Source organism: Podarcis gaigeae (genome assembly GCF_964106915.1).
Source record: "Podarcis gaigeae genome assembly, chromosome: 2".
Taxonomy (NCBI): Eukaryota; Metazoa; Chordata; class Lepidosauria; order Squamata; family Lacertidae; genus Podarcis; species Podarcis gaigeae.
In genome coordinates this window covers 109,330,677-109,459,853 of record NC_139679.1, presented here as the reverse complement: position 1 = coordinate 109,459,853, position 129,177 = coordinate 109,330,677, and the positions used below count along the sequence as shown (strand labels likewise).

Genomic DNA, 129,177 nt, shown 5'->3' with positions numbered 1-129,177 from the left:
CAGCCAGACTGAAAGTTTTGTGCTCCCTGCCCCCCAAAGCAGTATGAAAAAGTCTCCTGGGCTGTGGATTCCCACTTTCACTGTTGTTGAGACTCACCAGAAAGCTGGCTGCAAAGGACAGAAAACTGCCTGTGGCACATTTTGCTACCTTTTCTCTTTGTTGGTGTAATGAAGCTGACGGTAGGAGACTCAGTCAGGGTTGGGTGAAGGTAAAGGAACAGAAAAGGTAGGCCTGGGAGAAGTCCTGGGTTGAGGAAGAAGGCCCTCCTCACAGAACCCAGTTTGTATAATGTGAACCCAGCTGGGCAGATTCAAAAACTTTTAAAAAGAACATTAGGTACGTTCAAGAACTACAACCACGCCACATTCTTGCAAATCACTAGATGCTTCCTTGATCTAGTGGTGCACAGTGTGTTCAGATTAAGCCAGTCTCGTTACACCCACCTCAGTGAGGCTGCTAATCGCCTCCACCTATTAATTAATAACCCAAGATCACAGCATCTTTCCAATAGTTCCTGGACTTTCGTGCAGGGTCAAGATCTCCCTCACCAGGCTAGTCCTCACTCTCTGAGGACATCTATCTCCAATAACACATATAATTCTGTATCTTATCAGAGACTCTTTCAAGTCGCCAAAACCACAATTCTGCTCACCCTTCTTAATTCTGAGAAATACCAAGCCATAGTTTGACCTGCTTTTCTGATGCATGGAAAAAAGGAAAAACTTGTTTCTTTTCAAAGTTTCATTCTGTTTAGGCATGCAGGATTCCTCAGATTTATCCATTATTTCTATAAGTTTTGTATTTTCACACACCCACCCCAGAAACAGAAAGAGCTCCTTTATTTTAAACTTTTCAAGTTTACATTCATTTTGACATTTCAAAACTTGACTTCCATCCCCCTCTTTCGGCAGTTCTTTAAATTAGTTTTGAATATCTTCTGCGTATCCAAATTAACTTAATCTACTCATTTATTCATCTTCTTCAGATACATACTCTTATAAAGCCGCAGGTTGTTACAATAATCCTGCCAATGTTTTATTCTGTTTATAATTTATCCGTAAATAGTCAATAAATCATTTCCATTCACCTACAGCAAAGTTATTATTAATGCCCGGTGCCTCCTCTTCACACAACAAAATGGATTACTTGATCCTATCGCTTTTGTCTGATTCTCTTGCTGCTAAGTAGACCTCATACTTTTATCTGCTGGCTTAATCCACCAGCTGCCCACTGGGTGTTTTTCTAAAAACCCACCTTCTAGCAGGGAGACTTCATCAGGCATCTCTTTTTCCGCCTTTATGAAAATTTCCATCAACTGAGAAGAAGCAAGAGATTCCAGCATGATCCAGACCCTTATTTTTGCCACCTGTGTGCTGCTTTGCCTAGATCTCAGCCTGGCAGGTAAGTCTAATTCTGGTGTAACCGTTTACATTGAATTGCATTTGCCATTTTAGTGCCCATTCGCTCAGTTTGGAGAGGTCCTGTGAGAGCTCTTCACAGTCCCTTTTTGTTTGGAACTACAATAATAATAAAAGGGACACGGGTGGCGCTGTGGCTTAAACCACAGAGCCTAGGGCTTGCTGATCAGAAGGTTGGTGGTTCAAATCTCCACGACGGGGTGAGCTTGGTTGCTCGGTCTCTTCTCCTGCCAACCTAGCAGTTCGAAAGCACATCAAAGTGCAAGTAGATAAATAGGTACCGCTCCAGTGGGAAGGTAAATGGCGTTTCCGTGAGCTGCTCTGGTTCACCAGAAGTGGCTTAGTCATGCTGGCCACATGATCCAGAAAAACTGTCTGTGGAAGCGGACAAACGCCGACTCCCTCGGCTGGTAAAGCGAGATGAACACCGCAACCCCAGAGTCATCTGCGACTGGACCTAACGGTCAGGAGCCCCTTTACCTTTACTAATAACAACAACAACAACAACAACAATAATTTTATTATTTATACCCTACTCATCTGGCAGGGTTTCCCCAGCCACTCTGGGCGCCTAAACATTTCCACATCCAAAAACATTTCTACGTCAGTTTGTGATTTTCCTCATGGAAATTCATAGAATAGAATGGTCGTGTCAGAATGCACCACGTGGGTCATCGAGCCCAACCCTCTGCAATGCAGGATTTTTTTGCCCAACATGGGCCTCAAACCCAGAACCCTGAAATTAGGAATCATATGCTCTACAAACTGAGCTATCCCTTCAGCATTTTAGTGTGCATTTCTTTAAATTTTGTTGTTGTTTAGTCGTTTAGTTGTGTCCGACTCTTCGTGACCCCCATGGACCAGAGCACGCCAGGCACTCCTGTCTTCCACTGCCTCCTGCAGTTTGGTCAAACTCATGCTGGTAGCTTCGAAAACACTGTCCGACCATCTCGTCCTCTGTCGTCCCCTTCTCCTTGTGCCCTCCATCTTTCCCAACATCAGGGTCTTTTCCAGGGAGTCTTCTCTTCTCATGAGGTGGCCAAAGTATTGGAGCCTCAGCTTCACGATCTGTCCTTCCCGTGAGCACTCAGGGCTGATTTCCTTCAGAATGGAGAGGTTTGATCTTCTTGCAGTCCATGGGACTCTCAAGAGTCTCCTCCAGCACCATAATTCAAAAGCATCAATTCTTCGGTGATCAGCCTTCTTTATGGTCCAGCTCTCACTTCCATACATCACTACTGGGAAAACCATAGCTTTAACTATACGGACCTTTGTTGGCAAGGCAATTTTGGCCAATACAGGCATTTTTGCAAATCAAGTTTCCCAGTTATAATGCATTTTATATGTTGTTTTTCACTTAATACTTAAGTGCAAACCGAACCAAATTTCTCAACGCACACTAGACGTAGACAACTCTGATTTTGCCATCACATCTCCTCAACAGGAACTGGCTTCTTGACGGATCTAGCTGTAGGATATTGTTACATGCACACTTCCCTTCTCCAAGTGTGACTTGGTTCCAGGGGATCTAGTCCTTACTCAGAGTTTGGTTTCCTCGGAATAAGGTTACATTGGAGATTGGCATTTTGTAAAATTTGTATTTATTTACAATTATGCAGGTTGAGCACAGGTGGAGGCTCACAGAATTAGCACAACAACAGATGCTGCTCCCCATGAGGTATTTTTTTTTGGGGGGGGGACACTGCACCATAAAGATTCTGCCAGATCTCTGACTCAGCTTTTCCACCTAGAGCCAAACTTCGCTAAGTCAGGACTGCTTGTATTTCACCCAGAAGAAGATGGAGCACGTTCCATAGTGAAAATAAACATGTAAAAAAGTGCATTATACATGGGGATGCGGCTTAGCAAAAAATGTATACACATACAGTATTAGGATAAATTAGCACCAAAATGATAATGTATTTTTTTGGGGGGGGGTGGGATTGCCAACAGATGTGGAAATGCGGAAAATAGAACTTAAGGTTGGAAAAATGAGAGCTGGAGAGAAACCAACATTGACAGATTTGCCCAATGTGTGAAATGGCTCCATGTTAGGTAAAGGTAAAGGACCCCTGGGCGGTTAAGTCCAGTCAAAGGCAACTATGGGGTTGCGATGCTCATCTCGCTTTCCGGCGTTTGTCCACAGACGGCTTTCCAGGTCATGTGGCCAACAGGACTAAACCGCTTCTGGTGCAACGGGACACTGTAACGAGTGCCAGAGCACTCACGGAAACACTGTTTACCTTCCTGCCACAGCGGTACCTATTTATCTACTTGCACTGGTGTGCTTTCAAACTGCTAGGTTGGCAGGAGCTGGGACAGAGCAACGGGAGCTCACCCCGTCGCGGGGATTCAAACCGCCGACCTTCCAATCGGCAAGCCCAAGAGGCTCAGTGGTTTAGACCACAGCGCCACCCGCGTCCCCACATTAAACCCAAACAACAGGGTTGTTTCTAATGTATCTGACCTGCACTGCTTCCTGTGACAGAGCGCACCAGATGCTACAGCTGTCTCATGAACTACCCTGGATCTGGGTGCGTAACTGGAGGAAAGGCATGTTTGGCCGACCTAGACAGAGGACAGAATTGTATAACGCTCCATTTTTTCCACGGTAAGTCGTGGTCCCGTGACCACACATTCTTTCTTCTGAATGGGCATTTTGTTTTTTTTGTTGCCCCGTCACGAGGCAACTGTCTCGCTTTGCCAAATGGTAGAGCCAGCTGTGGAGCAGGTTAGATAGATAAGATAAAGATTTATTCGTACTAGCCAATGGCCATAGCAACAGTAAAACATTACAGTATATGCAGAAAAGGAAATTTGATATAAGAGCACTGAATCATTGATATAAGTCCATCAGTTAGTGTCTTTTTTCTGATTGCCCCTGCTATGAACCTAGCAACCTTTGCAGCTATCTGCTCATTTTGATCTGATAGAAGAAAGGACATTGTGGCAGTGGTTGAGCGCCCTGGGATGGTTAGTATGAGTGGGGTGATGATCTCGTTCCTCAGCTCTTTGTAGAGAGTGCAAGACAGGAGGATGTGTGCCGCTGTTTCGGTGCTACCGTCTCCACAGGGGAAAAGACGTTTCTCAGGCGGGATCTTTTGGAATCGACCCTCCAGTACCTCAGATGGCAAAACATCCAGTCTTGCAAGTGTAAAAGCACAACTGTATTTTGGGATAATAAGTTTGTGCAGATATGGGGCCAGAGAAACAAAATGGAGAGGTGGAAAATGAACATACCAAGGGCAGAATTTCCTTATAGTGGTCTGGAGCAGGTTTGAAAGTGTTCTGAGTAATGTGCCCCCCCCTCCCTGAGCCCTAACAACTCTCAACCATGCTCCATCCCCCACGTACCCCCCCACTCGCCAGTCCCCTATAGTACAATCATAGGATTGTAGAGTTCAATGCAGAAGTCGGCTGAAGCATCCATGACAGGTGGGCAGTCAACCTCTGCTTAAAAACCTCCCAGGAAGGAGAGTCCACAGGAGACCATTCCATCTCCAGAATGGAGACCGGAAGCATCAGTCTCAAATCTAAACTCCGTATTTTAGTACCACCGTCCGGATAAGCCATCCATATACAGTGGCACCTCTGGTTACATACTTAATTCGTTCTGGAGGTCCCTTCTTAACCTGAAACTGTTCTTAACCTGAAGCACCACTTTAGCTAATGGGGCCTCCTGCTGCTGCCGCACCACCGGAGCACAATTTCTGTTCTCATCCTGAAGCAAAATTCTTAACCTGAGGTAATATTTCTGGGTTAGCGGAGTCTGTAAGCCGAAGCGTATGTAACCTGAATTCGTATGTAACCTGAGGTACCACTGTACATGCAAGGGTAGCTCACCACTAGCCTTGCATTTTATTACCTTTTTGCAGAAGAACAAGAGCTGTTGCGTGTCCAGGGTTGCACCAGGCCTGGTATCGACGTCTGTGGCACAGAACAGAATAGCGGTGACTATACCATCAAATTTGAGTGCTGCGTGGAACCGGAGATGTGCAACAGGGTTTTCTGGGAAAGCGGTACAGATTATCCCGAGGATATGGATTCGTTGTGATCAGTCTCCAAAGCCATCAGAGAAGGACCTGTGGGTCGTGCTGCTTTCCTGACGCTCCATCATGTGTGTGCACACACTGGCGTACCCCTCTCCCCCCCCCCTCACTTCAGCTTCCCTCTTGTATGATTAGGGATGGGAGAGAAAACCGTATTTTAATGCAAACTCACCTCTCACTCATGGAAAACCCCCAATCCAGTGGCATAGCGTGGGGGTTGCAGGGGGGGGGCGGCCGCACCGGGCGCAACATCTGGGGGGGGCGCTCACACTCGCAGCTCTCTGCCCCTACTAAAATCCACGGGTTAGGGGGCGCAAATTACTTGCCTTGCCCCGGGTGCTGACAACCCACGCTACACCACTGCCCCAACCTAGCTATCCTTCAAAACGCACACTTCGACAAAATTTATCAATGCTGTTCCCCTCCCCCCCCAAAAAAAAGCGTACCAAAAGAATGTACCATATTTTTTGCTCACTTTTTCCCTCCTAAAAAGTAAGGGGTGTGTGCATCTTATGGAGTGAATGGAGGCTGCGCAGCTATCACTGAAGCCAGAACAGCAAGAGGGATTGCTGCTTTCACTGTGCAGCGATCCCTCTTGCTGTTCTGGCTTCTGAGATTCAGAATTCACCCCTTGTTTTCCTCCTCCAAAAACTAGGTACGTCTTGTGGTCTGGTGCGTCTTATAGAGCGAAAAATACGGTAAATTAGGGGAAAGTGTTTTAAAAAGCACCCTTATTTTCATGGAACTAACACCAAAAATGCATTTTATTAGGGGAAATTGCTTGTAAACAAAATGCACGTGAAGACAAAAATTCGTATGAAGACAAAACTGCATATGGAGACAAAAATGCGTATGAAGTTTTGTTCACTCAAGAAACAAAACAAAAGCAAACTATTGTGGGAATGGGGACAACTGAATTTAAGATTGGGAAAATGACAAAGGGAAAGAAACCCAAACTTGGTTGATTTGTCCACTCCCATAACAACATTTCACCGAGACCAGACAAATGAATTATCTTCCAGAAAATCTCATAGCCCTGCGTGTATGCACCAAATAAATAAAATCCAAATAAACTACATGGTGGTCCCAAAGGAAGTCTCTGAAATGCTTTATCTCTGAAATGCTTTATCATTCCTGAGAAACTGCAGACGGCTTTGCAATAGTCTCAGGCTTTAGCACTTGCAAAGTCAATTGCCCCATGCAGGACATTGCTTATCCACCGGATCACACTGGAGGAATTCCAGTTGATCAGTCTGGACTGTTGGCAAGCTATGTTCATGTTAAAGATGACTATGGAGGCGACTTTTGCATATAGCCCACAAATTCTCAATGGGATTTACGTCCATGGAATTCCCTGGCCAATCAAGTAGCTGTATTTGCTGCTCTGTCATGAATTTCTTCACCACTTTCGATGTGTGACAGGGGGCTAGGTCCTGCTGCAATATCCTGGTACCATCAGGATACTTCTTTTCCAGCTCTGGAATAACTCTCTTTCATAGAACCTCAATATAATGTAGCGAGCGCATCATTCCTTCTTTTGGCTGCAGGCTTCCGACACCATAATGATCAACGCGGTTTTTTTTGAGCACAGGATTACGAGTAAGATAGAAAACTTGCTTTGTTTCAATTAATTTGCACAAGGGTGTAGGAGGGATTTATGAGAGTCACAAAAGGCAGGCACGCAGGAATAGATGAATTTTAACTAAAAGTTAAATGCAATTAATATTGAGACATTAAAAACAAACAAAACAACACCACCAAAATCTACACCCTGGGTCCAGGGCCAGATTTAGGTTTGATGAGGCCTGAAATATACTCGGAGTCAAGAGTGGATTTCATGCTCTTTATTCAGCTCATAGTGGTGAGGAGGAATGGCAGTTCCCCCACAATATCTGCTTTATATACATTATTTACACAATGGGCTGCACATGATTGGCTAATTCCAGGATTCTCCTGTAGGCCAATCAGGTTGTAGATTCACTTCCACCTGGAGCTGGATTGGGTGGCTCCTGCGGACCAATCATACTGCTGCATTGTTCTAGGACCAATCAGACTGCTGCATTTTGGATCCTATTCAACTCAGTACATAACAAGGCCCTATGCTACTGAAGGTAATGGGGCCTTTTATATGTCCAGCTGTCCTTTGTCAACAACAAATTGTTGCTGGGTTTTGTTGTTGTTGTTAAATATATGCTATTTGGTAATTTAGGGACCTAATAGGTATCTAAAGCCATTTGCACATAACAAATAGGAGCCTACACAACACAAAACACTGTTGCTGTATGTAAGTTTTATTTTATTTGTTTTTTATCTTATATTTTGGAAATGTACATCCAGTTTTTCCCTTTAATTTTTTGGGGGCCCCCAAGAGAGTGGGACCCTAAGCTATAGCTTGTTTAGCTTATACGTAAATCTGGCACTGGTAGGAGGGATTTATGAGAGTCACAAAACGCAGGCACGCAGGAATGGGTGCATTTTAGCCAAAGGTTAAATGCAATTCATAGTGAGACATTAAAAAAAAAACAACCCAAGAACACCCAAATCTACACCCTGGGTCTCTGACTCCTACATCACCAGCCAGCAGTGCCAGCACCGCAGCTGGAGACAGAGCCGCTGGCGACGGGTCCCCCTGAGCCTATCCAACCATCCCTCCGTCCAGATCTTCCAAGCCGGTCCGGAGAGGAGGCTCCGTCCTCGGCAGCCGCCAGAGGGCTCTGGGTATGGCTTGGGGAAGAGAGGGAAACGCGGCTCTTTCTCTCTCGCGCGCTCTCTGCGTGTTTCCTCCGGGCGTTGCGCTTCCTGGGTGACTCGGATGCAGCTGAGAAGCGGGCCGGATCAGCTGCTCTGGCGCCCCAGCCGGAGTCGATGCCCAGGGGAGACTTGCCTGCCCTGGACGGGAGGGACGCCTCCCTTGCCATTGCCCGGCCAAGGTGGGAAGCTCTCCGGCTCGCAACGAGAGCCGATCCAGGGCTGCGGGAATGCCCTGAGGTTGGAGGGTTGTCAGGAAGCTGAAGGCAAAAGACTGGGGAGGGTGGGGGGCGGGGCTGCGTCTCATCCTGCTGCCTTGATCGCCTGCGCGCCTCGGAGCTGCAACCTGCGCAAACCTCCCAAAGCTGTGCGCGCACTCGCTTGACACGGAATTGGCCACCCCGGGAGATGCTCCCGTTCACAAGCAGGTTGGTGAAAGAAGAAGGGGTGACCCCGCCCCATCCGCGCCCCACACTTTCCACGGGGGGTCTACTATGCGATGAAAAATTATCGGCTGCCATCAGCCAAAGGTTTGCTGATCACTGGTGGCGCATGAGAGCATGCTTTCGTTTAGTGATTTTTTAAAAAATAAATAGTGTTTCTTCATACAATGCAAGCTCTGCCGCTTGATCTACGGAGAAGGCAGTTAACACGTGTAAATGATAAAGCTGCAAGACGGAATAAGAATGGGGTCGCTGTAGCAAACCGATGAACCCAGGAAGGGAGCAAAACCCAGGCAGAATTAGAAACAGCAACTGTCCCAATTTTCTTGCATAAAAAGAGTTTGTAGCGCCTTTTTTTGGTATGTGTCTTTAGTTGACCTATTGCCTTGTTAATCATTTGCATTGCAAAGCACCATGAATGTATTATTATTATTATTATTATTAAATTAACTTTGTATACCACCCTATGTCCGCAGGTCTCAGGGCAGTTCACAACATAAAATCACAATATAAAAACACAAATACATTATGTTCTAGAATAAAGAAAGACTAAGGGCATTTCCACTGTCACTATTTTGCGCAATTACAGCCGATTCAAGCTCTGGCGCAGGTGTGGGAAACCTTTGGCCTGTTGCATGTTTTGCTGGACTACAACTCCCATCACCCTCAGCAAGCATGGCCAATGGCCAGGGATGATGGGAGTTGTAGTTCAGCAACAGCTGGCAAGCCGGCCAAAGGTTGTCTACACAGCCTCTGTACAACTAATCTTTAAACAATAATGGCTATTTGCAGTTGGGAAAGGGACTTGAAAATAGGCTGGAAAGTGTGGGATTAACAAGTGACACCCCACAAACAAATCTGAATGAGTGCTCAGTGAAGACCAGTCACCACGTAAACTTTAGGATGAATGCTGAATAAATTAAAGGTAAAGGTAAAGGTACCCCTGCCCATACGGGCCAGTCCTGACAGACTCTGGGGTTGTGCGCCCATCTCACTTAAGAGGCCAGGGGCCAGCGCTGTCCGGAGACACTTCCGGGTCACGTGGCCAGCGTGACATCGCTGCTCTGGCGAGCCAGAGCCGCACACGGAAACGCCGTTTACCTTCCCGCTAGTAAGCGGTCCCTATTTATCTACTTGCACCCGGAGGTGCTTTCGAACTGCTAAGTTGGCAGGCGCTGGGACCGAGAAGCAGGAGCGCACCCCGCCACAGGGATTCGAACCGCCGACCTTTCGATCGGCAAGTCCTAGGCGCTGAGGCTTTAACCCACAGCGCCACCTGCGTCCCTGAATAAATTATTATGGCATAAACTTTCACAGGCTGTATTTCAGGTTCTCAGTTGCATGAAGAGTAATCCTGCTTTGCAGGTACATATACTTATTGCATAGGTCGTAAACACAGGACAGTATATAGACAGTGGTATTTACGTTATGAAAAGTGGCCATCCACCCTACTCTGGTTAACACTTCATGTATCTGAGAAAGTGGACTGTATGCAATGCACAGAAGCTTATGTCATAATTTGCTTATGCCATTTAAGAGGGCAATCCTATGTCAAGATCTGCCAGGATGAGCAGATATTTAAAGCGCACAATTCAAAGGGTTGGTGCTGACCTTTAAAGCCCTAAACGACCTCGGCCCAGTACACCTGAAGGAGCGTCTCAACCCCCATCATTCTGCCTGGACACTGAGGTCCAGCGCCGAGGGCCTTCTCGGTAGTGGTGCCCGCCCTGTGGAACGCCCTCCCACCAGATGTCAAGGAAATAAACCACTATCTGACTTTAAGAAGACCTCTGAAGGCAGCCCTGTTTAGGGAAGTTTTTAATGTCTGGTGTTTTATTGTGCTTTTAATTCTGTTGGGAGCTGCCCAGAGTGGTTGGGTTATAAATAATACATGATGATGATGATGATGATGGTGATGATGATTGCTAAGGATGCAGCAGATCTCTGGAGCGGTTACAAGGAAGAAGGCTGGCAGAGGATAGACTTAGGTTGGTGGGTCACCCTCATGGACCAAACGCCACTGCCAATAAGTTAAAAAGAAAATATACCCTGAGCCATTTGCGATATCTGAGGGACCCATCTGAGATGCTAAGCCCTTGTCTGGAAGCACTCAAATTTGGTCACCCCTCTGGAAACTGTCAAATACCTTCAAGCTCTCAAGAAAAGAACCCCCATCACCAGGCATCTAAAGGCCAAGGTGGGTGGAACAAGGTTGGCCTCACAGGAAGGGAGTTCCTCAATACTGGTGTGGTGTTGCCGTTCTGTGATGGTGGGGCCAGAGAGACTGAGAGCTTGTGGCCTTCTGGATATTGCTGGACTCCAGCTCCCAGCAGCCCCAGCCCACACAGGAATTATGGGAGTTGTAGTCCCAGCGTGTGGTCCAAGAGGCACATGAAGCCACCACCTTGCTGAGGCTAAGCAGGCCTGGGTCTGATCCGTGGCTGGAAAGGAGAACACCCGGGCACCACAGGTAGTCTGATTTGAGTCCCGTGATGGAAGAAACCTAGGATATAAGTGTAAGAGGAGAAATGTCCCTAATGTCCCTTTATTTATACCCAGTAAGTTGCATACTAACCTTCCTTTCTTTCTGATTTTTCACTAGGCACCGCAAAGAGCCAATCCCTGCTACTCAGGTAGGTGTGCAGTCCTGGTTTATAGTTCAGGCAGACAGAACCAAAACCCAGGTTACGCAGAGACTTGGGTCTCCAGCTGTTTTTGAACTACAATTTCTATCATCCCCAGCTAGCAAGACCAGTGGTCAGAGATGGTGGGAATTGTAGTCCGAAAACAACCCAAGTTTGGGAAACCCTGCACTGAAATGTCTTCAATGTGCTAAGTGCACCCCAAGTTTATCCCGGCAGGAATGAGTCACTGAACTCTAGAAATGCCTATCGCTTTTCTGGAAGGTGTGTGAACATATGTAGAAAGTAGTCTATGGTACAAAGGTAAAGGTAAAGGGACCCCTGACCATTTGGTCCAGTCGTGGCTGACTCTGGGGTTGCGGCACTCATCTCGCTTTATTGGCCGAGGGAGCCGGCGTACAGCTTCCAGGTCATATGGCCAGCATGACTAAGCCACTTAGTCATGTGGCGAACCAGAGCAGCACATGGAAATGCCGTTTACCTTCCCGCCAGAGCGGTACCTAATTATCTACTTGCACTTTGACGTGCTTTCAAACTGCTAGGTTGGCAGGAGCAGGGACTGAGCAATGGGAGCTCACCCCGTCGCGGAGATTCGAACCGCTAACCTTCTGATTGGGAAGTCCTAGGCTCTGTGGTTTAACCCACAGCGCCACCCGTGTCCCTTATGGTACTAAGGTAACATTTAAATGCCCTGCCCACCTCTGGCATGTGGCCCTTGGAAAAGTGCCCAGAGGGAAATATGGCCCTCAGGTTGAAAATGGTCCCCCGAACCTGCCATATGGAAGAAAACATTAAGAGCATCCATTCAAATGTTTGTCACAATGAGCAGGTCATATCTTGGGGTTGTTTTTGCCCTGCAGCCTCCAAAGTCAACGTCATTCACACATGGGCAGAAAATGTGCGTTTCAAATTGGGCAGGCAGGTTTTCCTCCAGGGCTAGTTTGATGGATGGACAAACTTCTCCTTACAGATGCGAGAGGCCTCCGAGACCAAAGGTGCGCTTTGCAGGAGAGCAGGGCCTTACCACCTGAGCCCTCTGCTGGAATATCATGCAGGAGAATTATGAGACGCTAATCTCTCTGGGTAAGGATTCCAGCGGTGCCAGTGAGGCAATTCTGGACCCTGGAACACGAGGACCTTCTCCTTTTAGACAACCACGTGCATTAGGTAAAGGTAAAGGTAAAGGTACCCCTGCCCGTACAGGCCAGTCTTGCCAGACTCTGGGGTTGTGCGCCCATCTCATTCAAGAGGCCAGGGGCCAGCGCTGTCCGGAGACACTTCCGGGTCACGTGGCCAGCGTGACATCGCTGCTCTGGCGAGCCAGAGCTGCACACGGAAACGCCGTTTACCTTCCCGCTGGTAAGCGGTCCCTATTTATCTACTTGCACCCAGAGGTGCTTTCGAACTGCTAGGTTGGCAGGCGCTGGGACCGAGCAACGGGAGCGCACCCCGCCGTGGGGATTCGAACCGCCGACCTTTCAATCGGCAAGCCCTAGGCGCTGAGGCTTTTACCCACAGCGCCACCCGCGTCCCACCACGTGCATTACCTTCCACAATTGTCATTTTCCTTATTCTATTCTATTCTTTACAACTCCTTCTACATTCCTGTAGTGTCAGAGCAAAAAGGTAAATAAAAAAACAACCATGTAGCCACATTTTGATTTTTTAAAAGAAACAGCCTGCAATACAGCCTGTTTTTATTGTTATGATTATTATTATGTTATGATTATGTTATGATAATTATTATTATGAGATTATTATTATGATCTTATGATTATGTTATGAGAAGTGAACCCAGTTGACCAGATTACGAGTCTACCTCTCTTAACCACTACACCACACTGGCTCTTCGTAGTGTAATAATAATAATAATAATAATAATAATAATAATAATAATAATAATTTATTTGTACCCCGCCCATCTGGCTGGGTTTCCCCAGCCACTCTGGGTGGCTTCCAATAAAGATTAAAAATACTGGGCCGAGGCCATTTAGGGCTTTAAAGCTCAACACCATCACTTTGAATTGTGCTCGGAAATGTACTGGGAGCCAATGTAGGTCTTTCAAGACCGGTGTTATGTGGTCTCGGCGGCTGCCCCCAGTCACCAGTCTAGCTACTGCATTCTGGATTAGCATAACCCGGCCGCTACATAAGGAAGGGAGGAGAATGTTGCTGCAGTGAAGAGCATTTGCACTGGGAGAATGTTTTAGCGTGGGGGAAAGTTAGCCAGCAGCACCTCAATGCTCAAAGCCCAACGCCCCGGCCTGCCTGCCTTGTGTTCTGACGGCATCCTCTCATCTTCTTGTTAGCAGAAGAGATGGCCATCAGCCTTCCCCGGATCACTGCGCTGGCCGACTCGCATCGCAGAGGACTGGCATCAGGTGAGTCCCATGCAGTAAACGTCGTGCTCTATGAGAAAAAACAACAGCTGCAACAAAGGAAATTATTTGCTGTATCTGCACTCAGGAAAAAATTCTGCAAACTGAATCAGAGGCAGTAATGCTTCTGAACACCAGATGCTGGAAACCCCAGGAAGGGAGAGGGCTCATGCGCTCAGATCCCACTGGTGGGCTTCTCATAGGCTTCTGGTGGGCCACTGTGGGTACAGGATGCTGGACTCCTCTTACGTTCTGACCTAGGGGTAAGCCCCAGTGAATTTGGTTGGATTGACTTCTGAGTAGATACAATAAGGGTTGCCCCATAAGTTGGTGGCTCTCATAACGGCATAGTCTGGCTGTGAGCAGTGGGACTTGCTTCTGAGAAGACCTGTATACGATTGCACTGCAAGCATCACTTGAGCAAACGTGCAAAGGAAGGTAACTAAGCAAGAAAGAGAGATGGGGCCCTGTTCAGGGTACTGAAGTGCCAGGTAGTGACGTGAGTGGCGCTGTGGTCTAAACCACTGAGCCTCTTGGGCTTGCCAATCAGAAGGTCAGTGGTTCAAATCCCCGCAACAGTGGTGAGCTCCCATTGCTCTGTCCTAGCTCCTGACAAACTAGCAGTTCGAAAGCATGCCAGTACAAGTAGATAAATAGATACCACGGTGGCGGGAAGATAAACGGCGTTTCCGTGTGCTCTGGCTTCCGTCACGGTGTCCCATTGGGCCAGAAGTGGTTTAGTCATGCTGGCCACATGACCCGGAAAGCTGTCTGTGGACAAACGCTGGCTTCCTCGGCCTGAAAGCAAGATGAGCGCTGCAACCCCGTATTCACCTTTGACTGGACTTAATCCGTCCAGGGGTACCTTTACCTTTTAAGGAGTCTCAAAGCGGCTAACAATCTCCTTTCCCTTCCTCCCCCACAACAAACACTCTGTGAGGTGAGTGGGGCTGAAAGACTTCAGAGAAGTGTGACTGGCCCAAGGTCACCCAGCAGCTGCATGTGGAGGAGCAGGGAAGCGAACCCGGTTCACCAGATTACGAGTCTACTGCTCTTAACCACTACCTTTTTACCTTTACTGAAGCGCCACCTTCGTTTTCTCATCAGCTGGATTTCCACTTTCCAAACCTGACCCGCTCTCCTGGATGGACCGAGGGGAAGACCCATGGGTTCCAGATTTTCAGGAGCCGGAGGGAAGGGAGATGCCAAGTGAGTCTAGCCCAGGTGAGGAACCAGCATTTTTAAAAAATGGAATTGAACTTCAGAACTCAAAGGCAGCTCTCCTGAACCAGACTAGTGGTCTATCCTGGCTGGGAATCATACAATTGTAGAGTTGGAAGGGACCATGAGGGTCATCCAACCTTTTGCTGTGCAGGAATCTTTTTACCCAATGTGGGGCTCGAACCCACAAGCCTGAGATTAAGAGTCTCATGCTCTACCGACTGAGCTATTCCAGCTAGGTCCGACCTGAACGACGTGGTGCGATAAGTTGTGTCCCTTTCAGGCACTTATAGCATATCTAGGACTGATTCTCATCTACATGTTCAGCACTCAATTACTCTGTTGGTTATCAAGTGGTGACTTGCATGTGTGAATGAGCCATTGCAGATCAAATACCAGACAGAGAGATCCCCACCCCACCCCCAACTCTTCCCATTCTGGAAACGCCAGTCATTCAGGGCTAAGTGATTAATTTGTCAGGATAGATTTGGAAGAGAGGATAGCACACATTGTTTATTAATTATCCTTCCTCTTACTCACTTGGGTAAGATTAGCATCTAGTTTAGCAGAGTTAAGAATGTACTATCCTTTCCAACATTATCATGGAAACTTGGGACAAAGTTGTGTAGCTTTTTAGAATTATCCAGGATGCCTTTTTGCAGACCAGAGTTTCATGAGAGACTTTGTTTATCCATCTATACAAAATAACAACACGGAACTCTGTAATATAAAATGTAATAATATTATTTGCTTACATAAAGTTGCACACTTGATTCAAGCAGAAAATAGCAGTAAATAAGTCAGGAAAATATCTTTCTAAATTACAAAATACACGGCTTAGATTAGGGCTTCCCAAACTTGGGTCTCTGGCTGTTTTTGGACGACAACCAACCTTCCGATTGGCAAGCCCTAGGCTCAGTGATTTATACCACAGCACCACCCGCATCCCGCAGTTGTTTAAATAAGGGGTGGTTATTTTGAATGGAATGTAATTGAGAGGAATAAGATCTTGGAATGCAGAAATAAAGTAAATTATCAATTCTATCACACAGGAGACCACCTAAATTATATAATTTGGCATTTGAATGATTGGGATTAGTAATGGTATTGTAATTTGCATTGTTATAATGAGGCTACCATGAATTATTGTAATTGAAAATTAATAAAAATTATTGTCAAAAAACAACAGTTAAGTTATGGTGAAAGGTGTACCACAGAAGGCAGCTCACATTTGCTTCATTTGTCTTAGGTGACGAGCTGAGAAGGAAGAACAAGGATACCCATCAGCAAGAGGCTTTGAGCAAGACAGACCTGCAGGCAGAGAGCACCTTGGACGGGAGTCCAGTAGAGGCAGAGAGCCAGCCAGAAGGGAGACTGAGGCGCACGGAAGCAGCAGAAGGAAAGGCAGAGAAGGAAAAGCAGGCAGTGAGCGCTTCCAAACTCCTGCTGCCCTCTGGAAAGCCGCAAGGGACCAAGAGGGGCCACCACTGCCCCGAGTGCGGCAAAAGCTTCAGCCAGAAGTCCAACCTCCTCAGGCACCAGAGGCTTCACTTGGATGAAAGGCCCCACAAGTGCGACGAGTGCGAGAAGAGCTTCTCCGAGGCCGAGGCCCTGGCCAAGCACCGGAAGTGCCACGCGGGCGACAAGCCGTACAAGTGCGAGGACTGTGGGAAGAGCTTCAGCTGGACATCTCACCTGGAGCGGCACCGGAGGGTCCACACCGGGGAGAAGCCCTACGCCTGCAAGGAGTGCGGGAAGGCCTTCAGCGTCGGGTCGCACCTGGAGCGGCACCGGCGGATCCACACCGGCGAGAAGCCGTACCAGTGCAAAGACTGTGGGAAGAGCTTCACCGTCAGCTCCACCCTGGCGCAGCACCAGAGGACCCACGCGAACGACAAGCCCTACCAGTGCGGGGACTGCGGGAAGGGCTTCAACCTCAGCGCCAACTTGGCTGCTCACCAGAGGAAGCACCTGGGCCAGAAGCCGTATGAGTGCCCCGACTGTGGGAAGAGCTTCAGCTTCACGTCTCACCTTGAAAGGCACCAGAGGATCCACACGGGGGAGAGGCCCTATCAATGCACCGACTGCGGGAAGAGCTTCAGCCGCAGCTCCCACCTCTACCGGCACCAGCGGATCCACACGGGCGAGAAGCCACGGCAGTGCGCAGACTGCAGCAAGAGCTTCTACCTCAGCGCGGCCGCCCTCCATCACCTCGGGACGTCCCCGGCAGGGGGCCGGGATCCCGCCAAATGCTCCGACTGCAGCCGCAAACGGGCCGCCCCCAACCCGCCCTCTCCACCACCACCGCCTGCCTCGCCACCGGTTTGCAGCGAGAAGCCCCACAAGTGTGCAGACTGCGGGAAAGGCTTTGGCCAGAGTTCGTCGCTGGTGAAGCACCAGAGGATCCACACGGGAGAGAGGCCTTACCAGTGCCCGGAGTGCGGGAAAAAGTTCAGCTGGTGCTCGGCCCTCATCAAGCACAAGAGGATCCACACGGGCGAGAAGCCGTACCGGTGCGAAGAGTGCGGCAAGGCTTTCAGCGTCAGCTCGCACCTCGAGAGGCACCAGCGCGTGCACTCGCCCGACAGGCCCCACAAGTGCGGCGAGTGCGGGAAGACCTACGGGGAGCTGGCGTCTCTGGTCAAGCACCAGAAATCTCACACGGCCGAGAGCAAGCGTTACGGGTGCGCCGACTGCGGGAAGAGCTTCAGCTGGAGCTCGCACTTGGAGAGGCACCGGAGGATCCACACGGGAGAGAAGCCTTATGCCTGCGGGGATTGTGGGAAGAGCTTCAGTGTCAGCTCCCACCTGGACCGGCACCGGAGGATCCACACAGGGGAGAAGCCCTACCGCTGCAACGAGTGTGGGAAGAGCTTCAGCGTCAGCTCCACCCTCCTGCAGCACCAGAGGACCCACTCGAGCGGGAAGCCCCACAAGTGCAAGGAGTGCGGGAAGCGCTTTGTGGCCGGCGCACAGCTGCTGACCCACCAGCGGACCCACCGGGGCGAGAAGCCCTACGAGTGCACCGCCTGTGGCAAGAGCTTCGGCTTCGTCTCGCACCTGGAGAGGCACCGGAGGGTCCACACGGGCGAGAAGCCGTACCAGTGCCCTGTGTGCGGGAAATGCTTCAGCCGCAGCTCCCACCGCAACCGCCACCAGCGCACGCACGCGGCCAACCGGCCCCCCAAGGGAGGGGCGCGGGGAGGGGCCGAGGGTGGGAAAGGGGGCTCCAAGCACTACAAGGAGCCGGGCCCGAGTGTTCCTGAGCCCGCTCTCTCTATCATGCCACCCTGGTGGGGCGAGGGAGACAGGAACAGCAACCCGCCAGCTGCCCCCACGTGGCCCGAGGTCCCAACTCCCTTCCAGAGCCCTATCCCAAATGCCGTCCATCCTGGGGGTCTGCAGGGCTGGGGCGTGAAGGGGTTCTTGCCCCCAGATACATGGAGACTGGGGGAAAGCAGCTCGGGCTGGGCGTCCACCCTTGCCCAAGATGGTTGGCCGCAACTTCCCCCCACCTCCTAACTGGGCGACGGACCTCAACTTCCAGATCTGTTTTGGCTTGCGGGGTGAGGCAAGAGAGGAAGTATTCATCTTTCCTCCACCACCGCCCCTCAGCTGATGCTGAAAAAGTACGAGGTAACAGCTCTGCTGCGACGGTAGCATTTCAGAATGGGTGTTTCTGGGCGTGGAGGAACGACTACTTGAGCACTTCTTCACATTAAAGAAGAAAACAAAACTCCTGCATGTAGACAGCTAGTGTTTTGAAAGAGGAGGAGGAAGCTGTGGGGAAGCTGCTTGTGGGCCTCCTATACAGGCCTCTTCTTGTGGGGTTTCCATGTTCTGAGAATCAGAACGCAAGCAGAGCCTGCTGGATCTCACAGTGGCCAACCAGATGTATTAATCCGGCTAGGGCAACCGGGGCTTTGTCCCCACACGACTCCCCAAAGCAGCTGGCGGGTGGGGTGGGGATGTCAGGAGAGCCCCCAGAACAGCACACGGCCGGGGAGGGGGGAAGGAAAGCGGAATTGGTTCCACCTGGAAAGCAGAAACGCTCACGCTGATGGAATGATTGTGACAACACGACACTGAATGCCACACAGTTTCTTCAATGTAGGGGGCATTGAAAGGTGCGGCAAATGCTGTGTTCAGAGCCGGACCAAGACATTTTGCTGCCCGAGGCAGAGGAGGAGAAGATGGCGCTAGCTCAACCGGGAGCTGAGTGTTACTTGAGAGCAGCAGGGGCGCAGGGCAGGTCACATGATGCACACAGCTCTTCCCCCAACAGGCAGTTAGTTACACAGCTAGGGAACTTGGAAGAAACAGCAGTGGGGCTGCTGCCTGCCTCCCCACCCACTTTCAGCATCTACCTCCTTACATAGTCACCTCATCACCCAACGGTAGGACCTGCATCTCTCCATAATGAGGCGATACAATCCCAGGTGGACTGTATACCATGTCCTTTTTCCTCCCTGAGCGGCTGAACTGGCTCACAATGTTGTTGGGAATGGGCTTAGAGGTTTGCAATGAGCAGAGCAGAGGAGGAATGCCTTTTCCCACCCAGTCATACCTCTGTTCTTGCGGGCATCACGGAGATGGTGTTTTATGTACCTTATTAGAGGTACATAGAATCATAGAATTGTATAGTTAGAAGAGACCCGCCAGATCATCTAGTCCAACCCCCTGCGATGCAGGAATCTCAACTAAAGCATCCATAACAGATGACCATCCAATCTCTGCTTAAAAACCTCTGAGGAAGGAGAGTCCACTACCTCTCGTGGGAGTCTGTTCCACTGTTGAACCGTGCTTACCATCAGAAAGTTCTTCCTGATGTTTAATTTGAGTCTCCTTTCTTGTAACTTGAAGCCATTGGTTCGAGTCCTGCCCTGCAGAGCAGGAGAAAGCAAGCTTGCTCCATGTGACAGCCCTTCAGATATTTAAAGATGGCTATCATATCTCCTCTCGTTCTCCTCTTTTCCAGACTAAACATACCCAGCTCCTTCAAGCGCTTAGCTTCCAGACCCTTGATCCTCTTGGTTGCCCTCCTCTGGACACGTTCCAGCTTCTTAATTTGTGGTGCCCAGAACTGGACCCAGTATTCCATGTATGGTCTGATCAAGGCAGAATAGGGTGGTACTGTTACACTGGACGCTATACTTCTGCTGATGCATAGGAGGTTCAAGGTGCATTTTATGGTATCCAGGAGAAGTACTGAGTGATGGGCCAGTCTGACCAAGCTCTGCGGAAGCAAGGGGTGCTGCTTGAGAGTAAGAAAGAAGCATGGGATTAAGTCTAGAAATGGGGCCCAGCGATGGCAGTGGTTCTCTGGGGCAAGTCGCCTCTCATGTGAGCATGCAGCCCGAAAAGATCTATGTCTCAATGTTCCTCTGTAGCATGTTGGAGGCTATGGAAAAGATGAGAGAGCATGACTTTCCAAAGGCCGCAAGGGGAAGGGGTCCACGACAGAGTTGACCTTGAATCCAAAATTCACACATCCATGCAAGACCCTGAATTGCCAGATCCCCACTGTGAGGCTCTTGATCCCAGGGTCATAAGTTTGATCTCTACATTGGGTGAAAGATTCCCGCAATGGACAGGGCTAGCCCCTTCCAACTCTACAATTCCATGATTCTATATACAGTGGTACCTCAGGTTACAGACACTTCAGGTTACAAGACGCTTCAGGTTACAGACTCCGCTAACCCAGAAATAGTACCTCAGGTTAAGAACTTTGCTTCAGGATGAGAACAGAAATCTCACAGGGGCAGCGCGGCAGCAGCAGCGGGAGGCCCCATTAGCTATAGTGGTCTTCAGGTTAAGAACAGACCTCCAGAACAAATTAAGTTCTTAACCCGAGGTACCACTGTAATCAGCATTGGGGCTGCCTTAGTGGGAAACCAACCTTGTCCGTTGATGCCCCTTGGTTGATCTAAACCTCCCCCTGCCATCAGTTCCTGACAATAAAGTCTCCCAGGACCCAGCTGAGAAGTCCAGCTTGTAGCAGATATATAATATAGAATATATATCATAAAGGAGTGTCTTTCTCCATAACCAGTTCATTCCAAAATCAGGTCTTTTCTTGGCCCAACATTCAGAGGATGGGGTTTGAGCAAATGCTTAAAAGAGTCTAGTCTTTTAGGGAAGAGGCCATTTCCTCTCTCCCACCTTGTATATTCTCCCACCTTGGGCACTTCATTATATCCTAGCTAATCACAGGATTGTCACTGACCTGCAAAAGGCTGGCCAGCTCCTGTGCCTTTAATAACAGCCTGAGAGGAAGGAATTAGCAGGTGTTGCAAATTTTCACAGCGTGGCCATAAACACCAGACATTGGTCTGCTGCTTAAAGGGGCAGCTATAGAGCTTGTTTGCAAAGATGGGACTCCCCTATGGGGTAAGAGACAGGTCTGAAACATGTGATTGTGATAAAGGCAGGCCCTGACTATGTGCAAAAAGCTAGGACTTTTTAATAGAGCTAAATAGAAAAGGTAAAGGACCCCTGAAGGGTTGAGTCCAGTGAAAGGCAACTATGGGATTGAGGTACTCATCTCGCTTTCAGGCCCAGGGAGCCGGCGTTTGTCTGCAGACAGCTTTCTGGGCCATGTGGCCAGCAGGACTAAACCACTTCTGGCGCAACGGGACACCATGATAGAAGCCAGAGTGCATGGAAATGTCATTTACCTTCCCGCCGCAGCGGTACCTATTTATCTACTTGCACTGGTGTGCTCTCGAATTCTAGGTTGGCAGGAGCTGGGACCGAGCAATGGAAGCTCACCCTGTAACGGGGATTCGAACTGCTGATAGCTAAATAAAGAGATGCTCAGAGCCATGAACTGGATTGCAATTGCATTGCAAGGAGTTGGGTTACATGATCCTCAGGGCGCCTTCCAACTCTACAATTTTATGATTTTCAACCAGAGGCCGTTGGGATGGGGAATGGCAGCTGTAGAGGACTTAAGCACCATGGGCACACACCTGAATATGTCGTTTCAAACACATAACCAAGAGCACTAGAATCTCTTTGAAAGTAAATAACCCAGGACCCAAGAGGTTTGGGCTTAAATCTCAGCTTCGTTACAGACTCACTGGATAGCCTTGGGCCAGTTACAATCTTTTAGACTCAGTTCCCCATCTGTAAAATGGAAATCAGGGCGACTTACCTCACAGAGTTAAGAAGAAGAAGAAGAAATTTCCTGGGCAGGACTATCCTCCCTGCCTTTCATCCACTTCTTCCAGTTTTCCCCCTTCTGTCCAATTTAGAAAATGATGCTGAAGCAATCAGGAGGAGACTCTAAACCTGCTGCTAAGACCTACTATGCCTCAATAATGTCAGCAAAGAAATCTTACGGCAATGGTTGTTGTTTTTTGGGTTGGTGGAGGGGGTAGTGAAACCCCCAACATTCAGACCAGATCTTTTGCTTTCTCAGTTGTGCTTCCTTTGCTCTGTACCACCCTTACTTCTTCTTATTTTCTATTTTTAAATTATTGTGGGGAAATCGCAATGTAACAGTTGTCTGAAAGGAACTCGCTTTATTTGGAATTCAGCACTACAGAAGTTATTTTAAAAATCACTATTACAATTATACTATATGCTATTATTATTATTATTATTATTATTATTATTATTATTATTATATTATGATATATAGGTGAACCTCAATAAAGGAAGAAAACATCCTTGAGACTGTGAAAAAAACCCTGCTTTTGTTTGGTTTTGCTTGGCCAGGCTTCTAACAGCTTGGTAACAGGTGGAAATAAGGAAGATGGAAGGTTTCTCTGCCACTGCTTCCCCATACCAGGGGAAACTTCCCCTGTTGAACTTCTGTTGGTTAACTCTTAAAGGCACAGAGACCTCCCGGATGGCAAAATAGCCTGGTTTTCAACCAGATGTGTTCCTTTGTGAGAGGAGGAGTGCCTATAGTTGGGGGCGCGAGAGATCTAGAATGGAAAACATTGTGAAAGGGAGTTCCCCCGCCCAGTGGTCCTGATCCACCCCTGCCACTGCTTTTAAAATAAATTAACAGGGCCACCCCACTATGCATGTGCAATCTTATCTCTCAGGTGAGAGAATCTGAGGTGGTTCAATGGAAGAGGGACATGAGACCGTTAGTTCTTCAGGTATTAAGACTGTATCTTATTGCTTTAAGCTTGGCAGTGACCCTGTGTACTTGGGTTGTAATATTGCAGAGTGTGAGTGGTTTATGTACGAGTAGCTGGCAGATAAAATGCTTGAGGCAGTGGGTGCTTCTAGTGGTTGTGTGAAACAGATGACAAAATTGCATGTACGCTGTGTTGATTTTGAATTCTACCACCTAGTAGCCATGCTCTCTGAATTTATTTTATGTTATGGCTATGGGTGTGGAGTTTCCTCCCCCCCCCCCAATGTATTTTGTAATGATAATCATTTGATACGGGTTTATTGTACTTAGTGTGGCGCAGTGATTAGAGTGCTGGAATAGGTTCCGGAAGACTAGAGTTCAAATCCCCCCTTGGCCATGAACCTCACTTGGTGACCTTGAGCCAGTCACTCTACTCTCAGCCTAGCCCTACCTCACAGGGTAGTTGTGAGCATAAAATTGCTGGGGGTGATGTCCCATAGGGCCACACCCTGAGTTCCCTGGAGGAAAGACGGGATATAAAATGTAATAGAGAGAGAGAGAGAGAGTGCATATAAATTGCTTTGAGAACTTTTGAGTAGTAAAACGGTGGACAAAATGGAAATAAGAAACAAGTAAAGAAAGCCTAAAAGCCCGGGAGCGGGGTCATTTCCTACAGATAACTTGGCCTGTGTAAATAGGATAGAGAAATTCTCTACAACAGCGGTTCTCAAAGGGTGTGGCAGAAAGATTCAAGGACAAAGAGACATTTAAACATTTTAGTGTTGCGTGGTATCAGAATAATTTATTTGCAGAATATGAATAGATACCCTTTTCAAAACGACAGCTATAGCATCAAGCGATAATCTTACAAATCACAAGGGATGTTTCTCTCTCCCCCCCCCCATGAATTTCTATCAATAATAATAAATAAATAAAAAATCGGCGCGACGCAGAGGAAAAAAAGTTTGAGAACGACTCTGCTCTAAAAAGCACAATAGCAGCGGCGGCGGCGGCAGCAAATAAAGGATAGCTGAAGAGCCCGACCGAAAACGAGGAAGAAAGCGTTGAGACGAAGAACAGGATGAAAAGAGAGCAAAAGCGGCCGCCTCCCACGCCATTTCCCCGCTTTGATTCCCCCCCCCCCCCCGGCAATCGAACGAAGCCGGAGGAAAGAATGCGGGAGCCTGATTGGCCTCGGCTCGAGGCGGACCTGAAGGGAAACCGCAGGGGGCAGCCGGGAAGCGGCGCTCGGCGTCCGGCTGCAACTCTGCACCTATATAATCATTGGGGAGGGGGGGCGGTCAGTTGGGACGTGAAGCGAGGTTGCCGGCATGGCAGGGCGAGTGTGGAGGCTGGAGGAGATGGGGGCGAGGATCTTGGCCCTGGTGGAGAGCGCCGTCGCCCTGAAAGAAGACTTGAAAGCCGAACTGGGTGAGCAGCAGCGCCTGATTTTGCAGGGCTCAGTTACTGGGAAGAACTTTTTAATCCTTTTCCACAGCGGCATTGCTCCAGTGAGGGGGTTTCAGGATCGACTTCTTTTTTTTTTTTTTTTTTAAGGAGGTGGATTGCTTCACCTTCCTCTATCGGAGTTAGGAGATCCGTTTTCTCTTCAGTTGACTGTGCCTCAATCACAGATACGTAAAGGCGTAGTTGGCTAGTGAGGCAAATGCACTCTGCACATGGGCAGATGAGCTGTTGGACATTATGATTGAATGAAAACGGGGTTGGGGCTGAGCCCCTTTTTGGCTATGTACCTACATTTCTACTGTTGCAGTTGTCATTAAAAACTATTTAAAATGCAACGCTAAACACTTACCATTCCAAAAAAAAACCTCGGGTGCGAAAGGCCAGGGTAGGAGGGGGCATGTCTTGGCTATGGTTCCTGCCACTGAAGTGATGGGAACTTTTAAAGATTATGAGTTAAATATTAGAGTTTGGTGCAGGGGTGTGTTGTTTTTGTTAGTCTGTTTGGTTCTGAACATTTGTTCTCGGGCTCTGAAATCCTCCTTTTAAATCTCACCACCAAAAAGAGAGAAAGCCAGCAGAGTAGCTGTCTCCAACTTTTCATTGGGGTGTGTCCAGTCTGCTAAGGACTTGGAGCTCACCTTGATAGATACTCTTCCTAGCCCAGGAGGATAGGCCCAGTGGAAGCCCCAGTTCTTCAAACTCACTCCGGAAAGGTCAGTTGCCTTACGTTTCCTATTCTGTGACTTACCCATCAGGATTTCCAGTTAAGGGAGGAAGTGGGGAAAGGCCCATTTAATAAAAAAAGAAAGCTTGCTAAGAGGAGACTGTTGCCTCGAGTAGACCAATGCCTTTAAGGTCAGCAAAGCAGGAACTGGGACAGGTGTGAGCCATTGAGCTGAAATCCACTAGGACAGAGGTTTTTAACCTTGAGCCCATGGCTCTCTTGACCAACTACATTCTTTCTGTGGCACCCCTGTGGGGCTCTGAAGTCCAGTTATGTCACCCCTTTCCTGTAGAACTGGCAGCCTCTCACCATTTTTCAGACACCCTCCTTTGTGGGGGGTTCCCTCAGCCTCCTCTCCCCTTTCCTTAGTAGTCTTCTGGGCAGCCACAGCTGCCACCCCTGGTCTCTGAGCTGCCCCCGTGCCCCAAACAGAGGTGCCGCCTCACACTGCCCCAGAGGGGCCTGAGAAGCACCAGGGGCACCATTCACCTGGGTAACTTGCAGCCAGGGCTACTGCAACAAACAGCTGTGCAAGCTTTTAGGAGGCAGGGACGCAAGAAGGCATGGGGGGGAGGGAAGGAAAGAGGGACAGAGGCCAGTGTTGCCTGTGGCATCCCTATCAGTCATGGCACTCCAGGGTGCCACGTTGAAAACCATAGCACTAGGATGTTCTCCTCCACAAGCTCCTTTGTCATGAATAGGAAGTGGTCAAAAGTACTGCTGTTTACACAGTTGGATTTTGGTAGGCCTTGGGCAGGAGAACTTAATTGTGGTGAATTGTTATATGCTGATATGTGGGATGAAGTCACTCTTGGACTCCGAACTTTGAGGAGCAAAATCTCACAGGAGGAACCCTTCAAATCAGTGATTTGACTGAGTCCTAACAACAAATAATCTGGGACAGAAAATATGGAAAGGCATGGATTTAGAGGAGAATTTCATGTGGACAAGAGAGAATTAATAGTGGTTTGGAAAGCTTACTTTCCACGACAGTAGGGATAAGCCCCCAATCAAATGTGTAGTAGCCATGGTCAGCCCTACTATTAGGCAAAGGGGGGCAGTAACGACAGAGGGGGTGCTGGTAATGGTAATCTCTCCAGCTGGTGCTCCTGAGCTCCCCCAGTCATTCTCATCTGCCAGGAGAACAAAAGGTGTGTATTAATATGCTCCAAGGCCAGCCTGAAAGGTGCTGTCCAAACACTAATGTTGAAATGAGAATCATCTGTAGGGGACGCATAAAGTATTGGGCTGGGCCCACGCATGCCATGACTGCTTTCTCTCTCCCCCCCAAATAGGGCATGTGTTCGCGTACCAAGAACATCAAGACAGCTCTCAAGAGGTCCCTGATGAAGGAGTACAGCAAAGTCAGCTACAACCGGTGCTGTCACCACTGTCACCGTCAATTTCACCGCTGCCACCGCCGCTGTCACCGCTGTCACCACAGCAGCCACTTCAGGCAGCTTCTCCTTCAAAGGCAGCCTCTGGGATGCATCTGGGCAGCGGCAGGGAGCTCGGTAAGAATTCTCTGCTGGCGAATGTGGATTTGGTGGCCTAGAAGCCAAATGGCTTGATGGGTTCTGTGCTTTTCTACACTGGTGTAGCTAAGGGTGCAGGCACGCTACAGATCTAAAGCATATCCTGCCCACCAGCCCAAGAATTCCGGGAACTGTAGTTTACCCCTCACAGGGCAACAGTTTCCAGCACCCTTAACAAATGACAGCTCCCATGAGCCTTAGGTAAAGGTAAAGGGACCCCCTGACCATTAGGTCCAGTCGTGGCCGACTCTGGGGTTGCGGTGCCCATCTCGCTTTATTGGCCGAGGGAGCCGGCGTACAGCTTCCAGGTCATGTGGCCAGCATGACTAAGTCGCTTCTGGCGAACCAGAGCAGCACACGGAAAAGCCGTTTACCTTCCCGCTGGAGTGGTACCTATATATCTACTTGCACTTTGACATGCTTTCGAACTGCTAGGTTGGCAGGAGCAGGGACCAAGCAACGGGAGCTCACCCCGTCGCGGGGATTTGAACAGCCGACCTTCTAATCGGCAAGTCCTAGGCTCTGTGGTTTAACCCACAGCACCACCCGTGTCCCATTCAACCTAATAGGGTAGGATAAAACGGGGTTGGGTGGAGAATCATGCCAGTGCTCAGGGCAGCTTTGGAGGAACGGTGGGATATAAATGAGTTGTTTCTTCTGCGCAGATGCCATCCTGAAGAACCAAGAAGCTCTCTGCAAGGTCTTGATGAACCAGGATGCACTGAGGAATCATATGGACAGGCTCCAGAAGACCTTGTCCACCGTAGAAGTGAGGCTCCAAGCCATTGAGCAAGAGATGAGCATCATTTCTCAGTTCACCCAAGAACTCAACCAAGTGGGGAATGAAGCTAACTGGACCTGAACGGTCTCATCCAAGTAGCCCAGTGACTAACCTGGTTGCAAACCAAAGCACCTGACTTGCACCTGACTCTCCTATTTTGAAGTTTCAGCTCTACCACAATTCTTCCAGCACCTACAGAGAGAATTTGTTGGACGATACAGAAGCAAAATATTCTCAGTACTCAAGATCTGATCTTTACAGACAAAACAAGAACAACACTGCTGCAGTTAGAAACAATTTCAATCTGGCTTGTGTGTATCTCTCTTCCCGAGGATGAAGATGTGATTTATCTTAAAACATGATCTGCCTCAATGTAGCCTTATTAAAAAACCCAGCTTGATGAAAGAGCCGCATGGTTCTCTGAAGAAGCCTCTTGATGCCGAGTCATCAAGCCTGGAATGTGCCCAGCTGATAAAACTCAAGCCTTCCACCAGAAATAGAAATGTAAACAGCTTCCTTTTCTAGAGGGGCCTGCTTCTCTGCTTTTGCCCATCTTCATCCTAAATGCCACATGGAAAACCTCTTAGTGAGAAAAATGGGAGCCAAATGAGAGATTTGTAGCTTCTTCTATTCTCAGCCTGGTTTCCACTTCAACCATGATAGATAAAGGCAATGTAGCTAATGTTTTTGGACATGATCTTGAGCATTGCAGCGCATTGAACTCTCGTGTGCATCAACTCCCACTAGTGGGTTTTAACGTCATAATAATCTGAGTGGGTTTTTAATTCACAATACTCCATATGGTCAGCTCACAGGTTTGGGGGTAGCACTGTTGCACTTTCTGTAAGCTTACTGTGTGAGATAGCAAATGTGCTCTCATGCAAGGGGCGATTTCCCCCCTCCATTTTACTAAAACTATTGTTCGAGTGCTTTGGAAGAATCAATGCAATACAGAGACCTATCACTGTGTCCAATGCCAGCCTGCTGATAACAGTGGCCGTATCCCTGGTCATTTAGACTGCAAGTGCCGATTGGACAAACCGTTGTTTAGAAAGCTTCATGTTGGGTATGGTTCTTTGAGAGGCCTAAATAGTGCTGTTAAGCTGGGCCACAAATCAGAAAAGTAAATTTGGCTTGCAAGATAGAGGGGGTGCTCCTCCCCAGGTCTTTCCTGCCTGACCCCTCCTGGAATGAATGAGAGGCTGATTACAGGTCCCTCCTTGCACTAATCAAATTAGCTTCAGTTGATCTTGCAGAGGAACTATTTGTTGTCATTTTTCCTAGGGGTTTATTAAGCGTAGTTAAACTTCATAGCGTGTGATTGGTTCTATAGCCAAGCCCTCCCTCTCCTATGCCAGCCTGAATATTTTTGGAGCACCCACCTGTGTGGAAAAGGATCAAAAGATTTGTCTATACTGATCTTGAATGTATTCATTTGCTCTCAAGCCCCCTCCAGCTCTTCTTCTTCCTCTGTGGTGATGGTTTGTACTTGTATGCCTTTGTGCAATACTTGGCAAAATACGTCAAACAAATAAAACTTTCTTGCATACAAAATGTCTGCTTTGGTCTTTGTAGGGCATGGGCTGGGACCTTGTGTAGGAGCATCCCACGCTGCAAGCAGCAATGAGTGAGACCTACAACAAAATGTTGCAGTGTGGGGTGCTCCTGCCCGAGGTCCCAGCCCATTCCCTTTCCCAGTAGTCTGCATTCCACTCGCCAGCAGCAGCTTTAGTCCATGCAAAATTGCAGTCAAACTTATGCATAGCTATGCATAAGTGCTAGTTAGTGCATGAAGGGGTTAAGACCACTGAGTTCTGTTCCTAGACTTAGCTAGGTCAACCCCACCTCTCTTGTAGGAGGAGGTGAGTTGTTTCTCTTCCTCCATCTCTTTCAGCCATGTAACTGACCAAGACGGGCATGTCTGCCCTTGATTCAAGTTCAGACTGCATGTTCGAAACTGCATTGTGTATTTTGCACCCAAGAGCAATCGACCTGCGTTCTCTTTGCTGTTGCATGGAACAATGCATGAACCAGACCTTTGGATGTAATAAGTAAAACTTTAAAAGTAGCCTGCTAGCGTGTGAGGCTAAGTTGCAATATACCTGCCAATTCCTATGACACCCTTCCCCACCACAGTCATTTTGAATCTCCCAAATTGACCTCAAATATTGCTCTGCAAGGAGGAAGGAAATGGAAAAGCCTCCCCATTGTCTTTTGCTTACAGATCCTGTCTTAAGGGCATTTTTGTGTATGAATAGGGTGAGCTTGTGACCTGGATTCACGAACTGAAGTATTAACCCTCACCAAAGAACGGCCAGATTGCCCAGGTAATGCAATCAGTGGCCGTTATCAGGTATCCTGGCAGACAGGATTTCTGCTGTAGATGGCCGCCTCCTGTGATGTATGTATGATGTTTCAGGGGGTGGTGGTCTTGGGCTACAGGGTGGGCAATTTCAAGAGTCTTGCGCACCATCATTCAGGGTTCTCTCCTCCTGCCTGTGGGGAGTAAGGACCCTGTTGCAACAGTTTAATAAAGACCAGGCTTACTAGCTGCTTTGCTTCTCAATATACCATACAGTGGTACCTCGGGTTAAGTACTTAATTCGTTCCAGAGGTCCGTACTTAACCTGAAACTGTTCTTAACCTGAAGCCCCACTTTAGCTAATTGGGCCTCCTCCTGCTGCCACGCCACCGGAGCACAATTTCTGTTCTCATCCTGAAGCAAAGTTCTTAACCTGAAGCACTGTTTCTGGGTTAGCAGAGTCTGTAACCTGAAGCGTATGTAACCTGAGGTACCACTGTACTCTGGTTGACCTCTGTTGCTACCGATAGAGAACCCACTTAAGGACTCTTTACGAGCTCTTGGATACCCCATAAGGAAAAAGGAGCAGTTTTTCTTATAACATACCCCTGCTTTAAACCAAACACCTCCAATCCAGTGTCCTCCAGAAATTTTGGACCTCAGCTTCCATCAGCCCATGTGGCCAGTGGTGAGGGATGATGGGAGCTGTGGTTCTGCACTGTCTGGAGGACTGCAGGTTAACCTCCCACCACCTGTCCGGCACCTGGGCAACTTTGCTCTCTTCCACAAGCCAAGATACAGGCAAATGGGAGTGAGTTGAGTGGCTGAGAAGATGCCTAAATAACCAAAGCCTTTATTTTGGGATCAGTGGGAAAGGAGGTTAAAAAGAAGGATAAGAATTTATTTTTGTATGCCACGACGGCAGCAATGATTATGTTGGCCCAGAATTGCAAGACAAATATAATACCAACTATTTCGGTTGGGAAAGTTAAATTGATAAATTATGCGGAACTGGCTAGATTATCAGGGAGAATACGAGATCAGGAAGATCAGAAGTTTTCTGAAAATTGGAGTAAATATTTGGTGTATATAAGAGAGAATTGTAAATCTTTAAAGACACTGGCAGGGTTTGATTAACTTCAACAGCATATGGTTAATTAGATAAACGAATAAAATACGAGATGTAATGAAATTATAAGATACTTACCGAAGGGGGGGGGGGAGGAAGTCTGAAGTTCGGCAAAGCTAAAGGTTTTATATGAGATTTATTTGTATAACAAATGTACATAAATGTATTCTGGTTGAAAATCAATAAAAAAATAATTTTTAAAAAAGAGAGAAGATGCCTAAATAAGGACGGTCCTTTCCAACTGTAGGATTCTACGAGCGCGCTCGGCACGGCATCCTTTTGCTACGGGTCCTGCATCGTAAGACTGATTTCCCCCATCAGAGTCTTTAAATGCCTTCGCTCGACACAGTTAGAGAGCAAGCTTAGATCCCGGACCACTGGACCCGCCCCTGACGTCCCCGCCCCCCCTGCGCGCGCTGAACTTCTTTCCTCCACCCTCGCGCATGCACACGAAAACTCATACTAATAACAAACTTAGTTGGTCTCTAAGGTGCTACCGGATGGAATTTTTTAATTTTGTTTTCCTTTAAGACCGGATTAACGATGCAATTCTGGGACCGCCTCCCATTGGCTGGAGCGAGCGAGGAGTGATCGCCTGCGGCTGTAAAGCGGCTGGATCAGCTGGGCGGATCGAGATTCGGGCGGTGAAGGGACGCTGCGCGAGAACAAGGGGTTTACTCAGCTCAGCCGACTCCCATAGTGGTGGTGCAAAGGTAAATAGCGTGTTTCTGGGGTGCGTGTATTTTGCGTGTTTAGGGTGCAGTCCTGCGCTTCTCCTGTTTTTCTCCTCCCCCCCCCCCCAAGCGCGCTGCTTTTTGGATGATAACAATTGCGTTCTAGATCTCAGCCCCACGACACTTTCCCCATCTTCCCTCCTTTGCAGCCCCGCTATTTGGATCTGCGCGCGCCCTTTTTGCGCGCAACGCAGGCGGCTGTGGAGCAGTTGCTGCAAACCGTTTCAGCAGGTCGGAAAGGGGGCGGGGCGGGTTGGATTCTGACTGGAGACGCTCTGATTTCAGTCTGCAAACATCTTGGAAGCGGAGCTTGCCGTTTGGGGTGGGTGCGGCTAATGGGAAGAGCAATTACTAGGGCGGAAATCCTCTTGAAGTTATAGTGCTTCTAATTTGCAAGAAACAGTTTCTCCCAGGGCTCCTCCAGGCAACCTGCGCGTTAAATAGCCATCCTGATTGGATGGCTAGACAACGCCTGCTCTTATTACTGAGCATTGATGTTGATTTACCAATTACCGGTACAGAGGCTATACAGTATCCGCTCTTTATTGAACGTTAATCCCACGTTGCATTATCCTGCACTTTAGTGCATTTTCCTGTTACTTTCCTGACCCCGGAAAGTCTGTTTTGAAAAACAGCAACAACACGGATTTGTTGCACAAGAGCACTTTGTTCTGCTTTAATGATTGCACAAACCTGATTTTTCCAGTATGCGATTGAATTCCTCCTGCAAAATACAGAGTCTGCACCCTTGTGAAAAGGGAGAGGGATAATCCTGCAAACCTAGATAATCTTGCAAATAGCCTAGATCTAGTGTCAGCAGGGTTGCCACCTTGCTTCAGGCAGGGCTCTACATACAGTTGCTTAAAGGTAAAGGTAAAGGGACCCCTGACTATTAGGTCCAGTCGTGACCGACTCTGGGGTTGCGGCACTCATCTTGCTTTATTGGCCGAGAGAGCCAGCATACAGCTTCCAGGTCATGTGGCCAGCATGACTAAGCCGCTTCTGACGAACCAGAGCAGCGCACGAAAACGCCATTTACCTTCCCGCCGGAGCGGTACCTATTTATCTACTTGCACTTTGACGCGCTTTTGAACTGCTAAGTTGGCAGGAGCAGGGACCAAGCAACGGGAACTCACCCCGTCATGGGGATTCGAACCGCCAACCTTCTGATCAGCAAGTCCTAGGCTCTGTGGTTTAACTCACAGCGCCACCCGCGTCCCATACAGTTGCTTAGCAGGTAGAAAATAAAGTTTTCCTCTTGCAATGTATTATTATGTCTAGTTGATCCTTCCACTATCAGGGGCAGCCCCCTATTTTCACATCCCTGCCCTTTGTGAATCACTATTGCCCTATTTTTTGCCTTTCTGAGGCTGCCGTGTTAAAAATATATATTTTCCTGCCAATGGTTATGGTAGCTATTCTCTGGTGTTCAACCTCTAGTCTCCCCATCTCCTAGTTAATCAAATCTAGGAGTGGGGTGCATTTGTGTGTGTTTATGGGTGAACAATAGGGTACCACGCAGTGTCCAGATTGGCAAGTTCACACACTGATTGCTTGGCTTAGTAAATTTATTTCTATGCTGCCTTTCCACAATGCAGATTTTAGTTGCCATCCAAGGAGCATCAGTTCCTTGACTTAGATGCAGTTCAGAGAGGGAGAGGTCTTCTCCGGAGGCTAATGATTTACACTTTATCTCCTTTATAGCTACGGTAATTGTTTAAACTGTTGATAGCAGTAGCACAATGGGTGGGGGGGAGCTCTAGCTTGCCTTTTAGCCTTTTTCTCAATTTTTATCCCTGTAGCCCATGGGTAGGCAAACTAAGGCCTGGGGGCTGGATCCGGCCAAATTGCCTTCTCAATCTGGCCCACGGACGGTCCGGGAATCAGTGTATTTTTACATGAGTAGAATGTGTGCTTTTATTTAAAATGCATCTCTGGGTCATTTGTGGGGCATAGGATTTTGCTCATAATTTTTTCCCCCTTCATAATATAGTCCGGCCCCCCACAAGGTCTGAGGGACAGTGGACTGGCCCCCTGCTGAAAAAGTTTGCTGACCCCAATATCCTGGTGCAGATGGAGCTCATCAACCTGGGAAGGCAGCCCATCTAAGAGAAGGGAAACTCTGACCATAAACCTCCGCTGCCTTGCAAGATATATTCGGGAGAAGAGAAGGCTTAGGAGTCAACCCGACACACAAATCTGGAGAGTAGTCTCTAAAGCACCTTGTGTGCCTCCTTCCAGCAACTCCTGCAGCCAAACTGGTGCTAAATGTATTGCTCTGCTTTCCTTTGGACCACATCAGCAGGGCCGGGGTGTGTAGGCCAGGACCTCCATACACACCACCCAGGCTTCCACCCCAGGGAGGTCACCCAAGGAAGTAGACTTTTTCAGCTCAGGGAGGCTCCCCCACTGAAGCCAACTAGACTGGCGGGTGAAACGGACTTCAACACTTAGGATAGGGTGGTGAGGGAAGAAGGTTAACTTAGGGGGTGCAGTGCACATCCTGGGCCTACTGCTGACTTGAGGCCCTCAGCCCTGGATGGGAGGTTTATAACACCCTCCTCTCCCTATTGCTGCTGCCAGACACTCCCAGACTTGAGAGCGAGCTCAGCTTCCTTTGTCCAGCCTTTCATGCCTTCAAGAACAGGGGTCAGCAAACTTTTTCAGCAGGGGGCCGGTCCACTGTCCCTCAGACCTTGTATGGGGCCGGACTGTTTTTTTTTTGGGGCGGGGGGGAGAATGAATTCCTATGCCCCACAAATAACCCACAGATGCATTTTAAATAAAAGGACACATTCTACTCATGTAAAAACACGCAGATTCCTAGACTATCCGTAGGTCGGATTTAGAAGGTGATTGGGCCGGATCCGGCCCCCAGGCCTTTGCCTACCCATGTTCTAGAAGGACCAGCAGGAAGTCCTCCAGGTGTTGTACATCAGGGAGATGTGTTTCCATTACCGTGGCAACAGTACCATGCCAGCCCTCCATTTTCCTTTGCTTCCTAGCTAGTCCCAACCCTTCGTTGCCCCAGCAACAGCTGATGCTGCTCTGGTTGTGAGCTGTATCCCTTTCATTTCCACTGTGCACCCCATCTTTGTGGCTTGAGTCCCTGCTTCTGGTCGTGTCTTCCGTTCCTCTACTGTCGCCGGTAAGGAGATCAACAGAAAATTCAGAAAACAGTCACATCCTTACGTTTAAAACAGTCTTACTACGCCACTCCCCCTTTCACAAAGAATCATGGGAAATGTAGTTTGTTAAGGGTCTCCTCATAGCTCGGCAGGCCTAAAAAATTACAGTTCCCAAGATTCATTGGGAGAAGCGGTGTGTTTTAAGGTGATGTAATTAAGTTTTACATGTACGGCGTGGATGGGACCGACAGCCCCAAACGACAGTATCCTCAGAACCCAAACCCACATGTAAGACATAATAGAAAATGAACCTAAACCACCCTCTGTCCACTCTAAAAATGTCCAGCATTAGGTCCAGGCAGGTCACCCAAGGAGGGCCTTCCATAAGATTGGCCCCACAACAGAAAAGACCCTGCTGTTTCACTTTGTAATTTTGCTGGAAGCTGCCCAGAGTAGCTGGGGCAACCCAATCAGGTGGGTGGGGTATAAGAAATAAATTGTTATTATTATCTGAGATATACTCACCACCCTTCAGCTGGTGAAGGAATCCATAACAGAAGCCCAATTTGGACTGAAACACTTGGGAAGGCACAGGCAGAGGAACACTGTCCTTCAGATAACCAGATGGTTTTGGACCTTAAAGGCATGAATTCACAACTTAAATCAGGTCTGGGAACAGACAGATAACTTCTGCAGATCAGATGGCAGGAATGGGGTATGTCCAAGCACTCTGCGACATCCCATAGGTAAAGGTAAAGGGACCCCTGACCATTAGGTCCAGTTGTGGCCGACTCTGGGGTTGCAGCGCTCATCTCGCTTTACTGGCCGAGGGAGCCAGCATACAGCTTCCAGGTCATGTGGCCAGCATGACTAAGCCACTTCTGGCGAACCATAGCAGCGCACGGAAACACCGTTTACCTTCCCACCGGAGCGGTACCTATTTATCTACCTGTACTTTGACGTGCTTTTGAAATGCTAGGTTGGCAGAAGCAGGGACCGAGCAATGGGAGTTCACCCCGTCGCGGAGATTTGAACCGCCTACCTTCTGATCGGCAAGTCCTAGGCTCTGTGGTTTAACCCACAGCGCCACCCGCGTCCCCCGACATCCCATAGGATGTACCAATAATCAATGAAGCCAAAGGGAGGTTAAAACATAGATTTTTTTTTCTCATTCCATTTTTATTATTGATGTATTACATTTGTGTTCCGCTTTTAACCTTCAAGGACCCAGTGCGGTGTAGTGATTAGAGTGTCAGACTAGGACCTGGGAGACCATGAAGCCCATTGGGTGACCTTGGGGCTGGTCACATGACTCCCTGCCTAATTGCCTCATGGGGGTTGTGAGGATGACAATGAAGATGGAGGAGAGAACCCAAGTATGGAGGAAAGCGTGGGGTAGAAACGAAAACTATAAATTTATTATAATAATTGATTATTGGCTAATGAATTTGTTAGCCGTTCTGTGCAAAATATAAAGGCCTCAGGGTAGAATACCACTGACAAACCTGAACATTTAAAACCAGAAACAGTTGTTCAATTGCACGCTGCTTGAAGAACTGCTAACATGGAGTAGAAGGGTTGCGTTCAGGTGTACATGCCCAGAAGTCACTCATTTTTAAGCTGTTTTTCATTGCCAGATTCTGCCAGCATGAGGGATGACAGCAACCTGTTTGAGCCGCTTCTGGACGATGGGGACGACAGCAAGCTCATACCTGTGCAGAGATTCTCGTACAGAGAGAAACTCTGGGGAATCCTGCCCCGAAGCTCTGCGCCATCCTGGCTCTACAGCATAGAATGTGGCGTGCCCAGTTTCTCTGACAAGTCCACTATGACTCAGACGACCAGGCCGCTGGGCAAACGAAAAACCTGGACTTTGATTCTGGTTCTCCTTACCCTTCTCACCCTCCTAGCCCTGGCTTTTATCGGGGCTCTGTTCTGCGCCCCGTGGAGACAGCAATCTCCCGTTGAAGCCGACGGGCCAAAAGCTGGGGAGAACATGACAGCGGCCATCTTGGTTGGGCAGAAAAACCTCAGTCTTGCTGCTCTACTGGAAGCCGAGATGCAGGAACCGCAACAGGGAGCCATGCGTAAGTGCTTGGAGGAAGCTGTTCACAAGTTTTCTGAGGAACCAGCCATGGTGCGGAAGAACTCCAGGATGGTCCTTCAGTGTAATGGAACAAAGCAGGAGTTCGTTTCCGGAAAAGGGGAAGTCCACATCGAAGTGGTCTGGATCAATGGCACGGCGTCGTACATCCTCGATGAGGCCAGCCCAGAAGTCCACATGGCAAGGCTTGGGCGCCACCCTATGCCGCTCAGTCTTGCCAGAATCAGTGGTGTCCTCCAAGACCTGCCATCCAACATCTCCGAGGCTCAGGGAGATTTGAAGGAGCTGCATAGCTGCCTCGACAAGGCCTTGCAAGAATTTCCACGTGAGCCAGTGGTGCTACAGGACGATGCCAAACTGATGGTGACGTGTGGAGGAGTAAATCTGACCTTCATCTCCGGTGAGGGGCAGAGCGATATCAATGTGTACAGAGAAGACGGGGAAGTTCAGTATCAGGTGAAGCCTACCTGGTCGGCTTGGTGGGCCAGGCTTTTCAAAGGAAGGCTCGGTTGAGTGACAGGTTGGAGGAGCCAGCGCAGGAGGTACCTTTGTGGCGCTGCTGGGGAGTCAAAAGGACTGACTATAAGGCATCTCGCTGCTGCGGTTTCAAATATGCACCACCCTCAAGATCCCATTATTCCAATGTTCTCTGCAGTTCCTGTCAATCGCATAGCTGGCAATGAATGATTATTCACTAGTGATGTATAAAACAATCAAAATCTTTGGTCCAGGATATGATTTCAGGGCGGGCAGGGCATTTCTGTTTTTCCTAGTCGAACAACTATGCCTTAATCACAGATTTAAAATTTTATGCATGCATCCGTCCTACTGCCAAGTATGTAAAGTTTTTTAATGATTAGAAGCATGTGTGACAATCTTTTTCCCCAACCCAGAAAGTTCAAGTGCTGCGCCTTATGCATCTCGTTCTTCTGTGTTCTGTTTACTGATTTATGAAATAAATTTTTTGTTCTTTTTTTGTGGGGGGGGGGGCAAATTTGGTCCAGCAAAGCTTTTTGCTGGGGGAAAAAATGTCCCTCTGATTTTGTCTCCTTTCTGCAACAATTCTGGATGCCCAGCACTGTCCCCAATCGTGTGGGCGGGATGATGGGAAGTGGGATTCCAACAGCGGCTAGTGTGGCACAAATGGCGCCACCCCCACCCTTGGTGCCATGGTGTTGTATTGATGCAGGAGAGCAGCCAAATCTGTTGGTACCCACTAGACCCCTGGAATTAGCCCCTGTGACACCCTGCATGTTTATTACGAACACTGGTAGAAAGGAGTCAAGCTCTTGTTAGGAACAGCTAGGGTCGTGCCCAGCATTAGTAGATCATGGACATTGAAGGACACAGCAGACTTGGGGACAACTACTCCCGTTGTCTTGGCCTTGCAGACCTTTTCGCGAAAGACGTCCTGGAGGAAAGCGGATTGCCCAGGAATTGTTGCTCCAGAAAATGTGGTTAGCTGTGAGAAGATGGGGCAAGGTTGGGGATGGGGGACATAAACAGGCAGCCATCTAACCTCTGCTTAAAAACCTCCAAGGAGAGTCTATATTGCTTTTCAAGGGAGTCCATCTAACAGCTCTCACTGTTAGAAAGCTCTTCCTGGTGTTTAGCTTGGAATCTCCCTTATTGTAACTTGGATCCATTGTTTCAGGTCCTGGCCTCCAGAGCAGAAGTCCTTAAGTTCTGAATGTGAATAATAATAATAATAATTTATTTATACCCCGCCCTCCCTGGCCAGAGCCGGGCTCAGGGCGGCTAACACCAATAAAATTACAATAAAACATAATGGGCGGGGAGGGGGGAAACAAACAAACAAAACCAGTTTATTAAAATATGGGTTAAAATACAATTTAAACTGCAGCCTCATTTTAATACTAGCTCATAAATCAAAACCATAAGGGTCGGGAAACATAAGGGTCAGACTGAGTCAAAGCAAAGGCCAGGTGGAACAGCTCTGTCTTGCAGGCCCTGTAGAAAGATGTCAAGTCCCGTAGGGCTCTAGTCTCTTGTGGCAGAGCGTTCCACCAAGTTGGGGCCAGTACTGAAAAGGCCCTGGCCCTAGTTGAGACCAATCTAACCACCTTGCGGCTTGGGACCTCCAAAGTGGTGTTATTTGTGGACCTTGCGGTCAGAAACTTCTCCCATCCTTCCCCTGCTGAGCAGGGAGAGGAGTTCAAGAGTTGCTGTCTTGTGAGTTAGCGAAGAATTACAGCTATGGGCACAATCCTACCGGCTGCAGGATTTGGTGGAAGCCCTGCTATGCTGGCCAGGCCCCCTCTCCCTCTCTGTACCTCAATTAATACGCTTTTGCCATATTATCGAATGCCAAGGTTTGCATAGCTGAAAAGGCTCAAGATAGCAAAAGACTTCATCACACTAGAATCCAACTAATGACTCAGCAAAAATGAGCTGTTTGGGAGATGGAGCTTTCGGTTAATGTTGGGTCACGGTCATCATCGGACAAACATTTCAGATAATCACGAATAGCGCACGATCTCTGCAATCTTTGCAGCAACCCTTTGCAGCTAATCATAAGTAGGTGGGGTGGTTGGGGTGGTGCTGGCTAGGCAAATTCTCTTCCACCAGGTGCTCTTTCAGGGAGAATGCATGGTAAAGTGGTGCATGCAGAGTCAGCCATGTGGCACCATCATTGAAAGAGTTGGGAGGTTGTGATACAGAGTGGAGAAGCACCCTCTGGTCTCTGTTAGGGGACCTGAGGGCCACTGGGGAAGATATGCTTCCTGCTTCCCAGGCAGTGCTTCATTTATGTACAGTGGTACCTGGGGTTACATACGCTTCAGGTTACACACTCCGCTAACCCAGAAATAGTGCTTCAGGTTAAGAACTTTGCTTCAGGATAAGAACAGAAATTGGGCTCTGGCAGCAGCAAGAGGCCCCATTAGCTAAAGTGGTGCTTCAGGTTAAGAACAGTTTCAGGTTAAGAACGGACCTCCGGAATGAATTAAGTACTTAACCTGAGGTACCACTGTATAAGGTAAACAAGCTATAGGTTAGGGCCCACTCTCTTGGGGACCCCAAAAAAATTTAAAGGGGGAAAAAGTTATGTACATTTCCAAAATACAGTCGGGTTGAAGGTGCTTCAGGTTGAGCGCTTTCGGGTTGCACTCTGTGGCAACCCGGAAGTAACGGAGCGCGTCACTTCTGGGTTTTGCCACTCGCGCATGTGCAGATGCTCAAAATGATGTCATGTGCATGTGCAGAAGCGGCAAAACGTGACCCGCGCAGACACACCGTCGTGGCTTACATTCCATTCAGGATGCAAACGGGGCTCCGGAACGGATCCCATTTGCACCCTGAGGTACCACTGTATAAGATAAAAAACAAATAAATCCTACATACAGCAACAGTGTTTTGTAGGTTTCTATGATGTAAGCTAGCCTGCTCCCTAAAATATCACTTGTTTGCTCATTTCTAGATATAGGGTGCCTACATTCTGCATGGACTGGTTGCATGGCAACATGGGCAAATGGCTTTAGATACCTATTAGGCCCATAAATTGCCATATAGCATATATTCAAAATAAAAAACCAGCGACAATTTGTTGTTGACAGGACAGCTGGACACAGAAAGGGCCCCATTTCCTTCAGTAGTTTAGGGCCTCATCAAACCTAAATCCAGCCCTGTTCCCAGGAAGAACAACCTGGCAAGTGTAGGGGGGAGACCAACACAGCCCCATCCCTAAGCCCCAAAAGAAGTTACTGTAAAAACTTGCTTCCTGCCTACCGTCAGAAAGCAAAAAAAAAAAAAAAAAAAAAGGAAGCTGATCAGGCTTCCTTGCAGCTGCTATTTGATTAATAATAAAATAATTATAAATTTTCTATATGGCTCTACATCTGAAAATCAGTTTAAAGTATAAAACACAAAATGCATAACAAAGCAAAGCCACTACACACACACACACACACTCTATTCACATGCTACAACCTCTGCCTCCCAAAAGTTTATTACGGCAAAGGGAAAACTAGCCTGGCCTCATCTGTCGGCCTCAAAAGGAGCAGCGTCCGCAGAGAGTTTGATTTGCGTTTCTATGACAGAATAAAGAACATACCATGTACTTGAAGCAATATTGTACTACCTTAAAAACATCCCTGGCTTTTCCTAAAGAATTATGGGAGCTGTAGTTCATTAAGGATGCTGAGAGCTGGTAGGAAGCCTCTACAGAACTACAGTTCCCAGAGTTCCCTGTGAAGAGGAATTTGTATGTTAAACTACTCTGGGAAACTAGCTTGGGGAAGGGCAGGGAAAAGGGAGTTTCTTAACAACTCTGCAGAAAACCAAATACAGCATCTTGTGCCAGGCTTGTTAACAGATTAATGCTGAACCCTACCTACCTGTTGGTTGCAGCTGTATGGAATTACTATTTTTTATTGTGTTGTGAATTTGCTTTGAGAGGCTTCACAAGAATTGATTCATGCGTAAAATAATAACCACAACGTCCTCTAATTCCTCAAAATTGCTGACCATTAACTTGGCTGGCAGATAATATTATTTTGAACCATACACAACAATATGAGGTTTGACAGCGGGTCAACATGGATGAGTTGTCTGTGCCCTAACTTCTGGCAAAAGACTGCTACTGATTCATTGGAAAGATAATGCTATGACCCGCTTTTAATCAACTCTTGCAACATATAAATGGATTGCTTTTAGACACAGATTGCAAATACAATATTTGGAACTCATTTCTAAAAATCATGACAGCTTGCTAATAATTCTTTATTCGTTGCAATAATTAAATTTCATACAGTACTCATATTTCGCATTGCATCACATTTTCAAATATCTTTGGTCTCTTTTCTTTCACTTTTATTTCCTCACTGAGCCATTTCAGTGAAATATCATTTGAAAAATCACACAATTAAATCACATCATTTTTCAACCACATGCATTTGAAATTACGCAAAGGGGTTTGTGTGTGGAAGCCCCAACTCTTGCTGTTTGCAGGCTTCCATCGTTTCTTTCTGTCATTTACGTTTCCTCAATATAATCTGTTGCTCAACCCCACAAATACTCTGGAAGACAAGAGGGGTGAGGAATGCCCCCCCCCCCCCGGAGAGGGAAGGGGGAAAGCCAAGCAAACGTGGGTTGTGGGTGGAGATGAGGAAGCGAAGCCATTCTTCTTCCGGAATATGAGGGAATTCTCAGAGAAGCCAGGGGAGTTTTGCAAAGATCTGTAGGTTTCCATTCCCCGCTTTTTTTCTCACGTCTTGGCTTGGCTCCCGAGGAGACAAAACGGAGAGCAGATGCGGGAAGAGAAGGAAGAATTATGGAGACGGGGGTGGATTCCCAGCTCCTTGCTAGACGTTGCAGTAGTCCGAAGAGCAGCATCGGATGCTGACCTGGTGGCCGTGCGACTCCTTGTTTACCCCGCAGCCTTTTTTCTTCTGTCTGCTGCAGCCCAGGATCCTGAATTTCTCCTTTCCGTCTGTGGGTGGGGCGGGAGAAGAAGGGAAAGTAGGGAAAGTTTGGCATCCGCGGCCCCTCCAGCCTCTCACTGCAGCAGCCAGAACCAGCTCTGCGCTTGTAAACTTCCTCCTGTCTCACCCCAGCCTCTTAAGGTGCTCGCACCCCTCTGCTATCCCATGCCTGCATTCATTCGTTTAATTTCTCCTCACTTTTCTGTCCCAGCTTTCCTGCAGGGAGCTCAAGGCTGCGCACATGGTTCTTCCTCTCCTCCTCCTTTGATCCCTAAAACAACCCTGTGGGGTAGGAATATTTAAAATAAAAATACAAAATGTCCAGTAGCACCTTAGAGACCAACTAAGTTTATTCTTGGTATAAGCTTTCATATGCATGCACACTTTGCACACTTCTTCAGATGATAACAACAACAACAATTTATTATTTATACCCCGCCCCTCTGGCTGAATTTCCCCAACCTCTCTGGGCGGCTTCCAATCAGGTGTTAAAAACAATACAGCATTGAATATTAAAAACTTCCCTAAACATAGATACCTATGCACACAAAAGCTTATACCAAGAACAAACTTAGTTGGTCTCTTAAGGTGCTACTGGACATTTTTTTAATTTTATTTTTATATTTCGACTGCGTCAGACCAACATGGCTACCCACCTGAATCTAGAACCTGTGAGGTAGGCTAGGCTAAGAAGCAGTGGCAGTAATGCTAACTCAAATAAAATATTTGGGGGGGGGGGAGGCCGGATTTAGGTATGATGAGGCCACCCTAAGCTACTGAAGGTAATGGGGCCCTTTATATGTCCAGCTGTCCTTTGTCAACAACAAATTGTCGCTGTTTTTTGCGTTGAATAATAGGTATCTAAAGCCATTTGCCACTGTTACTGTATGTAAGGTTTTATTTTATTTTTTTTTTATCTTATATTTTGGAAATGTACATCCAGAGTTTTTTCCCTTTAATTTTTTTGGAGGCCCCCAAGAGAGTGGGGCCCCTAAGCTATAGGTTGTTTGGCTTATACATAAACCTGGCATGAGGGGGGGGGGCAGGTAAGCCCCGCCCTGCATAATCGATCGCATGAGACGCTGCATGTACATGATTTGAATTGCAATGTCCATCAACTCTGGGGGCCCCAGCCCCCCAAAAAAATATTTTTTTGGGGAAGGGACCTTGGCTCCTAGGAGTAGGCTCCTATGCTCTGTGGGGATAGTCCGATGGCCTAGTCCGATGCTCTAACCACTGTGCTATGCTGTGTATACATTGCAGGCTTAAAATGCAGCTAGGGTGTACTTTTTATGCTCCTTCATTGTCTTGATTCAGATAGAAGCTGGGTTTCCCAAGAAACAGCAGGATAGATAAAAGAAATGTGGTTTGTGGCTTTGTGTTCATCACTTTCTAAGCCAGCAGCAGTGGGATGCTGGATTAAGAGCAGACCACATTGGGCTAACTTAATGAAAAATTCTTCTGATTTCTATGTGTTGACAGGCAGGGATGCCTTTACCCTATGCAAAAGGTGTTTGCACTGGGTCTGGAGAGGAATTAGGAGTGCCGTAAGAATTCCAATCAGTTTGAGGCTGGTTTAAGAAACAGCGTGGCAGACAGCAGTATCTTTTATAGCAAAGCACAGGATACCTATGCATATTGGATTGTGACATGTGAACACATTTAAAAAGACAACTGCTTTGGAACGGCAGTAGATGGGAGTGTGGACACAGCCTCTGTCTCTTTTTGTGTACATGGGCGACTTAAGAAACTACACACACACACACAAAGCAACAGCATCACTGCTAAAACCAGTTCCATATTATGAAAATCAAGTGCCCTGGGCCAGGGTGCTTAGAAGGACTAGAAAAGGTCTTAGGGGAAATTGGTAGATTGCACCAGTGACGTACAGAAAACACGGGCTTCAGACCTGTGTTAGTCAACCTGTTCAATAAGTGCTGCCCTGGTTCATATGGCCGCAGTTTCCATCGTCTGGCAACAGAGATATTCCTGACTGTTCCACGAGTCAAAGGTCTCCCTTTCTTCAGACACCTGAAAGGAGCTTGCAGACCCCAAGTGGGCCATACATACCGTATTTTTCGCTCCATAAGACGCACTTTTTTCCTCTTAAAAACTAAGGGGAAATGTCTGTGCGTCTTATGGAGTGAATGTGTGGTCCCTGGGGCTGGGGGTGGGACCCGGGCTTCCCCCGCCAGCCCCGCAAGCTCTGGGAGCAGCGGGAAGGCTGCGCGCAGCCTGCCCGCTTCTCCCCAAGCTGCTCTTTGGGGCTGGAGGGGGGGGGGAACCCTGGCTTCTCCCACCAGCCTCGACAAGCTCCTATGCAGCTCTTAGGAGCTTAGGGGATGAAGGCTCCCCGCTGCCCTGCGGAGGCTTCTCCTCAGGGAAAAGCCCGCAAGTGCTGCACACATGTTCCATGTGGCTCGTGAAAGGGAGCTCTGAGCAGACCCTGGGATGTATACAGGCTCTGCTCAGCGCTCCCTTTAAATATATATTTTTTCTTGAATTCCCCCTCTAAAAACTAGGTGCGCCTTAAAGTCAGGTGCGCCGTATGGAGTGAAAAATAGGGTAGATCACATTTTGAGAGACTCCGGACCCGGGGCACGGAATCTGCAGCCTTACTGATGTCGTTGGACTCCAACTCCCATCAGCCCCAGCCAATGGTCAGGGATGGTGGGAGTTGTAGTCTAGCAGCACCTGGAGGGCTGCAGGTTTTCCGTGCTCAATTCAACCGGTTCTGAATGATGCGTCAACCAGACCAGGGTCCCTTACCTTGGCTGATGCGGATGGTCATGCATTTTTCTCCCTGAGACATGCAACCTTCGACTCCAGTCATGCACTCGGCATCGGGACTCTTCATGAGACAAGTGTTGCATTTGACACTCTCTGGGGAAGAAAGCAGAGTGAGTCCTTGCTTTTGCTGTAAGGTCTGCTGCCTTGTGTAACACACAGTTGGACTACTGCAATGCGCTCTACGTGGGGCTACCTTTGAAGGTGACCCGGAAACTACAACTAATCCAGAACGCGGCAGCCAGACTGGTGACTGGGGGCGGCCGCTGAGACCATATAACACCGGTCTTGAAAGACCTACATTGGCTCCCAGTACGTTTCCGAGCACAATTCAAAGTGTTGGTGCTGACCTTTAAAGCCCTAAACGGCCTCGGTCCAGTATATCTGAGGGAGCATCTCCACCCCCATTGTTCTACCCGGACACTGAGGTCCAGCGCCGAGTGCCTTCTGGTGGTTCCCTCACTGCAAGAAGCCAAGTTACAGGGAACCAGGCAGAGGGCCTTCTAGGTAGTGGCGCGCGCCCTGTGGAATGCCCTCCCACCAGATGTCAAAGGAAAAAAAATGACTATCTGACTTTTAGAAGACATCTGAAGGCAGCCCTGTTTAGGGAAGCTTTTAATGTTTGATGTATCACAGTATTTTAATATTCTTTTGGAAGCCGCCCAGAGTGGCTGGGGAGGCCCAGCCAGATGGGCGGGGTATAAATAATAAATTATTGTTGTTATTATTATTATTATTATTATTATTATTATTATTATTATTATTATTAGGACTTACCCCCGGATTCAAGCAGAGCAAGGGAACAAACGGCAAAGCATCTTGGAATCGATTGCTTCTCTCTCAGTCGAGATCTTCAGTCAAGGGGTAAAATAACCATCCTACAGACCTTTGCAAAAGCACAATCTGTAGGCGGTGGGTGCAGTGGCTGGCTAATCATTCCCAAGACTGGGGGTGGTACTCAAGAGTAGACCTATTGAAATTAATGAGCAGGACTAAGTCAAGTCCATTGCTTTCAGTAGATTTGTGCAGCATAACACTTAGTTGAGTACCACCCTCGGAAACGAGATGGACAAGATTCTATGTGTGTTCCCGTACCATATTTTCAGTACTCTTTAACCTTACAGTTGAATATTTGCGAGTCAACGCCAGAGGCCAAGGCGAAGCATAGCTGGGCATTAAAACGTGGGTTTGCACCCCTTTGGCTTCAAGATCAAATACATGCATCTAGGGAGATGGGCAGGTTTCTATGTATGATTAACAGACCAGTAGTGTTCAGGACTGGGGGTCAAGACCCTGAGGGGGTTCAGCTTCTTTTCAGGCATGTCTAAAGTCCGTTTCAGGGGCCTAATCCAGCCCTCTGGCCGATTTAATCTGGCCCCCGTGGCAGTATATGTCCTGGGGTAAAATCCTTAAAAAAGCTCAACTTTGATCAGCCCTCACGCATGTTTACTTCATCAAATCTGGCCCTCTTTGAAAAAAGTTTGGGCACGCCTGTTTTAAGAGTTAGATAGGAGAGGGTAGGTGTCAAGAGAAAGGAGAGATTCACCAGCAACATCCACCTTTTTCTCTCTTCTCAGGAATACAGACAAGTTTAGGTAGTTTAGGAGTTTGCTCTTGACCAGTTTCAAGAGACGCAGGCTCTTTAAAAACCATTTTTCCTTGCCAGTCTATTACTAACAGCAAACTGTCTTCTGACTACCCACTCCACAAAAAATAATGATGATCCTGACCACAAGCAGACCACCATTGTATCACTTTGGCATTGAACAGGCAGGCAGCCTGTGGGTCACACAAGACACAGAATCATAGAGTTGGAAAGTTCCCCAACGCAGAGGGGTGTGGTCCAGCTCCGAGGGCCTTCTGGCAGTTCCCTCACTGAGAGAAGTGAAGTTACAGGGAACCAGGCAGAGGGCCTTCTTGGTAGTGGCGCCCGCCCTGTGGAACGCCCTCCCCTCAGATGTCAAGGAAATAAACAACTATCTGACTTTTAGAAGATATCTGAAGGGAAGCTTTTAATATTTGATGAATTATTGTATTTTAATACTTTGCTGGAAACAGCCTAGAGTGCCTGGGGAAACCCAGCCAGATGGGTGGGGTATAAAATAATAATAATAATAATAATAATAATAATAATAATAATTAATAATAATAATAATAATAATAATAATAATAATAATAATAATAATATAGTCCAACCCCCTGCAATGCAGGAATCTTGACCAACATGGAGCTTAAACCCACAATCCTGAGATGAAGAGTCTGATGCTCTACCAACAGGATTTTCCTTGTGCAGTGGAGTCTCTGTGCAAGAGAGGCTGGCTGATATAAGGACCCATCTGGAACTCAATTCCCAAAATAGTAAGGAGTCGTAAATGTCTTAATTTAAGATCCATTGATACGTCTGATACCAAAACATTTTCCTAGGTAGCAGTGAACATTCCCATTATTTATCCCAAATGTTTTTTAAACTCTGCACATCAAACATATTTGTTGATAATAAATATCTATAAAAAGTCATCACTGGCTTTTTAGTGTCCAATGAATTATCCAATTGCTCCCAAATTTTGGGTGTCTCAAAGGCTGTGAAGGGTGCCGGACCAAACCAAGTTGCTTAAAAGATGTTGTTGCTTCAAGTATTGGCACTGTGCCACCTCTGACAGATGGTATTTTTCTCTTAGAGCATCATACATATAAAATCAGTCTTCCTCATCTACACCTTTTATCATCCAGCTTTTTTCCATATTGCCATATTTTCCCCAATTCTACTTTAATAGAGCAGGGATAGGCAAACTCAGCACTCCAGATGTTTTGGGACTACAACTCCCATCATCCCTAGCTTACAGGATGGTCAGGGATGATGGGAGTTGTAGTCCCAAAACATCTGGAGGGCCAAGTTTGCCTATGCCTGCCATAGAGCATTTTAAAAATAAATAAATAATGTTTTTCAGATTTATACATTTCACTAATTTCACAATCATTTTAACATTTCAAAACTTGACTTCTTTCCCCCCTTTCTGCGGTTCCTTAAATTTAGCTTTAATATCTTCTGAATATCCAAATTAACTTAATTTTATTCATTTATTCCTCTCCTTTAAATATATACTCTTATAAAAATGCAGGCTATTACAAGAATCCTGCCAATGTTCTTATCTGTTTACAATTTATCTGTAAATATTCAATAAAGCATTTCTTTTATAAAAAGTTTGTTATCTTGATTTCTTATTTTCCAGTAGGTTTAACCATTTCTGCATATTCCATAAGCTTTTATATCCATTCTTCCTTTGCTGGGACTTCTGCTTCTTTCCATTTTGGGGCGAGTAACATTCTTGCCACTGTAGTAGCATACATGAATAAGTTTCTATATAGTTTAGGTAGTTCTGTCCCTATAATTCCCAAAAGAAAAGCTTCTGGTTTTGGGGGTTTTTTTTAATAAGCATTATTTTAAACATCCTTTTCAATTCATTATATATCATTTCCCCATAGAGGAAGTGTAAGGAGTAAGGATAGACAGCATCTTAAAAAACAGAGACATCACCTTGCCGACAAAGGTCCGTATAGTTAAAGCTATGGTTTCCCCATTAGTGATGTATGGAAGTGAGAGCTGGACCATAAAGAAGACTGATCACCGAAGAATTGATGCTTTTGAATTATGGTCCTGGAGGAGACTCTTGAGAGTCCCATGGACTGCAAGAAGATCAAACCTCTCCATTCTGAAGGAAATCAGCCCTGAGTGCTCACTGGAAGGACAGATCGTGAAGCTGAGGCTCCAATACTTTGGCCACCTCATGAGAAGAGAAGACTCCCTGGAAAAGACCCTGATGGGAAAGATGGAGGGCACAAGGAGAAGGGGATGACAGAGGACGAGATGGTTGGACAGTGTTCTCGAAGCTACCAGCATGAGTTTGACCAAACTGCGGGAGGCAGTGGAAGACAGGAGTGCCTGGTGTGCTCTGGTCCATCGGGTCACGAAGAGTCGGACATGACTAAACGACTAAACAACAACAAAGGAGTAAGGAGTCGATGATCCCCTGTGGCCAAAGACGACTATGCTCCTGCTGCTAGACCAAGTGACCAGCATGCTGTTTCTTCCTCCAGGAAGTCTCCAACCATGCTCTTGCATGGCAGCTGCTTTTCCCCTCCAGTGTGGGAAGGAAGGGGTTAATCCACAGTAGCCACTCTGACTACTGCTGAAGCTCCCTGTCACCTTTGCTCTGCCCTAGTGCTGTGTTGATCTTCTGCTGCATCCCTACCCGCCCCCTTGCTGATCTTGGAATTTTTGTTTGTCTCCCAGAGTCCAGATGCTCAAGGCCTCATGGTGTTTTGCTGTGGCTGAAAGGCAGCAGCAGGCAAGCTAAAGAGAACCTGTCAGCATCCGTGAGATGGCCCTGGTTCCTCTCTACACCAGCCGTAGCTTTTGGGGATCCAGCCCAAGGACCATGGGCAGGTTGGGTAAGCATGTCAGGTGACTAAGGTGTTACATGGGCAAATCCTTTCTCCTCTCGTTGCTGAGCCAAAGGGGAAGGGAAGGAAAACAGAAAGTACTGAAACCTCTTAGTTGTGGATCTGGGCATTAGAGGGAATGGAAGTTCTGTATGCAAAATGCGCTTAAAGATTGTTCCCTCCCTCACCCCAGAAAAAGAATTCTGGGTACTGTAGTTTATTACTATTACTATTTATTTCATTTCTATGCTGCTTTATATTTTTAAGAAAAATCTCAAAGCGTTTTACAGAATATTAAAACAATCAGGAAGAAAGTCAAATACAGTGGAACCTCAGGTTACATATGCTTCAGGTTACATACGCTTCAGGTTACAGACTCCACGAACCCAGAAATATTACCTCAGGTTAAGAACTTTGCTTCAGGATGAGAACAGAAATCACACAGCAGTGACGTGGCAGCAGCAGGAGGCCCCATTTGCCTCCACCTATTAATTAATAACCCAAGATCACAGCATCTTTCCAATAGTTTCTGGACTTTCATGCAGGGTCAAGATCTCCCTCACCTGGCTAGTGCTTACTCTCTGAGGACATCTATCTCCAATAACACATATACAGTGGTACCTCGGGTTGCAGACGCTTCAGGTTACAGACTCCGTTAACCCAGAAATAATACCTCGGGTTAAGAACTTTGCTTCAGGATGAGAACAGAAATTTTGCTCTGGCGGCGCGGCGGCAGCAGGAGGCCACATTAGCTAACGTGGTGCTTCAGGTTAAGAACAGTTTCAGGTTAAGAACAGACCTCTGGAACGAGGTACCACTGTACACACAAAAATTGGTACCACTGTACACACAAAAATTGACTGGTAGGCGAAGATGATAGAATACAGTGGTGCCTCGCAAGACGAAAAGAATCCGTTCTGCGAGTCTCTTCGTCTAGCGGTTTTTTCACCTTGCGAAGCAAGCCCATTGACGCTATTAGCGGCTTTTAGCGGCTTAGCGGATAAGCGGCTTAGCGGCTTAGAAAAAGGGGGGGGAGGGAAAAAAACCCACAGGAACTCGCAAGACATTTTCGTCTTGCGAAGCAAGCCCATAGGAAATTCGTTTTGCGAAACAGCTCCAAAATGGAAAACACTTTCATCTAGCGAGTTTTCCGTCTTGCGAGGCATTCGTCTTGCGGGGCACCACTGTATTTAGAACTTGCAAAAATGACTGGGAGATTAAGAGGAAACTCAAACCAGGAAGAGAATAAAGGTTGGACAATATTTAAAGAATATCTTAAAAAGTATGTATTGTGATGATGCAAATCTCCTGACAGGTCTAGATTGAATCTTGAATAATAACGAAATTATAGAAGCAAAAATCACCTTTGATGTGTAACAGTTAAAAAATAAGGAAGTGCGTATAGACCAATCATGTGTAAAAAGTACAATGAGGTGAATCGGAAGTCAAAAGTGTGTGTGATATCAAATGATATGTTGCTAGTGTTGCGTTGTTATGAGGGTATGGTATTGGTCTGTTTGTGTTGTTTTTTATGTAGTATGTAAATTGTTTTGCAATAAAGCTTTAATAAATTAAAACAAAAACAAATATAGAGTATATAGTCAAAGCAACATAATTAACAGAAAACTACAATATCTTAAAGATTTCAAAATATTACAAAGGAGGTCAACTACGGAATACATATTTAACACAACGTTAACAAACAAACAAAAAACCTTAAACATTTCCCCCAAAATTGCTAAGTGAAGTCAAATATAAAATGCACATTTAAAACAGCCTAATTAACAAGAGAATAAAAGATGATCATAAGCATAACACGGCTATTTGGCAGACACAAAAAGATGGAGCAAAAGAATCCAATAGTTAGGGGTTTGTTGTCAGGAATAGCGATGTCCCTCTGGTCTCACCAGGAGCCTCTTTATTAAGGGTATTGGAAGTTGTAGTTCTGTGAGTGGTGAACTACAGTTCCCAGTATTTTTCCAGGAGATGTGGACTTTAATGTCTGGTGTGTACTCAGCCAAAGATGCTAAATAGCCCTGAAATTTTCAGGTGGCATAAGGAATCTCCATACAGATTTGCATGCAGATTTACAGCAAAACCAGGGTTCTCTACAAAGAAGCCTAATTTTTTAATATATGTCTTCGGGCACCACATCAATAACAAAAGTTTTTAAAATATCTACCGTATTTTTTGCTCTATAAGACTCACTTTTTCCCTCCTAAAAAGTAAGGGGAAATGTGTGTGCATCTTATGGAGCAAATGCAGGCTGCGCAGCTATCCCAGAAGCCAGAACAGCAAGAGGGATTGCTGCTTTCACTGCGCAGCGACCCCTCTTGCTGTTCTGGCTTCTGAGATTCAGAATATTTTTTTTCTTGTTTTCCTCCTCCAAAAACTAGGTGTGTCTTGTGGTCTGGTGCGTCTTATAGAGCGAAAAATACGATATATCTTTTTTCCTCCTGGCAGGTTTTGGAAGGGAATATTGGGGTCCAGGAAAAAATGTGGAATGTATTTTCTGATTTCGGTGTATGTGACATGAAGAGATTATAGGCACATGCAAGCAAGATTTGTGCAAGCACTTCTAGTTGGCTTTAAAGTATTTTTGCTGCAGCATATCCTGTTGCCAAAGAGGCAAGCCACTTTCTTGGTTTAAAAAGCAGCTTGCCTCTTTGGCTATTGCTGTGGCAACAAAATGTAGGGGGGGGAGGGAAACAGTTGTTTTCAGTCAGGTCACCACTACTGAGCATACATTTGTTTAATGACAAATTCAGGCGTGATTGTCATGGAATCGTAGAGTTGGAAAGAACCCTGAAAATCATTTACCCCAATCCCCAGCAATGCAAGATTTTTTGTGTGCAACGTGGGGTTCAAACCCACCACCCTAAGTTTAAGAGTCCAATGCTCTACCAATTGAGCTCTCTCTCTCTCTCTCTCTGTGTGTGTGTGTGTGTGTGTTATGTTTTAAATGGCCCTCAAGAAAGCTTTCAGTCCAGGGTTGATACGACTGCCAAAAGATGAAACAGGCTTGGCTGCATTAACCTTAAGAAACAAGAAGTTGGCATATGTCCAATATATTTTTCACACATGAGATGGAAAAACCCACTCAAGTTTCCATGGCACCGTTTCTGAATACTGTTCTTTGAGGGCATAACACTGAAAGCAGAGATGCTAGCCAATACAGGCTCAAATTTTCGCATTACGGACCAATATCAAGCACAAACGACTAATTTCAGCGCTCCATGCAAATACTGTCTTACTGCATGATTTGCTGATGCATCTGGCAAGAACAAGAAAAAAAATCTGTCCTTCGAGCCGGAGTCGAACCAGCGACCTAAGGATGACTTTGGCAGCAGTCTACAGTCCTCCGCTCTACCAGCTGAGCTATCGAAGGGACAAGCCTAGGGTGCTGTGCCTCACCTTTTAACTGTGGGTGTGGTTGGGCGTGGAACTGGAATTTCAATGGGAGATATTCCCTTTGAATGCCTTCCCCAGGCTTCCAGCCTCTCCGCCAGCAAGCCTAAGATCTAAAGCATGGGTAGGCAAACTAAGGCCCGGGGGCCGGTTCTGGCCCAATCCGGTCCACAGATGGTCCAGGAATCAGCGTGTTTTTACATGAGTAGAATGTGTCTTTTTATTTATAATGCAACTCTGGGTTATTTGTGGGGCCTGCCTGGTGTTTTTACATGAGTAGAATGTGTGCTTTTATTTAAAATGCATCTCTGGCTTATTTGTGGGGCATCGGAATTCGTTTATCCACCCCCCTTTATATATATATAAAGATAGTAAGAAAACCCACAACCATGAAAATCCTGGGCTGGATTTAAACTAAGTCGCTGCATTGGCAGAAGCCAGCAGGCTGTTGTGCTGAAACGTGAAAAGCTTTTGAAATAAAAGACCAAGGTAAATCTCCATCCCTTCCTTTTGGGCCTGAGAAGACCACTTCTCTTCTTTAGATCAGGTATGGGAGAATTGTTTTTGTAACGTTTGTTTGAAATATATCCCTTGCTGTAATGCGTCCCTTGTTGTAAGCTGCTTTGAGCATGGTGTGTGTGTGTGTGTGTGTGTGTGTGTAAAAGTAGCATACAAATAAAATGAATGAATAAGTGAATGAATGAACGAAACTTTGGCCCTCCTGATGCAGCTAAACTACAACTCCCATCAGCGTAAGCAAGCATGGCCAATGGCCAAGGATGATGGGAGTTGTAGTTCAGCAGCATTTAGAGGACCAAAGGTTCATCACACCTCTTCTAGATGTTGCTGGACTGTACATCATCCCTGCCCGTTGGGGCTCTTAGGTGCTGTAGTTCTGGATAGGCAAACAGGTTCCCCATCTCTGTTATAAGGGGTCCCCCTCATCTCAGTTCATTGACTTAACTTGCCTTCAGTGTGCATCTTATGATGATGTTGTCATCCATCATCAACAGCCGCCGCCGTTGCCTCTGCAGTGTCATGACTTTGTGCCAAGATTTCTCAAGGAATATACAGAAGCTTTCATTGAAATTCCAGTTCCATGCCCTGTAGGCCAGTCACTGCCTTTTCTTTTTTTAAAGGAAGCCGCATCCCAAGTTAAAAAGAACAAGGCAAAGCTTTGGGCTTGTTCCTTCGATAGCTCAGCTGGTAGAGCGGAGGACTGTAGATTGTCGTCCAAGCCATCCTTAGGTCGCTGGTTCGATTCCGGCTCGAAGGACAAAGTGTTTTTGCTTGCCAGAAGTAGCTCCTGATCTCTCAGCCAATCATACACTGTGGCTTCCCTTGTCATGACTACAAACAGTCTGGAGAAACCCTCTGAGTCATACCGAAGCCTCTAAGCTGAAATAAGATCTCGTAGTTTGAAAATACCAGAATATAGTTTTCCGCACCTGGCCTTGAGACAAGCGAGTTTCTTTCTTTTTTAAAAAAATAATAATATTTATTAACAGTTTAAACACTACAAAAGAAAAAAATTAACAGTTTAAACACTACAAAAGAAAAAAAATTAAAACAAAACAATACAATACAGTACAAAAACAAAGACACTACATAACACTAACACTAAGACATTAAACTAACAAAACAAAACAACAAAAACAATTTAAAACACACCCAATAATTTCAATATCTTATCTTTCATTCACTTGCTTCAATGACCTCCTCACACCTCCCTTTTTGTATTCCACTTCAGTTAACTGTTTCAGCAATTCCTTTCCTTCTTCCTCTGTTTTCTGTCCTGTAATTTATCTTAACATATTCTAACCTTATTTTTTCCCTTTAATACATTAGTAATCTATTTGTACTTAGTTCCTTGTAACATTTCTACTAAAGCCATATAACTTCATTCCAACATTTTTCTAACATTCATTGATTTTACAGTATTTCTGTAAATAATCTTTAAACTTTTTCCAGTCTTCTTCCACCGACTCTTCTCCCTGGTCTCGGATTCTGCCAGTCATTTCCGCCAGTTCCATATAGTCCATCAACTTCATCTGCCATTCTTCCCGGGTGGGTAAATCGAGACAAGCTCCTGTTTCAGCTCCTGTTTCAGTTGTCGGTTTGTCGACCAGCTACTGAGCCTTGCAGCACGAAATGAAAGGAGTGCTGTGTTCATTGGCAAAGGGGTGGACACTGTTCAATAAAACGCTTGTGCAACTGATCAAACCTGCAAGTGCTATGGCCCTCGAGAAGTGCTGCTGGTGGTGGTTGTTGTCGTGGGGAACCCCATTCCCTCAGCAGCAAGATACTGCCACTGCAGTGCATTGCAAAAGCAATTCCTCAAAGCATAGAAGCTTCTTGGAGGGGAGTAACCAAGACCCCGCAGAACAAACAAGCAGCTGCTACACATGTATTGCACAGCTGGTGCCTGGGGAAACCAGGACTACCGGAGTCCGACTCAGGAGAGGGGAGCATGGATTTGTGGGGACCTGTACCAGCCAGGAGGTTAGAATCAGAGGCAGGGGAAGCTTCAGAGCTGGAGGAAGAAGAGGAAGAAGCAGGTCAGGCACGTGAAGGGCCGGATCTTCCCGAGCCTCTCCTGCAACACTGTCTCCCAGAACCAGGAGCGAACGGATGTGGAAAGAGCAGAGGCAGCTTCCACAAAGGCGTAGTCTCTGGCTGCATGTGTGCAGCCTGTTGTGGGGAGGTGCATAAGCTGGTGAAGAGGGCATGGCCCCCTGTTGCTGCAACAAAAGCGTAGAATAGCTGCCTAGATGCAAGGCTGGTGTGTGCAGGTATTTGGAGGTGAGGAAACTACTGTAAGTGTCAGCTTTGACAATGAAGAGCTAACTATCTTCCGTGGGCATTCATGTGGTTGACAAGATATCAGAAGAGAGAGGAAAGTGCCCTCACATCTTTGCTTGTATGTTTCCCATGGGCACCTCGTTGGCCACTGTTAGAACAAGCCACTCTTCTTCTTCTTCTTCTTCTTCTTCTTCTTCTTCTTCTTCTTCTTCTGCGATCACTTGTAGCCAAGTAAGTTTGTCTTCCATGAAATCAGTTTTAGCAGTAGGTCTGCAAGTGACTGTGGAGGCCAATTCTGGATCCACACATCCTTCCACAGTGGGGTCATTGGTGGGAGTTGATCACAGTGAGGGTTTGCCAAGCGTTCCTTCCTCTTAGCATGTTTCTCCCTTGTGTCCTGAGTTTGAGCGTCTTCAAAGCCCATGACACCTTTGGTAAAGGCTGTTCTCCAACTGGAGCGCTCTCAGGCCAGTGTTTCCCAGTTGTTGGTGTTTATACTACATTTCTTTAGATTTGCCTTTGAGAGAGTCTTTAAACCTCGTTAACCACCAGCATTGTACTTTCCATTTTTAAGTTCAGAATACAGTGGTACTTCGGGTTAAGTACTTAATTCGTTCTGGAGGTCTGTTCTTAACCTGAAAATGTACTTAACCTGAAGCACCACTTTAGCTAATGGGGCCTCCTGCTGCTGCCGTGCCACCAGAGCGCAATTTCTGTTCTCATCCTGAAGCAAAGTTCTTAACCTGATGCACTATTTCTGGGTTAGCGGAGACTGTAACCTGAAGCGTATGTAACCCGAGGTACCACTGTAGAGTACAGTGGTACCTCGGGTTAATAACTTAATTCGTTCCGGAGGTCCGTTCTTAGCCTGAAACTGTTCTTAACCTGAGACACCACTTTAGCTAATCCACTACGCCGCCACCATGCAATTTCTGTCCTCATCTTGAAGCAAAGTTCTTAACCCGAGGTACTATTTCTGGGTTATTGGAGTCTGTAACCTGAAGCATCTGTAACCTGAAATGTCTGTAACCCGAGGTACCATTGTAGGTGCTTTGGAAGACGATAATCAGGCATCTGCACAACATGACCAGGCCAACGGAGTTGATGTTGAAGAATCAAGCCATTAAAATAGATCCAGCAGTCTTCTTATGTTCTTAGGCTGTTGATGTTTGTGTCTCTTCTTAGTGATTCTGGGCCTTGCTGCTCTGCTCCTGCTGTGGAAGAGCACGCCCAGCCCCTTGGAGAGATGTTTTGAGGATCCAGAATATGAGAGGCTGCTGGATATCGCTAAGGATGGGCTGGGCAAAACTGAAGAACCGAGACGGATTGCGATTGTGGGAGCCGGGGTTGCTGGACTTACAGCTGGGAAAGTGCTGCTGGACGCTGGACACAAGGTGATGGGGCCAAGGAAAAGGGGAGGCATTGGCAGGGTGAGAAGCAAGGGCAGGTGAGGCAGGGGTCGCATAATAATAGCAATTTTGTATTTGTACTCTGCCCGTCTGACTGGGTTGCCCCAGCCACTCTGGGCGGCTTCCAACATACAGTATATAAAAACATAATGAAACATTACACATTACAAAGCTTATCTGATGGGAGGGTGTTCCACAGGGTGGGTGCCACTACCGAGAAGGCCCTCTCCCTGGTAGCCCACTTTCCTGTAAGTCAAGCCCAAATCCCGCCCCCTTGATTCACAATCTTCAGCCAACCTTGCCCAAACTCTTATCTCGCTCAGGATGATTGGATTTAAAGACACAAGGCAGTCTTTAAGATCAGGCTGATCCAGTCTCTGAAGCAACACCAGAGTGGCCCTACCAAATGACAAAAAAAATTGGGACAATGGTTTCTGCAAACGGGTTTGCAAGCCGGGAAAAGAAAACGATGGACACGTATGAAATATGGATTGTTGTTTAGCCATCCCGTGCATATTCTGGGGGAAACCAAGGGGTTGCTTCCAGCGTGACCTGGTGCAGATGTAATCCTGATTTCTTGCAAACGACAGTTAAAGCAAGCACTGGGAATGCACCTGAATAGGAACCATAGCTAACCTCGGCGTATATGTAATGCTAAACCATGGTTAAAGGCAGTGCTTTTTTTCGGGGGGGGGGTACACATGCCCCTAAACATTTTGTGAATCTAAGTTTGGCCTCATTGAAAGGCACTATTTCAATATGAGTAGGAAAAATGAGAGTACCCCTGAACATTTTTTTTAAGAAAAAAAGCACTGGTTAAAGCGAACAAGGCAGAATTTGTCCTCAGAAGGGATTGAGGGAATAGGAGGAGGACGGTATGTGCGTTCCTGAGACTGTCTTCCAGTTTTCAAGCCCTGGTCTTTATAGAGCCAGGTTTACATTTCAAAGTACCAAGTCTGGCATCTTCAGGCAGATCCTGGGGACACAACACTCTGGAAGGGACTATAATTGATCCTTGCCTTGGGCTCCCATTTAGACAAACATTTGCTCCAGACGACTGGGCTTGCGAGCTGCTGTTGTAATTTTCCGCAGTGCTCCTGACACAGCATCCCTCCACTGTATTGTGGGAAATTAAAAAGGTGTCCCCCTTTCTGGTGCCTGAGAATACAGAGGATAGCCTTTCTTAATAATAATAATAATAATAATAATAATAATAATAATAAATTTTATTTATACCCCGCCCTCCCCAGCCATGGCCAGGCTCAGGGCGGCTAACAACCAATAATAAAAATGAGTTGAATTAATACAACTTAAAAACAAGATTAAATACAACATTAAAACATTAAAATGCAGCCTCATCACAGGAGGAGAAAGGAAAAAAGAAAGAGAGGGAGGGAATCAAATTGGCTCCAAGCCAAAGGCCAGGTGGAACAACTCTGTCTTACAGGCCCTGCGGAAAGAAATCAGATCCCGCGGGGCCCTGATCTCATGAGAAAAAGTGTTCCACCAGGCCGGAACCAGTGTTGAAAAGGCCCTGGCTCTGGTTGAGGCTAATTTAACTTCCTTAGGGCCTGGGACCTCTAGGATGTTGCTATTTATGGACCTTAAATCCATGGGGCATACTGGGAGAGGCAGTCCCGTAGGTACGAGGGTCCTAGGCATAATGATATGGTCTCTATGGCATATACAGCTTTCATCATGGTAGCACCTGTCAACGTTGTACTCTCAAGATGTTCTGGACTACAGCTCCCATCTTCCCACTCTGGCTGGGAGCTGATGGGAGTTGTATTCCCAAAAATCCGGAGGATCCCACGTCGGCGACTCCTGTCTTACAGTGTCGCTTTCCTCAGCATAGTTTGGCAGGTTCAGGGGCTGAGTGGCTCCAATAGCAGCCTTACTCCTCTAGGGGATGCTGGCTCCACTTGAGACCCAGGTGTGAGTAGAAAAACAAGAGCTTCACTCAGCCTAGATTCCACGTCTGCCTGCCCCCCCCCCCCCGCCCTATGCTTCTGCAGAGCAGGCTCATTCCAGTCCAATAACCCGGATCAGCACGCTTGCTATATACTTTCCCCCCATCAACAGGGCCAACTGGCAGGACTTAATTACTATTTTCTGCTGCAGGGCAAGCTTATGAAAAACAAATGAAAAAACTGGGTGGGCCACGGAGTGTGCAGTTGCACAAACCGCCAGGCAATTAAATATGTAGATGGCAGGCATGATCACTTCTTTTGTTGTTTTTGCAAATCTTGCAAGCCTCTCTTTTATTGGTGACCTGCTGTGCCACAATGTCCAAGACATATTCAAGAGAATGAGGAAGGTAGATAGCCAGGGTGTGAAATTTGGCCCTCTGGGCTTCTACATCTTGCCCTCAAAATTCTCCCCAGCTACATCCCTGCATTAGGGACGCGGGTGGTGCTGTGGGTTAAACCACAGAGCCTAGGACTTGATGATCAGAAGGTCAGCGGTTTGAATCCCCGCGACGGGGTGAGCTCCCATTGCTCAGTCCCTGCTCCTGCCAACCTAGCAGTTCGAAAGCACGTCAAAGTGCAAGTAGATAAATAGGTACTGCTCCAGCAGGAAGGTAAATGGCGTTTCCGTGCGCTGCTATGGTTCGCCAGAAGTGGCTTAGTCATGCTGGCCACATGACCTGGAAGCTGTATGCTGGCTCCCTTGGCCAGTAAAGCGAGATGAGCGCCGCAACCCCAGAGTCGGCCATGACTGGACCTAATGGTCAGCGGTCCCTTTACCTTTACCTTTACATCCCTGCATTGCACAAGTGTTTTTGCTTGGCTGGATTGCATCTGGTTCAGTATAAAGGCAGCTTCCTATGCCATGCATGGAAATGGAGATCCAGAATATGTCAGGATCACCCATGTATTTTTGACCCCAAATCTGTTGACACTTTGCCAAGGAGCTAACCAAGGCACAGCAGTGTGGTTTCCCAACGGAGCAGTTGCCAGTGAGTCAGATCTTGTAGCTTTATTTATACAGATGCATCTGTTCTGAAACAGAGCTGTAATCATAACCAGAAAAACAGACCTTTCCCTCAGGGACCTTGGGTAATCTCTGACAAACAGTTCCTCCAGAATGTGACGTTTTCAAGATGTTAGCTGATTGAAAGCACCAGGCCGTGGAACAGAATTCACCTACCTGTCTCGTGACCTGTTTCTCTCAATATTGTTTTGGAGCTAGCTCCGACCCCCTGCCAAAATTTATTCTGCTGTCTTCCCTCCTAACCCAGGACCAGACATCTGTAACGCAGCAGAGCATGCAAAGATCCTTGTGCACTGGTGTCTGTGGGCGTCCTGGTGTGTGCAAAAGATCTGTAGATCAGGGCACTAATCCAGCACTGACCTTGGAAAGGAGAGCAAAGAAAGAGACATCTCTGAAGTTGCAGACAAAGGAGCGTAGGAAGCTCTCCTATGCTGAACCAGAGTGAAATATACTCGGAGTCGAGAGTGGATTTCATGCTCTTTATTCAGCTCATAGTGATGAGGAGGAATGAAAGTTTCCCCAAACTATCTGCTTTATATACATTATTTACACAATGGGCTGCATGTGATTGGCTAATTCCGGAATTCTCCTGTAGGCCAATCAGGTTGTGGATTCACTTCCATCTGGAGCTGGATTGGGTGGCTCCTGCAGACCAATCATACTGCTGCATTGTTCTAGGACCAATCAGGCTGCTGCATTCTGAATCCTATTGTTCTAGGACCAATCAGACAGCTGCATTTTGGATCCTATTGTTCTAGGACCAATCAGACTGCTGCATTTTGGATCCTATTCAACTCAGTACGTAACACAGACCCATGGTCCTCCTAGCTTAGGATTGTTTACTGAGCGGCTCTCCAATATTTCAGACAGAGAGTCTTGTCAGCATCGCCCTTGAGCCTGTGCCACTGACTGGAATTCGTTCATTATCTTTTTTCAGCCCCTTACAAGGTCTGAGGCTCAGTGGCCTGGCCCCCTGCTGAAAAAGTTTGCTGACCCTTGGCCTACACAATACAGTGGTGCCTCGCAAGATGAAATTAATTTGTTCTGTGAGTTGTTTCGTCTTGCGATTTTTTTGTCTTGCGGAGCGCAGATTCCCTGGGTATTAACGGCTTTAAGAAAAAGGAAGCAAACTCGCAAGACGTTTTCGTCTTGCGAAGCAAGCCCATAGGGAAAATCGTCTTGTGAAGCAACTCAAAAAACGAAAAACCCTTTCGCCTTGCACGTTATTCGTCTTGCGAGGCATTCGTCTTGCGAGGTATCACTGTGCAACCCAGACTTCAGCAGCAGCTGAATGCGAGAAGAACACTGCCCAGTCCTTCCGACTCAATGAACTCAAAGCTGATGTTCCTGCAAACTTGGCCATTTTGAATCTGCAGAGTCCCCACTCTCTAGTACAGAAAGATGCTTCTTGCAGCTTGTGTTTCAATAAGATATCAGCAGGGTCCATTTCTTCTGCCCTCAGTGCCACCAGCCTAAGTCCATTCTGAGAGCAGATTTTACCCCTGAGCTTGTCCATTTTGCCAGTCCCCAGTATGGGCATCAAGCATTCCTCAACAGTGTAACTTCCAGGCAAACTTAGCAGGTAGAACACTCAGGCTAAGTAATCTGACAGCAAGTTGATAATTGCCCTTGAATAACACCAGCAGATCCAACGTGGCAGCAACTTCTGAAAGGTAACAGCCAATATCCAAGGCTTGTAAGTTTTAATTACAAACTCATCAGAGATGAATGAATGAAATCAGCATGAGTCACCAGACATCTCTTGACACCTGAATCTGCTGGTATGATATAATTTGCTTAACCTGCCTAGAATAAGGTGCCAGTGACAGATCATCCAGGGACTACAGCTTCCATCATCCCTGACCATTTGCCATGCTGGCAGGGGCTGATGGGAGTTGCAGTCCAACATCTGGAGGCTGAGGAAAGCTGCTATAATCAGGACTATAAATATTGGACTGGGTATTCTCATAAAACAAACACTTTGGCCCTTTCCCATTGGCACCTTCTTCAACATTGTTTGGTGGAGGCCATTTTGCAACCACTGCAATTATAGTTCTTCTTTTGCCCCCCCCCCCAGGTGACAATTCTAGAAGCCAGCAGCTGTGTGGGAGGCAGGATGGAGACGTACCGTGATCCCGAGGGGGGCTGGTATGTGGATTTGGGCCCGAGGCGCCTGCCTTTCAGCCACAGGTAAGAAGGGGCAGTGATATTCCCATGGTGGTGTGTGGCTGATAACATTTGATGGGGGGAAAGAGAGTTGGTATGACAGCCACCTTCAAATGAGAGCCAGTGTGGTGTAGTGGTTAAGAGCGGTGGACTCATAATCTGGGGAACCGGGTTCGCGTCTCCGCTCCTCCACATGCAGCTGCTGGGTGACCTTGGGCCAGTCACACTTCTCTGAAGTCTCTCAGCCCCACTCACCTCACAGAGTGTTTGTTGTGGGGGAGGAAGGGAAAGGAGAATGTTAGCCGCTTTGAGACTCCTGAAGGGGAGTGATAAAGCGGGATATCAAATCCAAACTCTTCTTCTCTTCTTCAAATAGATGGAGGGCTGTCACATAGGAAGTGAAAGGAGCTTGTTTCCTGCTGCTCCGGAGGGTAGGGCCTGAACCAATGGATTCAAAATAGCAAGAAAGACATTCCAACTAAATATTAGGAAGATCTTTCTGATGGTAATATGTTTTGTTATAATTTAAGAGCTGTTTGACAGTAAAACAGACTTATCTCAGAAGGCGGTGGACTCTCGTTCGTTGCAGGTTTTTAAGCAGAGGTTCGGTGGCCATCTGTCAGGGATTCTTTAGCAGCGATTGCTACGTTGCAGAGGGTTGGTGTAGATGACCTTTGGGGTGTCCCTTCCAACTCTGCAATTCTGTGACTCAATGAGAACAAAATCAAGAACAAAACTGAAATGAGTCTAGTGGTAAAATGCCCATCATCGTGTCATGCAGCATGTGCAGAGATGGGAGGCGTTGCAATTTTAGGGGACCCTGTGGTGTGCAGTGGATCCCTGTGGTCACTAAATCTTAGAGTTGGAAGGGATCCCAAGGGTCATCTAGTCCAACCCCCTGCAATGCAGGAATCTCAGCTAAAGCAGCCATGACAATTGGCCATCCAACCTCTGCTTAAAAACCTCCAAGGAAGGAGAGTCCACCACCTCTCATTGGAGTCTGTTCCACTGCCGACCTGCTCTTACTATCAGAAAGATTTTTTGAATGTTTGGTCATTGCATACTTCATTCATTTATTTGCATTTTCCCCAAGGAGCTCAAAGGGGCCTCCATGGTTCTCCCCTTCCCCATTTAATCCCCACAACAACACTGTGAGGTAGGTTAGGCTGAGAGGCAGTGAGTGGCTCAAGGTCACCCTGTGAACTTTGTGGCTGAGTGGAGATTTGAACCCTGGTCTCCCAGGTCCTAGTCCGACATTCTAACCATTACACCACGCTGGTTCTTCCACACCACAACTTCCCCTGCATGATCAAAGTCAGAGAAGTGGAGTGTCCAGTTTCAGAGGGAGAGGGCATGTGCTGCCCTCCGTCTCATCATGTCCCCAAATGTAGCACCTTACCTTTGCCTCGTAGGAATGGATGACAGCCATTCCCCCATATGTCAGGATGCAAAGGTACACTGACACGACTGGGTAAGAGTTGAACCTGTTCCTTATCTCTTGCAGATCCCAGCCATTATGAATTCAGCCTTTCTGTTTCTGGGGCTGTGCTTCTTGGTCATGCTAGAGTGTGACAGAATATTTGGAACCAGCTTTTGGGGGAAAAAGAGACAGACAGACAGACAGACAGACAGAACAAAAGAAAGAAAGAGATTGCTCCAGCAACAGGCCATATGATTGCCAAGTTGCAAGCTAGAGATTAACTTTTAACTTTGTTTCCGCTCTTGAATCAGGAGAAGAGACAGTTGGGGCTTCCCCCTGTTTTGTTTTCCTCTAGTCCACACCCTTTCCCACCTGGGATCCAGCTTGTTACAGCAGGTGTGGGATGAGTGGGTGGGAGGATACTGGGGGAGGAGAAGCCACATCCATTTCATCTCCTGTTCCAGCAGCAGAATTTAAAGGCAACTCTCCAGGTTGCAATCTAGCCAGCGACTGTCCAGTTCTGTGGGAGTGGGAAGCTCCCAGGGGAAGCGATAAGCTTTCAGCACCTTGGACAGCTCCAATGAGTCCTGCTAAGGCAAACAGCTACCTGAAATGTTGTCTATGCAGAGAGCTAGTACCGAGGGAAGTCTTATGCAGGCTGATCAAATCTGGTAGGCTCTGCCAGTCTAGAGGTGCTGGCTGGGTAGTTAAAGGGCCCTCAGCTTATTTTAAAGTCTTTGGCTTCTGTGAGGTTGGGACAACAGAAGTATTGCAGGGAACCCTGCTTCTGGGAGGTTGGAAAGACAGAGATACTGCAGGGAATGCTGGCAGGCCTGTGTTTCCAGAAGGCCTCTGGTGTGTTTGGGTTTGTTTGTTTTTTGCCTGTTTATCTAATTTATACCCTGCCCTTCTTCTAATGAGTCCAGGGTGGCAAACATGTATACAATTTAAAAACAGGAACAAAGAGAAATGTTATAAAACAGATCAAAACATTCTAAAAAAGAATTAAAAACATCTAAAAGGTGTTACAATTTTAAACGTTCTAAAAGCAACTGCAGTGAAAAACACACATCCATCTCGAGTTTGCCATGGACAGACACCAAATTCCTGTGTAAGCAGGAACCTTTTCAAATCCCTCCTTGATGGAGACAGGAACACCTCACTGTGTAGCACATTCCACAACCTGGGGACCACCACTGAAAAGGCCCTGTCATGGATGAGGACCAACCTGTGAATGAGATGCTGGTGGTTCTCTGAGGAAGTTTCCTGAACCCTTTCCTCGTCAAAGTTCTCCACCCTATATAGTAAAGTCTCTGATGGGACATGGGTCAGACCCTGGTAGACTATGGCAACGGAACAGGAGGCACAATAAGGGAACAAACTATGCAGAAAAACTAAACACGGGAAATCAAAGACTAATGGCATAATAAACACACCCCTTTATGTTTAATACCCATTCTTCCCCTCTGTTAACCATCCTTCCTCCTACTCTTCCCCTCTGATCTGCCCATTGGCTCTCTCTACCTCCATGCAGAATTGTCCGGGAATATGTTACAAAATATGGCCTGAAATTAAACCATTATTCAGATGGCAATGGCAACGCCTGGTACCTGGTGAACAATATCCGAGCCAGAGTCAAAGAGGTGGAGAAGAATCCAGACATTCTGGGATACTCTGTAGATCCCTCCGAACGTGGGAAGTCTGCTGTGGAGCTCTATTATGAAGCATTGAAACCAGTGAGTTTCTTTTTGTAAACCGCTTTGAGGTGTGTGTTTTTTTAAAAAAACCATCAAGTAGCGTATAAATTTTATGAAATAAATGAGAGAGTGTGTGTGCATGTGTGTGTTTGTGAACACAGTTGCCAACAGGTTAGCAGGGAGCCATACCAGCCTGCCAGAGGGGGATCTGTGCTACTGTGCTGCAGCAAAAACTGTCAGGAGACCTGTGGTACCTTAAAGACTAACACTTTTTAGTGTGGCGTTGACACACTATCTATCTATCATCTATCTGTCTATCATCTATCTATCTATCATCTATCTATCTATCTATCTATCTATCTATCTCTATCTATCTATCTATCTATCTATCTATCTATCTATCTATCATCTATCTATCTATCTATCTATCTATCTATCTATCTATCTATCATCTATCATCTATCTATCATCTTTCTATCATCTATCTATCTATCTATCTATCTATCTATCTATCATCATCATCTATCTATATCTATCATCATCTATCTATATCTATCTATCTATCTATCTATCTATCTATCTATCATCTATCTATCATCTATCTATCATCTCTATCTATCATCTATCTATCTATCTATCTATCCATCTATCTATCTATATCTATCTATCTATCATCTATCTATCTATCTATCTATCTATCTATCTATCTATCATCTATCTATCATCTATCTCTTCTTCTTCGTCTTTGGCAATCACTCGTAGCCGAGAAAGATTGTCTTCCATAAACACGGTTTTAACAGTGAGTCTGTAAGTGACTGTGGAGGCCAATTCTGGATCCACACGTCCTTCCACAGTGGGGACATTGGTTTCCAGGCGGGAGTGGATCACGGTGTGGATTTGCCAAGCATGCCTTCCTCTTAGCATGTTTCTCCCTTGCGTCCTGAGTTCGAGTGTCTTCAAAGCCCATGACACCTTTGGTAAAGGCTGTTCTCCAACTGAAGCACTCGCAGGCCAGTGTTTCCCAGTTGTCCATGTTTATACTACATTTTTTCAGATTTGCATTGAGACAGTCTTTAAACCTCTTTTGTTGACCACCAGCATTACGCTTTCCATTTTTAAGTTCAGAATAGAGTAGTTGCTTTGGAAGACCACACACACAAACACACACACACATACACGTGTCTGTAAAGGGGCATAGTTGTACACAGTGGTGCCAGAGGGAAGTGAAATGTAAGAAATCTCGACAGTGATAATTCAATTAGACCTAGAACATATGTGTGGCTCCCAACAAAAAAAATAGCAAAAACACAATGCAACATCAAACACTAAAAACTTCCCTGAACAGGGCTGCCTTCAGATGTCTTTTAAAAATCACATAGCTGTTTATCTGTTTGACATATGATGAGAGGGCATTCCGCAAGGCGGGTGCCACTAGAAGGCCCTCTGCCTGGTTCCCTGTAGCCTCACCTCTTGCAATGAGGAAGCACCAGAAGGCCCTGGGAGCTGGATCTCAGTGTCTGGGCTGGACAGTGCGAGTGGAGATGCTCCTCCAGGTATACAAGGCTGAAGCTGTTTTTTATTTATTTTTGTTTTTATTTTATGTTGTAAACTATGTGATATTTGGCTGAAGGGTGGTATACGTTGTTTAGTCGTGTCCGACTCTTCGTGACTCCATGGGCCAGAGCACGCCAGGCACTCCTGTCTTCCACTGCCTCCCGCAGTTTGGTCAAACTCATGCTGGTAGCTTCGAGAACACTATCCAACCATCTCGTCCTCTGTCGTCCCCTTCTCCTTGTGCCCTTCATCTTTCCCAACATCAGGGTTTTTTCCAAGGAGTCTTCTCTTCTCATGAGGTGGCCAAAGTATTGGAGCCTCAGCTTCAGGATCTGTCCTTCCAGTGAGCACTCAGGGCTGTTTTCCTTCAGAATGGAGAGGTTTGATCTTCTTGCAGTCCATGGGACTCTCAAGAGTCTCCTCCAGCCCCATAATTCAAAAGCATCAATTCTTCGGCGATCAGCCTTCTTTATGGTCCAGCTCTCACTTCCATACATCACTACTGGGAAAACCATAGCTTTCACTATATGAACCTTTGTTGGCAAGGTGATGTCTCTGCTTTTTAAGATGCTGGGTGGTATATAAGTCTAAAATGAAATAATAATAATAATAATAATAATAATAATAATAATAATAATAATTTATCCTTCTGTTTCTCTAAACCTGAGGCTGATGGGGAGAAAAGGAGGACACACTTTGCCATTCATAGTCCTACAATAACCCGTCTTCGTTTGTGCCCTTCAGATAGAAGAGGACTTGGCGAGATCAAACTGCAGCCATGTGCTTGAAAAATACGATGCCTATTCTCTCAAGGTGCTCGGTTTTATTGATATACGTGGGTGATATTTGCTGTTTGTGGCACAGATCTGCTTCTCCCTCTTTTTATATATATTACATTACTTTGTGCAATTGAGAGCCCCATTCGATGATACACAAGACATGCAAATGCAATTTCTTCTGCAATGCTGTGATTTGCATCTCTCCAGCCCCATCTCACTTTACTGGCTGTTGGAAATAGCAAAGGGACAGAGAGCAGTGGCAGTTCCATGTCTGGTTTGGCACTGTTAAGTGCAGACCTCTCCATCCATTCATATGAGTCTGTTCTGGCCAAACTAAACTACAAGCCAACATTGGCCCAAGTTCATGTAAGTTTGCAAAAACCTTGCATTTCTGCCACCAGGGGGCAGCAGAGTGCTACCATGTGTATAATGACTGCAATAAAAAAAAAGCCAGTTTGTTTAATTGAATTCAATTATTTCGAGACATTCAATTTCAAAGTCTAGAGTACAATTTTTTAAAAGTCAACACCTGAAATTTGGATTTTGGAATACAACTCATGCTTTGAGAAGTGGGACGGAAAATTGTTAAGCTTTCACAAGGAAAACTCATCCTTTGAGTTTTGACATTGAAACGTCTATGTTGAAATTTGGAACACGGTTTTCAAAACTTGTTAGTTTAGTTATTTTTAATTTAGGGTATACGGCAGCCTTTGAATTTTAGGCAAAGATGTGTTTAAGCTCTATCAATATTTCCACTTGAGCGCAGCCATATTATTCCTCATATACTCTTCCACCTTCACAGGCATATCTGATCGAAAAGGGAAATCTAAGCCACGCAGCCGTCCGAATGATTGGAGACCTGATTAACCTGAGCGCGGAGTTTTCCCGCAGTTTCATTGAATTCCTCCGAGAAGTTTTCCTGTTTACCCGTGAAAAGAGGTAATGAAAGCAGGTTGCATAGGTGCTGGCTCCCCGGGGGAAATTCCCCATGAAGGGGAATTTACTTTTCAGTACTCTGCTAAACCGGGACGCGGGTGGTGTTGTGGGTTAAACCACAGAGCCTAGGACTTGCTGATCAGAAGGTCGGCGGTTCGAATCCCCGCAACAGGGTGAGCTCCCGTTGCTCAGTCCCTGCTCCTGCCAACCTAGCAGTTCGAAAGCACGTCAAAGTGCAAGTAGATAAATAGGTACTGCTCCGGCGGGAAGGTAAACGGCATTTCCGTGTACTGCTCTGGTTAGCCAGAAGCTGCTTAGTCATGCTGGCCACATGACCCGGAAGCTGTACGCCGGCTCCCTCGGCCAATAAAGCGAGATGAGCACCGCAATCCCAGAGTCTTTTACAACTGGACCTAATGGTCAGGGGTCCCTTTACCTTTTTATTCTGCTAAACACGTGGGAACGGGTGGAGGGATCAGGAGGTGTGGAGGGCCTGTGTGAGGAATCCCACATCCCTACCCACATGTCTGGGACGTTTCGAGAGTCGAACGGACTTCCAGAACGAATTAAGTTCGAGAACCAAGATTCCACTGTATATAAATTCAATAAATAAATAAATAAACACACACACACACACACACACACACACACACACACACACACACACTGGTAGTTGAATGAGCATGTCTAGCAGAAACGACTCCTCTTCTGCCTTTTCTTGACCTCCAGGTACGATGAGATTGCTGGCGGGTTCGATATGCTGCCCAGGGCTATTCACCAATCGCTCCCAGCTGGCACCGTGATGCTCAACAGCACCGTGACGGAGATCCTCAGAGAAGGGGACACGGTTTCGGTGCTCTACCATCCTTCCAGCTCCCTGGCCTTGCCGGACACCATCCTGGCTGACTACGTCATCGTCACGTCCACGGCAGAGGCCACACGCCTCATCCGCTTCCACCCTCCCCTCTCGCCTGCCAAGACCCAGGCGCTCCGTTCTCTGCACTCCACAGGAGCCACCAAAGTGGCCTTGGCCTGTTCTAAGAAGTTCTGGGAGGAAGAAGGAGAAGAGATCTACGGTGGAACCTCCATCAGTGACCTGGCCTCTAGGATCACCACTTACCCCAACCACAACTTCTCCAGCGGCCTGGGGGTCATCCTGGGCTCCCAGACTTATGGGGACGACTCGGAGTTTTTCGCCCCCCTCAGCCCCCAACAGGCTGTCGACGTGGTTCTGAGGGACTTGTCCACTATCCACCAGCGCCCCCTGGAAGAGCTGAGGCGTCTTTGCAGCCGGTGGGTGGTCAAAAAATGGAACCTGGACCCCCACGCCATGGGGGCCTTCACCCTCTTCAGGCCTTACCAGCTGAGCGAACACGCGGAGGCCCTCGCCCACAAGGAGGGGAGGGTCTATTTTGCCGGAGAGCACACGGCTTTGCCACATGGTTGGATTGACACTGCGATGAAATCAGCCCTGAGGGCAGCCAGGGATGTCCACCGGCACGCAGGGGCACAGGGCTGTGGTCACCAGACAGGCATTTTTGGTGATCAAGGGGGTGGCTCAGAAGTTTGTAAACCTCCTTGATCCGTTGTAAGGCTATGCCGCCTTTAAAAATTCATAAGCAGTGAGTAAATAAATAAAGGTGACTCATCTGAATCGTTTTCATCAGTGTTTGAAAACACATGGAATATTATTCTGTAAGCCCTTGCGAAACGGTTCGCCTGCTCTTTTAAGTTGCCCCCACTCGGGTCTTTTGAATATGCCTCCACCTCTGAGTCCACATCTTCAGTTGTTGTCAGTCAGGTGGGGATCTTCTAGATGTGGCTTTGCAGCGCTTCAAATTGACCTCCGTCGCCCTTAGTAATGTTATCACGTATCACATAATCAGATGTGTTTGGCTACGTAACACAATAGAAGGGTCATGCTCGCCAGTTGGTTGGGATCATCCATGTGACTCATCTAGGAAGCATCACCCTCATTCTTGCTTGCCTCACTTGATTGCAGCAATGACATCAGATACCTAATTTGTACCTGCTAAGTGATGACATCCTGTTTTTGCTTTGACCCTGATTGGCTACGCTATAGACCCATGTGGCCAATCCAGGGTGGAGAAAGCATAAGAAAACTTTCTCTGAGAGATTATCAAGCCACTACTGTGGCTGTAGAGGTTGATACGGGAGAGACATGTTTGGTTGTTGTTTTTTTAAATATTTTTTATTAGTTTTAGCTTACAAAATTTTAAAATTTTAAAGACATACCACACAGATTATTACACACATATTCTTATTTGGACTCCCTTCAGCTCCTCTGATAATCCTCCGTCGTGTTCACATCTCTTGCAATTCTTGACTTAATATTGCCTTTACATTTCTTAACAGATCATCTCTCCCTTTCCATTTTTACAATATTTCTTAAATTACTCCTCACAGAACTTCTTGTAAACCTACAAACGTAGTTTGATCATCACAAATACTTTTCAGATATTCTGTAAATTTAGTCCAGTCTTCGCTGAATCTCTGATCCCACGGGTTTGAGATCCTTCCTGTTAGCTTATCCAATTCTGTGTAGTCCATTAGTTTCATCCTCCATTCTTCCAACCTTGGTAATTCTTCTTGCTTCCATTTTTGGGCCAGTAATATTCTTGCTGCAGTTACCGCATATAAGAAAATTTTACAATCTTTTCTATTTGGGACAGACATGTTTTGTTGCAGGTAGGCAGATGAAGGTGTCCGGTTGTGCTGCAGCAGGTGCTTCATGGCACATTTTCTTTCTGCAGTCCTTCCTCCTCTGGTCACTGCTGTTATGCATCAGATCACATGAAAACGAGCACTTTTGGGCTTGCATATTTCTCTGCTGTTGACTTCCTACCTTCAATTTCTGCCAGCCTTGCCAGAGATAATTCAGATGTGGCTGTTGCAACATAAGGGCAGTGGGAGCATGCCTAAGAAAAGCAGGCGATATCGCTCCCATTTATTGATAACCAGTCGTGAAACCGGCAACACCAGATCCTATAAAACAGCCCTCCCCAGCCCCAGCAAGCAACCAGAGCAGGGAAGGGGAGGGCTCCTGTACCTTTAATAGTTGCACTAATTTATGGTAGGTGTAGCTTTAAACTCTCATCCATGTAAGCTGTCAAAAATTATCCATCTAAATGCCTAAACAACACCCTTGGGTCCTGTGCATCTGTTTGCTCCACAAATGGCATTGGCACACCACAACATTTATTGCACCATGGGGTGTGTTTCGCCATGCCCATTTACTGGCTGACATTGTCCAGCTCACCATTGACAGAAAGGTTGCTGGTTATGGTGGAAGACAGGTAGACAAAACCACCTGCCACTTCAGATGTCCCAGGATGTTGTTGGTCTTCGTTAGGCTGATGGTGAGGCCAAACGCCCTGCAGGCTCAGGCGAAAGGGTCCATTAGTCTTGGCAGAGCTTCCTCAGAGTGCGCTGTCATCTGCAAACAACAACTCTCAGATAAGGACCCGCCGTACTGTCAAAGTCACATTTTACAGATAAAACGAAGAACTCTGGAATGCCGACACATTCTCTTATTGTGCATGATGCTGAGGCTCTCTTAAGATTCACTTTAAAGCTGAAATGAAAAATGGAGAGAGAGAGAGAGAGAGAGAGAGAGAGAGAGAGAGAGAGAGAATGAATCAAACTCAAAAAGCTTTTTTGTTTTTAAGGAACCTGCAAGCACCTCCTCTTGCGGAATGTTTAAAAAGTTAACCTATTAAAAAAAACAGTCAACTTCTTGTGAAGGTTTTGAAGAAATGTGGATCAGTTTGTTTTATTTGGGAATCTGTTATGTACTGAATTGAATAGGATCCAAATTGCAGCAGTCTGATTGGTCCTAGAACAATAGGATTCAGAATGCAGCAGTCTGATTGGTCCTAGAACAATAGAATCCAGAATGCAGCAGTCTGATTGGTCCGCTGGAGCCACCCAATCCAACTCCAGGTGGAAGTGAATCTGCAACCTGATTGGCCTACAGGAGAATCCCGGAACTGACCAATCATGTGGGGCCCATTGTGTAAATAATGTATATAAAGCAGACATTTCGGGGGAACTTCGATTTCTCACTACTCTGAGCTGAATAAAGAGCATGAAATCCACACTCGACTCTGAGTATACTTCAGAATCCCTGTGTGCTCCTTTAATTATTTTAAGTTTACAAAACTCAAGAGCATGCTCAGAGTCTCTCAGCAGTTAAGGCTTAACTGATCTGGAACAAGTTGATCCTGTGTATGTACTTTGCCATAATTACACGTCTCGGACCAAGCTCTGTATAAGCCAACCTTTGCAATAATAATAATAATAGTGATCCCCACAACAGCAAGCTGGGAATGGACTTCAATTCAGTGGATATGCATGCAGATGGTACTAGGAACAATTGCCACTGGCATGTCCAGGTTGAGCTGGGAATGCCCACCCCCCGTCCAAAATCTTGGTGAGCCCTGCCAGTCAGTGTAGACAATATTGACTTAAATGGACCCAAAGTCAAACAGCTTCCTATGTTCCACAAGGTGGTCCTCTGGAAATCAGAGCATGGTTTATTAGTGGGCTGCCTTCTGCTCACTGTTGTGTTATGCTCAGTGCATTATTTGCCCAAGTCTTCCTTGGGAAACACAAAAGGAGATTCCCTAGATTACTCAATAACCTGTGATTGCCTTATCACCTTCCGTCTGGGGTGGTGAGAAAAGGCCATGATCCATGATGCTATGTCACATGATAAACTAGGCTCTGCGTAGTTTCGTTCCATTTGCGGTTTCCCAGTATGCAAGTATGTTGTCTGGCATCTTGACAATCTTCTTTCGTCGTTTAGATTTCTTTAAAAATAACAAACAGTTGTCAGGGAAGGCTTGAAAATGTTTGGGTTGCATCTTGGCAGAGGAAGATCAGGAAACAAGTGCAAAAGGGGTTGTGCAACGTTCACTGTTTTGGGCAGTGGGAAGGGGGGGAACTCCAAGAATTTGTGCCGCTCTATGCTGCTGTTCTTAAAAAGCAGAGACATCACCTTGCCAACAAAGGTCCATATAGTCAAAGCTATGGTTTTCCCAGTAGTGATGTATGGAAGTGAGAGCTGGACCATACAGAAGGCTGATCTCCAAAGAATTGATGCTTTTGAATTATGGTGCTGAAGGAGACTCTAGAGAGTCCCATGGACTGCAAGAAGATCAAACCCCATGGACCAGAGCACGCCAGGCACTCCTGTCTTCCACTGCCTCCCGCAGTTTGGTCAATCTCATGCTGGTAGCTTCGAGAACACTGTACCACCATCTCGTCCTCTGTCGTCCCCTTCTCCTTGTGCCCTCAATCTTTCCCAACATCAGGGTCTTTTCCAGGGAGTCTTCTTTTCTCATGAGGTGCCCAAAGTATTGGAGCCTCAGCTTCATGATCTGTCCTTCCAGTGAGCACTCAGGGCTGATTTCCTTAAGAATGGATATGTTTGATCTTCTTGCAGTCCATGGGACTCTCAAGAGTCTCCTCCAGCATCGTAAGTTGCCCCTATTCCAAACTTGGTTGAGAGGCTCCTACTGCCAGCTGAGAGAGCTGGTGAGCATGGACCAAGCTGGACCCTAGGCCACATGACTCAGTCTCTCCTTGTCCCATCCCACTCCCAAAATGCTTCTTTTGGGGGGGTTTTATGCTGGTGTAAATCATGCTGACGTAAGATTTTCTGGCAAAATGATGAGCTGGGGTGATGGACTTATACCAGCATAGCAGACCTTCCAAGTGTCCTTATTTCCCAGGGACAGTCCTGAATTTACAGAAGCTGTCCCAGTTTCTGATTTGATCCCAGAATGTCCTGCTTTTCCTTAAAGGTAAAGGTAAAGGGACCTCTGACCATTAGGTCCAGTCGTGGCCGACTCTGGGGTTGCGGCGCTCATCTCGCTTTATTGGCCAAGGGAGCCGGCGTACAGCTTCCGGGTCATGTGGCCAGCATGACTAAAGCCGCTTCTGGGGAACCAGAGCAGCGCACGGAAATGCTGTTTACCTTCCTGCCGGAGTGGTACCTATTTATCTATTTGCACTTTGACGTGCTTTCGAACTGCTAGGTTGGCAGGAGCAGGGACCGAGCAATGGGAGCTCACCCCGACCTTCTGATCGGCAAGTCCTAGGCTCTGTGGTTTAACCCACAGCGCCACCCGCTTTTCCTTAGGACATCCCTATTTTCATCGGAGAAATGTTGAAGGGTTTTATGTACTGAGCTAGGATCCTAGAACAATAGGCAGGTAGAATCCTAGCATGCAACAACCAGATTGGCCTGCAGGAGCAGCCCAATCAGGCCCCAGGAGGAAGTTAATCAGCCTATTGGGTCAGGAGGATCCTAGAATGCAACAACAGTCCAATCAGGCTCCAGGAGGGAAGCAGAGTCAGCCAATCAAACGGGACCCATTGTGTAAATAATGTATATAAAGCCTGAGGTTTGGGGAGGGGGTGGCGGCGAAGGGATTCAGGTTGCTCAGCACATAACAAAGGGTATGGCATATGTCCTGCAGTTAGGATTGCTCTGTTATAATATCTGAATGGTTATGGGTTATTCCCCCATCCCTGATTTACATGGATTGCAGAGCAATTGTACATGTGAAAACCAGCTCCTGGAAGGGCTTCTCTGAAAGACGAACGTCTCCTTGCATGGAGATGCAGCGATAGGGAAAAGATGTTGGTGTCACACCAGCAGCTAAGAACCCAGGAATCCTGCTGGATATTCAAAAACCCCTGAGGCAAGCCACACAACCTCAGAGGACTCATTTGATAGGAAGATTTTTATAAAATGAGCCACCGTCTAGCTGATTGCACCTCTCACAAGGCTCTGAGTCGCAAACCTCAACTGACTTTTAACAAGCTCTAGCAAACCTCTGGGAGATCAGGAGACAGCTTGCCAGTCGCTGGGGGGAATTAACATCATCAATTATCTTGCTAATTGCTCCCCCACAATGCAGGTGCCCTTTTTCCCAAGGCACTGGCCCTCTTACCTCATCTTATCAGAAATCAAAGAGGCACAGGTAAGCCGTGATCATGGGAGGGAGAATTCTTGCATCTCTGGTTGTGTTGTGATTATGCAATGGGGACGTTCCAGAAAGCCTGACCTTTCTGGTCTTACCAGAATGTCGCAGCTGAAACATCGGGCCTTACATAAGGGCCTGTGAGAGTGCGTCACCTGTTCCACAAAAGACCAATGTTGAGAGGAAAGTGAATCAGGGCAGCTGACAGAAAGGGGAGCCAGGAACCAAGGGGACAGAGCACTGGGGGTGGCAGAGCTAAATAATAAAAACGAAACATGTGCCATTGCTCATAAAGCTCTTCCTGTCTGGGTGTCTGCTACCTGCCCAGATTTTAACTTGTCTGAATTAATTTTAAGATGTTTTTTAATTAATTGATGTCTGTTTTTATGCATATTGTGTTGTTTTTATGATGTTAGCCGCTGTGAGCCCAGCCTCGGCTGGGGAGGGCGGGATACAAATAAAATAAATTATTATTATTATTATTATTATTATTATTATTATTATTATTATTATTATTTATTGGTGGACCCAGTGGGCAGCCAGAACTGCCGAGGAAGAGGCTGTAAGCTGCAGTCATCATCCTCAGTTATTTGTATGTTGCCTTTCCATTGGAAACCAATCTCAAGGCTGCTCCCAGCACTACAAACTTCACCTACCGTATTTTTCAGTCCTTAAGACGCACTTTTTCCCTCCTAAAAAGTAAGGGGAAATGTGTGTGCGTCTTATGGAGCGGATGCAAGGGGGAGGCAGGCAGGAAAAGCCCCCAAGAGCGCGGCTCTTGCGGGCTTTTCCCCAGGAGGGAGAAGGGACTGACGTGGCCAGTCAGTCCCTTCTCCCTCCTCGTAGAAAAGCCCGCAGGAGCCGCGCGCTCCTTAAAGGGTGCATGGCTCCTGTGGGCTTTTGCGGGAGGTGGGGGAATTGCCATAGCCGCGTGCAACTTCTCCAGCCGGGAGAGGCTGCTCGCGGCTAAAGAAGCCAAGACAGTGAGCGGGATCCATCCCACTGGCTGTCTTGGCTTCTGCCGTAGACAGCTAAAGAAGGCAAGACAGGGAGCAGGATGGATCCCGCTCGCTGTCATGGCTTCTTTCCTCTTTGGTACTGGGGGGGGGGGTAATTTTTTTTCTCGATTTCCCCCTCTAAAAACTAGATGCACCTTATGGTCCGGAGCGCCTTATGAAGCGAAAAATATGGTAATACACTAGCCCCTCTTTACCCTGCCCTCTGACACTCAAGATGTACATCTTTTAGGAGCCACCCTATACTTGTGGCCGCAATTTGTTGAAACCAATTTACATGTTGTCTTCTAAATTGTCGCCGCATGCCCTAGGACCTTAGGGCAAAGGGTGTGTAAGAAATTAATCACAACAACAACAGTGACAAGACGAGTCGAAAAGGGAAACAGCCGTAAACAACAGGCTAGTGGAAACCTCTCGTATTAATAAATATGCAGTAAAATCGGGCAGTCCACCGCTGGAAAGCCTAATGATAAAAATACATAATCCGGAGAGCAGCAAAAAATAAAATTAATTAAAAATGCATCCCTCAAACTTAATATTGATCCCAGGAAAAAGCCCTTAAAGTAAATGACCCCATGGTGGGGCTACCTGATTGGTAGCCATATTTGTAGGTGGAGTCAGTCGAGGCCACACCCTCCCAGTCCCAGGCCACAAAGCAGGGAGCAGGTTACAGCAAAAAAAGTCTCTGACACCTTTGTCAGGATCTGAGCACAAAAGCATATTTCCCTCCTGTGGCTTCCAGCAATTGGAATCGGAAGCATTACATTTAGGGAAGTTTTTTTATGTTTGATCTTTTATTGTGTTTTTAATATCCTGTTGGAAGCTGCCCAGAGTGGCTGGGGAGGCCCGGCCAGATGGGTGGGGTATAAGTAATAAATTATTATTATTATTATTATTATTATTATTATTATTATTATTATTATTATTATTTTACCGTCTTTAGCTTTGGAGGCAGAGCATAGCCATAATGGCCAGTAGCCATTCATAGCCCCTTCATCCACGAATTTGCCTTAGTTTTTAGAAAGCCATCTCGGTTGGTGACCATTGCTGCCTCCTGTGGAAGTGAGTTCCATAGTTTAACTGTGCGACAAAGTACTTCCTTTTCTTTCTACAGAAGCTTCTAACATTCAGCTTCATGGGATGTGCGAGAGTTCAAGCGTTAGGAGAGAGGGAGAAGAAATTTTCTCTCACCTCTTTTTCCATGCCTGCATACTTTTATGAACGTCCATCTTGTGTCACCTTTTACTCACCGCTTTTCTCCACACTAAAAAGCCCAAAACATTGGCCTTGCCATTGCCACTCTCATCACGGTTGCTACCATTTAAAGAAGTGCATAGGAACATAGAAACCTGCCTATACAGTGGTACCTTGGGTTACAGACGCTTCAGGTTACAGATGCTTCAGGTTACAGACTCTGCTAACCCAGAAATAGTACCTCGGGTTAAGAACTTTACCTCAGGATGAGAACAGAAATCGTGTGGTGGCAGCAGGAGGAACCATTAGCTAAGGTGGTATCTCAGGTTAAGAACAGTTTCAGGTTAAGAATGGACCTCCAGAACTAATTAAGTACTTAACCCGAGGTACCACTGTACTGAGTCAGGTCATTGGTCCATCTAGCTCAGTATTGTCTACACTGATTGGCAGCAGCTCTCCAGGATTATCAGACAGGGAGCCTCTCCCAAGCCTACCTGGAGATGCTGGGGATTGAACCTGGGGCCTTCGGCTTGCAAGGCAGACGCTCTACCACTGAGCTAACCCCAACCATTCCCTGTTCTGTAGGATGCAGTGGGATTTACTTCTGAGGAAAGCATGCCTTGATAGAATTGGGTAGCTGCATATAGCAGCAGCAGCATTTTCCACTCCTGCCCTCTTAGTCCTTAACCCATCCAATTTACAGTGGTATCTCGGGTTAAGAACTTAATTCATTCTGAAGGTCTGTTCTTAACCTGAAACTGTTCTTAACCTGAGGTACCACTTTAGCTAATGGGGCCGCCCGCTGCCGCTGCACTGCCGCCGTGCGATTTCTGTTCTCATCCTGAAGCAAAGTTCTTAACCCGAGGTACTATTTCTGGGTTAGCGGAGTCTGTAACCTGAAGCGTCTGTAACCCAAGGTACCACTGTATTTTGCGTTGCTATTTTAAAGATACTGCATTATTGCGCTGTCTCCTTCAGAATCTCCAGTGCTCCAGGGCAGTGCAGCCTTCCGAGCACTATTTGAGCTACAATACATCCTCCTCTGTAAATTAGGGTTTCCATTTCCTCCCCCCACCCCAATCTTTCAATAAAGTTGTCAACAATTAAAATTCTGGGCTGGTCATTTCAGAGCCTCAGTGTCTCCGCCTATAAAATGGGCAATAAAACTATCGCCCGAGCGTGCCAGGAAAGTTAATTAGCTGATGTGCAGACGGACGGAGACAGAAATAGCTGTGAGTTATTATTATGGTTGCTGCCTCTGAAGTGAGCTCAAGGGATGGCAAGGGTACTGATCGCTTTCGTGGCATTCCACAGACGTGAAACACGAGGGAAGCATTTCCGTCCTGGAAGGAACTAAACAACTGAAGAGGAAGTTTGAAAGCTGCAAATCGGGTTCCTTTGAAAACAATGAGCCATGCAAGGGCATCGTCAGAGACACAGAAATGACAACATTCTTATGCTTATTATTGATGGTTGTGAAGCTTAGCGAAAGCCAGTGCATTCCAAAGATCTGCACCCAGACAAACACAACCCCTTCCCTTATTGCACATCTGAAGAGCCCTGCTGGGACCCTGAGGGTCATCTAGTCCAACCCCCTGCAATGCAGGGATCTTTTGCTCAATGTGGCGCTTGAACCCTGAGCTTAAGAGCGACATACTCTACCGAGATGGAGCATGTGAATCCCAAACTGCAGTCTGCAGAACTCAAAGAGTGATATTAAGACTCAAGTAATTATAATAAGTGGTAGTAGTCATGTAACTGAATTGCAGATGGGGAAATGCAGGTCTCTGTCCCAAGGACAATACAATTTATATATCACCAATAAGGTGGGATGGTGGGGGTGAGGCAAAGTTTTAAAAAAGATATATGGGTACAAAGTGCACTTAGGTCTAGTTTCAGTTGTGGGTGATGACTAGCTGATGACGTAATGGACAAATTTGAGGTGGGATATAATACTTGTATTATCATTTATTCTTCCCTTCCCTTTCATTGAAATACAGTGGTACCTCGGGTTAAGTACTTAATTCGTTCCGGAGATCCGTACTTAACCTGAAACTGTTCTTAACCTGAAGCACCACTTTAGCTAATGGGGCCTCCTGCTGCTGCCGCGCTGCCGGAGCATGATTTCTGTTCTCATCCTGAAGCAAAGTTCTTAACCTGAAGCACTATTTCTAGGTTAGCAGAGTCTGTAACCTGAAGCGTATGTAACGTGAAGTGTATGTAACCTGAGGTACCACTGTAGCTTCAATTGCTAAATCTTGTCACTTTCACTGTGTTTTGTCTGTACTGGGTTTGAAACTGTTCTGACATGTGACATTGTTTTTAATGATTTGCACAGATGGAGTGGTTTTTACTTGTTTATACTGCATATATGGAATGGTTTAAATCATTTACACACATTGAATTATTTTTTTATATGGGATTGCTTTAAAAGGTGGAATTGTTTGTGCATTTATGGGATTGTTTTCATTTTCTTTATTGTTGGTGTTTCTGCGGGGAAATGGCTTTGAGATATTTTATGGGAAGTGAAATCAAATAAGTTTGGGGGTTTTTATTATAAAAAAAATCACCCTTCTCTCTCTTATGAAGAAGAGAGAATTTGCCATCTCCTTTCATTATATTTCAAATATCTTAGGTTCCACCTTGTTTTTGTAATGTTAAGTTGTTTTAAACAGTGTTTTTAATATTGTGTATTATTGTGTTTTAATGTTCATGCTGTGTTATAACCCACCCTGAGACCTAGGGCAGGGTAATAACTTGTAATAACAATAAAAATAATAATAGCCTCTGACATTGCAGCACTCCTTTCTCTGCACTTCCTGTTTCTTCTCTCCAAACTCTTCTCTGCTTTAATTCTTTATTTCCCTCTGTTTATACACCACCTTTTAACAGCATCAGCAGCTATTGATGCTATTTTAAAGTGGAACATTCTATTCATGGATCTCGTGTGGCCACACCTGGTTTAGCCCTTGAGGTTACAAGCCTGAGGGCAGGGCCCATGAGCTATTTTTGTTTGATGAAATGCACCTCGCCTTTGTGAGTGAGAGCTCCGCACATAAACAATAAGGAACAAGAATTCTAATCAAGCCAGTGAAGGTCTTTGAAGAAGGGGATCATAGGAGAGATGGAGAGATCTCTGGATAATATCTTCTTGTATCATAAAAAAGCGTTAATCAAATGTATGAACTGCAAGAAGATCAAACCTATCCATTCTGAAGGAAATCAGCCCTGAGTGCTCACAGATCCTGAAGCTGAGGCTCCAATACTTTGGCCACCACACGAGAAGAGAAGACTCCCTGGAAAAGACCCTGATGTTGGGAAAGATGGAGGGCACAAGGAGAAGGGGACGACAGAGGACGAGATGGTTGGACAGTGTTCTCGAAGCTACCAGCATGAGTTTGACCAAACTGCGGGAGGCAGTGGAAGACAGGAGTGTCTGGCGTGCTCTGGTCCAGGGGGTCACGAAGAGTCAGACACAACAAAACAACAACAACAATGCTTTTTAAATTTAAGGTTCATATAGAAGGTGACTGCTGGACTCAAATCCCTATCATCCCTGTCCGCTGGCCATGCTGGCTGGGTCTCATGGGAGTTGGAGTCCAACAACATCTGGGCACTGCTGCATTGGCTACTCCTATCCTAAGCCCTGTCTTAGGTTCCTTCCAGACTGTCATCATTTTTTGTGCAGATCTCATCCATTCATGTAGATGCTGGGAGATGTCCTTCATGCAATAAAGCACACTTTCATTGCCCATTCAGAAGCAGGGAGTCCCCCATACCCACCCGCCCGCTGTTCCCCCAAAACAGTACTTCTGTTTTGTCAGGATTCAAGCTCAATCTTTTACATTCTACTCATGTAAAAACACCTCTGGCCCCAACTGTTCCCCTACAAAAAATTTCACTGCACGCCCACTGGAGATAATCATCATGATGATAATCACCATATAACATCTGCACACATTTTGTGCCAAGAAATCAGGAGAAATTGCCTTAATTCATCTGCAATGAGCTTCCTCCATTCTCCTCTTAAGGCTGAAGCAAACTGCAGACGGTGCTTATTAATTTAAGCATCTCAAACACAGATTTCTGTTCCCTGCCTTCATACCATGTTCTTTATTGTAAACATATTTTTCTGCCTTTAAAAAAGAACGAGGAAGAGTTCTGTGTCATCTGAAAGCTCACATGCCGCAGCAATAAGGTGTGATTGCTACTTACAAATGTGGTGGTCGTTTTATTGTCCCTGAACAATTTCCAGGATGTCAAATTCTGGTCTGGCTACCACACAACACATTTCCACACATAGCAGAATATGCACCTTGCAGTTGACACCCTCTGTTTTGGATGGTAAAAACTGCCGATGCCCAACTCACCTTACAAATATAATTAAACGACACACGGCATGTTCAACAGATTTTGCCTCTGCAATATCATGCTGCAGTTTTGCTTCATTGCCCCCTCAAAGGCATCTTCAGCCTTTGTCCCAAGAAGAAGGAAAATAATTCCTCCTTCGAGCCGGAATCGAACCAGCGACCTAAGGATGACTACAGTAGTACTCTACAGTCCTCCGCTCTACCAGCTGAGCTATCGAAGGGGTGATGGGAACACTCTCTGAGTCATTCCTTTTCCCTTCCAGTTTGTGGTTTGCCTAACACTTACAGCACATGTAGCTCTTCAGTTTAATAATCTGGCCTTGACTCATTTCCTTTAGAATTCCATGTTAATCAGCAGCTTCCACTACGAAAAGAAAAAAGGAATTGCCCCAAGGTTTGGCTGTTGTCTTGCACATAAGGTTTTGTTTCTGGCCATGCTAATAACAGGTCACACATGACCCCAGGCATGTACACACACACAAATGCAAACACAGCCCCCTTCCTCACCTCATCAGCTGAGGAAGAAGGGTAGAGGCCCCCAATTCTTCAGACTATCCATATGGTGAGTGGAGAGATGTGGGGGTTGTTTCCCATCCCTGTCATAGTGCTGGGTTGGGAAATGAGGTTTAACCCTCTCAGCTCAGCACCACAATTGGAATGAAAAAGTGTACTGTTTCCATGTGCCTCTGCGTTATTGTTTGTTTGTTCCACTGGCAACTAACTCTTCCCCCACCAGTGGGGGGACCAGTGAGCAACTGGGGAAAGGTCAGTGGCTCCCAGTATGTTTCCGAGCACAATTCAAAGTGTTGGTACTGACCTTTAAAGCCCCAAACATCCTCAGCCCTGTATACCCGAAGGAGCGTCTCCACCCCCATCGTTCTGCCTGGACACTGAGGTCCAGCTCCGAGGGCCTTCTGGTGGTTCCCTCGCTGCGAGACGCCAGGTTACAGGGAACCAGGCAGAGGGCCTTCTTGCTAGTAGCGCCCGCCCTGTGGAACGCCCTCCCATCAGATGTCAAGGAAATAAACAACTATCTGACTTTTCTAAAACTGAAGGCTGCCCTGTTTAGGGAAGTTTTTAATGTTTGATGTTTTGTCGTGATTTTAATATTTTGTTGGGAGCCACCCAGAGTGGCTGGGGAAACCCAGCCAGATTGGTGGGGTATAAATAAATAAATTATTATTATTATTATTATTATTATTATTATTATTAGCCCTTAGACTGGCACCCCTCCTTTGTCCCCTAATGTGGTGGGGCAGTCAATCCCACTATGAAACTCCTCAGTATTATACCCATTAGCAAAATTGCATTATTATTATTATTATTCGTTTATATAGTAATAAAAGCATACCTTCATCCAATAAAGGAAGGGAGAGAGGTAGGGGATCCAAAATCGCATCATCTCAAATAAGGTTCATGGTCTCTGAATCCAAAGTTATCCTGTAGCATCTTTGCACATGTAGATCTGCATATGCCGTCTGTATGTCCACATACAGATTACCAGGGGGTTGTCTTTGATAAGACGCCTTTTCAAATAGTGATAAGACATTAAGGCCAGCAATTCACCAGACAAACGAAGGCTTGGACTTCTTGTTGCAGAACTGCAGGGTCCACCATCAGGGCCCTCCGTGGCCCCTGCCGTTGGCCAACTGTTAACTTCCGAAGTGCAGGACTAACGCTGTGCAACAACTCTGGGAGGAAGCTCCTTGCTTGGCTTTGCTGATCCAGTTCCGGATTCTGCTGGACAATCTCCCCTGCCGGCCCAGACCATCCTGCAAAACCCATCCTGTTCCTGCTGGACATAGAATCATAGACTTGCACAGCTGGAAAGGGACCTCAAGGGTCCAACCCCAATCACAGCTGAAGAACCCCAGGAAGATGGCCATCCAGCCTCTGTTTAGTCTCTGTGACTAGCCCTGCCCTCTGGGTCAGTCCCTCTTCTAGTCTATGGCAACTGTCCATCAACTTGGGGTTGGCCAATGTGGAGATCTATGCAGATCCTCCTCCTGATAAAAATGCAGATGTCTTGAACTGCACGTCCTCCTCCAGCCCACGATGCTCTTTGATTATATTATCATGTTACAGGATCAAGGTCAGCCCTCCAGGTCTTGATTACACAGGGCTCCTGAGACAAGCCCAAGGCAGTGGACTGCCGGGCCGATTCTGCATTGCTTCTCGTGGATCTGCAATAGCCACACGGCTGTTTCTGACGCAATACATTCAGAGTCTCCTTCAGGGGCTGTAGAACAAAAAATTACCAAATCAGATGCAGAGGTGAGTTCCGAGGAACTGAACCTCTTCCGAGGAAAAATGAGTCACCACTTTCTCTGAACTGAGGTCAGAGGGTTCCAGAGCCCTAAACTGTTTCAGTTATGGATGCTCTAGCTGAGATTCCTCATTGCAGGGGGTTGGACTAGATTAAGCTTGAGGGGGGCAGGGTCCCATCCGACTCTACATGTAAAATGTGAACCAGGCTCTTTGCAATAATCAGGGCTACATTTTAGCACCTGAGATGAACCACAAAATGGTTGTGAGTGAAGATCTACACCAGGAACAAGAATGGGAGGAGACCAACAGCTTCTCCTATTGACCAAGAAACCACTGTAGAGGTGGCATTGGGGAGGGGGCAGATCTGGTCTCCAAAGAGTGCACCGCAGCTGTTGCTGCCACCAGGGGGTGATGTGCTCCTTGGAGGCTGGATCTGTTGCCCCTATGGATCCTGCCACCTGAAGTAGTCGCCTCACCTCGCCTCATGGTTGGACCGGCCTTGGCCATAATTAAGCTCTACGAAATTGCGACCAACTTTTGACCTGGAAAACGGTGTTAAGCTCCCAGCACCAAGCACCTATCTTTCCGCACCAGCAAATTAAGGTGGGCATTGCTATAATGAGGCTGTTATTGGAACGATACTGGAAAATCTATAAAAAATGTATTTTTTTAAAAAATTAAGAGCTGTGAGAAAGATCAGGACAAGTGATGCCTTGGGGGAAAAGGTGGGCTGAGCACAGCAATTAATGGTTGCAATTTGCTTACCTCCCAGCAAAGCGCTTAATTACTCCCAGCCTGCACCTTCTGCTAATCTGCTGGAAAGGGCAATTTTCTAGGATTACACATATTTGGGCTGAGACAACCTTTTGCTTCCCATAATGAGCACAACAGCACACGTAATTAGGAAACTCTGTAAGCAGGGAACCAACGGCACTTTCCTCCGTTGGGTGATTGCATTAATTCTTTGGCCAAATAAGGAAGCTTTCGAACCTTAGCATCACTGGATTGTTGCCAAAGGAGCTCTACTCAGAGTAAACCCATTAAAAGGAGTGGGTGGAATCAGGGCTGGATTTTGGGTTTGATGAGGCCCTAAGCTACAGAAGGTAATGGGGCGCTTTATATGCCCAGCTGTTCTTTGTCAACAACAAATTGTTGCTGTTTTTTGTGTTGAATGTATGCTATATGGTAATTTGTGGACCTAATAGGTATCTAAAGCCATTTGCACATAACAAAACATGTGTTTTATCAAAGTATTTTGGAAATCTACATCTAGTTTTTTCCCCCTTTACTTTTTCTTTTGGCCCCCAAGAGACCACAACACCTTGGGTAAAGGCTGTTCTCCAACTGGAGCTCTATCAGGCCAGTGTTTCCCAGTTGTCGGTGTTTACGCTATTTTTTCTTTTAGATTTGCTTTGAGTCTTTCAACTTCTTTTGTTGACCACCAGCATTACGCTTTCCATTCTTAAGTTTGGAATAGAGTAGTTGCTTTGGAAGACGATCATCAGGCGTCCGAACAACATGACCGGTTCAACGAAGTTGATGTTGAAGAATCGTTGCTTCGACACTGGTGATCTTTGCTTCATCTAGCACACTGGCATTAGTTCGCCCATCTTCCCAAGTGATGTTGAATTCGGCCCAGTGAAGCTAAATTAGTCGTGCCCAGGGCTTTTTTTCAGCCAGAAATCACAGGAACTGAGTTCTGGCACCTGTCAGGTAGATGCCATTGGCATGATAAGAGAACAAGGGAGGCATTCATGGTGAGTTCCAGAACCTCTTTTTCTAGAAAAATAGCATTGGTCATGCTTATTATCTTCAGTGGGTCTCTGAGCAGGACTAGCACTCGATACAACCTACTCCTTCTAATAACTAATTCAGGTGTGGAGTGCCAAGGTAGGAGGACACTTTGCATTGTAAACATCTGAGCGAGATCACTGGTCCATCTAGCTCCATATTGCTTTCAGGTGAGGGTTGCTTCCAGTCCTACCTGGAGATGCTGGGGATTGAAGCTGGGACTCAATCAGATGCTCTACCACTGAGCTATATCCTGTCTCCAAACCCTAAAGGGTATGAGTCAATGTTCCATCACTGTGTTGACATCTGCTGGTAGATGCAATGCAAAGCAAGGGATGGGGACAACAGTCCCCTTTCAATCCATTGGCATCAGACGTCCTTTTCAGTAACATGAACCAGAATATCAAATGCATTTTCTCCCTACAACCCCCTTTTGAACCCAGGCCTTTTGCTTCCTGAGGCTGACAGCAGTATAGGGTTTCCCCAGCTCCCCCAATTCCAATACAGAAGCTCACCCTATTGGCAACTGAATCTTAGGCTTGTTGTTGTTTAGTCATTTAGTGGTGTCTGACTTTTCGTGACCCCATGGACCAGAGCACGTCAGGCACTCCTGTCTTCCACTGCCTCCCACACTTTGGTCAAACTCATGCTGGTAGCTTCGAGAACACTGTCCAACCATCTCGTCCTCTGTTGTCCCCTTCTCCTTGTGCCCTCCATCTTTCCCAACATCAGGGTCTTTTCCAGGGAGTCTTCTCTTCTCATGAGGTGGCCAAAGCATTGGAGCCTCAGCTTCAGGATCTGTCCTTCCAGTGAGCACTCAGGGCTGATTTCCTTCAGAATGGAGAGGTTTGATCTTCTTGCAGTCCATGGGACTCTCAAGAGTCTCCTCCAGCACCATAATTCAAAAGCATCAATTCTTCAGTGATCAGCCTTCTTTATGGTCCAGCTCTCACTTCCATACATCACTACTGGGAAAACCATAGCTTTAACTACACGGACCTTTGTTGGCAAGGTGATGTCTCTGCTTTTTCAGATGCTGTCTAGGTTTGTCATTGCTTTTCTCCCAAGAAGCAGGCGTCTTTTAATTTCATGACTGCTGTCACCATCTTCCCCCAAAGAACCCTGGGAACTGCCGGACCTAAAATTCCCCAGTGCTCATCACAAACTGCAGTCCCCAAGATTCTTTAGGGGAAGCAACATGGTTTAAATATATGGTGCAGCTTAATTCAGCGCTGTATCTGGGGCAGCATCCTCCACTGTACCAGACGGAGGCTAGCTTAGGGACCACAGGGCAGGCCGTGCAGCAAACACACGTTGCTCTGTCCTTCAACACCTCACTGCCTCTCCCTGCCCCCTGGGACCTGCCGCCTGAGGCAGCTGCCTCCCTCTACCTAATTGCAGGGCCAGCCCCGAATTTTCAAAACACGTCTAGCTGGAGGAAGTCAAAGTGTGAGCACCGCTCCCCTGCTGAAAGAAGGATGGACATGCCTCTGGATGTCTGCGTCATTCAAGGGAGAGAAATGCCAGCTCACTCACATTACAAGAGCCTAATCTGAGAATACTCAGCAGGCAGGAATCTTCCAAGATTCCTGAGCCACAGCCTTTCAGAGCCTGGCTCAGCTCCCATGCAAATCCTTTCTTCAGCCACTATATAACCATATAGGGCTGTTCCATGAATTGCCGAAGCAAGTCAGCTTCTAGCTCCCAGTGGGTGAAATCCTGACCCAAAGTGATCTCATTGAACTCCACTTGAGTAGTTTCGTTGGAACTGGCAGCTCATCCAGCCTGTGTGTGTGTGTGAATAACACTTAACAAGGTTCAGCAAGCGCTACTGAAACAAGCAGTGGCTTTGGGGATAGGGCGAGCTGTGTGGAGCAGTCAATGATGCCTCATTGAGTCAGTGCAGCATAGTGGTTAGAGAGTCAGACTGGGGCCTAGGAGACCAGGGTTTGAATCCTTACTTGGCCATGAAGCTCAGTGGATGGGCCTGCGCCAGTCACCGTCTCTCAGCCTAACCTACCTCACAGGATTGTTGTGAGGCGAACAAAGGGAGGATGAAATTGTGTACACCGCCTTAAGCTCCTTGAGTGAAAAGTTTGTGGTGCCATACATTTGAACCACCATCACAATAAATAAAACCTATCAAGAAGATGCTGAGAGCAAGAAAGGGGGAAAACAAGGAAAACAACAGTCCCCCAAACAGAATCATAGAATTGGAAGGAGCCAAGGGTCATCTAGTACAACCCCTGCAATGAAGGAATCACAGCTGAAGCATCCATGACAGACGGCCATCCAACCTCTGCTTAAAAACCTCCAAGGAAGGAGAGTCCACAACCTCCGGAAGCAGACTGTTCCACTGTTGAACCGTGCTTACTGTCAGAATCCACACACACACACACACAATGTCTAGGTTGGATCTAAGGTGTAGAAATGTATTTCCTGACTGATGGGGGAAACGGCAAGGTTTATTCCCTGTCTGCTCAAAACCCTTGAGGTTCAAGAATATTTGTGTCTCACCCATCTCTCTCACACAGCTATGTTCCTGATGGATCAGATCGCCCGCTACCAGAATCCCAGGCCAGAGAAATGTCCTCAGCAAAACAGAATAGTTGCTTATCCCCCAAGGAATGGGTCCCTTCTAATGGATTGTGTCCCTCGTCTTCAGGGGCACACCCTCCTTCTCTGAGACCCTCCCTCTTCTCCATGGCAGCAGGTTGGCTATCATCCTGGGAGCATGACACAGCTGTAACATCCCTAAAAGACTTTGTCCGCCAAACTCGTGAACATCTGTTGAAGCTGGTGAGCATGGCTAACAGTGGCTACCAACCAGCTGCTATGTTCTGCCTCCAGTATGTTCTGAGAGCCAGTGTGGTGTAGTGGTTAAGAGCGGTAGTCTCGTAATTTGGTGAACCGGGTTCGCGTCTCCGCTCCTCCACATGCAGCTGCAGGGTGACCTTGGGCCAGTCACGCTTCTTTGAAGTCTCTCAGCCCCACTCACCTCACAGAGTGTTTGTTGTGGGGGAGGAAGGGAAAGGAGAATATTAGCCACTTTGAGACTCCTTAAAGGGAGTGAAAGGCGGGATATCAAATCCAAGCTCTTCTTCTTCTCCACTGTCAGAGAGGCAGTAGGCCTCTGAATGCCAGTGACTGGCAATTACAAGTGGGCAGAGTGCTGTCGCTCTCATGTCCAGCTTGCAAGCTTCCCATAGGCAACTGGCCGGCCACTGTGAGAACAAGATGCTGTTCCAGATGGGCAACTGGCCTGATCCTGCAGGGGCTTGCATTATGTCCTCAACCTTTCTGCCTCTCTCAGCTTGACCAACTCATCCATTGGGCCGGATGGTTTATCTGATTGGAGACAGTCAGCAGTGATCAGAGGAGGAATGATCACCAGGAGGAGGAGGAGCGCAAAGAGAAGATGAACCATGGTGCATCTGCAGCAGCACAACCGGACGCCTTCATTTGCCCCAGATGCAACACAACATGTCTCTCCTGTATCAGTCTCAGCAGCAACAACAGGCACTGTAATTCTCCAATGGTTTGACTTTTCCATTGTCTCCTGAGACAGGCGGGTGCCAACCAATACCTGTACCATAAATAAATCAGAATGATATCTGTTCCCACTCACAGCCCTGCGATCCTTTCCCAGGCTCTCAGAGCTTGGGCTGCTTTGCATTTTTTTGGCTCCTGGGAAAGAGAAGGGCGACGTGAACTTCAGCAAGAAAGAAAGGGTGGAGCGCAGCTCTGGCGAGCGTCCAACTATTCCCCTTCCCAACAGAAAAATCCATTCTGTTGCATTCAAAACATACTATTGGCAGAACAAACAGCACACACCACTGCCAAAATAGCTGAGAGGAAACATGAGAATTTGACAAGAGAAAAGACCCAGCCTTGGGTGGGGTTTGTTTGCCTGCTATTGCTGTCAAATATTTCTAAAGTGGTGTTTGGTTTCAGGTGGCACAGTAGGCCTCGGTCACAGCTGCTTTCCTTTCTGGACAAATCAGGTGCATTTCTTTTTTTCTGCCCATGACTGAGACATCTTTACACACCTTGCACTCTGGATTCCCTGACCTGGAATAACTGCCTACCACCACCCATGTTCTCCATGCCACAACCTCCAGCATTTCACAAACGAAAATAGGTACATACGCCCTTATTCTTGCAAACCAAGGTTCCCTCGGTGGACCCCATGGGCCACCTCCCCCCACGTTTGAGGGGGCCCGGGGCCACACAATGTCAACATGCCATGCAAGCACATCCTGCAGGTTGCTCGCATGAAGTCAGCCTGCCCCGCTGCTGTTGGCCCCATGGCGTGCTGACATGTTGTGTGGATTGTTACTTTTTGTGATATATAAATACCGTATTGGCCTGAATATAAGCCACACTCTTTCCCCCCCAAATTCAGACCATGAAAAGTTAAAGTGTGGCTTAAATTTGCAGCCTTACAAAATTTGGCTTTTACGATATTGCTGTAGGATTTTCTTCTACATTTGCCATTTACGGGTGTGAGGGCCTATGGAATTTTAAGGGAGCGGCTTGTATTTGGGTATTGTCTTTTTTCCTCCTCCCCCACCCCCTTGAATTTTAAAGGTGAGGCTTATTTGCGGGTACGGTTTATATTTGAGCCAATACGGTACATTGTGAAAGCCTCTTTGCTGGATTCTCGTGGTCTCTTCCAACTCTACATTTCTATGATCCTGGATTGACTTAACTCTGCAATAGTCCTGTCCTGGTTCCAAAGATCTTAAAAAGTCCAGAGTTGTAGTAGAAAAATATGAAATTGCTTTGGTTTATCAAAACTTTAAAATAGATGAGGACAGCTGTAGCATGTGAAACATCTGGGTGTACATGATTCTCAGTGTTCATGCGCATGAATTTACCAGAGCTCTTTAGAACCATTCAGAGCCGGCTCTACCATTAGGCAGAGTGAAGCGGACACCTCAGGCAGCAGATGCTGGCAGCAAATGACTGGAGGTAAGGAGCTAGAAGGAAGAACTGTCTGTTTCCCACAGCCTGCCCTGCACTCCTTAATGTAGCCTGTGTGATAGAAGATCTCACCCCATCACTACCAGCAGAGGCGTATGAAGTGGGGGGCAGAGGGGGTGGTCCACCCCAGGTGCCACTCTGGGGTGTGTGTGACAAGATGGCCCCTGCCTCCCCCAAGCTGTAGAGCAGCCGAGGACGAGCATAGTCAGTATGGGCGCCACTTGCGCGGTGTCCGTATGGGCTACTGCTCTCTCGCGCTGTCCATACGGGCTGCCTCTTGCACGGCAACCATATGGGCTGCTGCATATGTGCAGTCCTTATGGGATGCCGCTCGCACGGCAGCCCATATGGTCACCATGGAAGCGGCAGCCCATATTGATGTCCATATGGACGGCACACATGAGCAGCATTCCATACGGAGTGCGCATGTGTGGCAGCCACAGATTGAAGTAAGGTTCAATTGTCAGTCCATTTTGCTTTTGTACACAGAACAGAATTTCAGCTGCCCATCTGTCCTTGTTGCCAATCACATCTGCCTGCCACATCATTGCACCACAAGCCAGCCGTCAATCCATGAAGATTCAATGACTAAACCATTATGGCTTTTTGTGCATAGGAGAGGATGTAGGAAGCTGCCTCGTGCTGGTCCAACAAGCTCAGTATTGTCTGCACAGACTGGCAGCAGCTCACCCCACCAATCTTACTTGGAGTTGCTATGGAGGGTTGAACCTGAGAGCCAGTGTGGTGTAGTGGTTAAAAGCAGTAGTCTCGTAATCTGGGGAACCGGGTTCGCGTCTCCGCTCCTCCACATGCAGCTGCTGGGTGACCTTGGGCTAGTCCCACTTCTCTGAAGTCTCTCAGTCCCACTCACCTCACAGGGTGTTTGTTGTGGGGGAGGAAGGGAAAGGAGAATGTTAGCCACTTTGAGACTCCTTCGGGTAGTGATAAAGTGGGATATCAAATCCAAACTCTTCTTCTTCTTCAGCATTCAAAGAAGATGCCCCACCACTGACCTCTGGCCCTTGCCCCCAGATGCGATGGAGAAGAGCACCACCTTGTCCTCTGCCTCAGGCAGCAAAATGTCTTGGGCTGGCCCGAGATCCATTCCTGCTTTGGGGCAGATCTGCCAAGCTCAAGGAAAGATGGGCATCAGGATCCCAGCTCTAGCACTGCAGATAAAACCCCAGCTGCACCTCCTCCCGCCTCCCTTGCCCCCGCCAGCATTAACAGCTACGGCTTATCAGACGGCAGAATCTCCCCAAGAGCCAAAAACAAGCTCGTCTTCCATCCTAGAGGCAGTTCCTGCCACATCTTGGCAGGGAAAGCTGAGCTTGCCGCAGAGCGAAGAGGCTGGTTGTGCAAGAGTTGTTTACCTGCAGCTGGAGCTGGGAGGTGCTCCACCCCAGACCTCCCCGGTGGCCCCGCCCCCTTCTATAAAGAGCCAAGCACTTGGCTGGCAGCATCAAACCACAGAACACACAGACCGACAGAGACGCACACACGCAGCATGGAAGGCAAAGGGCTCGTGGCTCAGCTGCAGAAGGCAGCTATCTGCCCCGCCTGCAGGGGGCACTTCAAGGACCCGGTGATTTTGGATTGCGATCACAGCTACTGCCGGGCCTGCATCACCCGCTACTGGGAAGAGGCAGCCGCGACTGGGAAGGGCCCCAGGGTACTCTCTTGCCCCCAGTGCAAGGCAGTTTTCGAGAGGAAGAACCTGCGGACCAACGTCAAGCTGGCGGTGGAGGTCAAGATCACCCAGCATCTCAACGCCAAGACGGCTCACGTGCCCCTCGCACCCAAGCCCAGGAGGCGCCGTGGGGGATGGATTCCTGCAACCGGCATCCAGGAGGAAAAGGTATGACACGAGAGTAAGGGGAGTCGGGGCTCACCAAGGGTCAATCCCAGGACTCAGTTCTAGAAATTGCAAAAAAAAAGAGGATAGAAGGTCTCTGAGTATGTGCAGAGTGCATCTCATCGCTGAATTGATTTGTTTGGTATTATTGCATTTGCATCTGGCTTTTATTCCCCAAGGAACAACCGCAACTGGCCCCTAAAGGTCTCAGGAGAAGGGCTTTCCATGAAGAAAGCATGAATTCCAATTAAGCTACCACCTTTCATTTCAGACATGAAAAGGCTTTTGTCACAGAATCTGAGATTAATTTGCAGGAATCCAGGGTCCTGTGTTTTTTCTTTCTTTCACATTTTTTAAACAAATTCCTTTGCCAGGAAGATCTATTGCTATATAAGGTCCGTTTCAAACCTTTCCCTTTAACTGAATATAAACATGAATGAGGGTGGAAAGAAAGTCGTCATCCACTTCTGCTTTTAAGAGGACAGACAGAAATTCAGTCAGTGAAGCTTTTCCCCAGCACTGGGGTGCAGAAAACAGTTCCTGTTGAATTTCTGACTGCCACTCCAGCAATTAAAGGCAACAAAGCCAAGAAAACAGAGTAGATACTGAAGAGCACAGGGATGTTTTCTTACAGTTGGACAACATCAATAACTGAAAACCAGAGACTTAACCAGCAGCAAGAGATATCCACCCTTTCCCCTTCCTCGTATGTCAGCCTTTGCCAGCTTAGTGCCCTCAATAAATTTTGGACTACAACTGCGGCTGGGGCTGATGGGAATTGTAGTCCAAAACATCTCTGCCTAGAAGAGGGATGGGGAAACACATGGTCCTTCAGCCATCCTTGACCATTGGCTTGGGCTGATGGGAGCTGAAATACAACAACATATGGAGGACAACAGGCTCCCCGTCCCTGCTCTAGAACCTCAGTAGCCTGGCCTAGAACATCAGGAGCAGACTTCATAAGAAAAACCCTGCAAGTGTCTCTATTTCCCACGGACAAACCCAAATTTACAGAAGCCATCCCAGTTTCTGATTTGATCCTGCAATGTCCCACTTTTCCTTAGGACGACCCTATTTTCATGGGAGAAACATGGGTATGATAAGATGATGATCTGACACTGGACCTCTTTCAGTTTGGGAGTATAGCAACCACAGGGTGAGGGAGCCCCATGGATCCATACGACAGGCTTTTTCCCCCTTACCCTGTCATCATGTGCTGTTTCCCTAGGGAAATTCCCCTCCAGCCGTGTTTGTACATTTTCTCAAGCAGAGCAAATTTGTCTCCTCCGAGCTACGGGAGAGGCCGGTGCTTAGCGGCAGAGTGTGCTCTCTGCACGCTGGTAATTCTCGGCACCTCCAGGGAAGGCTGGGAAGGACTCTGAGAGTTGGAGACTCTGGTGAGCCACTGCGGTCAGGGCTAGATGGGTGAACGGTCCGATTTGTTATCTGGGAGACCCAAGTTTTTCCCATCCTTCCTGCAGACTTAGGCAGCTATGGCAGGACAGCAGGAACACTTGAGTTATGTGGGAAGGCAGGCCTGTCAGTTTGGAGGCTCCCCAGGAGAAACACTCTAGGGACTACTCCTTCACTGGAGGTTTTTAAGCAGAGGTAGGATCGTCAGGTACTTCCGAATACCAGTTGCTGGAAATCATGGGAGGGGAGAGTGTGTTCTTGTGCTCATATTCTGCTCCCTGGTTTCCCACACGCCAGTTAAACCACTGCGAGAACAGGATGCTGGACTACATGAGCCACTGGCCTGATCCAGCAGGCTATTCTTACATAAGGTTAATTTCAGTTGATTATTGTTACATGTTTCAGGGACTACCATAAGCTGTGGTGGTGTGGTGGTGACACCTCAGGAATTCAGGGGATGTGTTTTTCCTTAACTCCAGCGGACAGCCTTTTTCTTTTTATTGGCAAGCCACTGTCAAGTCAGTGTAGGCAATATTGAGCTACATGGACCAATGTATTTTCATTGTGTTCTAAGTCACTTGGAGAACTTCAGGTAGCAAGTGACTTTTGTTGTCGTTGTTTAGTCATGTCTGACTCTTCTTAACCCCATGGACCAGAGCACGTCAAGGCACTCCTGTCTTCCACTGCCTCCCACAGTTTGGTCAAACTCATAATTAACAAGTGACTAAGAAGTCTAATGGGGGACGCAGGTGGCGCTGTGGGTTAAAGCCTCAGCGCCTAGGACTTGCCGATCGAAAGGTCGGCGGTTCGAATCCCTGCGGCGGGGTGCGCTCCCGCTGCTCGGTCCCAGCGCCTGCCAACCTAGCAGTTCGAAAGCACCTCCGGGTGCAAGTAGATAAATAGGGACCGCTTACCAGCGGGAAGGTAAACGGCGTTTCCGTGTGCGGCTCTGGCTCGCCAGAGCAGCGATGTCACGCTGGCCACGTGACCCGGAAGTGTCTCCGGACAGCGCTGGCCCCTGGCCTCTTAAGTGAGATGGGCGCACAACCCCAGAGTCTGTCAAGACTGGCCCGTACGGGCAGGGGTACCTTTACCTTTACCTTAGGATCGTCAGGGGTTCTTGAGCTGTGATTTCTGCACTGCGTGGGGCTGGACTTCCAGCTCTGCAGGTCTGTTATTCTATAAACACAAAGCAGGGCATGATATCCATAAAGACCTCTTATTATTTGTGTATCACCTTTAAGAAGGATGCATTTTACAGAAGGAGCAGTAGAAGGATCTCTGCAGATCCCGAAACCTCACCCTCCTCAAAATCCGAGCAAGGCTCCGTGCCTTCGACCTGCACAGTGAAATGTTCCTCATTCTCTTGCATTTGTCCAGCCTGAGGCTCCAACCTTATACCCACTTGCACGGGGAAAGAAGCCCCGCAGAACTCAGCGGAACTGAACAGACATGTCTAGGATTGCACCGTCAGACAGCCAGTCCCCAGGATTTCCACATTTAAAATAACATGCGCGCACACATGCGCAAAAAATGCCTCAACCGAAACGGAAAACAGGCTGATCTGGTATGCCGTTGACATTAGCATTACAGGTAGCCTGGATCTCAGAGCGGCAGATAGAAAGAGGAAGGAGAGCAAAACCGCTTTGTATTATCTGGAGGGAAAGGAGCCTTCTGTGCTTCAGATGCAGAGCCTTCAATTGTCCCTATTTTCCAGGCAGAGACAGTCCTGGAATGATAGAAGCCGTCCAGGTTTCTGATTTGATCCCAGAATGTCCTGCTTTTCCTTAAAGGTAAAGGGACCCCTGACCATTAAGTCCAGTCGTGGCCGACTCTGGGGTTGTGGCACTCATCTCGCTTTATTGGCCGAGGGAGCCGACGTACAGCTTCCGGGTCATGTGGCCAGCATGACTAAGCCGCTTCTGGCGAACCAGAGCAGCGCACGGAAACGCCATTTACCTTCCCGCTGGAGTGGTACCTATTTATCTACTTGCACTTTTGACATGCTTTCAAACTGCTAGGTTGGCAGGAGCAGGGACCGAGCAACGGGAGCTCACCCCATCGTGGGGATTCGAACCGCTGACCTTCTGATTGGCAAGTCCTAGGCTCTGTGCTTTAACCCACAGCACCACCCGCGTCCCTTCTGCTTTTCCTTAGGACACCCCTATTTTCATATTGGAAGCTATGCAGATTTTGCTGGATTACAACTCCCATTATCCCTGACCATTAGCTGTTCTGGCTGGGGCTGATGAGGGTCGGGTGGTATACAAACGTGAAAAATAATGAATAAAATCTAAAAAGGAAAAGGACAGCTTTTGTAGAGGCAGGAAAAAAGTTGGCAAACCTAGTGACCTCCATTCTGGAAGGGGGATTTCCAAAAGCACTGCGAGAGAAAGGAGTAGGGTGAACACTTAATGGACTAACCAGGAGTGGTTGAGAAAGAGGCATGGTCTCTTTCAACTAGAGCTTGAGCTGCCTATATCAGCCAGTGAATCTTTCTTAAGACATGGAAATATGCATAATCACTTGCTAAGGTCTGCAGAGCAAGCTGCTATATGAAAGGCGCAGGTGCGTGGGCTGGGAAAGAAGTTGGCAACCTTAACTAGAATCTTCACGGAAGGAGGAGATAGAGGAAGAAACTTGATACTACAGGAAAAAGCAAAGAGGAGAATCAGAAGACGGAAAGAAAAGCCGCAAAAATGGACAACTATGTATTATGTAATAATTACATATTACATGAGGATGATAGTCATATGGGTGTTTTTAAAATAGTGGTTTCTCTTCTTGCAAATATACATAGATGAGAGCCTAGCAAGGTTTTATGTTTGTGTGTGTATGCAAAGCTTGCTGCTCTTATCATACACTATCCTGAGGGTAATCCGATCTATTTCCATCGGTAATGAATTTAGTCTGATCACAAGCCCAGATTTGAGTTACAACATTCCTCTTGTGTTTCTTTACACTGAATTTTCATTCTCCTGGAAGTCTTAAAACTTGTGCCTTCTTGCTGCTGCAACAAGACGATAATCCGATAAGATCCAGCCTTCCTTACGTAATGCCTACTCAAAACAGAAAGGGGCAAAGCATAATACGGAATTTGGAATTTAGTGGAAGCACCTTGTGGAGTGGAAATTTCATGGGCCTGACCTGCCTTCCCGGATTGCACCAGCCACAATTTATCGGGCACATCCCACAAATCCTTCGCCTTCTGTTGCTTCAGCATCTCCTACGTAGCTAAGGTGGAGATCAGATAGAGTGGCCTTGCTGTTCTCGACAGGCAAGATACGCAGCAATACTGGTGGGGCAGCAGGATGGCGGCACATGCCAATGAGTGATGCCATTGCTGAAACAGGGCATATATATTTTTTAAGTCTTTCCGAGAAAGTGAGGTCAAAAAGTTTTCACTCTTGGTCATTGTTGGACTCCAGCTCCCATCATCCCTGACCATTGACCACACTGGCTGGGGCTGATGGGAGTTGTAGTTCAACAACAATGGAGACAAAAGGCAGCCCACCCCTAGTGAAGACACTGGCTGAGCTACATGGATCAATGCTCTGTCTTGTTTATAAGATCCGCTGGTCTAGGAATGGGCTCCTCTGTGTCTGACTAGGACTGAAGACACCTGGATTCAAATAAGCCATGGATAAGAACATCCCCACCAAGTGTCCCGGGAAAAATGGGACATCTTGTATTTACACAAGAGATCTCGGTGGCCATTTTGGGTGCCACTGTCTCGTGCATTCTGGCGACGCAATCTGGCCCTGAAAAAAACACCTTTTTAAAATAATATATTTTATTAAATTTCCACAAATTTCACATAAAATTCCAATACATAATAAATTCTTATTTTGCTTTATCGACTTCCCATCCCATTTTTCATGGGGTTTTTTTTAAATTCTATCTCATTGCTCTCTTCACTCTTTAATATCAAAACCATAATACAATAATCTCTAATTATTTCTGTTGCTCACAGTTCAAATCCTGATTGCGAATTTATCATATTAAAGTATTTCTTCAAGTTGTCCGGAAAGGGCTTCCATTCTCTTATTTTAGCTGTTAGCTTTGCTGATTCAGTGTAGTCCATCACTTTGCTGATGCATTCCTCTTTGGTGGGAATTTCTTCAGCTTTCCATTTCTGTGCATAAAGAATCCTAGCTGCTGTTGTTACATACGTAAGCAATGAAAAAAGGCGATTTTTCAGGGCCGCTTGAGATTGAAAGAAACTGCTTTTTCAGGTCACCTGACTTAGCCATATTTCTAACATGCAGCCAAATTCAGCAAACCCTTAGCCAGTTGAGGTATTCTATGTGTTCCAGCTCAAGCACACCTGGTACAACTTTATTAGTTGCGTCAGGTGTGCGTGAGAAAACACCTGTTGTATTTGTGCTGCTGTGAGTGATTCTCTTCAGGGGGTTGAACATTAGTGAGCCTGGAGAAACCGGTATAAGTTGCATTTTCAGCTGAATTTGGGGGAACCATGAAGCTTCCATTGTGTTGAGCTATTTCAATTGCTTTTGTTTGATTTGCCCATTGCAAACAGCTGAAAGTCTGGAAATTCTGATAATAAACCTGATGTGCAAGGGGGGGGGGTTGAATAATTTCCATTGCAACTGTGGAGCTGTAGAGCTGGAAGGGACCTGCCCTTCTTTGAAGGGGGAAATGTGTTTTAAAGGCATAGCATGCATGCACAGACTCACCTTTTGATCTCAGCACCCAGGCAGGGTAGAGATGCTCCTTCAGGTACAGTGGTACCTTGGTTCTCAAACGTAATCTGTTCCGGAAGTCTGTTCCAAAACCAAAGCATTCCAAAACCAAGGCATGCTTTCCCATAGAAAGTAATGCAAAACGAATTAATCCGTTCCAGACTTTTAAAAACAACTCCTAAAACCGCAATTTAACATGAATTTTACTATCTAAAGAGACCATTGATCCATAAAATGAAAGCAACAATCAATGTACTGTACTATAAAATAAATAAGACAGTATTGTAGATGATAAAAATTAAAATTATTATTTTTTTCTTACCTGCACTGATGATAGTCCTTGTTTGGATGGGGCGCTTTTATCCACTTCCGCAGACACACAATCAATCAATCAGTCGGTAGCTGAACTGGATTCCACACAGTCACAAAAACAAATTAATCAAAAAAGCCTCAAAAACAAAAACACAAAATAAATATAAAAAACAAAAGCACCAGACCTAATCCATTCTGGAAGTCCATTTGACTTCCAAAATGTTCAAAAACCAAGGCGCAGCTTCTGATTGGTGCATGTGCCCCAGAAACAATAGCCAACAGCCGCATCGGATGTTCAGCTTCCAAAAAATGTTCAAAAACCAGAACACTTACTTCCTGGTTTTCGGAGTTTGAGAACCAAAGTGTTGGAGTACCAAGTTACCACTGTATTAGAGGCCCAATCACTCGGGGCTTTATACATCTGCATTAAATTGGTATTGCTCATACCTTATAACAACTGCAGCAATATCGCTAACCTCTGAATAAAAGCAAAGAGGTGTTTGCTTTGGTGCGTACATGCCTAGACAGTTTTAATTGTCACCCCAGAATATTAAGCCAACAAGCTGGCCCAAGAGGTAGGCGTAAGGACAAAGGGTCTGAAATTCAGCGTGTCCACGTGACTGCTCCTGCTTGCTCATCCCTTAAGTGGCAACCTATGATCATTGCATTTCAAAGGATTAGGAGACTTAACTGGCCGTAGTTACACAGCTGCAAAGCACCAGGACTGATACTTCCTGGGACAACAGCTCTGGGGCCAGCCTGCTCGTTGGACACACAAACCAGAAAAGATCATTGCTGCTAAAGCACACACACCTGTCAGCAGCTCTGTGATAAAGCACCTGCTCTGCAAGCAGAGAGTCCCAGGTTGTCTCCATGGGATGCTGTAGCACTGAGCCAAGACCCCTCCCTAGTGTCCTTTGACATTGGCAACGGAAGCCTACTTCATTTGTTCAAGAGATTTGGCTCATCTAGCAGGACAGAAGAGCGTTCTAATAATGGCGACCGAACATAGCAGCGAAGAGAGAAAGTGGAGAGAGGAGGCAGGAAACGCACCTGGTAAAATGACAGATCCGTAGGAGTGGTGAGGATTCTGATGGGATCAGGATCCCTTTGATTAAGGCTAATTTCTCAATCTGGTTGAGCCTGTCCAGAGAACATGCCGCAGCCCTAACGATTATCAGGCCCTTGGGAAAGGATGGTTTTGGAAAGAGATGTCATCATACGAGGACAGGTAGAATGGCTGTGGATTATTACAAAGGAAGAATTATTAGATTATTACAAAGGAAGAAGAAGAGTAGAAGAGGAGTTTGGATTTGATACCCCGTTTTATCACTACCTGAAGGTGTCTCAAAGCAGCTAACATTCTCCTTTCCCTTCCTCCCCCACAACAAACACTCTGTGAGGTGAGTGGGGCTGAGAGACTTCAGAGAAGTGGGACTGGCCCAAGGTCACCCAGCAGCTGCATGTGGAGAAGCGGAGATGCGAACCCAGTTCAACAGATTACGAGTCTATCGCTCTTAACCACTACACCACAGATATATGAGCAAATTTTTAATTTATTTAAGTAAATGTAACTGAAATTGTAGCAGATGGAAAATGGTTCCACATCAACATGGGATTTGGGACTTCAGTAATGAACGAGAAAGCAGATGGCACTGTTTACCTGAGCAATAAGCCCATTGGTGAAGTGGGAAGGTGAACCATTTTACAATGGACACAATGCATGAAAAGCACTCAGGTGCCTCAGATCTCAGCCTCTATGATCTTTTGGATGAGGAGAGGCGACATTCCTGGGAAGGAAGACTGGCTGCTTGAATTTTTCAGTGGAAAGTGCCTGCTCAGGATTGTGCCTGTTCACAGATGATCAAAACATGCATCTACAAAGCTACCTTCCAGCCAGATCCTAAAACTAAAATAAGTCTCTAACTGAAATTATGGCAGATAAACTGTAGCTCCATATGAACACAGGACTTGGGACTTCAGCAAGGATCAAAAGATGGCACAATCATCTTCCACCTGAGCAGCATATTTCCTGTCTCTAGTTGAGGTTGCCAACGCGGTGCCCATGGGCACAGCGGTGCCCTTGACGTCGCCTGCTGGTCACCACAAAACTTAGTAGGTGATGAGGGCGGTTTGCTTTTTCTCACTTGTAAAGTCCATGGAGCTGACAGAGGGTGTTGGACAAGGGACCCTCTTTTCCACTTCTTCCTTTAGCTCTATGCAGTTTCTGACACTCCGATTAGTTCTGCTGTAAGAGGCCAGAGAGTGTGGCACCCTTGGCACTCACTTAAAAATCCAGATGTGCCCATAGGTTGGCAACTCCATATTGGTGTCATTCACAAGTGTCTTAGGCTATGAGTTGTTCTTATGCTCACTTTGGACCCATCAGGGTTAAGATTTTAAATTCGGCTCCCTCCCCTCTAATAATAATAATAATAATAATAATAATAATAATAATAATAAATGACTTATATGCCACCCATCTGACTGGGTTGCCCCAGCCCACTCTGTGTGGCTCCCAACAACTCTGTGAGGTACTTTAAGCTGAGAAATGGTGACTGGCTTATAGTCATCCAGCGAGTTTCACGACTGAATAGGCATTTGCACTCGGGTCTCCCAGATCCTAGTCCAACACAACGGTGATGCAATCGACTCGGCAGAACAGTGACCAGGCACCAGAACACAGAACAGCAACAATGTGCACAGCAATGAGTGCACCATGTCAGAGACTTCTAGTATTCCAGGCATGAGGAAATGGCAGAAAGACTTCCTGTCCTTGGCTATATGCGACATCACTGGGAAGCAATCAGAAACTCCACCTGACAGTTCCAAGGGAAAGATAAGTTGGCATCGTCTCAGCCCTGACCTCACAAACAAACCCAGTGCTCTTAGGGCAGGGACATTGTCACTTGTGTCTGCATCCTGAACGCCACCTGTCATGTGCTGATGACTCCGGATGACATCCACCAATTAAGCTCAACTATTGCTTGTAGAAAATTACAGATAATTATAGTGTGTGGCTCAAGAGGCCATTGGTTCAGTGCTTGGCATTTTATTTTTATTTATTTATCTATCTATCTATCACACATATCTTAAAAACAGCATCTTAAAGACAGCATCTTAAAAAGCAGAGACATCACCTTGCCAACAAAGGTCCGTATAGTTAAAGCTATGGTTTTCCCAGTAATGACGTATGGGAGTGAGAGCTGGACTATAAAGAAGGCTGATCGCCGAAGAATTGATGCTTTTGAATTATGGTGCTGGAGGAGACTCTTGAGAGTCCCATGGACTGCAAGAAGATTAAACCTCTCCATTCTGAAGGAAATCAGCCCTGAGTGCTCACTGGAAGGACAGATCCTGAAGCTGAGGCTCCAGTACTTTGGCCACCTCATGAGAAGAGAAGACTCCCTGGAAAAGACCCTGATGCTGGGAAAGATGGAGGGCACAAGGAGAAGGGGACGACAGAGGACAAGATGGTTGGACAGTGTTCTTGAAGCTACCAGCATGAGTTTGACCAAACTGCAGGAGGCAGTGGAAGACAGCAGTGCCTGGCGTGCTCTGGACCATGGGGTCACGAAGGGTCGGACACGACTAAACGACTAAACAACAAACAACAAAAATCACACATATATCTTGCCTTTTTCTCCAGAGAGCTCAAGCTGGTGTACATGGTTCTCCTCCTTTAATCTCCGCAACAACCCTGTGAGGTGGGCTAGGCCGAGAGGCAGTGATTGGCCCAATGTCACCCTTTGTGAGCTTCGTGGCCAAGAGGGGATTTGAACCCTGGTCTCCTGGATCCTAGTCCAACACTCTAACCACTACACCACCCTGTCAGCCCCTTGGAGACCTGTGCCTTTAAATGTGTTGATGCAATGGATGGCACAGCAGCCTCAGGTCACTTGCCTGCTGCTTAGTCCCTGCTCCCACTTCCCTGCTGTTTGGCACACCTGGAGTTTAGGTTTTCTGCCTCTTACCTCTGATATGGGATGTTGTCCTTTCAATCCTTTACTTGAGGAGGACGAAAGGTAACAACTGTGGCTCCGCCATGCTTCTCTGCTCATTCCTCCCTCTACAACTTTGTCATTCCCCTTGCTTGCCCCACCTGCTGGGGCAATTAGGACTTCATGTGTGCCACATATATGCAGCAGGCGATACAGTGGGATGGACAGCCAGTACCATAAGAATCATGGGCAGGAGATAGAGTGGCCAGGTAACCACAACCTAGTCTAAGGTAAAGGTAAAGGGACCCCTGACCATTAGGTCCAGTCGTGACCGACTCTGGGGTTGCGGCGCTCATCTCGCTTTATTGGTCGAGGGAGCCGGTGTACAGCTTCCAGGTCATGTGGCCAGCATGACTAAGCCGCTTCTGGCGAACCAGAGCAGCGCACGGAAACGCCGTTTACCTTCCCGCCGGAGCAGTACCTAGTTATCTACTTGCATTTGGATGTGCTTTCGAACTGCTAGGTTTGGCAGGAGCAGGGACTGAGCAAAGGGAGCTCACCCCGCCGCGGGGATTTGAACCGCCAACCTTCTGATCAGCAAGTCCTAGGCTCTGTGGTTTAACCCACAGCGCCACCCGCGTCCCACAACCTAGTCTAGTCAGCTCTTTAAAATCAGTTTGACCTTCAGAAATGAGCTGGTGAAAATTTCACTCCGCGGTCATAAACTTGAGGCAGATGCTTAGCGCTGACTCAGACCATTGGGCTGTCCAGCTCAGCATTATTGTCCTCAATGGCTATCCAAGATTTTCTCCCAGCCCTAAGTGGAGATGCCAGGGATCGAACCAAGGACCTTGTGCTTGCAAAGCAGAGGTTCTACCACTAAGCTACAGCTCTTCCACTACCCAGTCGCTGTTAACATCAGCCCATTGATGCTGATCTGGCACAGCTGCAGGGAACAGTTCAGAACCTCAATGGAAGACGACATGGAGGAACTCCAGGCCACCGTTTCTTCCTCTTCACCTGGAAGGCAGCTCCTGTAGTCTGTGGTGGGCGGCTCTGCTGCAAAACCCAATAGCTATCTGCGAAGGAGCAGTCATGTCGAGCTGCACCAACGCAAGACGTCTCTTTTTGCCAGCAGCATCGCACCTGGAATCCATAAACTTGCTCATTAGAAGCTGGCAAAGCTGGATGAGTCACTAATGCATGGCAGAATGTACCTAGTCAAATAAGTACTTTTGGGAAAAGATGCTCCCGTCTAATAATGTCAAGCAGCGCACATCGCAGGAAACAGGGGCGAACCGGGCCACACAGTGAGAAAACAGTCATTATATTTAACTATGTAAATATAAGGCACACATAGTCATGCCACAAAAGGACACACCTGCTGTGCACTGGTGAGTGTGGATTGCTGACACCATATCCATCTTTTGCTCTCGCACAATCACTTGGGCAGGTTGAGATTTCTAAATACAGTGGTACCTTGGGTTAAGAACTTAATTCATTCCGGAGGTCTATTCTTAACCTGAAACTGTTCTTAACCTGAAGCACCACTTTAGCTAATGGGGCCTCCCGCTGCCGCTGCACCGTGGCTGCACAATTTCTGTTCTCATCCTGAAGCAAAGTTCTTAACCCAAGGTACTATTTCTGGGTTAGCAGAGTCTGTAACCCAAAGCGTCTGTAACCCGAGGTACCACTGTAGTGACATCTTCTGGTGGTTTTTTTCTTCTACTTTCACCCGAGGCGCCTGACATGTTGGCACCTGGGGCACTGAGCTGCTCCCATCAACTAGACAGAGCTCCCCCTCCTTCTGCTCCCAACCCAGATCTTCTCCAGAGGGGTGGGAGAACCTCTAGAGCAGATTTGGGGTGTGCGCATGCGCACGATAAGTTCTCTTGTCTTGTGAAAGGTATTCTGCTCTTGCAATCACTCTAGCTCCATCCGCACTACACATTTAAAGCACTATCATACCGCCTTAAACAGTCATGGCTTCCCCCCAAAGACTCCTGGGATCTGTAGCTTGTTAAAAGTGCCGAGAGTTGTTAGGTGACCCCTATTCCTCTTGCGGAGCTACAATTCTCAGCCATATCATAGTGGTTAAAGCATCGGCTTTGCATGCAGGAGGTTCCAGTTTCAATCCAGGTAAGCCTGGGGAGGATCCTGATCTGGAACCCTGTTTTTTGTTTCCCAAACGTGGGCCTCCAGCTGTTTTTGGACTACAACTCCCATCATCCCTTTCCACTGGTTTTCCACTGGAGAACCAACTTTGGGAAACCATGGTGTAGACAATACGGAGCTGGAGGGTCTGGTTCTCAGTAGAGGGCAGCTTCCTATGTTCCTATATTTTGGCTCAGTGGTAGATCATCTGCTTTGCGTCCAGAAGGTCCCAGGTTCCATCCCTGGCTTCTCCAGGTAGGGCTGGGAGAGAAGCCTCCCTGAAAGGCTGGAGAGCGTCTTCCAGTCAGTGTAGACAATACTGAACTAGATGGACCAAGGATTCAACTCTGGATAAGGGAACTTCATACGCTCCTTTAGATACAGGAGACTATCATGGCATCCTTGTGGACGGATGAGCCTGTGGTGCTGGAGGAAAACTCGTGCCTGACACCTCTGCCCCAGACACAGGCAGCTCATAAATTCCTGGAGGCTGAGGTGGTTGTGGGTGACCTCATGTGCATCGAGTGGCTGGAGCATGCTGCGGAGCAGAGCGAAGGTTGAAAACTTTAATTGGCACGGCTGAGGCTCAAGGCATGTAACTGATGGGAAGGATTTCAGGGACACCACCCTCCCTCGTGACTCAACCACTCGTAGGCCAACCATTAGGTAAGGCAGCCCAAGACAATGGTGTGTTTATGTTGCTCCATGCCTCAGCCTGGGTCGTAGCCAACCACTCCTGGTTATCAGGCATGAACAGCACGTGGAAGCCCAGGTGAGTAGGTGGCACACAGAGTCTTCCCCTTCTTCTTCTTCTTCTTCTTCTTCTTCTTCTTCTTCTTCTTCTTCTTCTTCTTCTTCTTCCATGAACACAGTTTTAAAAGTGAGTCTCTAAGTGACTGTGGAGGCCAGTTCTGGGTCCACACGTCCTTCCACAGTGGGGTCATAGGTTTCTGGGCGGGAGTTGATCACGGTGAGGGTTTGCCAAGCATGCCTTCTTCTTGGCATGTCTCCCTTTTGTCCTGAGTTCGAGCGTCTTCAAAGCCCATGACAAATTTGGTAAAGGCTGTTCTCTAATTGGAGCGCTTGCAGGCTAGTGTTTCCCAGTTGTCGGTGTTTATACATGTGTGTCCAAATGTATACAGTGGTACCTCGGGTTAAGAACTTAATTCATTCTGGAGGTCTGTTCTTAACCTGAAACTGTTCTTAACCTGAAGCACCACTTTAGCTAATGGGGCCTCCCACTGCTGCCGCGCCGCCGCCACGTGATTTCTGTTCTCACCCTGAAGCAAAGTTCTTAACCCAAGGTACTATTTCTGGGTTAGCGGAGTCTGTAACCTGAAGCATCTGTAACCCGAGGTACCACTGTACATGGAAGGGGCTCCAACTCTTTCCCCCACCAAAGCCAATGTAATTATCGTTAACAGCTTCCCAGCAGAAATTAAACAGGTACAGCTTTTCCCAGAACAAAGGTGACCATGATTGCATCTGTTGAATTTCAGGCTGACGTACAACTGTTAAGGTACAGATCCTCTGTCGGGGAATTGGGTGGGTGGGATAGCCTATTTAAGTGTAATTTGGGAAAGGGGAGATTTTAGGAGCACACAAGTTCTTGGGAGGATAGTGAATCCCATAGCAGCATTCTCCCTGCAAATTGCAGATTTTTCACTAGGGTGACTGCATAAGGCACACTGGTGGACCAGTGTTAGTTGTGTAGAGGAGGGAAATTAGGCAAACATGCCAGCCCCATAGGGACAGACAAAATTGCACTTACTGAAATTTGTAATTCAGTTAAGGAGTCAAAACTGTGTCATTGTGAGCCCTGTCCTTTTGCAGCTCATTGCCTTGTTTTTCAGACATGCACACGCACCCTTCAATTTAGCAATTCATTTCGTACCTTGGTCTGGGGCTGCTTGTCCAAAATAGTGGGCCTGCCCCTTTAAATAATAAGCACATGGAAGGAGTCAATGTCCCACCCACCAAATGTGGTTGGAACCCCAAGCTGCCATCATCCCTCACCACTGGCCATGCTGGCAGGGGATGATGGGAGTCCAGCAACATCCTGCTAGCTACCCTGACATAGCAAACACAACAACATAGTTTATTTCCTTGCAAAGCCTGGAATTATAATAGCAAGAGACCAGTAACCCTTTGGAGGAGCCAGAGTTATTTTCCTTTTGCTAGTTCTCCACCAATCTCTTCCAGCCCCCCCTTCACTAGAGAGCCAGTGTGGTGTAGTGGTTAACAGCAGTAGTCTCGTAATCTGGGGAACTGGGTTCGGGTCTCTGCTCCTCCACATGCAGCTGATGGGTGACCTTGGGCCAGTCACACTTCTCTGAAGTCTCTCAGCCCCACTCACCTCACAGAGTGTTTGTTGTGGGGGAGGAAGGGAAAGGGAAAGGGAAAGGAGAATGTTAGCCGCTTTGAGACTCCTTCGGGTAGTGATAAAGCAGGATATCAAAGCCAAACTCCTCCTCCTCCTCCTCCTCCTCCTCCTCCTCCTCCTCCTCCTCCTCTTCTTCTTCTTCACTATTCGGAAGGAGTAACCAGGAGCTGCCCTACCATCAGGCCAGAGTCACAGGGAGGAACTTGTGAACTTCATGGGAGCTCACAGTAACATCTGGAGAACCCAGATCCCTTCATCCCTAGTGCAGCAGGACAATTTCATTAGCCTTTAACCCATATACCCTCTTGCCTGCGGAGACTGGAGAGCAGTTATGGTAGGAGGGACAAATACAGCACAAAATGTGTACCTGGTTCAGGAGGAGACAACATTCAGACAGCAATCTTTGGCATGAGAACTTGGGTGACACAAGCATGGCCTGGCTTGATTTAACCTGTGAGATGCTGGAAGATATGTCTTCATCTGGGCTTGGGGACGCTTGCCTTCAAGCCCTCTGCTGACCTTCGTCTTGGACACTTGCATTGTCTAGTTTGCATTCATAAGAGCTCTGCCTTGACTGGGATAATGTGGAATAAATAAGCATAATACACAGATAGGAGCAATTGATTTTTGAGGCACTCGTCTCCTCCTTGGGGGCTTTCCATAAGCATCTGGTTGGCTGCCGTGATAAAAGATGCTTGACTAGATGAGCCGCTGGCCTTATCAGGGCCCTTATCAACATTGCAAATAAATAAATAATCCTCTGTGGATGTGACTGCTTCCATTTATGAGCCATCAAAGTCAATGGTCGTCACCGTATATCTTTTGGCATTGAATTCCAATTAAATTACGCTTGTGCAAAGAAACATTCTACTTTGTTTTCTATGTCGACGGGCCTGTGCAGCTGTTTAAAATTTTATTGAGTAGCTGGTAATTTTCATGATTGATCTGTAAGGCTTTTAATGGTCTTTTTTTTAAAAAAAAAAGTTTGTATATTGCTGTACACTGCGCTGATATTTTATGAGAGTGCAGTATATAAACACCATCATAAATAAACAATATAGAATAAATTCTGACTTTGCTGAACCTACTGCCAATCAATATGAATCTGACTCAACACATTTTCCGTTTGCTCCTGCTCCATCGATATAGACAAGATTATCACCTTGACCTATCCATCTAATATCGCCTTCTCTCTCTTTTTTCCAGGAAGTCATCAGAGAAGTCTGCAGATGGTGAGTCTACTCCACCTTCTCGATTTCCAGATACTTGAAAACTAACCTTGCCAGGCATCGAATCTGGCAGCTTTATGTAAGCCAAACACACAGTGCCGGATTTATATACAAGCTAAACAAGCTATAGCTTAGGGCCCCACTCTCTTGTGGGCCTCCAAAAAATTTAAAGGGAAAAAACCTGGATGTACATTTCCAAAATATAAGATAAAAAACAAATAAAATAAAACCTACATACAACAACAGTGTTTTGTGTTGTGTAGGCTCCAATGATGTAAGTAATGGGCCCCTCCTGCTAGCCTGCTCCCTAAAATATCACTTTCACTATTAATATACTTCTTCTTAATTGTATTTCACTATTAATATACTTCTTAATTGTATTTCAGTTCACCAATTACTTTGGTAAAATACATACATATTTTGTTATGTGCAAGTGGCTTTAGATACCTATTAGGTCCATAAATTACAACATAGCATATATTCAACACAAAAAACAACGACAATTTGTTGTTGACAATGTAAAGGGCCCCATTACGTCCAGTAGCTTAGGGCCTCATCAAACCCTAAATCCAGCCCTGCAAACACGGGCTCAAACAGTACTATAAAGGTAAAGGGACCCCTGATCATTAGGTCCAATCATGGACGACTCTGGGGTTGCGGCACTCATCTCGCTTTATTGGCTGAGGGAGCCGGTGTACAGCTTCTGGGTCATGTGGTCAGCATGACTAAGCCGCTTCTGGCAAACCAGAGCAGCGCACAGAAACACTGTTTACCTTCCCGCCAGAGTGGTACCTATTTATCTACTTGCACTTCGTGCTTTCAAACTGAACCTAGGCTCTGTGGTTTAACCCACAGTGCCACCCGCGTACTATAGATGGCCCTAAACATGTTTGTAGAAGATAGCTGCTTAAGTATCAAATTGCAGGCCAGGGAAATTTTAGGATGAGGGAGCAACCCTGGGGCTTTTCAGTGGGTCATGCACTCCAAATCCCACCAGCCCCAGCACCATTTGGAGGGCTGAATACTTCCATTTCTGCTATAAGGGATTCCCCACATCTCAGTTCATCATCTTTTGGTGATGCTGTGATCCACACAGGTACCAGAGCTGCCCCTGCTACCTCAGCAGCATCATGACTTTGTGCCAAGATTTCTCAAGGAATATATGGAAGCTTTCATTGAAATTCCACTTCCATGCCCTGTAGGCTAATTGCTATCTATTTTTAAAAAGGAAGCCACATCCAAAGTTGAAAAGAACAAGGCAAAGCTTTGGGCTTGTTCCTTCGGTAGCTCAGCTGGTAGAGCGGAGGACTGTAGATTGTCGTCCAAGCCATCCTTAGGTCGCTGGTTCGATTCCGGCTCGAAGGACAAAGTGTTTTTGCTTGCCAGAAGCAGCTCCTCTCAACCAATCATACACTGTGGCTTCCCTCATCATGACTACAGTCTGGAGAAACCCACTGAGTCATGGGAGTTGTAGTCCATCAATGACCGGAATGCCACTGTTTTCCCCTTCCATGACGTGGACGGTCCTTTAATATATTGGCTCTGAACTGTTGAGGAGCATTTAATGTCATCACAATCTTAATTGTGCCTGGAAGCGCCTGCTAAAAACATTTTTTGTTCAAACAAGCCTATCCAGATGTAGAAGCCAGCAAGTATTTTTAATATGTTTTCAGCTTATTTTATATTTTAATTATTTTCTGCGTTTTTAAAAATGGCTGTTTTAAACTCCTTTTTGTTGATAATTTTAATGTTTGCTTTCTTTTTTATAAACCGCTTGGAGATTCTCTTTGCAATCAAGTGGTTTACAAATTTCATGGAATAAAATAAAAATAAGATGTCTGACACCTCCTATACAGAAACACCCTTGAGGTTCCCCCACTGAGCAACTGGCACCCTGAAATGCAAGCGCTGCCTTCCATCCTAGTCTTGATATTTATTGTTTGTGTATCTTCATTTTTCTCTCCACAGCTAATGTGGTTTGGATGCTCCCAGACACCCATATTCACCTGAACCTGCAGAACCTACCTGGAGCCCCTCAGAGTGGCAATCCCTGCTTCCCAAGATTTGAAGACCCTCAACAAGATGGCCGAACAAGCCATCTCCAAATGGCTCAGGCTACGGCATGGGGGCAGCTAAATTTGGGGAGGGCTGCTGGTGGTGGAGAAACTGAGATTTCAGCCAAGCATGAGGCTCTGGATTTACGAATGGACTTGCAAGAGTTAGGGAGACTCTCGTGCTGCAGGGCTTAAGTTATTTTCTAGAGAGAGATATCAAGCTGTCTCAGAAGCTACAAGATGCATTGGCTTGGTGAGGGGGGCGGGCGGGTGGGAAATGTGCTCCATACATGGCAGGACCCCCTTTACTTTGTTAGGGTTTAGAGTTTGGAATCAGATTTCAGGCTTCCGTCATCCCCTGGTTCGAATTAAGTCCTGCCCCATAACTGAGCAGAACAGATTTTGGTTAGGCTAAATCTGTGAGGAGTGACTGGTTCCACGTTTGACTAAGTCTTCAGAAGTTCTGGTACCTCCAGGTGTCACTTGACGTGGCAGAAGATGAGATCTTGGAGAAGAATGATTGGTTTTCTTTTAGTTTATCCATCTCTGCCATCTTCCTCTACTAATTTCTTGTCTGCCTTGTCTGGGAAGTGTAAACCTTCTAGGCACCCCCCCCCCCCCGTTTCTCTGTTCTTTACAGGGTCTAGTACACACTCCTGACACCGTGTTAAATGGCAGAAGTAATAACTATTTGACATGAACTGGTATTCACTGAGAGGCATTAAAGTGATCTGAAGTTCCTAATGCAGTTATTTCATAAATGACCAGTGGGTGGTGCTGTGTGGTCATTTATCGTTCTGGCTAGCTTAAAAAAAAATCTGTCAGTGATTCTAACCAGCTTCTAAACTTGAGCCAGGTACCATCTGAGGGGAGAAATTTGAAGTTCAATGTACATACCTTATTTCCCCAAAGTCCACTCCCCTTTCCACAATATATTGTACTGCTGATAAGGAAGAAAATGTATTATACCCACAAATAAAGTTGTGTTTGTTTCATGTACTATATATAATTATTTTAATTTTTGTGTGTCTCGAGTTATTTGAGTCCATCCGTGGAATGGACTTTTAACTGTAAATCCACGGGCAAGTAAATAAAAAAAAAGGCATTATCCCAAAGGAAATATGTGGTTGTGGTTGTTTTCTTTGGTGAGGAGTTGGCTTGGAAGGTTTGAGTGAACAGCCAATGGAAATTTCCCCAAAGGCCTAGTGTAACATCACATAAGCAATTTTCTTCTCCTTTCCCCCTGTAATGTGGAGAACTGATAACGCAGCACAATTCAAGGTTAATTTAGTAGATTTGAAACCCAGAGTCTTGATTTGTTACCCTACAGCAGGATTTCCATGTCTTTAACAGTGGCACGACAGACAGAAGGGGAACGGTCTCCCTCGGGAGGTTGTGGACTCTCCTTCCTTGAAGGTTTTAAAGCAGAGGTTGGGTGGCCGTCTGTCACTGATGTTTTAGCCGAGATTCCTGCATTGCAGGAGGTTGTGATTCTAAGTGTAAGGAACGGTTCTGGTGTGGGAGTGAGAGACCTTTAGCCCTCCAGATGTTGCTGAATAACTCCCTTCAGCCCCAGCAATAATGATGCCCTCCAAATGTCGGTGGCCAATATCTCCCATCATCCCTGTCTACTGGCAACAGAGGCCATCTTCTGAAGCAGGGATGAGGACGCTGCGAGCCTGCTGGACCACAACTCCCACCATTCCTGACCACTGACAATGCTGGCTGGGGCAGATGAGAGTTGGTGTCCGAGCACCATTGGTTCTCATTCCTGATCAGTAGGCCACTTCATGCCTCCCAGTATGCCCTGCGGAAGACCTTAAGGTCCACAAATGACAACATTTTGGAGGTCCCAGGTCGCAAGGTGGTTAGATTGGTCTCAACTAGGGCCAGGGCCTTTTCGGTACTTGCCCCGACTTGGTGGAATGCTCTGCCACAAGAGACTAGGGTGCTGCGGGACTTGACATCTTTCCGCAGGGCCTGCAAGACAGAGCTATTCCGCCTGGACTTTGGTTTGGACTCCGTCTGACCCTTATGTTTCCCTCCCCTTATGGTCTTGATCTATCGGCTACTTTTAAAATGAGGCTGCATTTTAAATTGCATTTTAACCTGTATTTTAAATTGGTCCCCCCCCCAATTATGTTTTTACTGTGGTTTTATTGGTGTTAGCCGCCCTGTGCCCAGCTCTGGCCGGGGAGGGCGGGGTATAAATTATTATTATTATTATTATTATTATTATTATTATTATTATTATTATAGCTGCTGGTGGAAGGGGGACCTCTCTAGCTAGAAAAGCAACGTGTCATAAACAAGGTCCCACCAACCTAAGACACTTATTTTTCTACAAACCAGTTGCCTCTTCCCTCCCCCAAACACCCCCCCCCCTTTGCATCCTAAAATGGTAATATTCTAGGAAAAGCTTAAGCATTTTGTGGAATGTAGAAACTTGCCCAGAGATTAGTGAAGGCAGAGCCTCCCTCCTCATCCCTGTTGGATGTGGAAAACCACGTGACATCTCTCAGCTCCCGTACTAAAAATACATTTCCCGTCTAAATATGATGCATCGCTCCAAGCCCCTTCAGGCCAGCTCTTGCCAAGCTAATTAAACATCCTTCTCTTGTCAGAACTGCTGAAAACCCAACCTTGAATTTGTCCCAGAGGCTGGGGGCCCCGTTCACAAACCCCACCTGGATTCTTCTTACATTATTAGCGCAGCCTCCTGCCTTGGCATGTCCACAGCAGGGGGAGGAAAAACAACCTTTACAGGTGGTGTTGGGGATACAGCCAGGTTTGGAGCCAAGCAAGGTTATACCTTTTAACGGATGCTTGTTTTCAGAGTGCATAAGAATAATTTGTGTGTACTGAGGAATGATTTCTAAAAACTAGGGTTCCCTCTTCCCCATCCTGCCCCAAAGCCTCCTGTGCCTTTTCATGATGGCACTGTATGCCTAATTTTGACAGGTAAAACTGTAACACACACCCTGCATTAGCAGGGCAGGTAAAGATTTCTCAGCCTTTTGGTCACACACTTCAGGAGTGAGTCGATTTCAGGCTTGTTGAATCTACTTTGTTTTTTAAATCAGGACTAGGGATGGGGAATATAACGATACTGGTTTGCAGTGTAAATTGTGATATCGGTTTCATAATTTTTGACCTGGGAATATGTAATGAATCATGATGTGTGTTAGGGCTGAGAGATGTCTGGCCTTCAACACTGTGGTATATCACCAGCTAAATATCACGATATAACAATATATCACAATGTCTGCAATAAGGATGTAACTACATAGAGGGCAGAGGCAGAAGGAATTGTGAGTGAAGTGACAACTGGCTTCATGGTTTTTCCCACATCACCATTTTTTACATAGCACCCCCACACATTGTGATTCAATAATAATAATAATAATAATAATAATAATAATAATAATAATAATAATTATTTTATTTATACCCCCAACCATCTGGCTGTGTTTCCTCATCCACTCTGGGCCAGAATTGAACTGTGCTCACAGTCTTTCCCCATAAAGTCCACTCCCAGCTGACTTTCATTTGAGCAGCCCAATTCAGGTGTGGGGGGAAGTAGTTTTGTTCTCACTGTTGCTAAACAATTGGAAACTAGAAACTCTGGCACATCTGTAGAAAATCACCAGAGATTACTGATGGATCCCAATCTACTTTCTGCCCATCCATGATGTCGTTAATTGGGCCTGTAACAAATTGGGGATAGGGGAGAGAATGAGAAAATGCAACTCATCTACAATGGGAGATCTGGCAGACAGGATGAATGGAAAAGGGACAGACAGGGGGGAAATACTGTCACCCAAGCTTTTTGCAGCACACAAGCCTATCAGGAAAAGAAATGGATGGGACATAAGGCTTGCTTCTCTCCTTTTTACTGCCTCTCCCACTTTTTAATGTTCTTGCTCCTATTCTCTTTACCAGCAGCCTACTTTTCAGGCATGATATAACCATGCTTTCTTCTGAATGAAACTTCCCTTTCCTGGTTTGTACAGCTGCTGGGGAATATATGACGTGGAAGCAGGGCATTCCTTAGAAACAACCCTAATTTTAAACCATGTTTCTAGCCCTTATGACATACTTGGAATTGGGTGTGCCTATCAGAAGCCAGAGGCGCTGTTTGAAATATGACTAGCCAAGTGTTTATGCAAAATGGTAACTGCAGAATAAATGATGCAAAATATGGGAACCAGCCACATTTGACCTTGGTGTAGAATTTCTAGGGTCCCCCAGCCTAAGTGCAGGATATGCACCGATCTGTTCATAAACCACCCACCCCCAGACCGGGGAATAAAAGGGTGTCCTTCAAGACCTTTTCCCCAAAAGGCTTCTGCAATTGTTTTGGTGTAAAGATCTCAAACAGCTTTATTATGGTGAGCAAGTCCATATCGCATCTTTACCAGCCCTGCCACTTCAGATCTTTTAATCTCAAGCCTAGGTCTTTCCTCATGCAAGACCTGAGCTCTTTTACAGAGCTACAGCTTTATTGTTTGTGGGCGGGCGCACTGTTGTCCCTCCTAAATCAAATGCAGCAAGAACGACTAGGAAGGTCTCGTATATATCCCAGAAGGTACTCTTGCATCGCCTTAGGAAATGCGTGTTTTAGACCCATGTGACAAGTTGGCTACTATCCAGCCATGTTTGGAGGCATGTAGATGGAAACTGCAGAATTCCCTTTTGCTCAGATCTTGCTTGTGGGCTTCCCCTGACACTTTGTGTAAAGGAGGCTTGACAGACCATTGGGCCTGATCCAGCATGGTTCTTCTCAGGTTCTTGTTTTAACAAACCACCACTGAAGGAAGCTAGAGGGTTAGCATGGCCTAATAAAACAGAAGCAGGTACTTTAAACACCTTTACCTGCCTTCTAGTGGTCAGTTCATTTAACAGCATTGCCTCATTCGTGATTTGAAGTTTTATTCCTTGAGCTCATTTCCTCTGTGGAACTCAAAAGAGCACACATATAGTTCTCAGCACTGTGAACCATGCAAGTGGTTCAGATTAAATAAAGTTGGTTTTCCGTGCAGAAAACAACAACACCAGAACTGTTACAGCATATGCCTTCAAACCATAACACAAGCTGCTTCCGTTTAACTGTGAATTTATATAATGCAGCTTGCAAAATGAAAAGGCACCCGTCAGATACGTGAGATCTAGTTTTATTTTTGAAAAAAATAAAATAAAAGCATGTTCCTAGTCCTCTGTGTTGCAGAAATAAGCTTTAAAAGTGAACACATTGGCTGCTGAGGCTGGAGAGGGTGGTAAGAGGAATTACAAGTGGCTAGGTTGAAGGATATTATTTAGTTTCCTCTCTTGTCACCCTCTCTGACTGCCGGTTGTCCATATGGCCCATTGCTTGTTACCGTGCTAGGAACTCCCCCCCCCCCCCCCCAGCATGCTGGAGGCAGCAAGGTGTCAACTCATCCCTCAGCACATCTGCTAAACGGCAACTATGTTTAAACAAACCAGAATTTAATTGGTGTATCAAATAATCACAACACTTGCGTAATGTATGCCATTTGTAATGAGCTTGACAAAATTTGGCATTTGGGGTTGCGATACATTTGAGATGGGTGCGTATCTTATAAGCCGGTTGCGCAGCACAGGACTTAGGGCTACTGGAGGGACCAAGGAAGCAAAGATTTCTGTCCAAACCTGCAGGCATTTGTATTTTAAACTCCGGAGGCACCTTCTTAAGGTGCTGCATCTAATTTTCTTCCTAGAGCAAGGCAGGAGAGAAAGCAGCTTCGCTAAGGAGCATTTTGGCCCCCTCTTTTCTTTTCTTTTTGCCAGTAAATGGGGATGCTTATTATTTGTAGAGCAACTATGTGCGGCTACAAGCTCAGCCGTCCCACTTGCTCAGCCTCCCGTCTTGTGGCCAATAGGCACTTCCAAGGCCAACAGAGGAAGTGCCCAAGATGGACCGACTGAACATGTCACATTTCCTTCGTCCAAACAAAACAGGCCAATAATAACACCAGTCATGACTCGCCTATGAAGTTCTTCACCCTGTTTGTGTACAGAAATCTGTGGCTTACCCTAGCGCAGTTGCTCCAAAACTGTGTTCAACCTATTGGGGGGAATGTAGGACCCCAAGTGATGAAATCCTCAAGCCCCACACCCCCAACTTTCCCTTGATTTGGGCCAATTTGTGCCTGCTTTTGAGGGCTATCACAAAAGAGGGTGGTTAGGCCCACTTTACCCATCAGGCAATCTGAACACCGTGCTACAGGAACGAAAGCGTGCTGCACAAAATAAATTCTTCAAGAGGCTTCCTTGAACCCAAAGCACTTGCTGAGAGAGGAGTTGGCGGCAGCAGCCCATCGCATCTCCCATCTCCTGCTCTGCAATGTGTTCTTGCTCAAAAGAGTGACTGATGCAGAAATGGATGGGGTAAGCTTTGAGAGCAACCGTGCACCACTTGCGTTCACTCCCTGATAGAGAATCTTTTCAGATCAGAGTGTAACGTGTGCCTGTTTTAATTCAGACAGGCCTATGCCTCAGCCATTGGAAGCTGGAGAAAAGCTGCTGCTAAGGAGTTCTCCAAACCAAGCAGAGGTTCCCTAACTTGCTCAAAACTTTGTGGAAAACGCTTTGCCATGTGCTTCTCTGGGGTAGCGTGACTTTTAATTAGAAGCAAACCGACACTGGCACACAGGGGCCAGAGAGGGTGCGAGGCTGTACAAAACAGAGAACTGAAAAATTCAGCTCAGGACTTTTTTCATGAAACCGCGGGCAGGGAGTGTGACAGAGTGATCTGTGAGTCATGCAAGGGAAGGTGCCTCTGTCCCACATTGCAATGCCAGGATCCCTTTGCGGTCATGTGAGATTTCGGGGGGTGGGGGCAGAAGCTCGTTTAGTATGATCCTACAGCCAAAGGATGGAAAGTCAACAAAAGGCTGGTATTCTTCATGCAAGGTCATGAAGTCCACCTTCTGCTGACGTTCCACTTCACCGTGAAAGCTGATCAGGATCTGTTTTATTCGATCGTGGACCTTCTCCAAATGAGGACCAACCCTGCACCCTGGGCAGATGCCAGAGTCTAACACAGCACATAATTCTCAGCCCGCCTTCCACGTCCACAACGCCTCTTCCCCAACTCCAGCACCAGTTTCTGGACCCCCACCCACCACCTCATGAGTTAGGTGCACCCACCCTGATTTCCTTCCTTTTCTCCCCAGCCCCACTTAAAAGAAAATATATCACAGCCTTCCATAACATAATGAAAAAGAAGCATTGTTGGGGTTTGTTTCATTTTTTTTAAAAAAAGGAATCGTGGAAGGGAAGGGTGCCCTCTTAGAAAGACACAACTGAAGACAACCAATCACAGTTGTTGTAGCAGTGGTGGAGGAGGAACCGAGGGCTCCTGGAAAAGTTTAGGATGGTGGGGAAACCCCACAGCTGCACCCTTGAGGCAGCCGTGTGTCAGAAGCAGGGGCCCTGCAGCAGTGGGGAGGCAAAAAGTGGGGTATGGGGGGGAGAAGAGGAGAAGTGGGGGTGGGAAAATCAGGGATCAGAGAGGGCAGGGTGAGAGTGAGAGAGAATGAACTTCAGTGAGGGTTAGAACTGGGCTGATTAGGGAAGGAAATTGGTGGGGAAGGACAAGGGGAGGAGGTGTACAGGCAGAAAACGGAGGGGTACTCAAAGCCGGGAACAGGGAGCGAGAGGGCATGCATGTCCGACAGGAGCTCGGGCACAGCTCCATCGCTGCCCTTTTCTGAAGCAGCACCCATTTCCCACCTTGTTTATCACTGATGCAAATATTTAATGAAGCATGGGGGGGGGGGGCAGAAATTCAGCCAAGAAACCCAGCAGGCACTCTCTCTCTCTCTCTCTCTACATTCCACGTTGGGTGGAGTGAGGATGGGTGTCACCAGACGGACTCACCAGCCACGGATGGACAGATAGACAACAGTAGCAGCTCTGGCACAAGGCAGGTGGGGAGCTGGATGCACGTGCCCTCCCCTCTCCTCCCTCCCCCTCCCCTGGGACCGAGGCAGCACCAGCGCCGGCACAAGGCGGACGGGTAGCTGATTGCGCGGGCCCTCCCCTCCCTCCCCCTTGCCCCTGAGTTGGGGCAGCGTCAGTCCCTGTTTGGGGCGGAAGCTGGGGCTCCCCTCCCCGTGGCAGGGAGGGGTTCAGTGCTGCATCGCCCCGGCATGGTTCTGGTCAGGTGGCTCCGACTTCTGGGGGCTTCTCTCCGACGGGCTGGGGTCTCCCGCTTTGCCCCGCCCCTTCCCGTGCTGGCCTTTCTTGTGGCCCCGGATGCAGTGGGCGTTGCCACAACCTTCGTCGTCCTCGTCTTCGCTCTCTGTGGAGCTCTCGCCAAACGCCCGCGGCTTCTCGTAGATGCAGCAGCCTGCGTCGGGTGGGAGGGGAGGGAAAGCAGGCAGGTGAGGGACGGAGAGTGTTCAGAAGAAAGATGGTGAGAGAAGTCAAGGTAAGGAAGATGGGAGGGAGGGAGGGAGGGAGGGAGGGAGAAGGAAACAGAGGGAGGGAGGGAGGGAGGGAAGGTTTAAGAATATGGGTAATCATCCAGTGTGTGGAGGATCATGATGTGGAAAGAAGGATGGGATTTAAGAAGAGAGGGTGGGAAAATGGGATAGAGGACAATAATTAAGCAGGAGGGAAAAGAATATGTAGGAGGAGAGGAAAAAGAAGAGGTGCATCATGATGGAAGAGAGGAAACAGCAATTACAGGGTAGTAGAGCATTAGGGAGAAGAGCGTAAAGGGAAGGGCACAAGGAGGGAAGGAAAAGAGGGGCAGAGGAAGAAGGGAGAGAGAATCAGACAACAGCCTGCCAATGATCAATATCCTTTGGGAGCAAAGGAGCAAATCTTTCATCTACCAGTAATTCACACACGTGGACATCTTTCAGACAGCCTCAGAAGATTTATCTCCTGTGCAATGTCGGCTGCAGGTGTTGAACCTGCGTTGTCAGAGTGAGCAATTCAACTCTCTCTCTCAGGTGTGGCCAGGGACCCAGTGGAAAGCAGAGGCCAAAAGGATGAGAAAACCTCCTGTCATGCTTCTCCACTCCTCGCATGTGAAGACAGAGGAAGGAAGGATTCTCTCCTAGCATAAGGCCTACTGCAGCCGGAGGTATCCCCCCAGGAAGGAAGGCTATAGCCGAGTCAAGCAGCCTGAAAGCTTTCTACCTCCACCTTCACCTCTTCCTTACAAAATCCGTTAAGCTGTGCCCAGCAACATTCCTTGCAGTGACGGAAGACTGTCTGACCCAGCGGAGACGCCCGTCAGGTGAATGGGAAAGGGAGGCCATTGTTAGTGATCCCCACTTCTGCTGCCTGCAGCAACCTCCCATGCTGTGCTGAAGGATCCCCAAACCATCTGGAGCAGGTTCGGGGGGGGGGGCACTAGAGAGGGGATGAGGAAAGAAGAGGAGCCAGCAAAAATGGTCTCCATCCCCATTCTGTTGACTGAAACTGGATCAATGTGGTGCATCCCTTACATCCGTGCAAAGGAGAGCACTGGATTCGGCCCACAGCTGACACTGAAGCATAAGAATGGCAAGATCAAGAACAAATGCCCAGTATCATACGCACACAAACACACTTTTTCTCCACCTCTCTGTATTACCCCTCACTTCTCAATCTATATGCTGGTTCCTTCCTGCTAACACTTCATTATATTGTCGTTTCATGCACTCTTGAGTGTATAATGTTTGCACCTAATGACTGCAGACAGCTTGTGCCCTGGAAAATCTCGCAGGTACTGCGATGCAGTTTTATTCTCCATGGCCTCCTCCTGCCACCGCGCTCTGTTGCAATCAATCCAGGCACTACTAAGGTAGCAATTCTTCCCCTTATCCCTTTGCAGCTATCACTTCACGTGCTGCTTTCAAGCATCTAGATACAATGGTACCTCGGGTTACATACTCTTCAGGTTACATACGCTTCAGGTTACAGTCTCTGCTAACCCAGAAATAGTATCTCGGGTTAAGAACTTTGCTTCAGGATGAGAATAGAAATCGTGCTCCGGCAGCAGCAGGAGGCCCCATTAGCTAAAGTGGTGCTTCAGGTTAAGAACAGCTTCAGGTAAAGAACTGACCTCCTGAATTACCGACTTTGAATGAGTGGAGAATGAAACTTATGGACTATGCAGAACTGGATAAAATGACTGGAAAAATCAGATACCAGAAAGATCACAAATTCATCGAGGACTGGGGAAAGTTTACGGATTATCTGAAAACTATATGTGACGAACAGACAACGCTAGTGGGTTTTAAGGAGGTTTTGTGATAACACAAGGTGTATTGTAAAAAAGAAATAGAGGTGGAAGGTTAATATTAAATTGGCAATATTACATAGAAAATGCGTGAAGATAAGAAAAATGGATGATTGAGGGAGGTGCTGGTGGAAGTTCAAAAATCAGCAAATTTGTAATCATGGTTGTATGAATTATTTGTAAAAGAAAAACTTAATAAAAATTTATATATATAAAAAAAAGAACGGACCTCCTGAATGAATTAAGTACGTACCCAGAGGTACTACTGTAGAAGCGTTGAGCCTCTGGGATTCCTGCTGGCAACTGGCTGCCAACCACAGCAGGAACATCTCTGTCCAGCATGGCATAAGTAGCCTTTGGCCTCCAATGCCTATCACTTCCAATCCAAGCTCTGCCATGGGAAGGTAAGAGGAGCCCTGCTCCGATGGAACAAAGGCCCCTCTAGCCTGGCATCCTGTTCTCAAATCGGCCACCCACATGCCTATTGCTGAGTCATATTCAATAAGCATATTATTAGAAGACGGCAAGCAGCCATTTTCAGGGGATGCTGGCTAATGTGGAATGAGATTATAGTGGCTGGGCCAGGATACAAAATCACACAGGAGTTTACCCGCAAGTAAACATACCAGGGATTTTAAATCTCATCTACACTAGTCTACAGGCCTCCTCACACATAAGTCACAACTGATACTGCCATTCCAATACACCAGACCAGGGATGACGAATTGTGGTCTTCTCATGGTCCATGCAGCCCTCCAGACAATAGTGTCAGGGCCAGAAGGGTGCCTTGCCAATCAAAAGCAACTCCTTGTGAGTAGACAGGTGCATCTAGCAGAAAGAGCTTCGTAGACTTGGCACCAGATACAAACATCTATGCATATACATGTAACATATTTTTGTCAGTGCATTGAGTTCTGGAATATTTTACTTCATAAAGCTTTTGCTTCCCTTTTCCAGTGGGAAAACCTTTATACACCTTGATTAAAATTAGGGAGAGCTGCCAGTGGATGTGGGGTGGAAAGAGAGCTAGAATAAAGTGAGGGAGGGAATAAAGTTGCCCCAGCCTCAGATCTTGCCTAGAACCACCAGCTGGTCATCCCTGTGCAAAACTGCTCCCAAACATCAGCAAACAAATACCTGCCCCACAAAGCATTTCTACTACCACAATTGCTATAAAGTTGAGAGCTAATAGCGAAGCTGAGAGGGATGGACTGGGACCGAGAAAATCCGAGCTCAGATCAGAACTTGGCCATGAATCTTTGTCTCAGGCCAATTACCGTCTCTCAGCCTAACCTACCTCACAAAGTTGTTTGTAAGGATAAAAGAATTAAATGGGTGTGGCCAGGTTTTAGAAGGAGGGGGGAGAAGAGAGTACAGAATAAAAATGGAACAACAATCATAAAATGGTGGCTAAACTAGACAAATACATCCCTCAACTGCTGGTCCACAAACGACATCTGGCTTGCTGAGCCTATTGGATTGGGAGCATTGGGCACCCATCTTCCTGGCTGTTCCAGGTTACTAAGTTTAGGTGCCACACTGTGCTGCTGTGCACACCAAAGGACATAGGAAATGATGGCAGCTGGGGGACAAGTGCTGGTGAATGTCTGGAACAAAAGGCAGCATGACAGGAACTTGGCTAGCAGACTCCGTGATCTCACCACAGAACCAGGGAGATGGGTTCATGGGGGGCGGGCCCTCTGGGGATACAATGAGAATACAGTGGTACCTCTAGTTACGAACTTAATTCGTTCTAGAGGTCCATTCTTAACCTGAAACTGTTCTTAACTAGAGGTGTGCTTTCACTAATGGGGCCTCTTGCTGCCACTGCCACGATTTCTGTTCTCATCCTGGGGTAAAGTTCTCAACTCGAGGTAACTCTTCCAGGTTAGCGGAGTTTGTAACCTGAGGCGTTTGTAACCTGAGGCGTTTGTAACTCGAGGTTCCACTGTATAGTGAGGAGTCGGTCTCTCAAAGCAGCCGAGATATGTGGAAGCATGGCTCACATTTGGAAGATCTGCGTCCCAAGTGCTCATTGTCCACCGTGTCACTTGACCATTCCACTTTCTTGGCCGGTTTCCGTTTCCTCAGTTTGATGGTGAGGCTGCGATTCTCCTGTGAACGTAATGGTGAGAAACAGGGAGAAGATTGTCTCATGTGTAACAGAAAATGGCAATGGCAATTCCCCCATTCAATACACGAGTACCTGATTGTCAAAACCTCAAGTCCTCCAGGAACACTTTCCGCATCAGCATGTCTGCCTAGGAACTCGTTGCCTCTGCCAATAGTAAATCCATGTACAATGGCAGAGGATTCTGAAGTCTTAGCGGCTCCTCCTCCTCCTCTCATCAAGCCAATATGACAATATCCTCATGTCACAGGCCTTCCCACAGAAATAAGAAAAAGGCCTGCAGAGGCGTGCCTCACTGCCTGTGCAGACTGTTTCCAGCCATTTTTAAATATCCCCTGGGGCAGAAATGGGAGGCTGCCCAAAGAAATCAATTGAGAAACCCAAGATTTAACTGCAGCTGTAAGTAATATGATCTCAGGTTCTAGGGATCAGATTTGCATTTTCTTTGCACCATCGTAAAAAGCACTAGCCAGCCAGCAATTTAACATGCAGCAGTACAGTACTGTAAAGCAACACATTACTTTTCAGTATATTTATATGTAACCATTTTCAAAAACACAGCCATGCCAGTCCGTTGTAGCAAAAGCAATAGTCTTGCAGCACCCTGGAGACCAGTAGTAAGATTTGCCGTGAAACCAGTGAAAGGCAAGGGCAACCACTGACACTTTGCTGTAAAGGAAACGCCAGTCAGATCTGCAGAATCTATTTATAATCCCCAACGACTTTCAAAATCAGCCATGATTCTGAATTTTGAAAATGTTAAGAATGCTCCCTATCTTAATTTGTGTCTCATGCTGCATCGTCAGCATATATCAAGTTCAGTGCTTTTATTAAGGAGTGTTAAAGGATGAATCCATTACTTTTACAGTATTGGCAAATCCACTGTACTGTGTCTTTGCTGCCATCTTTTGGAGGGGCAGCAAGAAGTAAAGAAACACACAAACGTCTAATCACAGGTAAGCTAAAATCCTGGATGTCTTCACTGATTCCTATGGGCAGCTCTCACTTCTGCTCTGGTGAGAAGGAAAAATAACTTGCACCAAACCCATAAACTGGTTCTGCATTTTTACTCCATTTTTACAAGTCTGTAAAATTTTCCGATAGAGGTAGGTAGAGTAGGCTGAAACAGACATTGTAGTGGCTGCACTCACATTGTTGTGGGGCATGATGGCACCATAGTACAGAGTGGATGGAGCTTGTCAGGAAAAAGAGAGAGAGAGAGAGCTGCTACTACTTCTTGAACTAGTCAGGTGGCAGGAGACTGGACGAAGAAGGTCACCAGCTAAGCAATTATGGGCATGCAATAAATATTCCATCAACAGCTGGGAATATTTTAGAAACAATGGGAAGGAAGACCACAATGTCACACAGGATCTACACATAGCGGGGCAAGCAATTGTTTATCAACCTGCTTGCTTTGTGCTGAATTTTAAAATGTGTTTTATTTAATCCCTCTGAATCTTCCTTGCTTTCCATCCCCACTCCTTAGGTTGCCAGTTTCCCTTCGACTGCTGGTTTGTTTTCCAAAATCTGTGAAAAGTGACTCTGATACCCAGCAGATTCGGTGGGCTTTGCATTGCGGCCTACTTAGCTTTTCTAAACTGTTCCATAGAATTAAAGCTGGAGCAAACCTTGCAGGCAGTCCAGCCCAACCCCTTGCTTAATACAGAATACACAGAGCTGTTTACTTTCTGAGATAGAGAGCACCCATCACGACAGACAATTGGCTCCATTGCTGAACTGCTCTCCTATTGTTTCTCCTAACGTTTAATGAAAATCTGTAACAAAACCATTAGATCTAGCTCTGCCGTCTGAGGAATCAGAGAACAAGCCTTTGACATCTTCTGTGTGACAGCCCTTCAGGTATTTGGAAGAATGCTACCATGCTTTCCCAACTCCCAGTCTTTCAGTACCGCTAACTATCCATGCTGCCTTCCTCTGAACCAAGCTGTCACAGTGCTTACAACCAAGTAGCTATAAAAGCACTTTTGATTCTTTCTTACTGTAGCTGGAACACAGGAAGCTGCCATATCACGAGTCAGACCATTACGAGTCCAGCTCAGACAGGGTTATTACTCCAGTCCTATCTGGACATGCCAGGGATTGAATCTGGGACCTTCTGCATACAAAGAAGATGCTCTGCCACTGAGCTACAGCCTGTCCCCACTTATCCACTTAAGCGCCTTCCGCTTATCCATTTGCTGTTGCCTTCACAGCCTAAATCACGTTGCTTATTAACTGCACTGAATATATTTGGATGCTGCTGCCATTGCAAATGCACAGGAGATGGGTCAAGCAAGGCTGATGGGAATGAGAAAGCGACTGATAATGGTGACCTGAGTGGTTTAGCAATCTATTCTTTTCTATGGGGCCCATCATGAAAAACAACCGTGCAATACTGGGTTGAGTTGTGCAGGTTCTCTCTCCAGCTCACAAAACCTTGACTGTGACACCCAGCAACTGGTATTCAAATACATTACAGCGGAAGACACGGCCATCACGCCGGCTGCCAAAGGCTTCACTTCTGCAAAAAGCAGGCTGGCTGACTCACACAAACCTGCAGTAGCGGCAGCCATCCTTTTTGCACAGGAGAGTTGGCATGGTGCAGTAGCTTACGAGCGATAAAACTAGGAGCATGCCGGCTCAAACCCCCACTCTGACCAAAGCTCATGGTGTGACCTTGGACCTCCCAGCCGTACTTGACTTGACAGGGCTGGCCATGAGGATAAAATGGGTGCAGGGAGCTCCTTGGAGCAGGATGAAATAAGCGCAGGGTGCGGATCCCTATATATATATATATATATATATATATATATATATATATATGCAGGTTTTGGTGTCCTCGGGTGTCTTCCCGTGTAAAAGTTGGGGTGTCTAGGCGACGTTTCGACGAGGTCTCACTCGTCATCTTCAGGCTGGTGCTTTCGGCTTCTTGTTACTGGAACAGAGCGGGATCTCAATGTTTGAGTTCCTATAAATACTGTAGAGGGGGTGTGGTGTCTAGCCTCCAATGTTCTGGGCAGAGAGGAAGTTCCCAGGCTAGTGTGCCTTTTCTTCTTTTGTTCCTTAATTACTTGAGGGATACCTTGAGTGATTTCTTGAGTGATATCCTGAGTACCACTTAGGTGGGTCATTAGGTGTGGATTAGTTGCTAAAGTCTTTGTGTCTTGACCTCTTGAACTTTGTGAAGAGTTTTCCTGAGAAGATGGCTGTATTGCACTTAGTTGTGCTTTGGCTTGGCTTCGTGTATAGGGGCGAGCTGTGGTTTTGTGGCTTGTGTCAGCCAGATCTGTGTAGGGATTGCAGGGGGGTGCAGCATCCGGAGGTGCCACCCTGGATTGGCTACTGGATGGTGTCAGTAATTCATCTGTGGAGAGGGTCTGGGTTTGGGTCTGGTGTGGTTGATTGGTGTTGGCGTATCGCAGAACACAAGAATGCCGTCAAAAAAGAAGAAAAAACTTCCTCTCTTTTCCAACACATGAAAGAAACAGGACACGAAATTAATTTTGCAGATTCCAAATTGCTCTTTAACACGGAACATCACCACAAGAGAATAATCATGGAAGCCATCGAGATAGAGAAACACCCTCACAACATGAACAAGCGTGACGACACATCCCGCTTGCCAGACATCTGGAAATTAGCCCTCCCCACAAAAACTGACACCAGATCCAGAGGCACACAGAACGCCAACACCAATCAACCACACCAGACCCAAACCCAGACCCTCTCCACAGATGAATTACTGACACCATCCAGTAGCCAATCCAGGGTGGCACCTCCGGATGCTGCACCCCCCTGCAATCCCTACACAGATCTGGCTGACACAAGCCACAAAACCACAGCTCGCCCCTATACACGAAGCCAAGCCAAAGCACAACTAAGTGCAATACAGCCATCTTCTCAGGAAAACTCTTCACAAAGTTCAAGAGGTCAAGACACAAAGACTTTAGCAACTAATCCACACCTAATGACCCACCTAAGTGGTACTCAGGATATCACTCAAGAAATCACTCAAGGTATCCCTCAAGTAATTAAGGAACAAAAGAAGAAAAGGCACACTAGCCTGGGAACTTCCTCTCTGCCCAGAACATTGGAGGCTAGACACCACACCCCCTCTACAGTATTTATAGGAACTCAAACATTGAGATCCCGCTCTGTTCCAGTAACAAGAAGCCGAAAGCACCAGCCTGAAGATGACGAGTGAGACCTCGTCGAAACGTCGCCTAGACACCCCAACTTTTACACGGGAAGACACCCGAGGACACCAAAACCTGCATTCCTGTACCCGTGAAAATCTACGAAAGCAAATATATATATATATATATATATATATATATATATGTGTGTGTGTGTGTGTGTGTATGTATATAAAAGAGCCCTGTTGCATGGTCAGACCAGAGGTCCAGCGTCCTGCTTCCCACAAGAGAAAACGATGAAAGGGAAATCGCAAAGCCTGTGGATGCCCCACCCTCGCACGCTCAAAGGAGCATCCCACCTCTGGCCATGACGAACGCCCACAGATGCACCTGACTCCCTCCGTGAGTCTGCCTCACCACCCCCTTCCAGAGGCATTCGCGGTTGCTACGGCAACCGAGGGGGACCCGGACCCAGACACCGGGGGCGCTGCTCCTCCTCCCCCCCCAACTCCATCACCGTGGTTGCCATGGCGCCGAACGCAGTCCCCCTCCCGGCCCGCCCGCTCCCCACCCCCCTTCGCCCTGCCCGCTCCCTCGGCTCCCCGTCCTCACCGGCTCCGTCACCTCCGTCTCGGTGACCGTCGAAGAAGCTCCCACGGCGGTCGTGGACTCCGCCATGACGCGGCTGCCTGCGGCCCTGTCCGCCGTGGCGCCAGTTGCAGGGGGGACGGGGATTCGGAGGGGCCCGGAGACAAACCTCGCCCGGAGCTTTCGCAGCCTCGGGGGAAACCTGCCGGCAGCTGTTCGGAAGCGCCGCAGCTCCTCTCCCTCTTTCGTTATTTCCCTTCCTCCACCTCCTCCTCCTCCTGCAGGTGCAGCAGCCTCTCCCTCAGCCGACTTCCGGTCCCGCCACTTCCTACTTCCGCTCAGGAGTCCGTCGCGTTAAGCGGTCCCCCGGCTGGGCCCCAGAGTCATTTCCGCCGTATGCGGCAGGAGGAGGAACAAAACAAAAAAACCCAACAGATGGGCACCGGCGCGCGCGTAGTAAAAGGAGGCTCGCGTTGTTTGAGAGAGGCTTGCCCTTTGCTCAGTAAAGTGTGCTTGCGCTTGTGCGGTCGCAGAAGTCGCTCGGCATTGGCTCCCTGCTTTTGCCAGGCATTATTTTTAATACTTTGTTGGGAGCCGCCCAGAGTGGCTGGGGAAACCCAGCCAAATGGGCGGGGAATAAATAT

The 129,177-nt window shown here is 46.9% G+C and overlaps 6 protein-coding genes and 3 long non-coding RNA genes across 17 annotated transcripts; 7 read left to right on the top strand and 2 right to left on the bottom strand.

Annotated features, from left to right (window-relative positions):
• The first annotated feature begins 1,280 nt into the window (after positions 1-1,280).
• LOC310838156 lies at positions 1,281-5,433 on the top strand. Its single transcript, XR_014560738.1, has 3 exons — positions 1,281-1,402; positions 3,908-4,030; positions 5,295-5,433. It is a non-coding gene; the product is annotated as an uncharacterized lncRNA (long non-coding RNA).
• Positions 5,434-8,081: 2,648 nt separating this feature from the next.
• LOC310837289 (uncharacterized protein) lies at positions 8,082-18,636 on the top strand. Of its 2 annotated transcripts, none has more exons than XM_083723606.1 (6): positions 8,082-8,644; positions 11,262-11,292; positions 12,272-12,384; positions 13,614-13,682; positions 14,787-14,903; positions 16,150-18,636. In XM_083723606.1, the coding sequence occupies exons 3-6, from the start codon at positions 12,351-12,353 to the stop codon at positions 18,420-18,422; spliced, it is 2,493 nt and encodes an 830-aa protein (XP_083579732.1). In that variant the 5' UTR covers positions 8,082-8,644; positions 11,262-11,292; positions 12,272-12,350; the 3' UTR covers positions 18,423-18,636. The 2 variants fall into 2 exon arrangements, with proteins under 2 accessions (XP_083579732.1, XP_083579731.1); XM_083723605.1 differs by having other exon boundaries at positions 13,611-13,682.
• Positions 18,637-24,288: 5,652 nt separating this feature from the next.
• LOC310838038 (uncharacterized protein) lies at positions 24,289-29,056 on the top strand. The gene is made up of 3 exons (XM_083725402.1): positions 24,289-24,426; positions 26,482-26,700; positions 27,387-29,056. The coding sequence occupies exons 1-3, from the start codon at positions 24,327-24,329 to the stop codon at positions 27,581-27,583; spliced, it is 516 nt and encodes a 171-aa protein (XP_083581528.1). The 5' UTR covers positions 24,289-24,326; the 3' UTR covers positions 27,584-29,056.
• Positions 29,057-31,353: 2,297 nt separating this feature from the next.
• Positions 31,354-37,873, top strand: LOC310837884 (uncharacterized protein). Of its 2 annotated transcripts, none has more exons than XM_083725100.1 (2): positions 31,354-31,646; positions 36,433-37,873. In XM_083725100.1, the coding sequence occupies exon 2, from the start codon at positions 36,444-36,446 to the stop codon at positions 37,410-37,412; it is 969 nt and encodes a 322-aa protein (XP_083581226.1). In that variant the 5' UTR covers positions 31,354-31,646; positions 36,433-36,443; the 3' UTR covers positions 37,413-37,873. The 2 variants fall into 2 exon arrangements, with proteins under 2 accessions (XP_083581226.1, XP_083581227.1); XM_083725101.1 differs by lacking the exon at positions 31,354-31,646 and adding an exon at positions 34,660-34,815.
• Positions 37,874-41,675: 3,802 nt separating this feature from the next.
• LOC310837577 (L-amino-acid oxidase-like) lies at positions 41,676-70,386 on the top strand. Of its 7 annotated transcripts, none has more exons than XM_083724402.1 (10): positions 42,000-42,096; positions 45,898-46,039; positions 47,338-47,485; positions 48,611-49,576; positions 56,963-57,171; positions 62,258-62,370; positions 65,301-65,502; positions 67,762-67,830; positions 68,599-68,735; positions 69,462-70,386. In XM_083724402.1, exons 4-10 carry the CDS (start codon positions 49,507-49,509, stop codon positions 70,312-70,314), a joined length of 1,653 nt encoding a protein of 550 aa, XP_083580528.1. In that variant the 5' UTR covers positions 42,000-42,096; positions 45,898-46,039; positions 47,338-47,485; positions 48,611-49,506; the 3' UTR covers positions 70,315-70,386. The 7 variants fall into 7 exon arrangements, with proteins under 7 accessions (XP_083580524.1, XP_083580527.1, XP_083580523.1 ...); XM_083724400.1 differs by lacking the exon at positions 45,898-46,039 and adding an exon at positions 42,552-42,629 and having other exon boundaries at positions 42,006-42,096; positions 49,419-49,576; XM_083724398.1 differs by lacking the exon at positions 45,898-46,039 and having other exon boundaries at positions 41,676-42,096; positions 49,419-49,576.
• LOC310838129 lies at positions 42,093-46,010 on the bottom strand. The gene is made up of 3 exons (XR_014560708.1): positions 45,905-46,010; positions 45,110-45,223; positions 42,093-42,348 (listed from the first exon to the last, which is right to left on the bottom strand). It is a non-coding gene; the product is annotated as an uncharacterized lncRNA (long non-coding RNA).
• Positions 70,387-92,669: 22,283 nt separating the features above from the next.
• Positions 92,670-112,534, top strand: RNF39 (ring finger protein 39). Its single transcript, XM_083725468.1, has 3 exons — positions 92,670-93,228; positions 109,338-109,363; positions 111,329-112,534. Exons 1-3 carry the CDS (start codon positions 92,878-92,880, stop codon positions 111,330-111,332), a joined length of 381 nt encoding a protein of 126 aa, XP_083581594.1. The 5' UTR covers positions 92,670-92,877; the 3' UTR covers positions 111,333-112,534.
• LOC310838241 lies at positions 93,237-96,051 on the top strand. Its single transcript, XR_014560841.1, has 2 exons — positions 93,237-94,846; positions 95,753-96,051. It is a non-coding gene; the product is annotated as an uncharacterized lncRNA (long non-coding RNA).
• Positions 112,535-116,572: 4,038 nt separating the features above from the next.
• PPP1R11 (protein phosphatase 1 regulatory inhibitor subunit 11) lies at positions 116,573-128,864 on the bottom strand. The gene is made up of 3 exons (XM_083725463.1): positions 128,558-128,864; positions 123,682-123,790; positions 116,573-119,788 (listed from the first exon to the last, which is right to left on the bottom strand). Exons 1-3 carry the CDS (start codon positions 128,621-128,623, stop codon positions 119,568-119,570), a joined length of 396 nt encoding a protein of 131 aa, XP_083581589.1. The 5' UTR covers positions 128,624-128,864; the 3' UTR covers positions 116,573-119,567.
• Between the last annotated feature and the right edge of the window lie 313 nt (positions 128,865-129,177).

Coding starts and splice junctions, on each gene's coding strand:
- LOC310837577 (XM_083724397.1), top strand. CDS start 49,507: ATGGCCCTGGTTCCTCTCTACACCAGCCGTAGCTTTTGGGGATCCAGC. Junction 65,503..67,761: donor ATTATGAAGCATTGAAACCA/GTGAGTTTCTTT, acceptor TGTGCCCTTCAG/ATAGAAGAGGACTTGGCGAG. Junction 67,831..68,598: donor ACGATGCCTATTCTCTCAAG/GTGCTCGGTTTT, acceptor CCACCTTCACAG/GCATATCTGATCGAAAAGGG.
- PPP1R11 (XM_083725463.1), bottom strand. CDS start 128,623: ATGGCGGAGTCCACGACCGCCGTGGGAGCTTCTTCGACGGTCACCGAG. Junction 123,791..128,557: donor AGACGGAGGTGACGGAGCCG/GTGAGGACGGGG, acceptor TTACGTTCACAG/GAGAATCGCAGCCTCACCAT. Junction 119,789..123,681: donor GGGACGCAGATCTTCCAAAT/GTGAGCCATGCT, acceptor CACCCGACGCAG/GCTGCTGCATCTACGAGAAG.
- LOC310838038 (XM_083725402.1), top strand. CDS start 24,327: ATGGCAGGGCGAGTGTGGAGGCTGGAGGAGATGGGGGCGAGGATCTTG. Junction 24,427..26,481: donor AGACTTGAAAGCCGAACTGG/GTGAGCAGCAGC, acceptor CCCCCCAAATAG/GGCATGTGTTCGCGTACCAA. Junction 26,701..27,386: donor GGGCAGCGGCAGGGAGCTCG/GTAAGAATTCTC, acceptor TCTTCTGCGCAG/ATGCCATCCTGAAGAACCAA.
- RNF39 (XM_083725468.1), top strand. CDS start 92,878: ATGGAAGGCAAAGGGCTCGTGGCTCAGCTGCAGAAGGCAGCTATCTGC. Junction 93,229..109,337: donor CCGGCATCCAGGAGGAAAAG/GTATGACACGAG, acceptor TCTTTTTTCCAG/GAAGTCATCAGAGAAGTCTG.
- LOC310837884 (XM_083725100.1), top strand. CDS start 36,444: ATGAGGGATGACAGCAACCTGTTTGAGCCGCTTCTGGACGATGGGGAC.
- LOC310837289 (XM_083723605.1), top strand. CDS start 12,351: ATGCAGGAGAATTATGAGACGCTAATCTCTCTGG. Junction 12,385..13,610: donor TGAGACGCTAATCTCTCTGG/GTAAGGATTCCA, acceptor TCTTCTTGTTAG/CAGAAGAGATGGCCATCAGC. Junction 14,904..16,149: donor GCCAAGTGAGTCTAGCCCAG/GTGAGGAACCAG, acceptor CATTTGTCTTAG/GTGACGAGCTGAGAAGGAAG.